We start from the raw sequence: 144,179 nt of genomic DNA on the forward strand, positions 1-144,179 counted from the left end.
ACTCATGTGTAGCCAAATAAGAGAACATTGGGATTAAAGTGTGCTGCTCACATTCCTTTATCATTGAATAAAGGTTTATAAAAGAAGGAAATATATTAAATTTTGTTTCCAGTTTGCCAGTCAGTCTCATGTTTATCCAAAGCATTAACATATATTCAGCATATCTTTAACAGAACATCTACCCAAAGTATATACATAAAGGATTGTTTTAGTTTGAGTGTCAATTTATATTTTACTTTAATACATGTCAAAAACTGTTAGTGTGCAACACATGTATTTGCTTGGTCATGTTGCTGAAGAGACTAGAAGTGTGTACGTGCGTTTATTCTGGCCACTCAGCGTGCAACCTTGGCTGGCCTGTTCTGACACTCAATTTATTGTCTTGTGATTTGAGGCCTTTGTTTCTCATTACACCCAAAGTTTTTGTGTCCTTGTGCGACAAAAATTAGTTTGCTTGTCTGTGTAAATCACCTGTCATATGCACATGCTCCTTTAAGGAAAGGCCAAGGGTGTCATTTGATTCCTGCTGCCTTGCTTTCATATTTATGCGTCTCATATTCATGTCCATTGGCTGTGTCTCAGTTGGGCTATCCATCAACACTTTTTATCCCCATGCACCAACAATACGGACATATAACGCTTTGTTATGTCAGCAAAAAGCTGCAACAAATAAAATCGGAACAACACACCTCTTTTTTTGTCTAGGTAATAAAGTACATAAATTAAAACTGATAAGTGACAACATTTGCATGAGTTATATCCTATGGGCCTGGGCTTTAATGGAAATGACCAGAGGCAGTAAAGCTGTTTTATAAAGTATAACCCTCAAAATTGGAGAACATATTAATGATTTTACCAAACTGAGGGACAACAAGGTGTCCTGCTTTCCCCAAATCAAGGCCATTTTTCAAACCAACATGTCAAAGAAACATTGTTCAAACTATATCAATCATCCTGTCAAATGAAATATCCCACACTGAAACAAATTTATTTGTAGTCGTTTGTTGTCATGGTACATGTATTGTATTTGTGTCCACCTGCCCAGGGACTGAGGATGAATATGACCTGTCCAGTAAGGTGTCTCAATAAAATACATCAGACTTTATGGAAGTATATATTTGTATTTTAGACAGATCAAATAATACGAATATGGGCAATGTAAAAGATCATTTAAAAAGAAAATATACTGAATTGAAAACATTACATCTTTTATTTACTCACCTTTTTGTTAGAATTAGGAATAAAAAAAAGAATCCTATAAAAGATTTGCCCTTTACCAAGAAAACCGCTCCATTAAAAGTGATGCCTGTTCTCAGTCTGTACCACTTATACCACAAAACAAACGATTTGCATCTGCATAGCTGTTGCCATATATTCACAATGAATAAAATAAACAAAAACAAAAAAGGGAACCTAGTTAAAAGCAATGGGATGAAGAGACATCTCTCTCAATTTTGTACTCTCAAACAAAATCAGTTGCCTTTAGCCTGCTTAGGGGTAGAAGGTAAGGGAAGCACACAAAAGCAGTGCAATTATTCTGCTCTGGCACAACAACAGAGAGCAAAAAGAGCATCAAAGGCTTTCCTCTGAGCAAAATAGGGCTCCCTCAGAGGAAAAGCGCAACCTGTTTGTGAATACCATCTCATGGACGTTTGGTCCTCTCTTGAGACACAAGAGGCAAAGGATGTGTGTCAGTGTCAGTATTAGAGTTACAGTGCATATCCACTTTGATTATGTTATGGTAAAGTCATATCTGCATTTTTTATTCGGTAAGTTTATGAAAGCTGAAAAACAAGATATAACATTTCACATATGAAATGTCCAAAATCCACATTTGAAATATACAAATCATGTCAAATGTGTTTATATAATATACAGGTGTAATTGCTGCTTTCACATTTTAAGTCTTCATCTTACTCAAATTTGACATGATAAATTAAAATGACCATAACAATAAAGCACATATGCACACATTCCCACTGTATCTGCTTGCATAGTTTGTGTGTGCTGTTGTGTTAGTTATTATTACTTGTATTTATTTTTTACATATTTTAGTTTTTGTATGTTTTGAAATGACTTGCAGGTTTGTGTCTTTTCACTATAGTATGGGTGCATAGTCATAGTAATGTGAACACAATTCACTTTTTGTACATATAACATCAATGTATATATTTATATAGATATATTATAATAATAAGAGACAGTGAGAAAATGGCATGGACCGATTTACTATCAGGCATATAAGAGGGCAGCTTGTTATACAGAAGGGTCCTTCAATAACCCGGAAGTCAAGCTCTCACATGTTGTGTACAGGCACCGGTTGCTAAGCGCGGTTATCACGTTGAGTACCATTACAGCCAATACTTTTTCTATCATTAGTCGGTTGAGCAAAAAATAAGAAGATGAACGTGGTTGCATTAATAAGGTAATCGCCTTTCTTCGTCGTAACTGTCTCACCATGCTATCACTGGTTTATTTAGCTAGCATGGCAGAAGCTAACTAAATCTCAGATGTATTACTGTCACCAAACGGTAACTTAGATAACTTGTTCCTATGAGGTCTAAGGTGTTGTCTTTCGCCTCTAACTGTGTACAACGCCACGATGTAACATATCATTTTTAGAAATAAAAAGGTTATTGACTATAGTGGTGTTGACAACCACTAACGTTACAAGAGTAGCACCAAGTACCTAACTCACTGCATGGTAAAGAATAAAGCATCCTCAGTATAGCAAGTACAGCCACTAACAGGTTCTTCATCACTGAATATTAATGCTGCTGAATCACATTCTTATATCGCCCCCGTACACTCCTGATAATGAATAGGTCGGCATCTTAATGATTCTTACGTAGCTTTACCTCTGTGCCTATTTCTCATGCTGTGTTCCAGTGGAGGCAAAGACAGCTGCTACAACATGATGCAGTGTGTTGCTGCTGGGCACCGGATCGTAGCTCTGGCCAACCTCCGTCCTGCCAACACAGGTTAGGGAGATGCCCTGCAGGGGTTTATGATCTACAAGGGCTCGCTTGGCTATATGGGCCAGCCAGCTGCATTTATGTGGACCGAGACACTAAGAACTGTACACAATCAAAGTACTGCAGAACTCTATTCTGTATATCCTACAGAAGAGTTTGTAGCATGCTAAAGACTATGCCATGAGTATGAGTTATATTATCTTCCACACTGTTCTTGGTTCCTGTCATTTGGAATTTAATATTGTCCAAAGGTAAATTAATAATAAAAATGCAATGAAATAAATATGCATATGAAAAAACAGCATAAGATACTAAATTGTGAAACATTTGAATATATAAATAATGCATTTTATCGCTTTTAAACAAAAACTAATTTATTTATTTTTATTGAAATACATTTGTATTCCAAGTCTATATTTTTACAGTGGACATTTTATTTAATTGTGGAAGAGTAAAGTGAATGACAATCTTCATAATAATTTGTATTTTATTTATTTATTTGCTTCATTATATGATTCTATTTCTTTATTTTATTTCAGGCCACTTGGATCTTAATGTAACTTTTTAGTATTTAGTTTTTAACAGGTAGTTTTAGCCTTGTCGTTTGCATATTGTTGTGTAATGAATGGTTTAAATTGTGAATGTCATAGTCCTCCCGTTCATTTATGTGATCTGATTTGATCTAGCTACTGTTTAACATCTTTTTCCAACATCACATATTGTTTATTACTGTCAGACATATGATCAGTGGCCTAACACAAGGCAGTGGGCTAAATATATTTTCCTCCACAGACGAGTTGGACAGCTATATGTACCAGACAGTGGGCCACCAGGCCATAGAGCTGTTTGCTGAAGCCATGGATCTGCCCCTGTATAGACGCACCATCCAGGGCATGAGCCTGAACATCAGCAGAAACTACAGTGTGACAGAGGGGGATGAGGTGGAGGATCTGTATGAGCTGCTGCACCTCGTCAAGGTAGGCCTCTTTTTTTCCCACCATTTGTGAGAAATATAGTATTTTATTATCTTACCACTGCTGCAGAGTGGATGCTGCCTAACATTCAGGTTCAACGCAGGTCATCTGGCCAAATGATAAGTGATACTTTCATCACTTACCAAACTGCTATGTTTTGAAGCAGACTTGGTAATATCTACCAAAGCAAAGAATAAAGTAGTTCTCCATATTCATATGTTGTAATACAAGCTTTTTTGTTCTTTGTTTACCAGCCGTACGAGCATGTTATTGCATGTGAGTCTCTTTTGTACCCCACCAGCAAGCTAATTGTCGCTGCTCTGCACTGCACTTATACGGCGGTAACCACTGACAATGCCATCCCGACCCATGGCTTCGGTCGCAGAAGCACATTCCAGTTTCTAAACCAGCCTTTTATTTGCTTGGCTTTTTAAAAATAAATGTTGTATTGGGCATATACAGTACAATCATTTTGTTTTTCCCCTATTTATAATTTAAATTTAAAAGGTATAATATATGCACACGTCTACTCTATATGTACAAATGTATATATCATTAAAAAAACCTGCGCAGGAATTGTGGAAGCCGAGTAGTTGTACAATACTTTCTTTGTAAGACTCAAGTAAAAATCAACAAATACAATGTTCACATGTAATATAAGAGTATTCACATAGTAATGAAATATAAAGTAGTCTTATTCAGAATAGTGTTATAGTGCCTCATAATGTGAATATACCATGGCAATGCTGCATCGTGCATATACTATAGTCATCGTTTTGACTCCTTGCCACCACTGACATATGCTTGACTGCTTTTTAGTGAACAAGCTCTCAGAGCACTACTAAACTTCTCATCTTTGCTAAGGTTCGTGACATATGTCACACTGTTGAGATGTTTTACAAGTCATTCTCTGTGGATTCAGAGTCACTTTGTAGCCCATCAGCAGTGTCTCAAAGAGACCCTGCTTGTCTAGTTTCATCTGGCCTGCTGTACACAAACAGTCCTTAGCACCGATTGTAAAGTGCAGACAAGCTGCTCAGCAGATTAAAAAGCTATGTTAGTGCTTTCCGTCTGTCTTATTTAGTATGTCTCGATTTCACTTTCAAAGTGGAGTAAGTTTTCTTTTAATCTTACTCTGGGAAAATAGTGTGCCTGTAGTATCAGTTAATGAAAGTTTTGTGTGTGTGAAGTTAGAGAGAGGTGCCCTTGAACAACTGGCTTCACAGGAAAAAAAATCCATTCTTTTTTTTTTTTATCTCACTTGACAGAAGATCAGATGCAAAAATTAATCACCAAATTAATATTTCATCAAATACCACTTTTGCCAGGACATTGACAAAATATTCATTTGATGCCAAATTATGTATGAGACCTCGGTGGTCTGATGTGGTGCGGTGTGGCTGACTGACAGGCTGACTGCGTGTGTGTTCAACACACCGCTGGCACTGCCTGCCTACCTGACCGCCTGCAGCCATGAGGAAGCTACCTGGACGCACACTTCAACAGCTCTCGCTGCTGTCAGCGCAAACAGGGTGTGGGATTGATCCTGGGTAACACCTTTTCCCCTCTATTCCCCTACACAACCTCTCATTTTAGCTTGCAGCATCAACATTTAAGAGCTTCTTATGGGATGGTGGATACGGTTTGTTGTTGAGTTTGGAGTTGGCTTGACGTGGTGTAAATGAGAGAGTGGGGTGGGGGGTGCTTTGTTAGGTCTGTGTGGAGACATGTTCATCCAGAGCTTAGAGCTGCTCCAGGGCCCCTGCAAGTCCGCACACCACCTGGGTGGCAAGGGCCAGTCAGCCTGCCTCGGGGCATTTTGCGCCCTCTGTCTGACTTTCTTTGTCATCTTCTGTATAAATCGCAGATTTTACACATGCAGCTACACGAGAAAGCTCATGTTTGTGTGTTTTTCTTGTGAGGATACGCACACACACATACATCCAGTCCAATTTCAGTTTTTTGGGCTCTCCTGAGCATTCACAGTAAAATAGTGGACGTCTATCTGGTACGTGATGCAATACACCATCTCTGCCTGTGGTCAGGTTTCTAATTGCAAAGGGCTGCTAATTTCCCATTTCCAGGGCTTCTCTGGTCTGACCTCACCAGTCACACGGGCCATAGATCAGGGCAGTTGGACTCCCATGGGGCCCTCGCGGGCTAGCAGACCTCCAGTCGTCTCCCCGTTTACCCCTCTCACCATCATCAACAGACCTGCTCCATAAACAACAGGCTTCCTCTCTCTCTCTCTCTCTCTCTCTCTCTCTCTCTCTCTCTCTCTCTCTCTCTCTCTCTCTCTCTCTCTCACTGAGTGATGTCAACCATAAGAATACAAATTTCTCTCTGAAGTTGCTTTTTTAGTATTCTGACTGATCACTAGGTTTACTGATTCGTACCATTTGTACCACATTGTGATGGGTTGTAAAGTCATTGCCTCCCGTATGATTTAGAAACTTGCACAGTTCTGTCAGAGCTTCTCAAATATTGTGGTCTCGTTCAGTTGTGCTCACCACACATACCTGGTTATCCAGGTATCTTTTCCCACCATAAAATGTGTGGTGTTGTTGATTAGTGAAGAAAATGATAGAGGGGGGAGAAAGAGAGAAGAAACGCTTCTTTTGATAATGAGCTGTGAAATCACCCTTACTGGAAAGAACAGTTTTAGCATGGGAAAAAAAAAAGTGATCTCTTTAGAAAGTATTATATTTTGAAAGATTCTTTCTAGCAGTTTGAATTAATTAGAAGTTACAAGATTATATTTGGCAAATGACACTTGAGCATAGATGAAAGAATATTTTTTCTTCTCAGATCCAGAGTTGATGAGTTTTAAGTGGAGATTCTTCCTTTTGCAGTGCTGGCAACAGAGGCTTAGCATGAGCCAACAGTGCCATCTATGGATCGTTCCCAGAAGCTGACAAAGCAAAGACACTACACGTTGGCCTCTCAGAGAATGTTTGGAGCCCTTTCAAAAGATTCAAAGGAAGAGATCATATTCTTCAGAACCATTGTTGATGGAGGAAGAAAAGTCCAATTATCATCGAAAAAATGAGTCGTCCATCCCCTGGCAGCAGTTATAATGGCAGAATGACAATCTGGCCCTATCCTTGGCCCCTTTGCTCTCATCGCTGGCTGTGCATGGCAGTGTGTCTTTGAAGTGTGTAACCTGATAGACATGCAAGCCACAGCATACCCCATCCCATCCTACTAGGTGCTGATCTTTAAACCTGCTCTTTGAGGGAGAGAATAACAGTTTTGTCAGCAGCGGGGGGGATTGTTTGCACATCTACGGCCGATAAAGGTATATTTTTTTATAGAATAGGTGAAGTCCTTGGGTCCTCTGCCAGGCTACAAAGGCACGCTAGATTATGAACATTATGTGCCAGTATAACATTTTTGATGTGGAGTTTATTTAATTACTCTCCTTTTTTTCATTTGGAAGTATCCCTGGTTTTGTGGATTTAAAAATGTGATTTCATAGGATGTGTGTCCATACTTCATGTGTGTGGTTGGGCTGCTCTCCTCTGCTGTGATCTGCTCTGATGTGTGATACAGATCAGCAGTGTCATTCACCCCTGGCTGTAACGCCAGTCCCCCCGAAGGCCTGCAAAACCCCTCATATTAGTCATATCACATCCCTCAAGTCCTTTATCCTTCTCTCTGTGCTCTGTGACCTGACACAGTGGCTCTTTATGCCCCGTGACCCTGCTCGTGTGTGTGTGTGCACGCACACACGGGCACACTCGTGTGTTCAAGGTCAGGTCAAATCGGGCCTCTGTTACATGATAACAGGTCTATCTCTGTTCTCCTTACACACCTCTGCCTCTCCTTTCCCCCAGTTTGCCTTCTTTCAACACTTTACAGGAGAAAGAAGTAATCCCACTGTTCTCATCCATATGCACTCTTTTTCTCTGTGTGCAAACGACTTGATGTTGCACACTAGTAGATGTTAGTGTGTATTAGTATTTTAAACTATATTTTTACAATGTATTTTTAAGATAGTTTACAGCATGTTATAGAACATCCTGCACAACAGAAATGTTGTGACCTGAAAGTACCACGGGCTCTAGGGCACGGATGGCATTGAGTTTTGGGAAGATGCAAAGAGAGTTTCATTCACTTGATGTAGTAACAGATAATATATATAAAAAGATAGTGACTCCATCCAGCAACTCTGCAACCTTTGAGCTGATGAATGAAGACAAAGACATTTAAGCTCATTAGAGGGATGAGGAACAATAGATGATATCTATGCACACGGTCCTTTCTGCCAGCTCTAATTAGCTGCACCGTGACATCTCTGTCATGCTTTGAGAACGAAATGTTACTTTCAAACATTTCGTATCCTGTAATGCGTTTGACTTTTCAGAAACACCGGTTCTTTTATTTATTTTTCTGGAGAACTAACGCCCAACTTCCTACCTCTGATTTTCTTTTAAAGCAAACCAGTATTTCTTTTCCCGGAGATGTCTGGGAAAAGTCTTGGAGAGGTGCAGTGAGACCTTTGGCCTTTGTAGATGAAACATTCCCTTTCGTTGGTGTGTGTTAAAACACCTTGTTTTTAGAGAGATAATCCTCTTAACCCCCCCCCCCCCCCCCCCCCCACACACACACACACACACACACACACACACTCCCCCCTCATCCTCTGTCTCTACCGCTGCTCCATTATCGACATCAGCAGACAAGAGTGGGGCCCTCTGAGATCGCAGAGGCAGTCTGTCCACAAGTCCAAACATTCCTTTTCATTCTTCCCTCTCCCTCGCTCCTTCTCTCTTCCCTCTACTGGCATCTTTGTCTCCATTGTGTTGTCGTCGCACTTTCATCCAGACCCTTCAGAAGCCTGGCACTGCGCTTTTGCGTGTGCCCTGATGGAGGTGTATCCTGCTGTGAGGATAGGAAGGAGAGGGATTGAGGGAGAGGAGAAAGAAAGGAGTAGAGAAGAGGAGGAGGAGGAGGAGGAGGAGGAGGGCAGGCTGGCAGGCAGGCAGGCGGAGGAATCTCCGGTTGAACTAGCAGCTCTGTGTTATTGATTAGGGAGCTGAGGTGTTGTGAGACAAGTCGTTGAGGAGGGGTGTGCACTATGTAGGGGGGTGGGGGGGTTCAAAATCAAGCACGCAGCCCTTCTCTGATTACCAGCGTGGTGCAGCATTAGATGTACATTGGGGGTTCAACAGGAAAATGGATTTAAAAAAAGCTGCTTAATACATAAATCATGACCTCTGGGGTCACAGCGAGGGTTTAGGAGATCAGATCAATAACAAAGCTAATGCAAGCTTGTTGTAGCTGGTTTGTGGTGCAAAGGGACCTCTAAATGGTGTTATTGGAAGTAGCCTAAAAGCGATCTCAAACCAATGGATAATCACTTTGTAGAAAGTTTTCTTTTATTCCATTTTCAGTGGAAGTTTAGAGCATCGTACTTGAGGATATATTTCAGCATGAGCTAGTCTAGATTCCTTCAACCAGCTGTCTCTCTGTGTCGCCTCTCTATGTGATAGCTATTGTTATCTTTTCCTTTGGTCTGGGACTGCCTGTATTTATGTTGGTCGACACAGTGGCAGTGGGGTTGAGATTGCAGGCTTGTTTTGCACATGAGGAAGGATAGCATTAGCGCTGAGATAATGGCGCTGTGTATTGTTCGCTGGCCGCGTGGAAGTGGTGGGACAGGATCTATTAGACGCAGGCCCATTTCCCTCCAACTGACGCTAACAGTCCCCACACACATTAGATAAAGAGCCTAGCCTCAAGCCTTTGTAATTTGTTTGTATTTTTCTGCTTAATGTACTTTGCTCAATCTTGTTTAGCGATGATGGAAGCTGATAGCCTTATCTCGCCTTGCCAAGGGCATGAACCACTACCACTGCTTGGTTGAACATTGTTCCAATGAAGAATGTGTGTGTGCAGTCATGGTCTTTTTTTGTGATAGTATTTTGATGCTGGATGAATTGTAAATGTATCTAGCAGTTATTTGCATTTTCAAATATTGACTAATATGTTTTGTTATGCACTAATGTAAATACGCCATTATGGAAAGTATATTGCTCGAATGTATCGTCTGTTTGATTGTTCATATTCAAAGTTAGGGGAAATAATGTGATCATTCTCTAAGCCTGGCTGACCAAATTTGATTGATTTTTCTTTTTTTTTCTTTCAAAACAACCACTACTTTTGCTCATGAGAGATCTGTTGTTACATCTTCACTTGCACCCTTGATGAAAATATATATTTGTATTCACTGTGTACTTTCTCCTCCAAGAGAATCTGAAAGTATGAAGATAGATGTACATGGTGCATACAGGCTAACTTTACTCCAGTTGTTTTTACTTTGCAGATAATCCAGCTAGTCACTGTGGAGGTTGGACTTTTAAACTCGTCATCAGTACTAACAGCTAGTCAGGCCCAATAGTCAGTCTCGGAACAAACCACTGAAGAAAAGTGCTCAGTCTTTCAACTCCCTGCCATTCATCTGCTCCACAATTAAGAGGACTTTTATGTATTGTTTTGTGAACCATTCCCCTCAAGAAATATTTGTGGCAGGCTCCATCACCTCCCACAGTCATAACCAGCCATATAAAAACACTGTCTGGAGTCTGGAGAGTGGGTTAAACCAGCATCACTGCTATATTTTCCTCCAGTCTCTCTCCGGGGAGGAAAGGGGGGATCATAGGGGGGGAGGGGATGTCTGTTGGAGCTATGGAGGATAGAGGACAGGAGAGCCAAGATGCCAAGAGCCTGGAACCTGACCCCACCAGAAAAACATTTACATTTGGAGTGTGTGTGTGTGTGTGTTTGTAGGCCAGTTCTTACTGTGTGTATATACGTGGACGTCAATACATGTGCGTACATACACCCTGTGGACTAGGTGGTTGTTATGGACCATGAAAAGCAACTGACATAGTTTACCTCTCTGTGGCATGAGACTCCGTCTTTGATTCTGTCCTACTTGCTTTCTGGAAGCAGCTTCCTGTCTCAGAAGCTCAAACACTCTTACCTCAGCCAAGTGGGGAATGTTGCAATGACAGAGCTGGGATTATGACTTTGTATGTATGCCCTGTGGTAAACTGTTGCAGAACCGTATTAATTGGAACAACTTATCCTTTTAATGGTGAGACCTTGAATGTTTGGAGGAAGTTACATGATGTCTTGTCTTCTTAAAAAAAAAAAAAAATCCCATAGAGGCACAAAGTGTTAAAAGTAGAAGCCGCCAATAGAATATTGCATTTAATAAGAGCTAATAATTACTGAATGTGTTTGCTTGAATTGCAAGTATTCATGGACATTACAGTACATCGATAAACAACCTTATGCCTCCCCCTGCTTTCCAACATTTAATTTTCCATTCGTGTAGATATGGAAAGCCTCCTTGTCCTTGGCCTGCTGAAACTAGGCCTTTGTGCTTGCTTTGGCCGAGGCCCTCTACCTCCCTGCCTGACGACTGGCTGGGCCTATGTTTACGTAACCATATATATCTGAGAGGAAACTCGTGAAACGTTAATCTCTCTACTTTTTAACCCTGATGAATTTCTACATTTTCCAGCTGTGCGGCATGGCATATTTATGCTCAGGCTGTATCGCTGAAAACAGCTCTGTCATTGTAAATGAATCACTACCCAAGACTAAAGTGTGTGTGTGTGTGTGTGTGTGTGTGTGTGTGTGTGTGTGTGTGTGTGTGTGTGTGTGTGTGTGTGTGTGTGTGTGTGTGTGTGTGTGTGTGTGTGTGTGTGTGTGTGTGTGTGTGTGTGTGTGTGTGTGTGTGTGTGTGTGTGTGTGTGTGTGTGTGTGTGTGTGTGTGTGTGTGAGTGAACTTCAGGCCGGGAATTGTACAAATACAAACTCGGCCATGAAGACCTGCACTGGTAGCTTCATGAATTCAATGTTTCTCCTTTTTTTTCACTTGTCACATTTCTGTGGGCTGATAAGGGTCCCTCAGTCATCGCGTTAAGGAGACAGTGTCTCATGTCATATCCTCTGTTGGTCAAACCTGCATCATGGCCTCAACGAAGGATAATACTTTCCCCTATTCTGCTTCCTCTCTCCCCGTCTTGTAACTCTGACCTGCGTAATCTCAGGAACCAGTCGGGGGTATTTAGGTTTGTGAGCAGCTGGCTTTGTGTGTGCAGTTTGTTTTTCTTATTCCACCACTCTGTATGGTTGAGGACTGACACGTGGTGAGTCATCTTAGCCCATCCACGAGCACAAAGAAAGAGCCCGTCTTTCAACAGCTGCTTCAAACAGACAGCACCACCAATTTACCGAAGGGAATGTCTCTGAAAGCCTTTTAGAACACGGTTTTGGCCGGTGTTTGTTTTACAAAGACATTTGCTAAACTTGCATGTCCATTTGTTGCTTTATTGTGATGGATCAGACATGGTACATCGTGTTTGAGCCTCAGTATATATAAGCGGCATATAATCTTGAAAGCATTGGGTGTAACTTATAACATTATAATTGGTCCAAATTGTATCCTGCACCTTGTGTTCACCTCCGCCACTTCCTATCACTCCTTCACCAACTCCGGGAGTCACCTTGGAGTGTAACCGTGCAGAATGTTAATGAGGAAGCTGATTTAAAACAAATAACCAGTGTCTCCTCCTACTAAGCTCACACTAAGCTTTCTGTCAGTTTGGCATGTCTGAGTTGTCAGGACAGCCCAACACGCCCCGGGACTATGTCCGCATTACATTAAACACAATCGCTTGACCCTAGCTGGCCCTATCCTCTGTACCACATCTACTTAAGCTCCTACAACAAGACCTAACCCCTTCTCCATGTTCCCACCGTGTGGGGGAACAGGGGGACAATCCCATTACATTGCAACAGGCCCAGCACTGATCTAATGGAGAGAACATTAAAACCATGTTGCGTCGTCCAGTCACTTACTTGATGGATCCTGAAAGAGAGGGATGGAGAGGAAAAGGAGTATTGGAGAGAAGGGGGGAGGGATAGGAGGCTGTGGGTGTTGAGATGACAGTGCAACACCCACAATGGAAAGCTTGTGATGGTGCCCCGGTGCCCTTGAGCAAACTGTCATTCAAACCACTTTAATTAATTTCTCCACTTTGTCTTCTTCCCCGCCTCCCCGCCATCACACCGAAGAATATTACATACATGAGGCAACAACTTTGGACTTGATAAAAAGAGTATTTTGCATTGGAAATATGTGGCCTTGTGTCTGTAAATACCAAGATCTGCCAACGCTGGCTTCCTAGTTGTCAGAACAGGCTGAAGCAGGCATTTTGGAAACCCACCATTTTGCAAAATGGAGCTTTGTATTGTTAGGGTGTATAATTAAGACCTCATTGTGACAGCCATTGAGAGAGAGCTAATGAGGGTTCTGATGTGTTCTATATGAATATGAATATTTAATCTTTAATAATTTATTGCTTTCTAATTGCCTTGGTTGTCTGTTAATGGTTGTGCACGTTGAAAACTACCCGGACTGAATATTTGGAATGCATAAGTACCTTTTAAGCGGAGAGCTGATGAAATAGCCACATTCTCAAGTTGAATTCTGTGCTTTATGATCGTCGTGTATGTATCTTTGGGGCAGATGCATATCTTGACTGAAGGCATGTCTGTGACTGTGAATACATTTGAACCACTCTTTTACTCCCTTACTAAGATGAATGTATATATAATTACAAAGTATATCACACACACTACCTTGATATAGAGTTTAATGGCCGTATCGTTTCTTTGTGGAGCATGTCTGCTGGCCTTAATCTTCCCCACAGCTGACATCTTAATAACTCAGTCCTCTCCATCCATTTCCACGGGAGACATCCGGATGTGGGGGAAGGATTAGTTTAATGAATTTGACAATTAGTAACAGAAGTTAATGACTGCATGGGGCTAAGTACCCTGATGGACATGGCTGGGGGACTGAGGGCTTCCATTGCTCTGGGCCATAGATCCTCATTAATAGCTTTTCTGCCTGCTGGAGAGGACAGGGGAAGCCAGGCCGGGCCTTTGTTTAGTCTGCCTCTGACGGGGCTGCTACGGGGTTGCACTGTTGCACAACGCCACGCCAGAATTAGTCCCGCTCTGGGCGTGAGAGTTAATGCAAGGCCTCAGGTCCTGGATCAGGTGAAGTTTCCTTTAATGAGCGGGGGTCATTAAATGTTGAAAAAAGAAAAGTGACATCGGGGCGTGCAGGGAGCTTTTCCTCTGGATCTTGTGCAATCATGAAGAAAGAGAAGTGGCTTGCGGGTCACAGGAGCCCTGATGACCTCTGTCTTGATTTATCGTTATGTTAACTTCTTACCCGGATCCCACCTCTAATGTAGTCAAAACATCGTTTATCCAGATAGCTCTCATAAAGATTTTATTCATATTTATTATTATACTGTGCTTCATGAGCTACCATGTCTCTTTGTCATGTATCCCCACTATAAACCATTTTGATAAATATTTCAGTTTCCATAAAATCAAAGTTTGTATTTTTTATGGCATCATGAATACACATGAAACAATTCCCATAATATCCATAAATTCAGATTTATACTTACATATACCCCTTTTTCCGCAATAAGTTATCCCACCTTTCCTACAGAAGTTGAGAAAGTATGTCTAGAATTTCTAAAATATCGTCCAGACCAGCATTGGCTGGCCCTTCATTTCTGCCTGTCTCCTAGTGATAGCTATAATAGCGTCCAAAACATAACCACATCCAAAAAGAATAATTTTCCAAAACTGTTTGCCAAAAGTTATTTCAGCTGGAGTCTCCATTGAAAACGAGGGGATGTGTGAGAAATGTTTCCTGTGTTACCCTGATGCTTGGGGTATTACAAGGCTGCATGGTGTAATGTAATGAGAGCCAGTGAAAGGAGAAACCATTTAACTGGTCGATCTTCAGAGGCCCGAGTACCAACAACAGTCTGCCTCCAGAGAAGCGGAGGGGCAGAAGGAGAAGCAAAGACAGAAACACAAGACCAGGATGTTGTTTGCTGTTGCTCTGATGCTCTGTTATTCTGTCCGGCCAAGTCTGGTACTGCCAAGTTTAAAGCCAAGACACCAAATTGGTGTTGATGTAGCCCACTCCTTCAACACTTCTCTTTACCTCTTTCTCTCTGTCTCTCCTTATCCCACTCCTTACCTCCTAATATGCCTCTTTAGGACATGACAGTTGTATTTAGGGAAAAGGTTATCATTGTATTAGAATAGAGTGCTGGCCCTGAGGCTTACCTAGAATTACATGACACTGCCTGCAGCCCGCTTTGCGCTGTGCTCGGCTGAAATGTTATCAGTCTGACTTAATTACTGTCACTGGCCGGTGGAATTGACTGTAATGTATATTCCAGTGTTGGACACAGAGAGATATTAAAACTTGAATCCCTATCTTAAAATCCCAAGATCTTAAGATCTCTTGGTGTTTAACTTGAGGTCAAAGAGTTCAATTTGGGTTGTGTATTTGTCTGTATGCATTTAACTTCAGCTTTATACCTCACCTCCTCTGCTGCACTGTAAACACCACATAACACAGCCACACACACACAGAGCACATCCTTTATCTGATTAGCTGGCACGCCTACAGCTGTGTGTGTGTGTGTGTGTGTGTGTGTGTGTGTGTGTGTGTGTGTGTGTGTGTGTGTGTGTCTGTCTGTGTGGGTGAGGCACAGTGCGTTGCAGCGCAGCGTCGGGCCCCGGGCAGGGCATGGATTTCATTTAGGAAAGTATCAAAGGTTTACACGCTGTTCGCTTTAATCAGCATGTTTATCAGGCAGAGAAAAATTGCAGGAAGGGACCACAGGGAGAAGGAGGGGGGGGTTATCTTAAGGACCAGTAGCCAGGGAAATTGATAATGGCTACAAGGTAATTTACTGGAGACTTGTGCATCCCTCCACTGCTTCTACCCTTGCCTCTCATTCTAATTACAGCCCATGTAATGTTCTAATGAATCTTCAGGTGTGTTGCTGTATGGGAGGGGCACGGAGGTAGGGGAGGGGGTGGTGCAAGTATGTCTCTGTATGTACATGTATGTGTACATGCGTGCACCGCCTGCTTGCACTTATGTGTGTTTTTATTTGCGCGTGTCACTGCGGATCAAGCCTGCGTTGCTGAGAGAAGATTGAACTCTTCTCAGGGCTGTGTCAGTATGTCTCGAGTGCATAGTTGTCTCCCTGTTTCTGAAATATGAATATGATATGAAAAGCAATTAGATTAGCCCTCAGCTATATTAAAGATACATGCCACTCACAGACACAATGCTTCGCTGATACTTCAAGTTGTCACTGCGGTTGTGTCTTCCAGCTGGGCTGTGTGTAGAGGATAGAAGCTGCGGCCAGACGCACTCATCTGCCGCTCACACTAGACTGCTGATAAGGTTCAGGAACTGCCTCTCAGTTGTTACCGCTGCCTCTCATCACACACCCACATGTACGCATAAACACACACACGTTCGCTCACAGGGCCATGTACGCAAACCCTCCAGGGGATATGGGCTGGACCATAAAGGCCTTGATATGACCAGAGTGTAAACATCCCCACAGGATTGTGGTCCGATGAAAGGAAAGAGCCGTCAGGAATCTGCTTTCTTTGTCTGTTTCTGTCTGTGTGTGTGTGTGTTGTTTATGTGTGTATTGTTTATGTGTGTTTGCGTGGTTTTGGTCAGATAACGCCTTTGGAAACCACTGTAGGTTGAGCAAGGAGTTTTTGGCCCCATGGGACGGTGACATCATATTGCCGTTACAATGCACATAGCGTATAATGGAAGAGGCGAGAAACCTTTGCAGTTAAGTTTCCTCCATCTATTTCCCCCCCACCCACAGGAAAAGGAGGGTGTCGAGGCGGTGTCTGTAGGGGCCATCCTCTCCGATTACCAGAGGGTCCGTGTGGAAAATGTGTAAGTCAAACACAAACGCACATTCACGACACGGAACACATTTGCTAACTTAAGTGCACACACACACACACACACACACACACACACACACACACACACACATATTCGGTTCAGGACTCTGAACTTTTGTGACGCACATGTAGGGAAAAGATCACATCCTCTGTAGTGTGTTCCAAACTTGGACTGATTTTGTTTAAACACACACACACTGAGTTTTGTTTATGCCATTTTATTTAGACAGGGTTGGTTTTTATGGTGCGTCTCTGTTTTTATGGAGCAGTGATTTCAAGAGAAGGAATGCAACGGATAGTTTCACAACTGTCTTGTGTTTTGTTAATATAAAAAAGTTATTCACAGAAAGATGAGATGGTGTCCTTGTGACACATATCCTCTTCCTTATTCTTGCTCTGGTTTCATTCTTCCTCCCTTGGTTTTTCTTTGGCCTCTTTGTTTTCTCTTGTTCTAAACTTACACAGGCTGGACATGTTGCAGCACCAGAGCTGCTGTATCTTCTTATAAACACATTGTTTCCCCTTTTAGATGCAAGATGCATACACGTAAACATCTCACGCATTTCTTGAGAAGTAGAAATTTGTGTGCAGACTTTTTACTTGCTGTGGATACGTGCAGTTTATGCAACAGACGGGCCACGGCTTAAGATGGATTCTTTATTTTTGTCTTTGAATAAAGCCACTGGCAGTGGTGGCAGGTAGGAGCATGTTGTGTGGGCCTATCAGGGTGGCAGCCTTCCCGCAAATGGAGAAGGTGCCCAGCCCAGTTGGCTTTGAAGTTGTTCCGAGCTGGCAAATATTCAATATGAACTTCTTTGCATTTGTTTTTCTGTCCACAATCTACTGCTCTCTCTCTTTTCCCTTTCACCTGTTCCCCAGATGTTTGCGTCTAGGTTTGCAGCCCCTGGCTTACCTGTGGCGCCGAGATCAAGAGTCCCTGCTCTCCGAGATGATATCGTCTGACCTCCATGCTGTCCTCATCAAAGTTGCCGCCTTCGGTGAGTTTGTGTCTCACTCTTTTGTGTCTCAGGCGGGTTTTTGTTTTTTTTAACTCTCTTTTTACTTTCTCTGAAAGTGCCATGATGGTTAAGTGGTGTTGCCTCAGAGATAGAAGGGACAGAATTTGGATAAGTGAGTGATAGGAGGAGGAGAAAGGGAGGTGTAACCAGAGAGAAAACAAGAGACAAGCAGAGTAATGCCCTAATCATTAATCTGTGGCTTAGCAGCTGTGTTGAGACTTGTGCCAGCGGCGCAGGCATTGAAGCAGAGAACAATATGAAAAGATAAGAAGCACAGAGGGAGGAGGCGTGATGGAAGTGCGCAGCGGTGTTGGGTGGGAGGGGGGAGGAAGGAGGAAGGGTTGGCAGTTGAGAAATAATCACAGGTGATTGCCCCTCACATTAATGCAAGCTGTCAATAAGCGACGCACGGCCCCATTGTGTAAGAGAAACGCGGCATTCTCTGCTTATGCATAGCTTGGAATACATGGTCCGTGAAGCGAAGATTAAAATCTCTCATTTACGTTTTTCAACTGCTTCAGCACTGGGGGAAGAGGTTAATGTGGTATCACCTGCTCTCTACCTGCCTGTTTTGGAGCCGGAGGACAGGAATATCAGATTACTGGAGTTAAAGAAAAGTTGTCTTTTTCTTCTCTCTGGTACATGACGTTAAGAATCCTATACCTGTATCTCCTTGACAGTGCAGCCGGATCCCTTTTGACGGTGCCAGTGATAAATTATGATTATGGCTACAAATGGTTCTTTTTACTCTCAAACTACTCATGGCGATAGATCATCATGTAGACACTGTTTACGTGCTGTTAAGTGCTTGTTGTCACCTTTGGTAGCAATCAGTCGAAAAGGGGTCCGCGGCTGACTGATGACCCGGAAAGCTGAGAGAGTGTTCAAGATATTCTGCATGTCTTTCAACGCTCCTCGAATAACCTCTAATGGAATGCACTTGTCATACCATTTATCTTTGGTACTTTATTTTACTTCTCGTTTTTAATGGTCTCATGATAATGGACTTTTTGGTAATGAATAATATGATTTGACAGATGCCTGTCAGAGCAGTGATGATGTCAGAATCTGTGGGATTCTGCTGGATAATTATTGTTTACCAGACACAATGCAACCAGATAAGTCTGCATTTTATATTAGTTGATCAATCAAAATCCCAAATTACCCTTCTACCATAACATATATATAAAGGAAAACCACACCCTTAAGACCTCAGTCACCTTGTAACCCAGCTACCTCTGCCAAGCCCTCTACTCTAAACACAACTTTGTCTAAAAGCAAATTCTCAACATTTTTTGGAAGATCATAATTAGAAAGGAAAATCACCTCGGGTGCCTTGAGTGTGTATCTGGGCCTCCCACTGTAGGTGTTTGTGTGAGTATGTGTGCATGTGTGTTTTGGCTACAGGTAAAAAGGAAAGATCTTATCACCCTGACTCCTCACCTGTCCTGAGGCAGTGGTAATTAGAAAGGAGAGAATTGAATAGGGGTGCAAGCGCCCAAGGCATTTTAGGCTGCACTCACATAATTGCAGCTTTGGTGGGAGCAGGTCTGAGCAGTGAGGTGTGCTGTTTAGGGGAGATTGGGTGACAAAGGGCGTACCTGGTGGCCTTTGGTGTGTGCGTGTGTGCGTGTGTGTGTGCGTGTGTGCGTGTGTGTGTGCGTGTGTGCGTGCGTGCGTGCGTGTGTGCGTGCGTGTGCGTGTGCGTGTCTGCAAGAGAAAGAGATTTAGAAGGATTTACTGGTGCAGACCTCATGAGGAGAATATTTTTTTAAAGGGCATAGGTTAAGTCTGCCTCTGAACTGACATCCAAAACGGCTTATGATAGATATTCTTTAGTAGTATGAAATGGAGTTTGGTCAGCCCTGAATAGTGAGAAGTCAATCAAGATTAATATTCCTTCATTAGGCACTCAGAAAGACAGGTAGAAATTAGCAGTGAATGGATAAAAAAGGGGAAAAAAGTACTTTCTTTCTTAAGGAAGGATATATTCCTTGATGACAAATCCCTGCAGAGAAAAGACAGCTGTCCAAATGCAGGATGATCCTCTAAGTGAATTCTCTGGAAGTGTTCATTTGCGTGCTGATGGCAGCCTAAAATCATAAAAGAGAAAAAGAGGATTTTAGTCTTTGAAGATGCCAAATTGCATGTAGTGAAGTAAGTTCAACTATCTGAGTCTAAGCCTATGAATGTCAGAAATGGCTTCTAATTAGCAGAAAAGGCATTTCTCTCAAAGGGGAATGCATATTTTTGTTTGGAAACTGTCTCTTTATAATGCAATATCTCTTGCGCTAACTGTGGTAATTGGCCATTCCAAAAGCTAGTATTAAATATTCATGGAATTAGTTAATTGATTGATTAGTGCAGGTGTATAAGAGGGCACAGGTTCAGTAGTTAATTGGTCCTCAGCTACAAAGATAATTGCATTGTATGAAATCAAGGTCTATCTGCCAGAAAACCTTTTATCACTGCATGATCTTTTACCCTTCACACGAACATAGCCTTTGTGCTATGAAGGTAATTTATTTCAGAAATTTGCTTTCATCCCCTTAAAGACATTGAATATAATTTAATATTTACTTAAAAGACCATTCATGTTCAAAGACATTGAAAGCGGTGGATTGGCAATTTAGATTTTGGTTATACTAACGATAACTTTAAAACAATGCAAATTACAATCAGTTTTTTCAATTACCTATCGTATGTTTAGGAATAGTGCCAAGATATTATTATTATTTTTTTAAGGAAACGATACCATGCAGGCTTCACGGTGATGTAGTGGCTAGCACTGTTGCCTCACAGCAAGAGGGCCCCGGGTTGGCAACGTGGGTTCCCTCCAGGTTCTCCGGCTTCCTCCCACAGTCCAAAGACATGCAGCTCAGGTTAATTGGGCTCTAAATCGCCCATAGGTGTGAATGTGAGCGTGAATGGTTGTCTGTCTATATGTGCCCGGTGGTAGCCTGGCAACCTGTTCAGGGTGAACCCTGCATTCGCCTAATGACGGTGCCCCGTGACCCTAAATAGGATAAGTGCTTTGGAAAATGGACGGATGGATGGATACCATGCAGAAGATATTTTTGCATGATGGTCAGACAGTCTATTAGTAGCCTCTGCAAAAAGTGGATTGACGTGTGCTGTCGCAGCTTCAGGCCCATCCGATACATTTCAGGAGGTTTTAAGTCAGGTGCAGTGAATGACAGACTTGCGGTTTCTTATTTTAGGTTATTAGTTTGAGAGGGGTTACATGTTCAGCGTCTTGCTAAGGGTTGAGTTCAGTAGCTTTCTACAAAGTCAGATCATAAAAACACTTTTTAAATATTTTTTTATACCTACCTACCCAATACGATACGGTAAGCGACGACAACGATGTGCTGCACTCCTCTCCCCCAACGCTCTCTAGTGGAGACATCCTCCAGCCGTAGTCGGGTTCTGGTGTTTTGAGGGAGTGACTAGAGGGTGACCTGGAGGGAGGGGGTGGAATATTGTTGCTTGGATACTTTCAGCTTACTCTCACTGGTTTCTCCAAAGATGCCTAACCCAGCTTTAAGTACCTGCACAACCATTTGACCTGGGTGTCCTGTTCGCCCACTGTGATTGCGATCTTTACTTGCCAGTTCAAGCAAATTGATGTTCTTGACAAGTTCGACCAATTAGTTTAAATGTGATTGTTTCATTTTTTTTTTTTAAACCACCTGTTCTGTAAAGATTCCTACTACTAAATAAAGGATTTATTCATTTGCAATTATGTGAGGGTTAAGTTCTGTATGGTTGTAAGTACTTCCAGTTTCTCCTTTTTGATTGGTGGAACTGAAAGGATTTCATCTTAATGCGATTGCTTCACAATTCATGCTGCCTATTATTCTGCTCACAGAAGCTGAATTTCAGATAAGAGCCTGACAAATTTCACATATAACCGTAATCTTATCATCCTTTGTACGGTGCCGCCTCCCTCTCCTCCTTTCTTCCTCTCTGTTCTTCATTTCTCTCTCTTGCGAAGATTAGGTGATAGTGAGCAGCTATTGTTTTGGCGGGGGTCTTTGAGTGTGTTGTTTAAAGGCTGATGCAGCTCACCTGTGAGGGAGGAGATGCTTATTTCATCCATTTAAAGGCTAAAATGTTACACATCATGAATCCAATTTTCTCTGCCTTTTCTCTCTGAAGGTAGGGATTAAAGCTGAGCTGTCAGCTCGCACGATCTGAAGACAGCCTTGCGTTCAGCTCAGCTCAAACACTATCTAGAATCTCCCGGCTTTTAATTTAGCATTAGGGTCAGTAAGCAAAATCACAAGCAGTTTTAATTAAATAGGCAACTCACTGCTGTGGGTTTACATGAATCAACCTCCTCAAGGTGGGTAGAGGCCAATCATGATCGTTAAAAAGAATTAGTGCAAAAGTGTGCTCTGGAAATAATTGCCATTGACTTCTTTAAGAGTAGTGAGAGCAGCATGTTCTATTGAGTTCAGAAGAAGAATACATTTTTCTTTTTATTTGAAAGCTTTGACTTTTGGTCCAAAAGGAATTTCTAAGCAGAATCAAAGGATTTTCCAGATTCCACCTGTTATTGTATGCGCTCTGCAATAGGATTAATTACTATTGTGTCTCATATTATTCTGCATAACGTTTTTAACATCGGTTTTTCGTACTGTTAATATAAAAACTAACAAAGCCAAAATGGCTCTTGGTTTACTTTTTTATTCCTGGCTAATTTCAAGGCCCTAAATGCCAACAAGGTTTTTGAAATATGCTCTCCCTCATTACTGCGCTCCCTGGTTTTAAAGTTCACTGCTTTTAATTTGAGTTTTATAGGATAATATGAGGTAAAAAGCCTTTTTAGAGGAGAGCCATTTCTCTCAGTCTCTCTTAGGGAAGCTCCTCTCTCTCCAAAGTGCAGTCTTGCTGTCTCTGGTGGCAGACTAATGGCAGCTTCTAGTGGGCTTATTTGGGTTTAATGTGGCATAATGAGGTTAGGTAATTGGGTTTAGGTCAAGTTGTAAAACAGGTTCAGAGGAGACAGAGATGTGAAGATCATGTAAATGAGTGGTGTTGGATCGCTGAAGGCTCACACCAGTGGCTACTCAAAGACTTCTCGAAGCATGTACTGTACAAGTGCAAGTTTATTCCACCTATCCTCATTTCCAAATGGTTTCAGGAACCTGAAGTCAGTCAGGGACATCAATTAAGAAAACTCATACAAGTGCTAAGTGGTCTTGGGAGAAATGCCATCTTTGTAGCATTTCATCACTCACTCCAGTCTTCCTAGATTTCCATCGTCCCCTCGTAAATATCATATCAAGTATCATATATTATTTAAGAGCAGGGAAGTTAATGAACGTATTGAAAAAAGTAGCATACCCTCAGCAATTTGGAGCCAATTATTAAAATTTGTTAAAAGGCATGACTAATTAAAGAGGATATTTAAATGGGATTGAATTTTAATGCTTTTTTTCTTCTTCCTCCTTCCTTATTACCTTTGTGGCAGAGTTAAGATGAGAGGATGTTGAGATTAGATATTCTCACACTAATTAAGTCCACAGATCCCCTGGGAAGAGACTAAGGGCCTGCTCATTCTCTCCTTCCACACTCTTTCTACCCTCCCTCCGCTGTGGCCCTCTGTCTCTCCCCCGAAGAAGAAGAGACACAGCTGGGATTAAGATGAACCCAGGATGGGATGCCACGTCCTTCCTTCACGTCCTCTCACCCTTTCCTCTTGTCTCCCATCCATTGCTCCGCATGGGGCCCACGGATGACACATTAACCTTTGAGGTTGTCAGGCTATGAGAGAGGAGAGATTCTCACTTTACGATTAACTTTGTTCCTTTAATTAAACACATGAACGTGCCGATGAACGGGACCATATGATGCCTCGGAAATAGGGGAGCTATGGATTTTCTGAGAAATTATGAGGAACAAAAAATGTATCGCGATGGCATTACTGTCACAACTGCGCGTCACTCCATGGAGGTCATCGGTAACTCGATAATGATTATGTCAATCAATTAAGAGGCATCCACATAAAAAGGAAATTCTTTGGAGAATATAGAAAGACCTTGTCAGTGACCGTTAACATGTAATTGTCGGGTTCCAGTCATTTTGTCCCTTTTTAAAAAAAATTTTTTTTTACAGTGGCCGGAGCATATAACGACATGGTTTGGAATTTCGCACTTTACAGTCATGTCCTGTTATGTTTTCTATTCTTTGTAGAAAGCACCTGGTACTCTGGGCTTTTGTTTTTTTGTCGGAACAGTGAAGAATGTACAGTAGGGAAACGCAGGCTTCACTTTCCTTGTGAAAGGAGTTGTTTACAGGGTGAGATGGAGTTTAGCGTGGCGGCTTCTGAAAGACAAAATCAGGATTTAGTGTCACGAAGGAGTAAAGCCCGACAATGCTCAACAGGCTGAGTAAAGGGTTTCCTGTTTAAGACCACCTTTTTATTCCTGCTAATATGTACATAAGCTCCAGTCTAGATCCGGATATCTTGTTAAAAGTGCAGCTGGGTATGGCAATGGATGTTTTTATTTTGTACTTGGTTGGTTACTTGTATTTATAGAGTATTCATACAAAGCACTCCAACCTTCCTTCCCCTCCTTCTTTTCTCTCCCGTGCCTGTGAGTCACTTCCATGCACAATTTCAGGGGAAGGGGAGTGAAAAAGGCAAATAAACAAGATCCCTTTCCAGAGTTTACATTCTCAAAGGGAACTAGATGAGAGGGCGGCGGGCAAGTGGGCATGGGGGGTCTGCGGCCAGCAATTGAAAACTGTTGCCCTTACCCGGAGAGATCTGTGTACACTACTTGCAAAGTCAAACAAATAGATCCAGGGTGCAGGTTTACGTGTGTGTGCGTGTGTGTTTGTGCGTCTGCCCGTAAACCTCCCTGCCTGTCATCTTCAATCACTGTTCACCGATCAGACCTCTCTCTCTCTCTCTCTCTCTCTCTCTTTCTCCACACGTGTGTCCGTGTGAAATTGTGTTTTTGTATGTATTTCTGTCTTTGTGCATCGCTGTGTGTATGTTTGGATGTCTCCTGTGTGCTTTTCTCACATGGTTGCCAGGCCTGGATCCAGAGAAGCACTTAGGAAAACCTCTGGCGGACATGGAGCCCTATCTGAAACAGGTCACAGACTGAAACTCTTCCACACACGTTACACTCTTGACTGCAGTACTTTCCTGTATTTCTATATCTACTGTACGTCATTTGGTCACAGTCAGGTTAGCTGATATATATTTTACTTGCATTTTCAGTCTATGAATGATTGTATTCTTAGGGCTCTGCTTTCTGTGCCTATTGTTAGAAAAGTACCCTGAATTTTCCAGGCACATCAATCATATTCTAGTACAATTTCAGTTTTTTACCAAAATGTTTGAAATATTTGTTTTTCTTTTGAATTGGTGTCAAAGGTAATACACTTCTAATTTGAACATGAAGATACTTTCAAATTACTTGTTGGTTATTTCTAGACTATTCATTTATATTAAAAGTTACATTATGAACATTTAGTGGAAAGTGACAAAATATTTTTAATACGGTGTTTTGCTTTCACTGATCAGCTCTCCCAGAAGTATGGAGTTCATATTTGTGGAGAAGGAGGTGAATATGAAACCTTCACCCTTGATTGCCCCCTATTCAAAAAGAAGATGGTCATGTGAGTGAGGCAATATACATTTACAATAATGTGTCTGTATTATGGTGACACTATTTGACTGTCTAATGTTTGGACGTTTTGTTGTTGCCAACACTATTGTATTATAAACACTATATTATTTTTCTCGTGTGTGTGTTCAGTGATGCAGCGGAGACGGTGATCCACTCCGCAGATGCCTTTGCTCCAGTTGGCTACCTAAACTTCACCGCGATACACACAGAGAACAAGGATGCCGTGAGTCAAATCTCTAAAGGAATCCATGAGTATAACTTGTTCAATGCTGTATCAATAATTTCACAACAAAAGTTTGAGTCACCTTGGGGTTAATTACTTCAAAACCACTATGAGGGCAAAACAAACACAAGAACAAAACCTTTTGGTGTCTGATAACTTTGTCGAGCAGAAGAGAAACACAGCACTCTAGGGCAGGGTTCAGATCACCCTCCAGAGGGCCTCTCTCTTTCGCACACTCTTGCTCTCGGTGTCTCCCTTCATCCCTCGCTCTCTCTCCTCTAGCCCCACATGGCCTACTTTGACGTCTGCAATATTCACTGCAGCCTGAAACTAGGCCCAGCTTAATAAACATGTCTGCTCACATTAAGGCGCTTTGCATTCAGGTAGCTGGCTAAGCGGACACAGGCGGGGGTTGTGGGGGGCATTAGGAATTGGATTTTGGTATATGAGAAGGGGCTGAATGGGGGTGCACAGACTAGACGGGTGACAATTCGTAACGTTTTACTTTCTCTGCAAGAACAGACAACTTTATAATAATCCTTAAATTATTGTCAGTGATGGAGACATTGATCTCAGTTAATTACTCTGGTTGGAGCTGTCTGGTTGAATAGGACACCTACTAATTATTGCGTTTTCCTGGAGACAGGAAGTGCATGCCATTGTATTTGGTTCTATAAGGGCTACACTGAGGGATGCTCCTCGCCCGTGGCACCACATGTCTCCAGGGTAAGGCATGTGCTTTGCTCGTGCGTTTCTTTGCACATCACACACTAATATTTACATTTGATAATGTGTTTGTTGGTTTGCGTTCGTGTTTGTAGCCTTGTGCGTGTGTGTGTGTCTGCATGTTGGTTGGGGGCTGGGACTGTTATGGACAGAAAACATACCCCCATCCCACAACTGCTGTGACCCTGCAGCCTCACTCCCTACAGCTATATATTGTTTTCGCTCCCCGCGCCGCTGCTCCCACCCCCATCACACAAACACACACGTGCACACACGCTCCCCCAGCCCCTGTAGCCCCCCCTAGGTTGCTGGGGGAAGAGCAGGGAGATCCAGGGCCTGCAAGGGGAGGGAAAGGGAAAAGGAAGGGGGGTGGCAACCAGGGGAGAACCTGCCCTGGTTCAGCCTTCTGAAGCTCTTCTCGTCAGGGTGACAGATCTGCGGTGACACTAGCACTAGAGGAAACTGCACCGGGCTCAGGGGGTGGGGATGGACCACCATCATTTGCCCTGCGTTAATGCTAGTCAAGCTATTTTTCATGCTGGCCAGGAGAGAGGGGCTGAAGTATAATTAATTTGATTATCATATGGCCTAATGCAGTTGACAGCAGATGAGGGGGGTGAATGAGTGTTCGGCAGGGTGAGGGGGGGGCGTTGAGGAAATATGAAATATGTATTCAAATGTGTAACGCCCCAGCATGATTTGGCAGGTAATATGTATGTGTTAGAGAATGGTAATGATTTGTTATTTAAAGAAGTAGCAGGGAAAGTATAAGTAAACAGAAGGAAGAGACTGGTGAAATCCAAAACATGTCTCACCCATCCAGTCATGAGTTTTGACTGACAGCCAGCATGATTGAATCTACAGTATCAGAAAACACCACTCCCTATTCGCCTGAACCACGAATATGTTAGCATGTTGTTTCATATTCATTCACCTTGAAGTTATGTGTCTGGGCCCCTGTCATGAAAGACTGACACACACACAGCCCGCTTGGTGGGGAATTTGAAAAGGTTGGCTAATTATACAGCGTTTTGTCTGTCTTTGCAAAAGGCTCAGCTCACTTTGGTGGGCGTTTGGCCTGATGTATTCCCTGTGGTGCTTTATTGCAGGATGTGGTGGCGAGAGCTTTGCCCCATGGTAGTTGTCCTTGCCAGAACGCCATTGACAAGATGACTGAGGAGGTGGAATATGCTGATCAAGCTCAAGACAACCAGCAAGAATTTACATCAAATTGTGACCTTAGTTGTCAGCAGGGCCACGGTGAGATTCATTTTTGGTGAGACATGCATGTGCTGACATGCATGCTTATGTGTGTGTGTGTGTCAAATTATATTTGTGTGTGGTGTTTGCTCCCTGAATCTGTGTCATGCGGCCAGCATCATGATGCTAGTACATCTGTGTGAGTCTTTGACAATAAATGTCATTTTCTCTGTGTGTGTGACAATCTCTGAATAAATTTCTCCTACGACATTACTTCTCATACAGCATATGCCTCGGTTGTAAATGAAGACAAAAACTGAAATTACATACCTATTTTGTATGTTCTAAAAGTCTTGAAGGAGCATTTCTCAGCCTGGACCAACCATTTGTACTGCACAACATACATGTGAAAATCCCAACCAGCCAACCCTCTTTCTTTTCATGTATCCCTTCCTGCAGATCTCCTTCCGTCCTGCTCACCAAGAAGCTCCAAAGGCTATCAGTGGATCTCTGGCATCAACGGCCTTCAGTGCAAAGATCTCGGGATCCAGGGCCAGACATCGGCTGCTTTCAAACAGCTGCAAAGTAAGGGAAAGTGTGAGGGAGAGAACGCATTGAGCAACAGAGTGAACCGTTTTGAAGAACATGGTGTACCACTGCTGTGGACATGCTTTGAAATATCTCTACACTTGGATAAAATATGAGAGTCTACTAGAAAATTCCTTTTTGGCTCCCTTAAATCGCTGAAGAAAAGGGCATACAGAACGCCATTTGCAAGTAAACTAACCTTTAATAAGTAATGTTTTCTTCAATCACATAAAAAGTCCATCTTTGATGTGACCAAAAGAAGATGATACAGAATTCCTTTGTCCAGGGGTGTGTTTAAGCAGCTCAGTTAAACATGTTACAGTTAAACATATTGGGGTACTGTACTACGTGAGCCCCAGAAATCCTTTGGAGAGAATCATATGGGGAATATTTGTCCCTAGGGGTGTCTTTCTTTCTCCTTGCTGCGTTAGCGAAAGACTTACGAGGAGGAGGAGCTTGAGAAGTTGTTACTTCTTCAAAAGCGCTTGTCAACCCAGCAGGCAAAACCCTGTCTGTCAGAGACTCCGTCCGTCACAAGATTGGGATCACGAGTTGGCCACTAAACAAGGACAAGCATTTTTAAATTAACCCAACACACACACACACACACACACACACACACACACAGACTACAGTCATGTTGGGTGGGTTATCATTTTTTTGCCCTGCAGAATTTTAAAAGTGCACGCTTTTACACTGTACGATTCTTTTTTTTCTCTCTTGCTCTTTTTGTGATGGAGAAAGAGGAGCGAAAGATGAAAAGCATATTTAATGTTTATGGTGGTGCTCGGCTGAACAGCCTTCACAGTGCAGAGACAATATTAAACAAGTTAATATTTAATGAACAACCTCTTTGTATGAGGGTGAAGTAGTCTGAGACGCTGGTGTTGGCAAAGGAAAAACAAACTTGAAGCTCTTTCAAATGATTGTAGGGTGAACGGCTTTGCTTTGAGCCCGCGTGCCTGTGTTTGCATCCAAAGCCTACGATATGCACACACACTGCTCTTTATAGAAAGGGACAAATACCATTACTACTTAAATGCAGTTTCAATGGATTTATATGTCAGGGGAAAAAAAACTTCTATCCACCTGACTGACTTTATGGAAAGTTGTAAGCCTGACATGTTGACACAAGCAAATGCCTGTACACTGACTTAGACTCCATGAGTATTTATTTGTCACTGGCAAGGTTGCCTGTTGTATTGGGAACAGATACAACTCATAACTTCCTCAAAACCAAATGTCAAAAGAAATACTGGAAATAGAATAAGTGTATAGAGGTAAACCAAAAACAACTTGCACAGAAATGATGACCTGTTATAAATATGGCTATACACGGGCCACATGCGGCACTTCTTTTTGGTCACAAGCTTACAATTTTACTTTTATATTGTGTTTTATTTGGAGGATACTGCTACTGTATATGCCACTTATACTATGTGGTACACAAAATATGCACTAGTTAGCTTTGCCAAGATGGGAGTAAGTGTGTTGTAGGTCAGGTTATGTGACTAAATGTATGATATGCTACGTTCAAGTTATTTACAGTACAATGCGTTGTCTGTGTCCAGGTGAGTTGGACAGCAGAGGCTGGAAGATGCAGGACATCATCCTTATTCATCTGTATGTGAGGTCCATGGAAGACTATGTTCCTCTCAACGAGGTCTATAAGGAACACTTTGGCGTAAACCCTCCAGCAAGGTAAAGGGGCCGACACACAGACAGACCTTTCCCACTGTTGTAAAGAACATTTACATTCATTCCAAATACATGTGCTTCTCTTCAGCAGCGCTATTCTCAATTCAAGTTATTGTTGTCGCATTCATTCAACGTTTCCTCTCTTCTCCTTGCAGGGTGTGTGTTCAGGCTCCTCTACCTGCCAGCCAGCTGCTGCAGATGGACTGCCTGCTCCATGACTGGCCCGAGCCCCTGGAGGAGGGCTGCTTCCACCAGAGGGAAGCCATGCATGTCCAGAGCCTGTCCCACTGGGCCCCAGCCAACATCGGACCCTACAGTCAGGCCCTCAGGGTAAGGCTCCAAAGTCCACAACAGGGGGGTGCTGGTGGTGGGTAAGAGTGCTGACAGTTCATCAGACTAATTATAAACTAAACTTTTAATAGATGATCAATTATTCAGCTAAAGATTTCAGCATAACGGTCTCGTCAAATAGAGTGCTTTGCAGGCCACCCAGTTATCTACATACATTTATTAATTTCTGTTGATTTTGTTTTTTCGCGTAACTTCTTTGGCTACTAATTGCAAATGATTGTGAAACTGAATCCACTGAATCCCTTGATCCTTGTCTGGGGGGGCCGAGCCAGCAACCATAAATATTGTTTTCTTTTTGCGTCATGTTTAGCAAAGTAATTTAAAGTATCACTTTATACTTGAGGTGAGTAATAGATCAATGGCGGACTACCAAGGATTACTTGGATGAATGAGGAATCTTGCCGCTGACTCTTATGATGTTTTGATTGTGTCTCCGATTACATGCAGTACACTGTGTTTGTCTCCGTTGTCTCTGTTTATGTATTGCTGCATGCGTGCAGATGCATGTGATTGTTGTTACGTGTGATAGTTTGTTCTCATTACTACTTTTATGTATACTCGTAAATATGTATGCCTATTATCGTGGGCAGTGTGTATCCATTTTTGCACTTGTTTGTAAAGCTACGAATACGACTTCTTTCATATTGTTTCCAACCCAGGAAGAATGTCGAATTCAAAGGCAGAGCAGAGGAAGTGTGGGCCGTGGTTGCACGGTCGGCTTGGTGTTTTGTTTACCCAGTGTGTATTATATGGGATTACACTTGTCAAGGTACTGTCAACAAGGATAGTGTCCATCTCCTCCACACTGTCCTTGATCCTGCAGCCGTACCCGTCTATGAGTGAGAACATGTGTGGATTAGCCATTCATTGAGAGCTTGACGGCATATCTCACCAGTGTGTCACTGAAGCTCAGAGGTTTGGATTCCGGAGATGTAACCTACAGAATCCGGTTTGCTTTTAACGTGATTTCCTCAATGGAGTCTCATTGAGACATGAAATTGAAGTCAGCTGTAGGCATGTGCGGTTGCCTCTGGAAAACAGCCTGATCTCTCATACCTCTAATGATCATGCATATCCAAAGCAATTTGAGAAAACAATGAGAGGAGTTTGCTTGCACAAAGCCTCACACGACCCCTGCGTCGCCTCTCAGTGTGTCTGCTCCTCTTCCACGCTACAATGACTTAATTTGATCAAAAATGTATTAACAACTCTTCAGTACAGCTAGAGATTTTTACATATTGATACAATTACCCCCTTGCTGTGAGCAAGCACGCTGTGCCACCCCTCCTCTCACCAGTACGTTGACTCCATCTTAATGACAATTTTCCTTGGTGACTGTTACCGTGTGACACCATGGTGACAGTGCTCTGGCAACAACAGAGGCAGAAAAGCTGCTGTCTGAGACCAAATAACCGGGAGCCCTCCACATTCACTGTCTGTGGAAAAGAATTAGTAATTAAAAGAAGGATCTGGCTCTACACGGGGGTTTGAAGGGGGGGGGCTGAACTTGAAATGATTAAAGGATGAATTTGTGATCTTAATTATGTCCAGAGAATGTAATCAGTTTTGTGCAGCAGAGGTGTTTTTGTGATGAGCTCTTCGAAGGGGCAACGACTTAATAGAGGAACAAAATGAATAATTAAGATTCACCTTGATGAATAATTGTGAATAAGTGTAAACTTTCTTTTTGGTTATATTAACAACGTGTATATAGTTGTGCTAACCATATGAATGTGCTTCAAATAGGGCGATAATTGGCACCAGTTTATTCTTTTGACAAGTGTCTAGTGGTTTGAGAGACAGCACATGGCTACTGACAGACCATGCACTCTGCACCGTGCAGGATGGGATTACAGTCGGTTTCCACATTGAAAGGGTGGGTCTGGTAGAGGTAGAGTGGGACGGCATTCAGGATTGGCATGTGATGGATGCTGGACCTTCAGACGCCATCCATCTATTCATCTATCTGCCTGGCTTGTCAAATCGCTCAGCTTCAGCTCTCGGGAATGGCAAGCTGTGACTGACTGTCGACTTGGCCTGGCAAGCTGACAGATTCAGATCTGACTTGATTTAAAGAATTAGTTAACCTTTATGATGTCAAAGCTGCGGGCCTCTTTGTGTATTGTATGTTAATGTATGATATACCGGTAGTTTAGGTAAAAGCCGCAAGCTATCGAGACGAGAACAGTGTTTTTAATGTATGCTTTGTTTTTACACAGTTTCATATTGTTCCATTTATGATTGACACGTGTTTAGAGGTTGTATTCACCATATCGTGTTTTCATGTAGTATATCATTTGTGAGTGCAGCAGTATCAAAGCTTTTGCCACTGTTTTTTTGTTTTGCTGTCTTATTTCTCAGAGATCTAATGCATATTTTGCCTTAATTTGTTCAGACACAATTTGCATAATCTAATTAAGATGGAACACTGTTGTAATACATCGATCTATTTATTGAAAACAAAAGATGCTCTCAGACATCCAGTATTTCTTTTGCAAAATACCAAAACAAATTCTCTCATTACAACAAAAGCCAAGTAATGGCATGCTTTTGTTATTAATGCATTTTCTGTCGGTTGTTTCTTAAAAGGAGCTTTTAAACAATTGCATTGCATTAAGATAATAGCAGGAAAAAAATAATGGATTTCTTAAGCCAGCAATGGTCCACATTTTTACACAGAACTCCATTTGTACAGACAATTGCATCATATGAGTGGCCCGATGGAAACAACTTTGACCTGTCATTTACTAAAGTCAGAGGTAACATCAGGAGTCTCAAACGGCAGGACATTTTCCACATCTATTTTAGATTAATTCTTCCTGTTCCATCACAGTCCCTTTGGAGCCACATTTACACAGGCAAACACAATAGCCCAACCAGGTCTGAATAGGAGGACTATCGGTTGAATGGCTGTTAAACATCTCCTCTTTCCTGTTAAGGTAAGTGGCTCACCCCTGGGATATTTGCTAGGAAATTATACTCACTGATCAGATTCTGCGGGGTGTGCTTTGGGAGCTAACTGCTCTAGCCTCAGGTTGCTGGTGAACACTAACCCCTTGCCTCATTCCCATAATTGTGAGTGACAGTCAATAATGTGGAAGACCGTCTTGCACAAGCCGGCGATAGGATTTGCATTGGATTTTGAAAATTGTCAAAGTGGACTGTGAGGCATCAGGAGGGAAGTGGATCTGACGCTGCCAATTAGCGTCAAAGGGAGGAGTGTACTGTGGGTGGTGGTAGAATTTGAATAATCTCCTTTAAGGAGACTTAATGTCTAAAAACAATGAGCTGAACTTTGTCTGACACTTGATGATAAGTTCGGAGGTCAGGCTGAGTCATATTGAGGTCGGGCCACCTATGTAGAACCAGACTAAAAGAATAGAGCATAGTTAGAAGTTTCTTACTGCTTGTTTTGGAGAGTATTATATATTACTTTAAGGACTTACTAAGATAATTGACAGCAGAGAGTATAAGATAGAAGATGGGCTTGAAGATGGATGCAAACATACTTTGTGGTTACGTGGTCACATGAATGTTTAACCTATTAATCTATCTGTGTTTTAAAAGAAACATACAGGTATGTTGCAGTGATTTCTATAAAAAAGGAAGTAGGATTTTGTGATATAGCAGCACTTGTTTATGGTGAACAATCAAAGGGCCGACAGATAAATATGAGCTTGTGTGGTGAGTGAGAAAGCAACGATTTTAGTAATGAATAACAGAAATTAAGCTAAGTGCTTTAGTTTTATGGTTTGTTGTTCTCAGTCAATGTTTCACTATTGTAAAAGAGTCAACATGCACATTTCAGCAGCACCCTCCTCCATCACTCAAACCCCCCACCCCAAACTTCCTTTACATCTCGAGACTGCATCTTCCTCAATTACCACAGAAGAGTAATTAGCCAAAAAAACAGTGTGTGTGTGTGCATCTGCGTTCAGGGAAGCATTCATGCAGCACAAACAGATTAATTAGGACATTTAACTTCATTTCTAATACAACAAAATTAATCCCATAAAATATGAGAGATCTCGGAGGAGGTGCTTGTCAGCATCTGACGCCTCTCCCCTGTTTGCCATAATCTATTAAAACCTTGCTTTTATCTCACCTCTCCACTGTCATACTTTATGGATTTTTTCATAAACACAGCCCATACTTCATAAATGTCTCAATTTTCTAGTCTATTAACATTACTTCAAAAGCACTTGATAAAAGAGGAGGGCATGCGTGAAATAATGCACCAATAATACGAAGCGCTGGAGGCTAGAACAGTAAGGGGCGGCTCGCTAGCGTGCACACGCAGACAATGCAAGGGATGTTATCAACTTTAATAAAGAACAAATGATCACTTCCAACCAGGGAGGAGGGGAGATGAGGAAGGGAGGAAGGGGTGGGACCAGAAGGGGAACAGTTGTCGAGTAATTGAGTCGATGAAAAATGAGGTCTTGAAGGCTCAGCGGTTTGAGCTGTCTTGAGATTGAACGCTTCTCAAAACTACGGTCTTCAGCACTTGTAGTTACTTGCTCCTAGTTGCAGTGGTGGATGTTAACACAGATTTGTTTTTTCTTTTCATTTCACTGAAGGCACAGGTAGAATAGGCCCGTTGTTTCCTTTCCTGAATGCCTGAATTGTGTGCAATGAGTTGAACCTTTTGTCTGGGGGAGAGTCAGAAAGGTTTTTTGACAGACAGTCGGGTTTCACCTCACAGCCTTTCCCCAGCGAGCATCGATTCAGTTCCTGTCTCTGTACAACACCTGAGTCTGTCTCTGTTGGCTTTACTCATCCTACCCAAACACTGGGGTCAACTGTCTTCATTTGAACTGGACACACACAAAACACACTGATCAAACCCAGTAAGACCATACTGCAGTGGCTTGTCGGCTGTATGCCCTGAGGCCAGGTCTTACACACACACACACACACACACACACACACACACACACACACACACACACACACACACACACACACCTGTGAGCTTTTTGTGAAAGGCCCTAGCTGTATCTCAAGGTAAACTGGTTTCACAGGTGACTCAATGTAACGCACACATGACTGACAGGACAGGTAAATACAGCCTTCAAGCTGCTTTGATTGACGTGCAAATACAAAAAGAGATGTAAGCGAAGTGGGCGATTGACCAAACGCGTTATCTTAAACATTCGTTGGCAAACGTTTGCTCGTGTGCAGGTTTGCATACTTTTACTCAAGACCGGGACTTCTTTCCCCCTCCACTCATATAGCTTCCCATCGGAAGATGTATATCTGCATTGACACATGGTCATGGCGCTGTCCTGGGACATTGTTAGAGCTATTGGATGGGGGTTGGGCACTTGTGCCTGTAAATGTGTAAACATATATGAGAGGTCATATCAGACTGCGTTTTTAATCTGATGAGGGGCAGTTTTATGGGAAGTGGTTCACGACAGAGGAGGTAATTATGTTCCTCCCCAATCCTATCCCACACGGCCCACAGCTCCCCACTTCCCTCCCGCTGTGACCGCGTAGAGGCTGACCTGCCATCGCAGTGGTCATTTTCAGGAGTCAGTGCATTCTTTAATACATTATCCTGTGCCGCTGCAGCTGCAGCAGCACCACGTAGGGACAGACTGGTATCAGCTTGTACCAGGCGAGGACAGGGGAAGGACTGGATCTGTCAGAGTGCATCGACTCTCACGCGGACGCGTACGCCGGAGCTGTGCTTCCACCCCGGCCCCTGCCACACTCCCACTCATTAATGGGCCCGGCCCTGACAACTGATCCTAATTGCCTTTGAACAGCTCTTCATGTATTATTGGTGCCTGACTGCCTTGGTTCATGTCAACAAGCCATGGGAAGCAAGGACAGGATAGCCACAGCCATCGTCCTTCTTCCTCTTTTACATACTGAATGATGCGAAGATACACCTCTACTAGATATGCATGTAAATATATACTGTATAAGTAAAGTGTGTACGTGCCCCACATAACCATCCTTAATCACCTGGGAAGCCTTCAGAGAACAGGTCTCTGGTGTCTCTAATGAATGGACAGCAGCCCCCCATCCGAATCTGTCACCTTTGCAGATTTTTTTTTATTTCTTCGAAGTATTAATGTAAATATTTTTGTGGCTACAGTATAGGAATATAATATACTAGACCATTTAATGGAATGTAGATGAATGTAATCAGTACTGATGTATGAATATAATTGTATTTGATAAATGGATCACTCTTTTATTTTGTTAATTTGAGACGACCACATGCTACACGAGTGTCTGTGCGTGTGTGTGCGCTTGTTGTCTTCCCACTTTGCCACTGCCGATGAGCAGTGGAGGGGCAAACGGTTCAGAGATATCAAGAAAGCATCTGAAAAGCGTCATATAAAAATCCCACCGCAGCAGATATATGCCAAGACATTTGCGCTGTTACAATTGCAATCACAAACACTCAGTCAAAACACATCATTATTTGTAGTCCCTTGTGTGAATTATTACCCCCATATCCAACTTTTTACTTCCCATTTTACCCCTCAATTTAAATACGGAAAAAGGAGAGATGCATTGGCTTGGCTTTTTATTTGTGGAATGAAATAACTGAATACCAAATGCATAGATAAAAAGCATAGCGCCATGTCCTGTCCACTCCCATCACTGTCTAAGAAAGGAGAGACGTATGACCATCCCATTACTATGGTAACTAGCCACTATATTCAGAGCTGCCCGGGTGTGTTTCTTCCCCCTGCAGTGACGAGAGGGCATAGCTGACAGGGCTTACACACACACACCAACACACACACACACACACACACACCACGCACACACACACACACACACACACACACACACACTGGAAGATGCTTCTTGTGAAACATACACGTGTGGCAAATACAGACAGAACAATACAGGAGGCATTTGCCACACACATACTAGCGTGGTGACATACAGGAACTAATAGGGAACAGCGTTGGGGAGAAATATTGCCCTCTAACTTTTTTACATTTCACTCATAGCCAACATCTTTTATCCAAAAAGAGTAACACAGAGCAACCTTCGAGGAATCTAGCTGTACGAACATGTGATTAAAACATATGAAAACAGGCACAATAAAAAAACTGAATTGCTTCATATTTTTGACGTATAGTTATCAGCCAAACAGAATTGAAGGAAATTGTCTTGTATTAATAGTGTTTTGTTAGCACATAATAAATGATATATAACAATAAGCCATGATTGATATGTTACCAACAAACACAGTGTTTGTAACACTGTTGTCACCGACCGAGACTGAGTGGCTTTTAGAGACGACTTGTTACTGCAGCAGACTCCCCTACTGACTGCTGTACAGCCCTGCACTGCCGCTTATTTTAGGATACTGCTATTATAGATGGTTTCTATAATTGTTAGGCTCGCCTATGTTTTTGCAATTCCATAAGTTGCACACATTAAAATTGGCAGTCAGCACCTCTGGTTGGAAATGATTATTACATCTGCATGCAATAGTGTGCGAGCATTGCCATTTTGTCTTCATGTATTAGTAAAAAAAAATTCCAGTACTACAGATGAGTCAGACAAGAGTTAGTGCTTGCACTCCATTTACTTTTGGACACTCGCTTCATAAAAAATTTCACATGGAGGCAATTCTTCTGAGTACTAACTTCTAACCGGGGTCATTCATTTTTCAAATGCCATTGTCATCAAAACACGCTTTAGTGAGGTAAAAACTGCTGCAGATGAATAATATACAGCCCCGTTTTTTTCTGCGGACATATCAGCATGTTTAATATATATTTATTATTGATATTATAGATTTATTATGTAAGGAGATGTCAGGCCCCGTAAGTCTGGGTAATATAATGTAGTTGCGATGCTCAGGGTAAGAGTTCAGTCAATATAATATAGAGTACACAATATTTTCCGCATGTCAACATTTATTGAGTAGAATTTGATGCTCTGACACAAATGTTAATATTTGCTCTATTTTTCAGTAGGGATATAGTTCATTTTCAGGACATTGTATTTTATCAGCTATAGTGAGAATTGTAATATCTATGGTGCACATTTACAGTAAAATAACATAAAAGCAATCATTTCTTCTTAGATTTTAATTTAATTTTTGTCTGTTATTTTAAAAGACACATTTGATTTTCCGTATTTGTTGATAAAAAAGAATATACAAAAACACTTAATAAAATTGCAATGAAAACCGTAAACAATTTGGAGAGTACTTTTTATAATTTCCCCCCAAATGTTGCTCTATCCATATTAATACTACTAATATTAATACATACTTTTTGAAAAAAAGTCAAAGTAAAACAATCTGAGAAGACTTGGACGCTGTCTAGCCAGCCTGTCCAAGGAGTGATTGTATGAACAGCATTGTAGATACTCCAGCTGCCTTTTTAATGCAGCCATACTGCCATCTGTTGAGAGCAGAAGGGACTACATCTCTTTGCTCTGCACTGCATTTCACCGTCTTGTTTCGTCTGTCTGTCTTTCTTTTTCTTTTCTTTTTTCCGTTTGTCTGCTGTCCATCTTGTACTTGTGAATACTGAACTACATGTAGTGTCCATTACAAGCTACAGAGTAGCAACAGGGCAGAGACGAAGAGGTGTGTGTGTGTGTGTGTGTTTAACTGGACGTTTTGAACGTGGATGCAGAGGACTTTTCTCTCTGGAACCAGCAGCTTCATGTTGTTGGTTGCAGGCTGGTTTGTTTTTGACACTCAAAATGTCTTATGCTGAATAGACATATCACACTGTGGTCCTATCCTTCATATCGTACACACACACCCTGTCACACACACACACAGACTTCACCACTTCTCATAGTTACGCTTTAATGGTTGTGCCATTTTGTGTTGACACAATTCTGTTGTGCCCAGGTTAGTTTAGTGCTTCCATTACCAGACTGGCCTTGAGAGATGGGGCTTCAAAAAGAGGAAAAATATGAAAAGACAGAAGAGACGAGGTGGTCACAGCTGGGAAGGGAGAAAGAACGGGGGTTGAGGGTTGCAGTTTCAGCATCATTCAATCAGACAACATGCCCCTCAGCTGAAACAGCGAGACCCTCCCCGATTCTCTCGAATTAGGGAGATTAGCGGGAAAGCGCATAATGCAGGATGATGGAATTTGTCATAATTTGCATTGTCCTGGAAAGATTCGGTTTGATAGAGCGATGCATGGAGGGGCTTGTCATATCCCACGGGCAGGTCATAGAGGAAGCTTGGCAGAAATGATTTTTGCGATATGTGCATCAGTCGTAAAAGCCTCAAAACCAATTTGTCAAAAAATATGAGGTCGGGACAGTTGAAGGCAGCAGGGCATTTTGCCTAACGCAGTGAAAAACCATGCCCCTCCATCACTCTTCATCCACAGCCCAGTTCTGGTGTGGCACAGTACTCAACAACTACAGACCATTTTATTACATCAGCTTTGAGGATTTAGGTTTTTATTTGATCTTATTTCTTAATTTGTACATAATTACCGCAACAGTCAATTTAGAACAAAACACAGAAGCCATGCCAAATTGTATCAAAATGTGTTTTATTTTGTGGTTAAAAAAAATATATGTATTTATTTATTTTGATTGTGGAAAGATGTATTTATTTATTTGTTTATTCATGCCTGTTGGCATTCTGATGTGTCTCCCTGAGCATCCAACAGTCAGGCTTCTCTGACCTTGGTTATAGTACTGAGCGGCAGCTCCTGACTACCACAAAGTTGACCAGAGCTGACATGACAGTGTTACTCTTCCACACTGCTCAGTGTCTATGGAGTGGGCATGTTGAGGGCAGACATACAGGCACAACAGAAAAATAAACATAGGCTTGGAGAAGGTGGGGGTTGGGAAAAGGCCAGTGTCACTGGCTTAGTCTGACCACACGTTGCCTAAACAATGGCTCATTATAGTTCTGTAATTTTTAGTGTACTTCTAAATGTGTCATCAATATAACCTTGTGTTTTGAACATAGGGTTTGTTTCCTGAAATAAATGTGCAGTTTTAGAACTGAGAGAATGCATTGAGAAAATGCCCCTTACTTGCACTCTTTCTCTTTGTGCACTTCATACGGCTATTTATGTCGCCGTTAAGTAACACTGATTTTGTGTGACAGTTGAGCATACAGGGGTTAGGCTCAAACTGGAGCACAAACAGGAAGAAAAAAATAAAGATAGTGGAAAGAAAAACAGGAGGGAAGAAGAAAAAAAAAAAGGCAAATATCTCCCTCCCCCTTCCCATGAAGCCTTGAATGAGAAGCTCAACATGGGGAGAGATTCTGTAGAGGCAAGAACGGTCGTGGTTCTCCTGAAAGGTTTGTATTTGTAGAAATGAGGTGTCAGAAGAGGCAGGATTTCCTCAGGGCGCAGCACAACATGAGCCCATCTCTTATCATTTCCCACTCCCAGACGTGATCTGCTTTGAATGCACTAATGCTGAAAGAGCCCCACAGACTTGAAGCCAGTTCAAGATGAAATCACAGCACACATCCCTGACAAACTGCCATCCACCACACAAGGATTAAACAGTCGTTGCAAATCAAATCCCCGCCAAAAAGCAGAAATAATATATGCGCTTAAATACAGAACTTCAACCCCTGTTTATTTTTTTATCCACACATTTTGAACTATTTTGAGCTATTTGCCAACCCTAAAATATTCAAGAAAAGAAGAAAATTACTAAAGAGTCAAGATAGAAATTTTGAAATTTGTGACATATTAAGAATGTTCCATAAGGGATTACAAGTGAACCAGAGAGCATAGCATTTAAAATAAATGATAGTTTATACATCAAATCAAGATTTGAATGGAAGATAAAATGTAAATGCCGCATCCTTGGTTTGCTTCTGGCCTGTATCTACTCAACCATGTCAAACTCCTTTCACATTTTATCTATATTCACTATTGACTATTTAGTAAAAGCATACAACTTAAAAAAAAAAATCTTTAAAAAGTTTTCGCTCCGAGTTGGAAAGCCTGGTGCTCTGAAGATTAACTATTTTACCCTTAGTCCTTGAAGAGGCTGTAAACAACACTCAAAAAGATGTAGTACCAACTCTGTGAAAGGACATATTACAAATGTTAATTACAGTTTGCATTTAATTACCCACCCTGTAGCTGATACTGTGCTTCCATTACCATTCTAGCTTGGTTACACGTGTCCTTGCATAACGGAAAAGTTACACCATATTAATCTAACCTATTTTACACATTTTGTATTATCATTTTCCTGTTTAAATTATGCATGAGGTCTCAATGGGGAGAAATGTGACCATTAGCATATCTGATAGTGGCGGAGAAGCAGTTTTCCACCTCTCTCTGTCCTTGGAACCAGGCAGAAAAACTTGACTGTTCGTCAATACCAGGTCATTTTATCCAGGCCACCCTAGTTCATCCATACCATCCCAAAGCTCTGCTAATGACGCTCAGAGACGTCCTCAACACGATGGGGGCCCAGAGGGCTCCAACACCAATGTGAATATAGTCTCGCACTGTCTGGTCATCTCTAGAAGCTCTTTGACAAAAACTGCAATTAGAAACACCTCAGACACGGCAGCCTGAAACGAGACGCCGTTAAGGGTTGGAAGCGGACACAGCCAGGCGCTCCCTGAGTACATTTACATACGTGTTTCTGTCTGCAGCTCACAGGGATGGAGAGAGAGCATGCCTTTGGGGATGGTGACCTTTTGACTCGTCATTGGGTTTATGAGAAAAGTGATGCCGTTTTAGCCTTGAGATAAAGGTTGATAAAGCATGAACCAAAAAAAGGGCTTTATATTAATACTGAGAAGTGTGTGTTGTGGTCCATTTGATTACTCCGTATTATTCTTCAATTCACTGTATAAGTTAGACAATTATTAGAAATCGATCATGTGATATTGTTTGCTTTTCTTATATTTAGATTATTTATACATTTGTATTGTATCAAACATTAAAAAAGAAGAATAAAAAAGCATCAAATAGAACAAAGTTGAACTTTTAATCATCTTGAATTCATCAAATATGGAAAATTAGATACTGCTTTGATATATATAGTGACAGGAATGTTGTCCAAAGTGCCCACACATAAGCATTGTATGTTTGAGATATAATAAAAACATATTCATTTTTGTACTAAAAGGTAACGACTAAAACCCCAAGTTTCTGAATATCTTTTAAGAAGCAGTAGGACAAAAAAATGTAGTATTGATTCACCCTTTTCTCTGTGGGCCACTTACACTGCTAAGACTAGCATTTGAAAAATACTTACCTTGTTATAGAAAGTTTAATGTCATATGCAATTGTTTGACCCTTATGAATATTAAAGGGTCCCATCTCTAGCCTATTAAAAATGCATGTGGCATTGTGGTTGTTGATCACGTTTAGAACGCCCATGCAAATTGGACTGTCTTCCCTGTCAAGGCCTAAGATGAATAATGTAGTTGTGTTGTATATTCAGGGACACACCATTGACAGTCAATTAACAAGTTTGATTGGTGTGTGAACTCATTCTTTTGAACTGTTAATTTTATGTAAATAGTATTCGCTCTCCCTTCTCCACTGTCTCTCCCCCATCCAGGTTCACCAGAGAAAGATGTGCCCCCACCACCACAAACCCCCAAATCCCCAATTCCACCTCCCACTAAGAGTAACCAGAGCGGGATCCTTAATAATTGATCATCACACACCTGCTTGGTAGAAGCTATGGGAGTATGCCTTTAACAGTCAAGGGGCCCCACGCTACCCCCTTTTGATATTCAAATATACAAATGGTAGCCGGTCTTTATTAATTCAAAGTGGAGTGATCTCTTTTCACGGGGACGAGCTTGTTAAGAGATTCAGACCACCCGTCCAACCTGATGGAGCCCTTCTTTGTTGGAGTGGATATGATGGCATTTGATGGCTCATAAATGGGATGCCAATGACAATTTGTTGTTGATGTGTGGGAATCTGGCTTCTGTGTGAGGCAGACATTGTAATGCAGGCGCTCGGGCAGATTTTGCTCACAGGTAAATTATCCGGGGATTGATCCAACTGGTTGAAAGCAGCGAGGGCCTTATCTCCTCCCTTTCTTCCCCCTCGCGCCCGTCTTCCCTCCATCTCTTGTCTCCTGCACTGTCCCGGTAATTTGGAGCAGCAGAGATGGAAACTGAAGATTCATCAAAGTTGACAAGTGAACCCAGGAGCTAGGGATCATGGCAAACCCATCTGATTATGGAAATAGCCGTGACCATGTTTGCCCTCTAGCTAAACAGTTGTGCAGCTGTAGCATCTTGTTCTTCCAGTATCCCATTAAAGACATACAATTTGGTAAGAACAAAATATTCCGTTTTCCGTTTTTCCTCCTTTGAACAATTTGTGTCCTGGCCTATCTGTGTCGGCCTGAAACTGAACCAAGTAAAGAAAATAAAGGGCTTGTTGGAAATGAGTGGGAGAGGAAGTTTGGTTGAGAGGGTGCTAAGTCTTGAGTAAGACATCTGGTCCATGCTAACTCTGGTGAAACATGACACCCCTGGCTGTGTCTTTGCTAATCAGCGAAGGACCTTGTCTCGGGCCATGTATCAATTGATTCAGGCCTTCTTGATCCTCCCTGGAGATCTGCATGTGCTCTAAGGTCCCTGCACAGGCCAGCAATTATCAACATGTCACCAACAGCTATTTGCATTGACCAGCAGCTAGTGTTAAGCCCTAATGCCGGCGAACCTCAAACACTGGTGAGCCACAGGGTCTCTAAAGACCTGACCTCCTTAATGCCACCCCTCATCCCGACTCCTCTCTCTGCATTAAACAGATAGATTTATTTTCAGGTTTCATTATACAAGAAGCTTAATTCTAACAGAGGTATTTAACCGAGAATTGAGCTTATTATCACACTATAAATAACACGTGTGCAACGCGGACACATTGGCAGCCAGAATGCCTGCTTTTGAAATGAGAATTGTTGGTGATAAGATCCTGATAAATGGCGGAGGTGAAACTTGTTAATTAATGCACTGCTACTCAAACATACACTTATAATTAATGTTAATTTGATTATAGCACCTCATTGATGAATAGTGTACTCTGGGGGAAAAAAAGAATAATTTTGGAGTGACAGGATTTTTTTGTTTGAACTCTATGTTCATAGTTCATAACTGTCTAATTAATTCAATTATTTTTTTCTGCACTTTTTCTTGAATTCAGTTTCACGACATAAACTAAACTTTGCACAATTACTGTTGGGGTTTAATTCACACACATATTTCTATATTTGTGTGCATGTACATCACCATGCCTTTTTTAAAATTGTCATTAATTACTCAGATTCAGGTTCTTTGGCCCTGAGGGGCAGATTTTCCCTCAGTCTGTATTTCTTTTGTTCAGCTCACTCCCAAACACCACCCTACCAGATCAGTTCAAGGCTGTAATGTAGTGTCAAGCATGGATAAGGAGAGAGATGTAAGCCTTTAGCCTGTATGTTTTTGTGAACGTCTGACATAAATATGTTCAAGCCTTGGAGTATAAGGTGGCAATAACCTAAGACAACTGCAGCCCTTTAATCCTCACGAGTGGCTTGGCGGTGCAGACATTCATTTTCCCCTCAGGATGAATTGTACTAACTTTGGTGAAGTACAAAGTACAACCTCACCGAGCTTCTAGTTTGGCTCTAGACTGTTACTGTTGGGTTTACCATATTTCTTGTGTGCTCGTTTCTCCAGGTTGATGAGTCGGTTTTCTGCGCGGGCCAAATTGCATTGGTCCCATGTACCATGCAGCTGGTAAAGGCTGCCCCCAGGATGCAGGCCCACTTGTCCTTCAGCTATGTGAAGAAGGTTCTAGAGGCTGTGATCAGCAGCCTGACTCTAGCTCATGTGGTCCAGGCCCACTGCTACATCACAAGACACCAAGACATACCCATTATCAGGTCCATCTGGGAGAGCATGCTGAAGGCCGCAGAGGAAGAGAAGGTCAGTCTCTGTGGAATGAGATTTTTGTTCATGAAATATATACCAGTGGTTAACAAGAAGAGCAACGACTGGCTGTTTTATAATAGATACAGAGGAAATATTGATCATATACTCCCACCTAGAATATACACATGTTTAATGGATTAAAAGACAGATGTGTTGATGAATAAGTAAAAGAAGAGAAACTTAATATGGTATCCAAGTTTTTCAGAGAGGCCTTTCAGAATTGTGTTTTTTTCTGATTGTGAAATAAGGAAAAGTTCCTGGCCCTGCTCTGCTCCCTTGAGACGCAAGCCGCTGCGACTGATATTTACCAGTATGTGCGCTCATGAAAAGTTGATGATGTGGGAAACGCTGGTGTCTTTGATAATGTGGAGCTTGGCACAGAAGCAGATGTCTTCCTCAGAGCTTTCCTAATCCTTTGCCCCCACACACCATTTTGGAGCTCCGTTCAACTCTCAGAGCAGCTTATCCCCCTCTCCACCCCTCTTCCCTGCCACCTCCCTCCATCCTTCCCTCCATTCCACCGCCCCAGCTTACAACCCCTGCTCCATACGTCTAATAGAGGAACCAGTCTCCCCTGGCAGCCCTTCTCCTCCCACAGTAATCTGTCTAGCCATGGGAATAGGGCCTCAGGGAGAGAGCCAGGAGCCCACCTCCAATATGTGGCACTGTTCAGTGGTGAGCAGTGTTAAAGATTACAGAGAGGACGTCAACTTTGTGTCAATTCCACAAGATTCTAGCAGTATATGATATTCTAAATATGTTAGTGAAGGCCAGCACTCATATTCTCAAAGCCTTTAAGTTACACATTCTAAATTCAAATACATATTCTACATTTCAGCTAATCTCAGTGAATAGCCAGACTCTATTTGTGAATTCTTTGATTTATTAAACGCCTTATTGTAACTCACGGTGGAATATATATCTTGAAAGCGTCGTCAGTATCCCTTCAATTTAGCATGCAGAATGGCTCGTTCAGATAACAAGGCTCACCAAGGGCAAAGCTCTGGGAGGTCACACGACTAGGCTCATGTCATGAGGCCTTTGAAGATGGACAACATTGTCCATCTGTTGTGCTTCCATCTCAGTTAGCTGACCCAGGATTGCCACCAGAAGGCCATGTTTTATTTTCAACTGATTCCCAGATTAAGCAGCTCTAATTGACAGCTCCATCTGTGAGCAGGTGAGTTCTCCCCTTAAGGATAGAGCCAGCTGCGGTGGTAGGTTACTAACCTGAGCACACACTCTTTATTTGCCTGTGAGGCAGATCCTCTTGGTGTGACTTCCCAACTTGGCCTTCACATTCTCCTCTCTCTTCCACTTGAAGGAAAGCGGCCGTGGTGGGGGGCTACTGTTTCATCCTAAACTAGGTGAAATGCTCTCTCCCTGGGGTGGGGATTATACAAAGCACCGGTGCTCATTTTAACTGACTGTAATTAGAATGTTTAACTCGGGTCAAACCCTGATAACACGACTCCCACAGACAACAGAGACAACTCCACTGGCTGGCATGAGCAAAAAGAGCCTTGCTTTACTTCCAGCAGCTTTATGAGGTGAAACGTACAGGCGTTTCAAATAAAACATCGTAGTTACTACGAATTAGAAAACTACGAATTAGAAAACTACGGTTTCCTCCTTTTCAAAACAAAATCAATAAAGAGAAAAAAAAGAAAGGGAGAAAATAAGACCGAAAGAAAGACAAGACAAGAAAAGAAAAGACAATGTTAATACAAGGAAACATACTGACCAACAACAAATCAAATATATATGTATAATCTAATGTGCTCGAGTGTTTAAATGTGGCAATCTGATTTATTAAACTGAATTAAAAACTATTGTAAAGTAATATAAAATGGAAAAGTTGTGTTTAATATTTAATCCAAAACTGCCATTGACAAAAAAGGGCAGTTAAATATCTCTCATTAGGTACTTAAATAATTTTGTTATCACAGTTAGGTTGAAACCGGAGCACAACAACATTATGGTTAAATTATGGATGCTGATTGAAAATAAATTGTTAAATGTTGTATTATGTACACTTTCATTAAAAACAATATATGACACTTTGAAGGGAAATGATAGAAACACCCGTGTTTAGTGTGTCAGTGAAGCCACAGGGCCATGTTGTTGTTGTGCGTTGATAATTTCTCTAATCAGGTGGATAAGGAAGCTTGCCGGGTTAATTGGGAGCATACTGAAGTCGCTACAAGTGTGAAATTGTATTTACGGTGCATTAAGCCACCAAGAGCCTGCTTGTCTGTGTGTGTGTGTGCAATAGGTTTGATGAACAGGGAGATGTTGATGTGAAAAGTCAATAAATGTTTAACAGACGTCCCTTTGTTTGTACAGCAATAACAGGTTCTGAAAACATGTCAAAAAGTTACAAAAGATATCATGAAGCAGATTCCAATTTTAATGTAATTATGAAGGTTAAAATAGCATTATTATTTATTTTCACCCACACTATTCATAAACACTGTGTTATTTTGGTAATGTGGCAAAGTAATTGTTAGGTTTGTTGAAATGCTGATGAGCAGTGTTGGGAGTTTCCTGCATACCAAAGTAAAACCCTATTTCAAATGATTTCTATCCAGCTTACTTGGGACTTTAGAAGTAACTGTGGCCCCTGTCGTGGTTTTATAATGGCCTCAAACCCTTAAACTTTTCCTCACCCCACTGACATGGCCCTGTGTGTTTCATTAACACAAACAGTCTGACGAGCTTCAGAGTGGAATCTTAAGCAAAGAGAGCGAATGAGGGAGTGAATGGGAAGGAATATTATAGCAGTCTGACAGCACTACAGTAAGTGCTGAGACATGAGCCACATGCTGAAGGCGTCCCGCTGGGCAGGAAATGTAGGGGAACTGGCTAAGCAGCGCAGTCCCATCAGCTCCCTGCTGTTCCCCGCCTTTACACCACTTCCTTATTACCGTGTTTACCGTTCGGCTTTCACGCCTCTCGGCCCTCCAACCCACCGCACGCTTCAGGCGCACGGACATGAGTTAGAGGGAGGAAAGTGGGGAGAAAGAAAACAAACATAAGGAGAGCAGGTCACACCCCATCAGTGTGGAGAGCTGAGCGCAGCAGATCCAGACCTTATGCGTTTACCTGCTGCCTACGGAGTGAGAGAGCACTTGGGGGAATGGCTGCATGGCCTGGAACTGAAGTGGGATGAAGTAATGAGATGGATTGTGTTAAGTGGCTGGTGCAGAGCAGAACAGAGCCCTCCACACACACACACACACACACACACACACACACACACACACACACACACACACACACACATTCTGCCACCGGCCTGCCCTCCCAACTTGTCACTCCAGCACTCAGCTCCACCATTTATCAAAGTTTGCGTTTTATTGGATTCATTTAATAAATGATCTCTGGTTAGGTCGGGATGTCAGCCAGTGTTCCCCTTCTCGATCCTCTGGCTGGGTAATGGAGGTCTGACCACAGTCGAGTCTGATTCACACGCACGCACAAAACGTGCACATGCAGAAACACACACACTTACTAATGCATCCTTAGCACATTTAGTGTCCACAGAACCGCTGAGCAAACTAACATTTTGGTGGCTACATTAATAAAGAAACAAAAGGGGACTGATGTAACCTCGCCCGACAGCTCTGACAAAAAAGTCAGCAACTGTGCCGTGACAGTTAAGTCCTGCCAGAGGCGGGAGCTGCAGTGCTGAAGTCCCCTGATCTCCTTGTGGACGGTCGGTTGGGTATAGTACCTCTGCACCCAAGGCCTGCAGGGTGGCCTTTAAGCCTGGCTGAGCAGGACCCCCTGTCCTGTCACTTCTCTCCCCAGTTCCCACTTTCTAGTCCATGTTCAATCACTATTGACAAGTGCAGAAGCAGTTCCCTCTAGGAGAATACCTAGCCGCTGCCAGAAGTGCTAATATAACATTTATCAAAGCATAGGACACGTATATGTGCTGTCACTTTGTCTGACATGCTAAGAGGTCCGCGCTGACACGGCTATTGTTCTCGTGTCTTATGATTGTTATTGTTGATCACTGCGAGCTAGGCTGGGTTCAAAACCAGCAGAGTGAAGACATCTTAACCCCTACTCGACACACATACTCATTCAGGACACTTGCTTTTTTTTCATGTTTTTTTCACTCTCCCCGGCAAGAGGTTAGCTGTTGATACACAATTAAGCGTTTGCTAAAGTTTAATCTGAAGGTAAGTGCTGCCTCAGTGAATATGGCTGATTGGGTCATGACGGTTTCGTCTGTTGAAGGGACAAAGAGGCCGTCGCCTGCTCTTTTCAATGATTTCTCTTTTTTTGTGAGCGAATATCAAAATAAAATGTAAGTAACCTGTTATTATTCTGCACTTACGAAGTGGGGTGTAAGTGGATGAAAATTGATCCAGCAAATTGAAAAGCGGGTTAAGTGTTTTTGCCCTATCGACTGCGACTGAAATGGCGGTTATATAAAACACTCATTTCTCTCCCATTAGCAGATGAAGCCACAGCCAAGTATTATTAGAGGGCCACATTGTAGCACTGCTCCAAGACATTTTGTTACTGCTAATGGCTCTCCGTCCTGAGGAGAGAAAAAAAGAAAGAGATTTTGGCTCTATAGATAAAATTGAGGCCATTTTCCACTAAATGCGTGTGGTGAAGCTGCCATAACATGTTGTGAGTGATCTTCTTAGAAAGGTGAGAAGTCATCTTGGATAGGACCTGTCATGTTAGTAAATGCAGCTCAAAGTGAATGCGTTTGTGTGTTTTGTGCAGTGTGGCTTCTCAATAATTTGTACACACTATCATTACCTCACAATCTCCCGTTAATTGATAGCATGTCAGTCTGTCACATAAAAATCCTGTCTCGATGCTGTGTGGTTGAGTTTGTATGATGTGCCTTTCAATAATGCTTAATGTTGATGGAGGAGTGTTTGTGGTCAGGAGGCGCAGCATGCATCCCAGCAGGAGGGCCATACATTTGATTGTAGTGTGTAGCGCAACACAGGATGTAATTTGCCAGCCAGTTAATTAAAATTCCATCTGTATGCATTGCAGGACTTTCAGTGGGAGCCTGAGTTCCAACCCGCGCCATTATCGGTCATCGTGGTACCGGCCTTACCCAAGGGGGCAGCTGTCGAGCTTCATGTCAATGCAATTCAGGATGATCCCACCAAAAGGACTTCCTGCCACATGACTACCAAGGTAGCATGCGTATCCATAGAGTACCACACTGTGATGTCGGCCGACATGCGTCACGCTTCACTCTCACTTTCCCTGTCTGTGCCCAGTGACCCGGAGGTCACAGGCGTAACGGATGTAACGGACGCAATTGCCGCTACGTTCAAGCAAGCCATGGAAAAGATGGATGCCGAGCTGGTGCCGTTATGTGCCAGGGTGTTCTACAAGTGCCGCCACTCCGTGGCACAGCAGATTGTTCGAGGTATTTCACTTTATTTCCCACTCAAGACACACATGAGCTTTGAATTGATCTAATATTTACACTCATTAAGAGGATGTATCCTAAATAAGCTGTTCTGTTGAAGGGAACACTGTTCTTGCAAGTCAAGCTCCCCATCACTCTATTAATGAAAACAAACTGACAGCCCATCTCTCTCTGCACTCCCTTTCAAAGAAAGTTTGAGCTGACACCGGTTAAGTAAACTCCATAAGATATTCTAGGAAGCAGCGTCTCCAGAGGATCTCCACTTCTTCCTGTTTAATTATTGTAATCCATTTGTTGTGTCTGCACTGTGTACAGTAACCCGAGCAGCTGGCACAGTCTTTTGTTATCATTACACTTTTATGCGGCACCATCTCCTGCTCCCAGGATTCTAGGTTCTCGTCAAGGCAAATGTGGAACGCTATTTGTTTTATCCTAAGAGATATTTCTCGGAGGGAAAAGGGCGAGGAGCACATCGATCACACGGGCTCAGTTGTCAAGTCATCGCTGAAGCAGTCAATTAACATTTTGGAATCCGTGCCAAACCAGCCATCTAGCCATCTTTCTGTCATTTTTAGCTTTGACATAAATTATGGTACCCAGTGATTAATGAAAAAAAAGGTTGATCCAATTCGAGTATGTGTTAATATGCATGACAGACGAACAGTGCTATTTGTTTTGTTACCCAATTATATAATTGTTACTAACATTGTTTCACGATTTATGATGCATATTTTTTTTTTTCACTATCCACAATAGACGAAGAGCAATGAGCAAATATTTCAAATGTACCTTTTTATATGCAAAATTGATCAAATAGATATTGCATTAGAAATCGTGAAACAACTGTTTTGCACAGTTGAAATCAAAATAACTATTGAAGCTTCTCTTTAGAAAAAAAAACATTAACTTTGTTACTGGGTCATTGGTTTACTGGAGCAAAATCAACCTCAATCTTCACCCTTGAAATGTTTGTTTCTTTGATTATTGACTGCACAGACTGCTCCCCTAAAACCATTTACTGACTCATCATTGAGCTGGAATCTGTTACCTTACCCTGCACGCACAGCCAAGCCCTGGAAGCTCACCCACGGGCGTTTTTATGGGTCACAGCCTATGCTCATCGGGTGATGAATCCAAAAAGTCAAAGGAGGAAAAGTAACACCTCTGGCGCTAGCAGTCACGGCCTCGGAACTGCCGCTGTCAGCGAGCAGACAGACAACACTGGAGCAAAATGTGACTGCACCCCCCCCCCCCCCACCCACCCCCGCCGCCGCCCCCCCCCACCCCACCCTTGGGTTACTTGCGTTAGGATTCACAGCTGATAGACATGACATATGCTCCAAATGAAACCTTTAAACATCTTGTCTCAACTAGTTACTTACGATCCAAAGGTTCTCTGGAAGATAGATGCCCACGACTCAACACAAACTTATCGCAAGAGCCTAAAAAAGCTCTTGTGATTCAAGGAATCCATTATTTTACACTATGGGTATCAAAATCAAATGTTTTGATGTCATTGCTTCTAAATAATAACCCTCCATAGTTAAAGCTCCATAACTGATAGGGGGAGCTAAAACAAACAGAGAAGACAGCATTAACATGTTTTCACCGTTTTAAAATGGTGAACTTTCACACATCCAGCGGATACAGAGCATACAGAGCAACATCGGCATTTACTGGATGCTGTGTTTGTGTCCATCAGATGGATGTCAGGTCAATACTCTGTTTTGATCTCCAACTCCTGAGGAAGATATCTGGCTAGTTATTGGCTAAATGCTCCACAAAGTTCACTTCTTCAACAGCTGAGAGCGGTGAGAGTACTATAAACCTCTGTTGGGCTGAGAGGAACTACAGAGTTGAGTCAGACATATATATATTATTATATATTATATTATTTTTATATATATATATATATATATAATTGTTTATTGTAGCTGCTTTAGGGGAGGACGTTTTCCGTTTCTCCACGGCTCTACTCTACACACCCAGCCTCTCATCCTCTTCGTTCATTCTTCTTGGACTAAATGAACAATTTTCATGAGCCAACACTTGCTAATTACCTCCTCGTTTGCCGGTTAATTTGACCAGTTTGGAAGTCAGTGTAGCACATCTAAAAACCACTGGCTCTGGGCCTTGGCCACTGCTTAAAAGCCCCATAAGCCCAGCAGGCATCAACCATTCCACTCAGAAACCTCCCTTTTCTCTCCTTTTTACCGCTGCCTTCACGCATACCCCTCCTTCTATTCACTTAGCCGTACAATATTTATATATTAATCAGTTTGAACAAAAATGCCTTTTGATGTTTAGCATAAAGAGGTGGTTTTGGTAATGGTTTGGTTTTGAAAACACAGATTTAACAGCAACCTTTTCAACTCCCTGTGTGTTCGCCGTGAAGCAGAATAATGGCCGGTCCTCTTGGGGAGATGGTTTAGTTCCATGCCATTGCTAATGTGATGGCTTTTTGAATCTTGCAGCCTCTGTCCACTGGGCCTCTCAATGAGGCGCCCCATGTAGCCCAACGGGGGGGGGGGGGCTCTGCGAGACCAGGGGATTGGGATTGGTTGTATGACGGGAAGTGTTCATTGAATTTTGTGTGATTTTACAGAAGCATTAATAGGGACTGTAGAAAAGCGGTCGGTGTCTTTTTACTCGCTTTTCACTCGCAATGACAAAAGAACACAAAATTGCCCGGTCCCTCAAGTCACCTTTACCCCCCTCGTGTCTCTCATTCATGCACAAGTGTGTACACAGACACTGAAAGGCACTCTCAAAGAGAGGGCACAATTATTTCCGATCTGTTAGTACAAAGATTAAAACACCCGGACATAAAACAGGCTTAGTGCGCAAGGTGTGATGAAGGGTGTGTTTCTTCTCTTAATAAAACCATCCTGTTTGTGATCTCTCTAGCTCACTCAGTTGTCAGATAGCCATCTCCAGAGGATCCCGCTTCCCAGGGAGCACCACATGCTCTGATAACACATAGTTAGGCTTTTAATGCCCTCCAAAAAAGACCTATGTTCAGTGGGGGTATTTTAAGCTGTAGTGCATATTAGCTAATTAGGGTGTGTGGGCTCTTTTTAAGGATGTTTGGCATGCTGCGTGTGCTTCAAATGAAAGAGAATGAGGCTTATTAAATAGTGCTGAACTGCTCACGTCCTGATTTCTCGCTCTGCACATAAATGTCAGTAGTAGATGTTATGTAAAGAGTATTGGTTTGTGTTTGTCCTCTGAGACTCCGGTTTAGTGGTCAGCAATACATTTCGACATGCATCATATTTGACAGATGTGGTGAAAGAAGATTGATTTGCAGCAGCGAAGGTACTAAAGTGTAGCACACTTCCCCTATTATGACCATGCCAAATCCCAGTGACCACACCCAAGTTCCATCCCGCATGGTGAGGAATAAGCCAGGACGGTCAACCATGAGACAGGAACACTTGTGACCAATTAGTGCACGCAGCAGAGGAGGGAATGGGCAACATCCCAGCGGGCTACTGCTCAATAGACAGGCTGTCATCAAAGCAGGCGCTGAGACCCTCAATGAATTCTCTTATGTCCACTGTAGTCCGGCCACACACACACACACACACACACACACACACACACACACACACACACACACACACACACCTCTTACAACATCTCTTGGCTCCAGTAAAACGGAGAAGTAGTCCCAACACAGCTTCCTAACATCCCAACACAACAGGAGCAGAGGATGCATTGCACTATTGTCCAAAAGGGCATGTCAGGTTTGCCCCCCCCCCCCCCTCTCTTTCTTCTATGTATATGTGTTTGGTTGTATATGGCTCTGTGTGTGTGAGTTTGGGAGGGGTAGCTTAGAGTTCAGTCCTTGCTGACCATATGGCTGCATTGCAGGGAGTCGGATGGGGGGGTCTACAATCTGCCAAGGATTTAAGAATGCCAATAATTTGTAAATAGGCCTGTGATCTCTAGTCGAAGGGTTAAGTGCAGCCTCTGTCATGGGAAAGCCCCAGTGGGGCCGCTATATGAGAAACTAATGTCCAACTCCAACCGAACTTCTCATGAAACTAACGCCTCCCTCTTTTTTTTGCCCTCACCCCCTCGCCTTCCTCCCTTTCTTTATCTGCCAGGACTGGAAGAAAGTTTGAGAAGCTCTCTAGGAGAATCCAGTCCGTCTGTGGCTCTGGTTCCAGTCCTGGACTTGCCTGACTCCCAGATCCTCCACCTGTCCTGCTGGCTCAGTTTATAGACACACAGCCAGAGTCAACAGCCAGAGTCTAGTCATCCACATCACTGGAATTCATTTGGGCTTTTCTGAAGGAGTGCATCTGACAACACAACACCTAATGACTTAAAACAGGACATCAGTGCATGTGGAAAATACAAACTGCATAACTGCACATTAATGCTGATCACTGCTGATTGTCGAAATGCAAAGCTTTTCTCTGTCTGCACGTGGTTTTGATTACGTGCTACTTTGAGGGTGTATTTATCCCACTTCATAACCCAGAATGTATAATTCACTCCTCTGGAGTTAAATACTGCAGCAGCTGTTATTCTGCCTCGGAGAAGAGTATTATGGAACTTCTACAAGCTAAAGCTGCATACCAGAGGACTGGAGACCATCGTCTACAATAGGAGACACCAGCAGTGTCTCATTCCACGAGGCGATAAACTGTATCCCCTGATATCCCACTGTTTCTGCTGGAATTTCTCTCACCACGGCGGCTAACACCCCTCATAAAGGCCTAGTGCCACCGCTAACACCATCTGTTCAGTTGTAAACCTATAGATTTACTGTGCGACTGTTTGTGGCAATGTGTAATGTGTGCGGATGAGGTGACTGTGTTCCTCGCTCTCATGCTCTATGGGATCCAAGGTGTGTTATTATTGTGTAATAGGCAATCAACACCAAGCACCTGAAAAGATTAAGCCTCTTTATGTTTTCTATTGATTCTAAGGCAACCTGGTTAATAGGAGAGGGACACTACAACACACAGCTGCAGGGCAGGTGTGTGTGTGTGTGTGTGCGCGTGTGTGCGCATGCGGCTGTCGATGGACATTGGGACGATGTGGGAAGAAAATAACACCATTAACCATTGCTCCTGGAACATTTCTTTTCTCAAAGATCATGAACCGTATTGATGATCGAGTTGGAACGCTTCTTCACTCCGGCTATTCTCTTCATTGTGCTTGTGATGGCGGGAGAGTGGAGTGAGCTATTGATCTTCACCCACCGCAATGTTGTTTTGATTGTTGTTATCAAAAATTGAACAATAGAGGCAGCCAATAGGGCCTGAAGATTTTTATTGAGAGTTGAAAAACACAAACAAGCAATTATTTATGAGAAAGAGCAAGCCGATGCCACATAAATATACAGTGTGTGTGTTAATGTTCACCGGTTTGGCTTTAAAGGGCCTCACCAGGGGGACATTCAGAATTGTTGAATGATGCAGCTGTCCAATGCACACAAAGATGTAGGTATATTTTAATAAAGTACTTTCATTATATACACCCCCAGTCAAGTAAACACGATACATTTAATCCACAAATATTTGATTATACTTGAGTGTTTTCAATAAATGGAGCTGTTTAACAGACACATATTTGGCAATGACAACATATAGCTGAAGACATCTTACTAAAAAGGTTTTCTTTGTCAATGTCTCTTCTTTAAATGTCTAAATGTTTGTAACATTTTGAATGCCAAGCAGCGTATTAACAAGACTGCGCTGAGCAAACGTGCTTGGCCTGCAGTCTTGGTAAGCATACAGGAAAGATTGAGAAATGTTGTTTTGTTCAAATTGATCAATGAAAATAAAGAAATGGCACACACCAGCCCAGTTATTTGTTATTACAATTCCACATTTGCAAGACATTTCTGTATTAAGTTTTGAATGCATGTGCTTTTATTCCCCTTAGTGGAGCAATGGTTAAATTACAAGGGCTTATAACACAGCAATACAAGACTCAACATTTCTGTAAACACGGAGGAGCTCTGCTGCGAAAATTCTGTGCACGACAACCACTTGTCGATCCCACTATAAACATTACATTCTGTCTTTCAGCTGGCCTGTTTTCACGCAGACAGGCAAAGCCACAAATATCATGACACCCTCATCATAGCACGTGTGATGGCCTGTAGCAGACACATTTCTTTGTGTTTGTACCTCTGTGTTCACTCACAAAATGAATAAAGACAGGGTGACATTTAGTTTTCTCATGTGTTTTGTCAAATGTACATTTTCTGCCAAGCTGACCTGCAACCGCTCTGCAAACAAACCGGTTGTTGTGGCTAACATTGTCCTTTGTGCACAGTGTACCAGCCTGCGGCTCTTGTCATTGTGGCCTTGCACATGGACTTTAACTGTGTTTCTTCCTCCAGGCTAACCGGTCTGATGCGTGTGACTCTCTTTCCCCACAGCAGTGGGCCACAGTAGGGGAGCCCAGCTCAAAAGAGGCCACATTGCACGAGACGCCTTTTGAAATTGTGGTCTGTTGGCCTCAGTGATTGTGGTTTTGTTTGTTTGCATATTTGAATCATTTTCGTTACAAAATGTATTGTTATCTTCCCCTGATATATTGTGAAAGCTTGTCTTCATGGTCACAGCACTGACAATTAAATGAAACTTGTTCTAACGGCTGAACTGGCAAGCCATCACATGCTATTTATTGAGTGGTGTCTGCTGCCCTCTTGTGGTCAACATAAATGCTAAATAGTTATCAATTCCATTTGTGCAGTATTTCCACTATACTGAGTGCCACGCATTTATAAATTAAGCCACGAAGCATTAAAACAATACATATTTGATATTTCTCTTTTCTATGATAGAGCACTTATATATTTGGCTCAATGTTCTATGTTAAGAACTATTAACTATTTAGATTTTGTTATTTTGAATTAATGGAGGTATTTGCATCTTTATTTATGTTATCCCTGATGGTCAACAATTCAGCTTTATATTATAGTATATCTTTAATCAACATATTTTGGGTAAAGACTTAAACATGATTTTATAATTTGCTACACAAATTTCATTTTTCCAGATTTTCTTGAACAATAACTTTTGTGGATTAACTAATCAATTTTACTTCTACTAGGTATAGGAATATGAAATGTCCTGAAACCATATAAATCTAAATCCAACAGGGTTTGAAAGCCTGTGGTTGCTCTTGGTCTTGCTAGACTAAACTATGTTTGCAGACCAAACACTAGACCAAAACCATTCATCTAGAAACAACACAAAATCGAATTCGCAACACCATCTCTTGGTAAGGCCTACCTCTGAAAAGTAACATTATTATATTTTTTCAAACCTGCCAAAACACTTGGCACAGATGAGGAAATTCCTCGGCTCAGAATGCAGAATTGTATATCGATTTACAAAATAATAAATACATGTGGGAACCAAAATGAACATATCAAAGGGAGCAGCTGGTTTGAATAAGAAGTAAAAAAGGCTGCATGTGATGCTTACAACACTGGTACAACAACCCTGCACTGAGGATTATTACAGTCAGAAGGCAAGACTTGTTGAGCCATCTGAATAGGGAAAATGTATACGATGAATGTATAATGAGTGTACTTTTCACACCCTGGACGATACTCTGCATGCTGGATATTTCATCCAGTATATTCTATGTTATGATTTACAGCAACAACAAAAAATGAAACATGATTGTAATAAGGGACTCTTTACATCTTTTCCTCATTAATTACAAATAAGTTTATAAGTATGGGCACTCTTTCACAGAGGTGCTCTATGATTACAATAACATTGTCTGTGCCGGGTTGTGGAGCAAGGTGTGATATACAGCAGCCTTGGCCTATCTATCGTGGGACTTGACATGTTATTAAAAATAAAATAAAAACTCTGTAGCAAAATATTTTTGGATTAAACAACAAAGCACACGGCAGTTTATTTAGTTGACTTTGTTTTGACTTACAAATGAAAAACAGGCATAGCTGAGCTGTTCTGTTTCTGTTCAAAGAAGAGCTATTAAAAGGGTTTGTAGTCATATATGTAGCTTTAGCATTATAATAACATGACAATGAGATGTTGCATAGCCTCTATATCGTCAATCTAAAAAAAATAATATGCCGAAATGAACATCCATTGACATGCTGGACGTGCGGTATCCTGCTCTGCCAAGAAACGAAAACCTTTGTTTCCTGCCGTACATTTTGATGGACGTACATGTTTGTTGCCAGACTAACATCCGGTGACGTCACTAACGTATAGTTAGCAAGAACGCTAACAAGCTACAGACACTGACAACTTCTAATGGATGCTGGGTTTTATTAGGACTTCAGACAGCTTCGAGCGTGTTTAGTAAGTACGTGTGACCGGATGTGATATCACTCGTGCATCGGCGACGCGACCTGCTGCGCTTGCTGATTACCGAGGCTCCGTTGTTAACGCCTTTGTCAAATTCTTAAAACATGATGAATCATGTGAACGTTCATTACAGCGAAGTTAGTTGCATTTTATTAACGTTAACGGAAGCACGTGCGTCCTATTGTCGTTGCATTGATTGGAATTTCTTTCGGGTTTTAATGCCTTGTATTTCCCCTCTAGGTCTAATGAGAGGAGGAGCACCTGAGGGGAAGGAGAGACGATTTGAAAATGCATCCCTGCCCTGTTTGTCCAAAATCTTTCCCATCACCATATAAACTTCAGAGACATTATCTCATCCATACTGGCCAGAAGCCCTTCATCTGCACAATCTGTGGAACATGTTTCACCCAGTCGGGTCATTTAAAAACACACTTACAGAAAGTCCACCATCCAAGGCTTCCAACAGACTGTCTACAGGATATCACCGTAACTCGTAACCAACAAGCAAATAATCATAAACCAGCTGCAGGGATTAACGCGGATGGCAGTTACGATTGCAATGCAATGCCTTCGACTGTGTCGTCTTCTGTGGCCTACCAGCTAGAGTGGAAAAGGGAAAATGTGTCTCACAAAACTGTGCATTCACCAAAAAATATGCCACGTGAAAGTGATGCCTCGGTGACTCGGAGCAGTGTCTCAGATGTTATGGATCCAATAACTCAGGAGCAAGTTGATTGTGCTAATGAAGACTTATCTGTGATCAATGCTCACAATGGATACACCTGCAAGTTCAGCTTGAAGTCATTGACTTCGTCTCCTCACCTCACCTCTCCAACTCATAACAAACCAACACAGCTTGAGAGGAGCAGAGAGTCAGGCCAGGCCTACTCAAAAGGGCACCTGCAGTCGCAAGAATCGAGCTCCAGCGGATGCAAAATGACTTTCAATCACCGGTGTCCTATATGTCTCAAAACCTTCTCCTCACCATCAAAATTACAACGGCATTCCCTTATTCATACGGGGCAGAAGCCCTACTCATGTGTGTTCTGCCGGAAAGCCTTCAGACAGAAGGGCCACTTGAAATCCCATTTAACTTCAGCAAATACATGTTCACTCTCTGTCCGTACGGAAAGGGAAAAGCATCAGTTTTGCAAGAGCAGACAAACCTCCGGTATGCCGCTTCGGTCGTCCGTTCAGCAGCGTCCTGCCAGCCAACGCACTCATGGGAATTCCTCAGTGGAGCTACAGTGTCAAATAAGTTTAAATGCTGTGCAGGACCTGGTCGAGACAGAAATCAAGTCAGAAGCAGCCGTGATACCAGAACAATCATTCACAACAAGCAGTCAGTGTCGGCGTATTTGTCATAAGTCAGGTGGACAAGAGCAGGGACACTTTACACATAAATCCATGAAGCCATTCCAGTGCATGATTAGCAACAGGTCCTTGAAGTTGGAAGGTAATTTAGTACGTCGTCATGAAATGCATCGGAACCTAAAAGAATTGGGAACTCCTACCACAGTGCAAAGCAGCAATAACTTGAACATTTCTGATTCTGAGGAAATAAGACGTCTGCCTGAACCCAATGTTGCAGATCCCATTGACCTGAACGTCATTGTTAAGCCAGAAACATGGAGCGTAAATTGCAGTGATTACGATGACTCTCTCCCTCAGGATTGTGAGATGGTCACATCCGCAGAACAGCAGAGGGAAACCTGCAAAGCCACCAGTGAGCAGCAGAGAACACATCAGTGCCGTGCATGTTTGAAATGTTTTCCATCTGTATCAAAACTCCAAAGGCACACATTGACTCACACTGGACAAAGGCCCTTTGGCTGTGAGATATGTGGAAAGAGATTTCGTCAGAAAACACACTTGAGGGTCCATTGTCGCACACACCTGTGGTCTAAATATCACAGACAACGATCATTGTATATCAATCGGCCACCTTCTTGCAGAGGTGGGTTTGACAGAAGGACTGCAGCAGACGTCCCGGTCCAGGAAATGGTACTACACAAGGATTTTGAGACGCACGCCGGCAGCGATCTAGTCTCTTTGAAACATCTGGATCAGACCCCCTGCGTGGTGATTTTTCCGAGTTACAACAGGGAATCGGATAAGTTGTCGCCACATATCTCAAAGCATATGGAGGTTGCGCGAACAGTTTCTACAGTGACTGTGAAAAGGACACCGATCCCTAATTCAATGCAAAATCCAGTCATCGTACAACACAAGTGCTTCTGCTGTTTAAAGTGTTTTCCAAGCGCCTCCAAATTACAGAGGCACGAGATGGTACACACCGGCTTGAAGCCATTTCCGTGTGTTTTATGTGGGAAAGCGTTTAGGCAAGCTACACATCTGAAAAGCCACGAAAGAACTCACTGTGAGAGGAAACCATCCACGCCAGTCCATCAACAGGAGAACATTAGAAAACTGAAAGCAGATCGTCAACGGCAGCCCAGGATCAGTGTTGGGATCCCTCAGCAGAATATATCTGTGAACAAAGGCAGTACACTTTCAAGGTCTGATGGTGCAGAAGGTAATGAAGTGAGTGCAGTGCTGTGCACCAGGCATGCATTACCCATCACAAAAGGGAGCAATCTCATTAAGACAAAGTTTAGAAGTAACGTAACTTGTAAGAAAAGGAAACTTCACACGTGTCGAATATGCTTTCAGAACTTTGCGTTTCCATACAAGCTCTCGAGGCACTTGGCCACTCACTCTGGGATGAGGCCATACAAATGCACCTCGTGCAGCAAAACCTTTACACAGCGTGGCCATCTAAAAGTTCACGAGCACAGATGCAGACAGGTTAACAGGGCCTCGCATTATGTTCAAGGAGAAATGATTAATACCAACCATCTCCAGGAGAAATGCCTTGATGACCTGAGTGGTCGGACAGATTGTCATGCGGATGCAACAAGAGAGCAGGTAGAGTCACAATATGCACGTGTTGGTCACTCGTGTATTGATAGAGGTTCATCTTATTTCTCTGAGGCAATACACACTGAATGGTTGTCAGAAGTCGGCTTACAAGGGGAGAATGATGAATTGGAGAAAGAGATCAGAGATGATTGTTATCAGGCTACATGCGACTATGATCAGGCTACAGACCGTTATAGTTATTCCTTTCCCTCTGAACTTTCCTTTGAAATAGACAAGCTTGTCCAAAATCAAAACATGGCAGCGCCACTTTTCTCACAGTATGAGAGCAATGCACATAATGTAGAAGCACCATGTCAGCCTAAAGGCGTTACGGCTGTTTCAGCTAGCAACGAGCTGCTCGGTGATGAACCGGTCACTCCTTTGGTTGACAATAAAATGCCAGATAATTACTGGTGTGAACCACTGAATGTGTTTGAATGTCACATGTGCTCTGCAGTTCTTCGGAGCGAAAACGATCTCGAGCAACATATTTGTTCAACTGACGTTCAACCGAAAATGACAGTGTCAGCTAGGAAGAATCGTTGTGACATCTGCTTTAAAGATTTTCTTTCTCCCTCTAAACTTAAAAGGCATTATCTTATCCACACAGGTCTGAGGCCGTTTCGGTGTGACATTTGTGGCAAAACATTCACACAGTCGTCCCACGTCAGAACCCATCGACTGACTCATTGAAGTTAATCAATATTACAGTGTAATATGTGTTTTGTGTGTAAACTTGTAGTTATTAATATGATGATTTGAGTTCCCTGTATGTATGTATGTAAAATAGGTAATAGATGTCTAAAAATACAGACGTATATATTTTTGTATTTCATTAATTAAACATGTTTTATATCCTACTTTATTGTGAATCTTGTTGAATTTGTTTCGGCTTTGTTAAATGTATTGATACACTATTTTATGATAGCCTCCTCGTACCTAAATTAGTTTATTTTTTAGAGGTACAAAGACGTACAGAGTAGGAACGAAATACTTGTTTTCGTACTTGGGGACGATTTTTGGGGACGTACCCATTCAGGAAGTCAGTCGCATTCAGCGCGTTTTGGTTGTGTACATGTGTAACCAGTCGTTCAACGGCAGTTACGTTCATGCTGAAATAAACAAAGGTTTGTGAGCTGATTTTATTATTATCATTAATTTGCGTACGCTATGGGGCTATCATTAATATGACCATAACTGGTATCCACGAGTCAGCCTCCATATTCGAATTAGCTTAGCTTAGCTCATCGCCTAATTAATGTTATCCAGTGTAAGTATTTTACGACGCCTGCTTCTTTAACAATACCTAATATACACGCTTAGCATTGGTATGGTGTTTATTAAAGTTTCTGGAAGACTTACAATTATTAGCGTTATAATGTTAAGAATTGCTCAGACATTTGAGCTATTAACTTGACCTACTGATGTTTTAAACCTAACTTAGCTAACGGTAGCTACACTTCTCAGCACTGTTTATGTGTATAGTGGCCTCATATTATAAGGCATTAGTTCAGTACAAAAAGCTAAATGCAAGGCCTGTCGTTGTCAGTCAGTAACTTCGCTACGGTTACCTTCATACAATGTCTTATGTCCCCACTCAGCTTCCATTGCAGCAGCTTTAGAGGGCCACCATGGAGAAGGAAACCCCCGCTAAAAAGGCTTCAGCGCCTTCTGTGTCTCAGATCAATGCAGAATATGTCACCCAGGTAATCATTCATTGTCCATGAAACGTTACACTACAGTTGTGGTACAGAACTGTGTTGCTATACGTGCATTGTGATTGTATGCTAAAGGAAGATTACCTCCTCACATGCCGTCAATGTTATGCATTTACGTGTAATTAATCTAGAATGTCTCTTTGAAGTAAACCAGAATGATGCTTGCATAGAAGATCTTACTTCATAGACCGCTTGCTAATTTGTGAGGTAGTGGGTAAATGGGAGAAGTGTGCCTGTGACAGGACTTGAGTGTTTGTGCTGTGGATCACATCCTGTTCAATCTAGAAGACTCCATTTAAATAGGAAAATATTCCCTCCTTGATAGTTTACTATTTAACCAGAAGAGTATAAATCCAAATCTCAAAAGTATGTATATATATATATATATATATATATATATATATATATATAGTTCAACTTCTGAGTCAAACTGTACACCTCCATGTAAGACATCATTTATACCACATGAACCTTGAATGTTTATGCTCCAATTATTTACGACTCTTGATGTTATTGTTTCTTGTTTCAGTTGGCTAATAAATATTGGGCTCCACATGCAAAGAATAAACTACCCTTTGACCCGAAGGTGAGTTATACACATTGCTGCATCTTAGAGGTGTCAATGTAATAGTTTAACAGGTTTTCCAAACGCATGTTCTATGTACTGTATGTATCATAGTTTTAGTTACTTGTGTGGTTTGGTTTGATACAATATAATAATGAGGAGTAAAGGGCTGCTTTTACCAGTCATTTTGATGGGGGGGTATTTTGGCCTTAATCCCTAAGAATTTTCACATTCTCTGCTATTTGTTTAGGTGATGGAAGATGTTTATGAAAAAGAGATTCTCATGTCCAAGTAAGTAAATATATATAATATTTGCCATAAACTGCTGTGTGTAATCCACCGAACACATTTTGCAGTTATTTATTTTGTCATCTTTTTTCCCTTACATTTTCAGGTTTGCCATCAGAAAAATCATGCTGCTTGAGTTCAGGTGGGATACCTCCTCTTTTTATGAAGCAGTCCTTGAGTAAAAATATATATCAATATATATGATGTATAGTATATTCCTAAATTATTTTTTCTCACCTTGCAGCCAGTATCTTGAGAACTATCTGTGGGTGAACTACACCCCCAAGGTGTCCAGCAATGCCTATCTTATGTCCATTTGTTGCATCGTCAATGAGAAATTCCGAGAGAATGTCCCAGCTTGGGAGGTAAGAAATGCAGTACCTCACCTAAGACTAACTGTCATTGCATGGTGACCCCAGCATCTGAAGAGAGTAACTGTAAAACTGTACTTTCACCATCTTTACGGTTACCATTCAAATTGATGCCTATATATTTTCTCATTTGAATTGTGCGTGTCAGGTGTTCAAGAGGGAGACCGGCCATTTCCCATTCTTCTTTAAATGTGTGATGGAAGCTGTATTGGCTGGGGAGGAGGCTGCCTTCACTCTGAAGGAACAAACTGTTCTGCTGGTCTTTCTGGACCACTGTTTCAACAGTCTGGTGGGTGCCACTATATTCATATTCAAAATGTTGACTTTGTGAAGGAGTATCTGCCTTTTGAGTGTTATGCTGCTGCATTTAAGGTCAACAAGGATGTTTGTTTTCATGTCGATACTAAGATTACTAGGATAAATATTTTGATTACAATATTTACATGGTGTTCAGGTAAAATGGTTTGTCAAATTAACATGGGTTACACAGATTTTCTTTAAAAAATTGTATTGCTTATCGTATCACAATGAAAGCGAAGAGCAACCGTAGTAATATGAACCACTCTATTGAGCATTTCTTTTTAATTTTACATTCTTTATATCAGGGCTTCTAGACATGGCAATATATTTTATTAGCGTACATCTGGATAAGACCATTTAAATGCTAAACCTCACATAACAAGTACAGTTGAATATTAGAACACTTTGATTAATTATTTAATTTCGGTATATTATTTTGCTGTGTACAACATCTGGGTCCAGACTCGAGGGATAGATAATATGGCAGTTTGTCAAATACACTAAAATATGGTAGAGAACTGTTCTCCGTTGTTAGATCATTTGATTAACCAGGGTTCTGTTTTGAACAGGTTTAGGCATCTTACTCATTAGCGTAAGCAATGCCAGAAAGCCTTCTTACGGCAGTTATTGGTAATTTCCACTAGGGGGCAGTAGCGGACTAGGCCGTACCGCTTTGGCCAGCTTCCACTCCTCTGCAGCTGCATTAAACCACAGGGAAGCACTGCAGAGGTCTCACTTTAAAATCTGCAGTGATAGCCTCCTGCACTTTGATTGTATCCTATAAAGCCCTCTAAATATTTCAGTTGCATACTTTTATTAGGGACTTAAGTGTAATAAAAATATCTCATAAACATGCAGTGCATTTTGACGACTCTTTCTCTCTCTGTGTGTGTGTGTGTGTGTGTGTGTGTGTGTGTGTGTGTGTGTGTGTGTGTGTATGGTGTGCCTTCCTCCCAGGAAGTAGATTTGATCAGAGAGCAGGTGCAGCAGCTCATCTCTCTGCCTATGTGGATGTGCATCCTTCCAGTAAGATGTCAACCTGTTCCCATAATTACATTTTTTTTATGGTTGTTATTGACACACCCCAATTAATGAAGTTTGATATTTTCATACACTGACTTTTTTTCCCCCTGTCACGCTTGCAGTCCAGACTCCAACACGAGCTTAAGAAAGTCCCAAAGCTGCAGAAGTTCTGGAATCTAATCAAGAAGAAATTTGAAAAGATGGATACTGACGCAGCTGAGCAGTAATATTGTTTTCTTTGCTTGGATGTTCAGTTCTAGGCAGACTACAAAATTGTGTTTAGTATCCCATGAGTTTCTATGCTTTTTTACTGATTTTTCTTTATTTGTGTCTTCCTCAGGGCAAAAGGAGAGAGGGCCTTCCTCTCGGCTCTCATTAAAAAGTTTCTTGGAGTCCTCATGTCAATTCCGCCGTCAGGTAAACAGTGAAAATACATTTATTTCCCTTGGGATATTAATTGTTGTTGTGTCCAACTACAAACATGGTATTCCTTCAGAAAGAAGAATGGCCATTAGCTCTTTGTCTTATTTTATGGAAAGAAAATAATGCAATATATTCCTCTAAATATTGAGTAAAATGAACAATCCCGGGGCACTCTCCCTAAGGCTTTTGTCCCAAAGCAGGTCTTTGCATGTGCTCTCTTTATCTTTACAGCATGACTCATGTACTTAAGTGCTTCTAGAGCGTGCACAGTGTCAGAGAGCACATCTCTTTAGTCCAGGGCCGTGTTGCCAGTATGAAATTCAGGGTTACCTTTTATTTCACTGGTCCAGTTGCACTCCTCCCTCCTTTCTTTCTGAGTTGTGCAGCTGCCATACAGCCACCGGCTCTGACTATGTTGTAATGCAGGCCGACACAGAGGCCCCCCACCTGAATGCTAAAAACAGAACATGTGTGTTTAGGTGGAATTCAAGCCTGACAGAGTAGATTACAATCTGAAGCCCAGCAGGATCCACATCACTCTCTTGCGTGCTGCATGCCTCAACTTAAAGCACACACACACACACACACACACACACATACACACACACACACATGCCAACATGCTTAATGAGGGCTGAGGTCCCAGCATGCTGCTGTGCTGGCAATGCAGTATCTCATCGTGAGGCTCACACACTCAGCATGGCACCTTGGTGTTGTCCACATGCGTTTGCTGTCCTCATAACCTCAGTGAAAAGTACACAACCTCCTCTCCACTACCACAGCTCCTCATCTTCTTTCACCTTGTATGTTCACATAGTCATGTTGCTCGTCTTTCAGATTGCAGTCGTCATTGACAACATGCATTCACTGAAAAGAAGTAAAGCGCTAACCCGCCTTCCTCTTCCATAGGGCCCGTATCCATGGACAAAGTACATTACTGCGAGAGATTCATTGAACTCATGATTGATTTGGAGGTAAGACGTATGCTCCCATTCCAAAGCATTTTTCTGTTTATTTTTCAATCTTTTGCCATTTGTACTTCCTCTCTCTCTCCAGAATTGATTCCTCTATTTATAATGTACACTGCAAAATGATGCACTCACTCCTCAAACTGACTAAGCAGACAATCATTTCCACGGTGTATGCGCTCTGTATTTGCTTAATCATGGTCTCCTGTTGAAAGAAGCGGTGTAGACATCCGTCTCTGCAGAGCTCATTGGCCTTCTGTCCTTCAAACTTCTAGCTAACTCAGGTCCACAGACAGCGGCTGAATGTCCAGCCTCAGCTCCACCTTGTACGTCTCTGTCATTGCGGTCTGCAAAGCTCTGCAGTATTTGAAACGGCACTCTTTGATTGGAGTATATGAGGTTATTTTCAGCCTGATGACTTTTGACATCTGGTATAGGGGTTGTTGTACAAAGGGGTTGTGACCTGAGACCCAATTCCCTTCTGGAGTTATGCCAGTGTCTGAAGGAGTTGATAAACACATGTTTGATTTGTATTATTCTATTAACAGCCTGTTTTTAAATATCTCAGCTTAAATGTGCTTTGTGCTATGTCTATATACACACTAGCATTGGGCATATTGTGGTAGTGGTTTTAAAACCCATGGTTATTTCTGCTATAAGTATTTGTGCTAATATATGTGTTAATGTTACTTATTTTTACTTGTTGAGATTGGCTAATGTGTAGCTATACTCATGTAGGGACAGTGTCCTCTTGTCTAATTACATTGGTGTTCGTAGAACCTGTGTCACAGCAGTGGACTTAAAAGGGTTTTAGTTACAACATCTGCTCCTCTACCACAGACGGCAATAGCTTCAGTTGTTGTTGACATGCAGTGGAGTATATCTATCCTGCTTTTCTGTCGCCGTAGTTCTAGAACAAGAGTTGTCATTTTCAGGGTGATGAAATGGCTTGTAGAGATAAGGAACTTCAATGAATTATCGTCAGTGGTTCATTTAAAAGAAATCATTATAAATAATAGAGTTTGGCACCATGATATCGGGAGGCAGCCGTGCCAATGAGCTGGGCTATCTGGGGTGAAGACACAATGTCACATGAGATTGCTGCTGCTGCTGCTGCTGCTGCTGCTGCTGTTGCCGGTGCAGATCTCCGGTTTCCAGCGCGCAAGCTCAATAGATTTCATCCGTCTGTCCTGCTGACAGGCCGGCCTTGCTGTTCCTGGCAGCGGCTAGTGGCCGGCCAGCTAACTGTCTCTAGAGACATCGCCTGTCCTTCAGCGCTATCCTTTTACAAAGCCTCAGTTGTCTGAAATCCATACTTCCCCTCTCTGATGAGGACCTGAAAATGAATGCAAGGATAAGGATCCCTGTTTTCATGCCTTTTGTATGGCGGCTGTCAGGGCCGTGTTGAGATCAAAGATGGCTGTTTGATATAAAGGTATTCATTCTCTCTGTGTTTAGGTATCGCTGGCAGCCCCTGCTTCCTTTTTTGAAGAGCTGTTTTCAATGAATAAAATAATAGATAGTTTGTTTTGTTGGTGTTTATCATTTCAGTATCCCATTTCATTTTCACAATGCATATTTTTTGGGGCAGTTCTTTTTCAGCCTTTATAATGTGATATATTATACAAACCCCTTTTTTGTTCTGTGTCGTCAGTTCATCAACGTTTTGTATTATTATATTCCTACCAAAGCAGCTCATTTTGACAGGTTCTCTGTACTTGCCACCATGTCACGTATGCGTGATCATGGTTTGAAAAGTCTTCATCTCTGCCCCTCTCACTGCCAGTTTGCCTCTCTGTTATACTACAAGAAAAGACCATGGATCAATACATGTTTGGATAATTGTGGTCCATATGCTGGGAAATGTGGTGGTTGTTGAGCCAATTGATTCGTTTGACCCCTGAGAGTGTGGGGAGACTATTTCCTTCCACCTTTGGCTTCTCTTTCCTAGTTATTTGGGTCCTGTCCACTGAAGTAGAATTTCCCCCAACATATATGTTACCAAATGCATTTGAGTTACATACAGCTGTTGTGAGCTTAAAGGTCACGTACGTTAGCCACAACTGTAAGCATGTTGCAAACATGTTGTCGTGTGTGTTTAGGCCCTGCTGCCCACCAGGCGTTGGTTCAATACAGTGTTGGATGACTCTCACTTGGTGGTCAGCTGCCACCTGTCCAGCCTCTCCCATAGAGAGAAGGAGGGACACCTCTTCTGCCAGGTACAACACACACGCAAACACTTGAACTGATTGTATGCCAACACTCTGAGATCCAAATCCGGCGTTGCTCTTGCTTTTCATAGAAGTAACTTGTACCGTCTCATTTCTGTAGTTGCTGGACATGCTGAAGTTCTACACAGGTTTTGAGATCAATGACCAGACAGGAAACGCCCTGACGGGGAAAGAGATGACCACTCTGCACTATGACAGAATCCTTTCCTTACAGGTAAAGCACATACACAAGGAGGGACAGACAGACATGCGGGTGCATATTCTAACTTTGTCAGCTGCCTGCTTTGGCTCTGCTGTTTGTTTTCCACTGAAAGTGTTCAGGATATTCTTCATTGATATCTTTGGTTTTTAATCTGCATCGAGAGTACGAGGCTTCTTGTTGTGGGAGAGACCAACGCGAATACTAATGTTACTGCCAATTACCAAATTGATTTTCTTAGTCGAGATAATACATGTAGGGATCCTTGATGTTGAATATGTATGTAATGTCACATGCTGGGCTATTTTTCTTATTTTTTCCATAATAATTGTTGAGTTGTTTGTCTTTTGGTCAAGGCAATGTGGTGTATCTAATAATGAGTAATGTATGTTTTGTATAGTAGTGAACTGCTTTGTATTTGGACATCAGTCTGAGTGCTTTGCTGTGTGTTTTCTGTCTTTCAGAGGGCAGCGTTTGCTCATTTTCCAGAGTTGCAGGACTTTGCTCTGTCCAACGTAGCAGCAGTAGACACTCGGGAATCCTTGACCAAACACTTTGGGCATCTCAGGTAAATCAAAACATCCGGAATGAATCATGAAACCAACAAGTGCCCTTGCAGCTTTTCGGTGCACAGATGGAGGGACGGGGCGGAAGGGTGTGCACGATTGGACTGAGTACAATTACAGTGAACTGCTAATGCAAAAAATCAGTTGCACTGGAGCATTGTGCAACTGATGTTCTGTTTTTACAATTCCGCCTCATCCATAAGTACTTACTGTATAATGTCCTTAAGAAAGGACATCATAATTTCTTTAAGCGCTGCCGGTGGCAAAGAGTTGCACACAAACAAACCCTACAGCAATTCACCAGCAGATAATTTACAGATCTGTCCTTTAATTTGAGGTTCTTCTGATCACCGAAACAAACAAGCCTGAGTTAAGCACACATGCAGACTTCCTATTTTGGTCCTATGTTGCAGAATAGCATCATCAGCACCGTTGCTGCCCGACTACCCTGCTAAATGGCTAGTGAGCCCTTGAACAGGCAGCTGGTACCAGCCAGAGAGAGAGAGACACGCCTCATTAATTAAATTGATTTGCAGTGGCTTGAGAATGAACTCTCTGAACAGCTGTGTTTGTCAGATCACATTAGCTTGCCAAAGAGCTAAAAAGCACCCTCACTTTGAACTGACCTGTCTGGGTTTTTTAACATGCGTGAGGGGGAGTGAAAAGCAATTGATTCATTGGTCATTTGTAATTACTATCTTGGTATTTTGATATCACAATTAAAATTCTAAATGAATGACTCCCGTTTTGAAACTGTCTTTAAACCACCAATGTTTTGGCTCAAGGGAGTGACTGATTACTTATGTTTGTCTAGTATGTGACGTCAACCCTGTGATGGTTGTATACCCGTCACCTCTTTTTAACTTCTGTAGTGGATTATACATTCTTAAATCCCAAACTAAGTTTCTTTGAGTCAGGCGGAGGGTTATGAGCCGAGCTCAGCTGAATCAGGTAAAGACTTGAGCTGAACCATTTCATGTATTTGTCGAAGCGCTGCTCCTTTTCCCAGAATTAGGGTTTTTGAATGTAGCTGTAACGGCATTGTTCGCTGCTCCACAACTGTCACCAAAGCAGCTCCTGGGTAACTCCAAATATGCCGATCAGATTTAACGAGGCACTTTTCATCCAAACAACTCATGCTAATGCCAGTTTATTCCAGCTGCGCTACCCACAGGCTAAGCTCCCAGTCACCCGCCGCTCTGAATTTATCCGCTAAGTCCCCCAAACACACAAACGCAGCATTATTGCTTAGTCTGCCCACACATACACACACACACACATTTATTTTCACACACTTTCTTTCAGTTACATAAAACGTGTAAGTTTGTGTGTGTCATTTCAGGCCAAAAAATTAATTGACTCCATGATCAAAGGGTATGCATCACTTTGACACTTTGTGAAAGGGAGTCATCACATGTGAAAGTGCCAAAATAATGGGTGTAATTAGTTCTGTGGATTAGTTCTTCAGTGTGGGCCGGTTGTTGGAGTTGAGATTTCATCAATTCCACCCATTTATTTCATATTCTGAGGATATTATGTGAAAAGAAAAGAAAATATCTGGTGAAAAGATTAACCACCTTCATTTTCAACAGATTCATTCATGAAAGACATTTGTCATAGTTGTTGTTGGTCGGGCTTGTGTTGTTGTCTTATGTCCTGGTTGTGTGTACACAAAAGTATCAAGCTGTATGAAAAGTGCCCATATCTGACCAGGTTATGTCTTTCTCATTGCTAAGGTGCTAACACATAATCTTAATAAAGTGTCTGTGGTTTATCAAAAATCTAAGCAAGGGTCAAGACAGCCTTCAGGCTAAAGAGTAAAGTAACTGAAGACTAGTTTCCATTATGGCCTCATCCTTACCTTACCCTGCCATCAGCTCAGCTGTCCGTCATGACCTGGACCAGTCATCTCCATTACTCTGAAGTTGTTGTGCTGCTGTTATTTTTGCCAAGGCAAGTAGTGTCCACATGACCTATGCCAGGTCAGCTACTGGGCCACCAAACTGCAACATTGGCAGAATTGCCGCCCCACTGCCCAAGCGCGACAACACAAGCAGCAGAATGCATGCACATCCACGGATACAATCGGTCAGTGCCACGTGTGGCTGTCCGGGGCTGTCACGATGTGTCCAGGCCCTGTCCTTCGTTGTGTACCAGACCCCGCCCGTGTCACAGTGTGTCAGCCTGATTAAAACAGGTCTGTATGTAGAGAGCCATGCCTCAGCTTTCCGAGACGGAGATGGGCTTTGATTTTCATAATCCTCTCGAATCAGTGCGCCCCCCGACCCCTTAACACACACATGCTGACAGAGCAGAAATGAGTCAAAGCAAACGAAGAACTGCTTTGTGCAGTAGTGCTAACAAGCACAAATAATTTGATACGGCTGTGTATCTTCACACATATAGTGGTGTTGGCATCGTTCTTTGAAATAGCTTTTTTCGGAGGCAGGAAAGAGAGGCTGAACGTACACTTTCTTTTTCCTTTTTGTGAATATGATGTGCTGAAGCAATGAAACATCGTCAGTCCGCGTCTCAATCTCCATCCCCTGGACACGAGTGTTGGCTAAATTTCCAAACGCAACCTTTCTAGCTGACTAACCTCTTGTCTATCTCCTCTTTCTCCGTAGTCCCAATACGCTCCACCAGGTGGCCTCGTATCTGTGTTTGCTGCCGGAGCTGCCTGAAGGGCAAGACACCACCAAAGACAAGGAAGTTCTCCTTGAGCTGCTGGTAAGTGCAGTCTTGTTTTCATTAAATGGCCCGTGAGGGTATTCGAGTTTTCAAAGTCTTGGTGGCAGCTTTTCTTTGGGGGGGGGGGGGGGGGGGGGGGGGCGGTATTTAATTTCTTGAATTAGAAAGTAAATACCATGTAAAGTGTCTTTCACACAATGGAAGATAATTACATCTGATACATTATAATCTTGGATTTTAACGGAGACAGGTACCTGTGATACGTGAGAGCTTATATGGAAATGGTGTAGTTGTATGAGGGAATAAAGCAATACTTCAGGCACTATGTTTTTGTCAACTGGCAATATAAAAGAGGCATAATTGGTATTGCTGCACCTCCACAAACAATGTTAGTGAACAGTTGTTTTCCAGAACAATAACTGGCCAGTCAGCGCTACGGCATAATAGGTTTTGTGTTTCTCTTTTTAAAGTTATTAATCTTGACCTTGGAATACATATAGTATCCCCTCCTCACAGCTCGTCCCTCTTGAATTTGCCTTCTAATCCAATTACTGATTTATGTGGGCATTTTGTTAGACGTGGGGTAAATTAAAGACTGCTGATGAGATTGAGAGTCATTTTTTTTCTTTACTTTTTAATTATCTCTTGAAAGGCTGAAGCTAGTTTGATTGTGCTTTCTGGTTCCTCGTCCCTTGCTCTCCCAATTTTCATTTTAAAAACCCCTCCGGGAAACTACTGGTCCCTTGTCCCGCTAGTCTCCCATGCTGTAGACCATTTCATCAGAATGGGTGTTTCAAGGCTGTCCCTGCGGTTATTCCTAATTACCCACTCAGACCCTCCCCAGGTCCTCTCCGAGAAGTGACGGAGAAGAGCCTTTTCATAATTATCTGATTAGATTGATGCAGGAGACATTGTCAGGGGACTCATTTGTTTGCGCCTGAGGTTGCCCCCAGCAACCAACATCTCTGACCGAGTGGATTTAAGAGGAAATGGCCCCAGGACTAGAAATCTGCAACATATTCACACTTTCTGCAGAGAACATATTCATGAATATGTTTAGGTACGAGAACCCATTCTCTGCTGTTACACCAGAGCCAATCTTTAGGCTGTTTGCTTCTTCTGGTGGAACAGATGAGTTGGTTGGTATTCTCAAAGAAACATCACTACCCTTGAGTAAATAATTAATGTAATTAATGTAATTATGATGAGTAGCACTACAATAGAAAAATGCAAACACAAAACTTTAGTAGGACTGGTGCTGGAGGTTAAACGATTTGTTAAATCACTATTAGTTGATCAACAGTAAATTTAAGCGGAAGCTAATTTGAGTATTGAATAAATTACCTATTTTCAGTTTCAGCTTCCCAAATTAGAGAATTTGCTGCCTTTTTTCTTCTTCAATAAATCATTCATTTAAGTCAGATCTTTACCGTGGGTATGATGGGTAAGATTTGATGAGTGATCTGGTTTGGTGGACATGTTTTTTTATTTTATTTTCTGGTCTGTCTTCTAGTAAGCGAGACGATAAACACCCTAAACATTTGAGCCAAAGAGGCAAATAACCACTTCTTTATTAACCCAATTTCTCTGTTTGTCATTCTCTCTCTCTCTCTCTCTCTCTCTCTCTCTCTATTTGGCACATGCACAAACAGGTGTCCCGTCATGAGCGCAGAATCTCTCAGATTGAGCAACTTAACCAGATGCCTCTTTATCCAACAGAGAAGATAATCTGGGATGAGAACATTGTCCCAACGGAGTACTACTCTGGCGAAGGTGGGTGTTGCATGTATGAATTGTGAGTTGTTGTTTGTATGTGTGAGTTAATGTGCGCTATAGGCACACGTCCTAATTTCATTGACCAGTCAGGGCCTTATACACCAACACCTTGTGGTATCTCTTATCCCAAGGGCACTCATCTGGCAGTGAACTGGCACCTCTCTCGGGAATCCTCTTTAGTTGTAATCACACACACATTTGGATTATTGTTCACTCTGCTTGTCTCTGTCTGTTCATCTGTCTTTTCAGGCTGCCTAGCACTACCTAAGCTGAATCTCCAGTTCCTGACCCTTCACGACTACCTGTTGAGGAACTTTAACCTCTTTCGTCTCGAGTCCACCTATGAGATCAGACAGGACATAGAGGATGTGGTGTGGCGTATGAAACCATGGTGAGAAATGTTATCCAGATTCTATTGTCATTTTGTTACACATTTTTGAATCCAACACATTTTATAAAAGCAAAGATTTAAAGATGTTTTTATGCCATACTCACATTTTCAGTTCTGATTTTGAATAGTATTCTCACACACTGATTAGCATCTAATGGTAGAACTAATTTCTACCATTAAATCCACTACAGCACACTTTGTCTTTTTAGATTCTTATCGTCTGTCTACCTCTCACAAGGTGGCATAGCACATTGATAATAGTTTATTAAAAGACTGTGACATTTGGGACACCATATCTGGCTCCCCATTGCTTAACATACTACGTGATCCCATTATGTCAACTGATGTAGATACTTGTTTGTTGTTCCTGCAAAAGTAAATAAGTAAGCAGTGGTGCCATGCGCTGCCCTAAATCCAACTGATTTAAATCTTGACAACAGCCCAGAGCACTTGTCTAACTTCTTGTTGCGTCTGTCCCTCTATGCAGGCAGTCAGAGTACGGCGGAGTGGTGTTTGGGGGCTGGGCCAGGATGGCTCAGACGATCACCTCTTTCTCTATCGTGGAGGTTGCCAAGCCCAATATTGGGGAGAGCTGGCCTGCCCGTGTGCGAGCTGATGTCACTGTTAACCTCAATGTACAAGATCATATCAAGCACGAGTGGGAAGGTATTAGTCTGTTTTGTGTTTTGTCTCGCCATCGCTGGTAAATTATTTTATTTATCTTTGATAGGTTTTAGTCACTTTTAATATTTGTCTTTCCACCATTCATATTGCTTATGCCAATCTAGCTATCCCACCATTTTTAATGGCAGGTGGAAATTAAATAAAAAATGATTCATCCTCGTATACCTTATGACTATTACAGATCATTACTCTCCTCTTTCATTTCCCCTTGCTACACCTTTTCCTTTCCTCTTTTTTTCTCTTGTGTCTTCTAGCAGTTCTAGTCAGCAGTTTATAACCTCTATAAAGGCATCGCTCACCTCTCACTCTATTCTATCCCACTGGGCCTTGACTCATGACCCTTCGCTACCTCATGCCTCTAAAGGCATGTTATGTCTGCGTAGCCTCTACCACTGAGCCTCTTTGTTTTATTTTCTGATGGTTTTTATCTTCATCTCTCTGTGTGGCCAATAAGGGCACTGTAGATAATGTTAACAGGAGCTTGTCAGCCTTGAAAGACAGTGATTCACTGAGAACATAGAACGTACAATAAAGCTGACTACTATATCTTTACAGAGACTGTTATAGGATATGTATACACAATAATGGTGTATTACACTAATTCATATGGAGAATAGATGTGTGCTTTCAGTGGGTCAATGCTGTAGATGTAAGTGATCACTAGATAAAAAAAAAAGAAAGTATATCCCAAATTGATGCCTTCACTTTCTTGATGCACTTTGTTATGATTTTACTTTCTGTATTGTAATTCAGTGGAGGAGTGAAGTATTACTTCCTTCTATCCACTCGCTCTTCCCCCATCGTATAATTAGAGCTTCATGTTTTAAAGATTAGGCGATTGCTGACAAGGTGGATTCTCCAAACTCCCCCACACTACTAGTCTGTCTCACTACACCATTACTTCTTTCTCCCTGTGTCCTCTTCCTCTCCTTCCTTACGTGTCTCTTTTCCCTTTCTTTCTTTCTTTCTCTCTCTAACTCCTCTCTCCATCTTCTTTCCCTATAGGGCTGAGGAAGCATGACGTTTGCTTTCTGATCACGGTGCGGGCCAACATGCCCTACGGCACACGCTTCGACCGGCGCCAACCCTTCGTGGAGCAGACTGGCTTGGTGTACGTGAGAGGCTGCGAGGTGCAGGGTATGCTGGATGACAAGGGGCGCGTCATTGAAGAAGGTATGCTCATATCTGCACCTGCCTGCATGTACACACACACACGTAATGCATGAAATCCATCCGACATCAGACCTTCTATATCCCTATCGACAGTACCTTGGTAGAGGGTCAGACAGGTGTTGTCATGGTGACCGTCCCAGTGAGACCTGACCTGTTCACATTAACTTGCCATTAAGTTCGGCAACAACACCTGAGAGCTTTGGGCCCTGACCCCTGCTTTTTTTATTAGATTTAACTGCAGAGCTGCATTGGCTATATCTAGATAGATGTGCTTCTGTAAGATAACACTGAGCATGCTTGTTCTGCAGAATTCAGTAATGTATCATATAGGAAACACTTGCCTCTATCTTTGAAACAGGGTATAGCCGGCAACAATGCGTTCCAGCAGAAATTATATCTGTAAGCTACCATATTTTGCAAATAAAAGCTTGAACATTTGCAGTCATCAAAAATGAGACTCAGAGATTCTGGTTTGTGTGTATGTGTGTGTGTCCACACAGGAGGAATCCCCATAGATCAAATTCAAATCCCTGGTCTTATGTTTATACAGTAACATGATCTCTTCTGTTTATTGTGTTGTGTTCCTCCCCACAGCCCAAAGCAGTCTCTCTGAGTGGTTGGTTTACCTAAGCTAGCCTGCAGTCCTGCTATTCTAAGTGTATGCCTTTTCCCCTGTGGGAACATGTGTCCATGCACTGAAGCACCCGTTACCCTATCCCTTCTCATCTGTTTGGATTAAATATGCAGAGGGCAGGGCTTTCTAAATAGACATGCTGCCAGGGAACATGACCTGCCAGTGTCGGCTTGGTTAAACTTTCAGATCCCCAGCAGGGCTAAGTAGTACTCTAGGTAGCTGGGTGAGACATAAATCACTGGCCTCTTGGTGAAGGTAAGATGTAAACTGAGAGGTGGTTTGTGGGACACTGATAATTGACTCAAAAAGCGGGATTCCAGCTTAAATACGAAATATTTGTGTCAATTATGACGTTACAAACATACAAATTCTGTCCAAGTTAAATAAACAAATGAGATGCATCTTTGTTTAAATCTAATTGTGTATTAATTTAATCCCACCACATAACTGACAGTTTAATACAATCCTCACACACCTTGGCCCAGCATTGTTATCCTATGGTGTTAAGGGTGTAGCTTCTGCTCTTAAGCCCTCACCAGACTCATTTTAGTAAGGGGGATTTGATGATCCCCACATAGCTCTGCACATGTGCACGCTGAAAGGCGTACACGTGAACGGACACACACACACACACACACACACACACACACACACACAGAGGCCAACAGGATTGTTTCACTCTCCTGCTCTGTGCCCAGCAGCTCCATACAATAATCTATTTAGACATCTGTGAAAGCTGCACATGCTGCACCACACAGGCTCCCTATGGGAGTAAGCCTAAAGCCGGTGACCTGTCAGTCAAGCAGCTATGTAATTCCTGTTCCTGAGGAGTCCAGAGTAGTAGATGGACGCGGCAAGGCAGGCCGGGTTGAACTCCTTTTTCAAGAGTTTTATTTTTTGGTGGAAGGATAGGATGGAAATTGTTATTGAAATCATGGTTTTAGAAATAGCTCATTAGATTCAGTTTTAATATTTAATTTGTCCTTCAGAAGCTTTGCCCTGCCATTTTCTGTTCATTTTGGGTTTTGAAGTACTGGCATACATTAATTTCTTTAGATTTAATCACACTTCGTGAGAGTGATTTCCATACAAATTTAGATGTATTATTCATCTCTAAAGGTTATCGTTACCCTGTTGCTGTAACAAGTATTCTCCCCAACCACTCTGGTCTAGGACCTGACCCAAAGCCTAAGCTGAGAGGAGATGCCAGAACATTTCGTGTGTGGCTGGACCCGAATCAGTATCAACAGGACATGACCAGCAGCATTCAGAGTGCTACTGAAGACCCGTATGAGACTTTCAACATCATCATGAGACGCAAACCCAAGGAGAACAATTTCAAGGTTTGGAGTATATGCTGAAGCACAGAGATCAGCCCTCATTCTTTGAGTTCTTTATCTTCAGACCTTGAGCTCTAGTCTTACCAACTCCCCCTCCCCAGAGTGATGTATTTCACATATAATACTCCCTTTGGGTATTGCAGCTGGAAGGTTGTGTCCAGGGCAACTCTAAGATTACCATCCACTCAAGGCCCTCCCGGTGATTCTTGAGGGACACACCTCACTGCATATTCATTTGATGTTTACCCCCACTTCTTTCTCACCTTTATGAATCCCCCTGTGGCAGCCAGACAACATTGTACAGTATATAAGCTTGCTTTCTATAGGAAGACATAACCATGTTTTGTTAGTATAAAATACAGGTGAACGCAGCCGAACCCTTCTGTTAAAGAAGGTGAATTTATGATGATGATATATTCTAAGATGTTAATGTTTTTTTAGGTCATAGTAAAGTTATCCGTGCAATTGTTTAAAACTTTTGTTTAATTTGTTGTGCTCCATTTTGGTAAACTTTTTATTCAGAATGTTAATCACGTACAATGGTTTTTTTTAGTTTTTTTTTTTTAGTCGAGAGCTTCTCATTACGGCTTTGTCAAATCTGCTATTTCTAATTCCGCACACCCATTTCTGTCTTTCACAGCCAGAGCAATGACAGATGATTTTGAAGTGTTTCCTTTTTTATGAATTTGAAAAGAGCAGGAACTAATGGGTATTCAAGAAACATTCTTCTCCATCTGTGATGTGTGCCATAGATAAAAGAAAACACGTTCCCTTCCCCAATGTTTGATGCTCAGGGTATTAGACAGTTTGCAGTTCATTAAAATATAATTGACAGACATACAAATTACCTGCTGTCCCATCAGCCCACCACAAAGCTATTCTTATCCAGCTAAACCTCCTCTTGAGGGATGGTTGTCTCTTGTCTGACGTTCCTCATTGCCCACATTTCTCTGTCTCTCTTTTAGGCCGTCTTAGAGACCATCAGAAACTTGATGAACACAGAGTGTGTTGTCCCAGACTGGCTTCACGACATCATCCTCGGCTATGGTGACCCAGGCAGTGCCCACTACTCCAAAATGCCGAATCAGATCTCCACATTGGACTTCAATGACACCTTTCTGTCCCTGGACCACTTGCGCTCGTGTTTCCCGGGTTACACCATACAGGTCACAGAGGAGAACCCTGACCTGCAAGTCTTCCCTTTCAGGTGAAAGTCAAAGATCCAATAATCAAATGATAATAAGGTTTTTTTTTTCACCATGATCAAAGTAAACGTATCAACATTAATATTTTATTTACTTGCGGTGGTATAATTTGCTTACTGGATACAATTGTTATACATATTTTATTAATCCATATTCTTCCTTTTTGCTTCACCAGAATCAAGTTTCCCATCTCAAACAAAACAGACAAAGGGAAGAAGCGAAAGGCGGATGAAGAAGTGGAACCCAAAGAGGAAGACAAGTCCTTGATCGTTGAGCCCTATGTCACCCTCAACCGTGGGCCATATCCCTACAACCAGCCCAAACGGTGAGAGGTCACAGACAATACTCAGGCCTTCCCGTTCACATTTTAATAAGATTAGGGGTCGACGAGTTGTTCAGTGTTTGCTTAAACCTTCACTTCTCTCTTAGGTCAGTGGACTGAGCATACTTTACATTTTTAACCTCTATCCAAAACATGTTTCCAGTATAAAACAACACAGAGGCGTATTAATAATATGTAACCGACTCTAGTATGGCCCTGACCATACTTTTCTCCACGATGATTTGGATGGAATTGTTTATGCAATTAAAGGTTAACAGAAAAGGCTTTAATATTCCTGTACTAATTATAACAACATAAAATAATTACCCTTCATGAAATATTAAAGATTCATCTGGTGGTGTTTCAGCATTTCCAGTTTGCACTTTGATATTTAAATCTGGATAGCAGTAACATGTCCATGGGGAAGCCCTGATTTAACAATCTTTAAAGATGGTCTCAAAAACAACACAAAAACCTTCAGCAATAAGCATCTCTTTAAAAATATAAAAATATAAAATATATAAATATAAAATATAAAAAACATTTGAACACAAATGTGTTTATGCTGTCAAGGCTGTTCACTATCGCAGACTAATTGCTTGATTTATTAATATCTGAATTGTATATGTCTTACAGGAATACAATTCAGTTCACTCCAACTCAGATTGAAGCCATTCGAGCCGGGATGCAGCCAGGACTCACTATGGTAAGGACTTGTTTTTTGTGTTTATTTATAAAACATAAGTTTTAAGGCTGAATGTAAGCAAATCTGCAAGATCTAAACAATCTATTTGACAGATGCCAACAAATCACGAGTAGAAGTATTAATCATGGATATCTGGCTTTCATGGACTACTTGTTTAGTGAACCGATCTATTTTTCCTTTTGAAGATTAATCGCAGTATTGAAATCAGCCGTTACTGGTTATGTTTTCAGGTGTCCATTCTCGTGAACGTGATATCTCCGGAACACCTGGAGAAAATTTCCTCAAATTTGGCAGAAATGTATTCTATAAGGAAAAGGGGAAAGTTTATAGTATTGGACGTAATTATAATCCCCATACAATTATCATGCATATCCAGTAATGAGATGCTGTTTGGGCAAAGCCTCTAGCCAGTCCAGTGAGTGCTGATACTGCAGATACACACTGTTTCCGCTCACTTATATAAAGCCAAAAATGTGCAACCATTAATCTTAGTGATGTACACTATGGATTTTCCTCACCACAAAATATTCTGTTGTATGGTGTCCTTATTATGTCCATCACTCATGTCTCTACATGAGTGATGGACATAGGGATGACACATTTCCCTGAAACCCTCTCTGTAATTTTGGCATTGCCAATGAAATAGTCAACCACACATGACATGAGGACACATTTTACAGCAATGGCTACACTCAGTTCATACACACAATCACAGCTCTGTCATTCCAGCCTGCTGCTGTTCTCTGAAGAGAAGTGTAATATACACTGTTGACAAAAGTGCTATTCTGATGATGGTGATTGGAAACTGGCAGCAGTGTCTGAGTCATTTTTTTTGTACAGCCAGCCAAGGTAGATATGGCATGTAGGCTAACCGCAGAGTTGTAAAACATCTCCAAATGCATGCCTTTCTCTGCTCCACTCTTCAACCTTAAAAACTTTCCTTCTTGGCATATGTTGTTCGTTAACAGCCCTAACTAACAAGCACGCCCACACACACACACACACACACACACACACACACACACACACACACACACACACACACACACACTCTACAACAATCCGGTCTGCTTGACTTTCATGTTGGGGAACCAAGGAGCTGATTATCTTCTGATGTATGCAGGGATATCTAATTGTGCTTACTACTTTTACAGAAATTACTCACCTGAGAAACCCATACTAAAACCAGCCAGTTTCATGAATATTTATTTTTGTTAATGACATGCTATAAGTAAATATGAAGCTCATTAGTATGGTAACCTATATAGAGAGATGAGGTGCAACTAGCATTGAGATGACAAGTACGAAAAGAAGACTTGTTTTTGCTCATCTGTGCAGTCAATGGGATTCGGCAAATTAGGCAACACCACAGTCTTGTTACATTGTATATCTGAGCACGACTATCGATGGGGCACCAGCCTGATCTGACATGCCCATAGCCTAGCTATCACATCCAATAGGGTGTCTCCATGGCAAGCGTTTTGGCACTGACATCTGGTTGTGCTTATTTTATTTTATGTTCTGCTACTTTCCATTACAGTTTTGTAACATTCCTTCTTAACTTCCCATTGTGTCACCAGGTTGTTGGACCACCAGGTACCGGAAAGACGGATGTTGCTGTTCAGATCATCTCAAATCTCTATCACAACTTTCCTGAGCAGAGGACCCTCATCGTCACACACTCAAACCAGGTTAACCCACCGAACGCACAGCACACACCCAAACCGACTCGGCACATCCCCGATGTCTAAAAAGTTTCACAACACCCTGTTCAAAAAACTGTTAAGCTGTCTGGAGAATTTAAAGCTCGTACTCATAACTGCCCATTAATCAGGCGATAGTTGTATGCAAACTATAAAGCAAAACAAATTATTTTCAAGCTCCCTCGTGTTACGGTCTTTTCCCCTTAGTATTTAATCATTAAGTAATCTTCCACTGTTTTCTACCAGTGGAAGCTTGCAAAAATTAATTTTGGTCACATGAAGCATAGCTGGATATAACGATGAAAACCTTACTCCCCCTTCCATTTATACTCCTTATACAATAATAAACACTTGTTTTATAGCATGATAAATACTTCACTGCAGCACTGCATGAAGATTTATGTTGTTGCTGTATACATTCCTTATGATGCAAATAAAATTAAACTACAGGAATGCTCTACAGTTTTTGTTTTATGTTTTTATTGTGTTGCAAATGGGCTACAGCTGCATATTGTTGACCATCCTTGTATTGCATCATGATAATAAATGATCTTGAATTGAAACAAATCTATAGAGAAGAGACAGAAGGTTAAAACAGGGTTATATGTGAAAGTGCTGTTGATGGATGAGAAAATACACACGCATGTCAAAGAAAGGACTTTCCATGTCTGATCATGTTTACTCAATTCAATGATTCATTCCACACCAGGCTTTGAACCAGCTGTTTGAAAAGATCATGGCTCTGGACATCGACGAGCGCCACCTCTTGCGTCTGGGCCACGGAGAAGAGGAGCTGGAGACTGAGAAGGACTTCAGCAGGTGAGGACAAGTGGAGAGAGAACACACACAGATAGATGCACCTAAATAAACCGAAATGTAAAAATTGTGAATTCACACGTTTCACACATGTGTGGAAGTACATTTAACAAATGGTTACAGACTGCATATATGTCACACAGTGGCAACCCTTAATGTTTTACCAAAACATATACTCACGCATGTACACAAGCAGCCCAGCTGCTCGCAAGCATAATTAGTCTGAGCCAACAAAGTGACATTGTTACTCGATATTCTCGTATGCTTGGCCATGGCACTGGGTTATCTTCATTAGCTATTGTTGGCCTCTCCGGCCTCTCCACCCGTGTAAGGGACCTCTCCCTCCAGCCCTGCACTCAGAGTCAATTCCTGTCTGATTAACCCTCTGATTACTACTCTGGACCACAAGAACTGATCTCTGACCCATTTGTAGTAGAGAGACATTGATAGATTTACCATGATCATGATTTTAGAAAGGTTTTTCCCAGGTCTGGCTAATCGTCATACATAACTAAATGTTTTCAAAACACAGCCGAGGATAAACTGATACAATTTGGCAGTAAACAAAAACAACAAAAGACTGAATAATCAAATAAATAAATACACAAATAAAAACGTAATTGCATGTATAAATACATTTTTTTTGAGGTCTTAATACCTTTTTAGAATGTTTATTTAGCTCAGGAAGGAGCCCTCTTAAATGTGTGGTGGGTGACATCATCTGACTGGGATTTAATAAAATCAACACATGGTTGTCTGTTATTTATTTTACTTTTATTTAATTAAAGTCAATTGAGAACAGTTCTCATTAACAATAATGACCTAACAGTAGGCACGTTGTTAAAACCAAATAAAACGTAGATACATCTCAAACAATCTCATACAGAAATTACAACATCACAATATGTACAATGCATAAAGATCAAAACACTGTTTCTGGAGAAGCTAATTCAGAAGAAGTTGCATTTATCAGAGACGATCGTTTGTAATGACTTAGTGAAGGAGGGTGAGGGTGTGGAGTTTTAGCTTTTGCAACTCATTCCAGTCGCTTTGGGTTTTAACTCTAGTTGTATAAGAGTGTTCTTCGTCTCCACCCTAATGGATACATTAACACACTTTAATGCTTTGCTGCTATTTTTCATATAGTACAGGTGGCAGAGCCCAGAACAAATGGCCTTCAGACAATAAACACTAGAGTGCTGTTAAGGAAGCCCCAGTAATTCCCAGCTTATCCACATCTTTGTGTAAACTCCACTGTGTGCGTGTGTGCGTGCGCTTAATGCCTTGAAGGATAGTGACTCAGTCCTTACTACTGAGACACAGTTATATGGGGAAAGTTTGAGGGCAGTGCACTTATGACAGACTTGTGAAAACAAAATGATCTCAAGATACCCAAAACATTTCCAGTTCTACATGACTGCTGCAATATTTAACACCAAGAGTAGATGAATCAGCCAGAACCTTTTTATTTATTTTTGCTAGCAAAGCTTTTTAGCCAGTTCCTTGATATAAATAGTGCAGTGTTAAAGATTACTAATGAAGTTATTATCCTGTTACTAATTAAAGTTTCCTTATAGCTTACTTTATTAATTGACACCGTATCCATCTGTGGCACTGAGCAAATTGCACCCTATAGCTCCGGAAGGGAGGGGAGATGAATGTCGATCATTTATACTCTGTGTATGACTGCTGCTCACTATAAGTGTATGAATAACATTGTATGGGAACTGGTGTCTGCACATTGAAGCAGTCTGTTACATTCTTAAATTATGCAGCAACATGGACATAAAAGAGCTTTAGCTTGCAGCATTTAATATGTTTCCGCCTGCCTGGCTGCCTCATAACAACATGCAGACTCCACACTCCTTCCACCCCACTGACACCAGCGAGGGGAGAGAGCCACAGAGTTTTAATTAACACTGTATATGAGATGACAAAATGGAAGGCAGTGCTCCCCCGAATGCCGAACAAAGGGAAAGCTACAGCACCATCAATTAACAATGCCTCCCTGCATTTCATGAATGATGAATGTCGTGCTGTTTTAATGATATTGTAGTATCATTTTGGTTTTTGTATAGGTAAATCCAAGTTGTACACAATCCGGGAGACAAATGCTGTTATTCACACCTGTGTATCTTTACTGGATTGTATGTCTCAGTAGCTGAATTCATTACAGGTCCGTCCTCCTGGGAAGCAAGGTCACTCCCCATTTTTATTTAATTTTATTCCAGTGAAACAAGGAGACCACTGTGACTGTCTTTGAGTCATCTGCTGACTGAGGATCTTTGCAGAGGGTCTAAAAATAGAGTTCACCTCTAGTGTTACCCTGTGACCCCTCCCACTTCCTGTGCATTCTGCTTGTCTAGTTGCCACCTGATAGTTGCTCTTAAGCAGTATTGTTTAAGATGCGCAATAGGATGCATGATTGAACCTAAACCAACCGTGTTTACATTCAAGGATAGGCATTGCTCACTTTATACTTCTATACTCCAATGGGTCATATTTACAATATATTTGACATATTTTACCCTTTTTAAACTATGTTCTCAGACGAACACCATGATCTGATTATGCATTTGATTCTAATATTTTTTTTAAAACAGCTGGTTGAACCTTAAACATGAATTGTCCGTCTCTCCCTTTAGAAAAATGTTTACTGTTTACATTGTTGACTAACTATGCTGTGCTGTTTGTCTCCAGGTATGGACGAGTAAACTATGTCCTCGCCAGAAGACTTGAGCTCCTCAGAGAAGTGGGGAGGTTACAGGAGAGCTTGGATGTCCCGGGTGATGTATCTTACACCTGTGAGACTGCTGGACACTTCTACCTCTATCAGGTAAGCCTATAACTAGGTATGTGTGTAAATGTGTCTGCAACATGCAGAGAATTAGAATAATGTCATGTTCAACTAATATTGCAGAGGCTATGCTTCAGATTTTGCAATTAGTATTGTGCATAATATTTGATTAAGCTAAACATGTGTGAATTGACCGTTTAACATTCATAATTGCATACAGGTTTAGCAAAACAAATAACACACAATTCAAGATGTTTTTCGCATACAGTCAACCGTCCTAGCATTAAGCCTCTAAACATTCTTGAATTTTGTGTTTGGATATTAATATTGAGAGAGAGGTTTAAGGGGATACAGTAGATATCTTTGCTGAATGGATTTCTGCATTGTCTGTCCTTTTCCTCAGACGTATCAATGCCAGCCAAACCCAGGCATTATTAATGTTTCCATTCTTCAGAGTTTGCCGAGACTGCAAATACCCAGAAACAGTCTCAACCCTTGCCGTTTATGGCTGTCACCTAATTATCATTGTCCTCTCAGACTTCAGGAGAAATGCCACTGCAGACAATAACTTACTTGCATTCACATTTTTTTTAGAAGGGTTCTAAAATAGACAGTTGTTACATAAAGCAGTGCAGCATGTAGCTGTCATCTACAGTGTTATGGGAAGCTCAACTTAATATCCAACCTTTCCTTTTTCCGAAAAACAAAGTAGTGTATTTAAGTATCGCATCACACCTGTAATGTGAGTGGACACCTGTAAAGCAGTGTAAAGATGCCAGTAACATAGTTTTAGTGGTGGTCATAGCTCAAACTTGACCCTATTGCAGATAGTTGTTTGATGAATCCAAACACTAGCAAATAATTGGCTACCATGGCTGTTATTCAAGCTCTAGTGTCAGAGTTCATGTCTGATGACGATCATGCTGCCATTTTTACACCATGCCAGAAATCTGTCGGTTGTCTCCCCCCCACACACCACTGTGGTTACCTATTAGTGTGATGTTGCATGGAGACCAGCAACACACACTTCATTCGAGCTGAGTTCTTGTATTTATTTTAGCTCTGACAACTGGCCAACAGTGTAGCTCCATGTGGACATGGAGATGTAAATGTCAAGAAGTTTTAAGAGTAGTGAATCTGTGACCATAAGTAGACTACTGTCAGTGATAAATGATACGCACATGAAGACATACTTAACGTTTCGATGGTGGTCTTAATAGTCCATACCGGCAAATACTTAACATGCAATTAAGCTGAGTCCTCTAGCATTATCCCTAATGTTGTTTTTCATGAGGGTATTTCTAGAACTAGGTTACCCCGCTGTTTGGTTGAAGCTGGTTTATTACGTGCTCAGCAGGGGAACCTGTATACAAGTGAGGCTATCTGTTCTCATTTGTTCATTTCTGTTTGATGTGTTTTCTGCTGTGGTCCAATAATTATAGAGGAAATACAAGGCTGAGCAGAGTACACCCATTGTGTGCTCATACAGCATTCTGGTCGACCCCAGATGGGCATCAACTAAGTTAAGGCTCATGCATAACAGAAAGTACCTTAGTGAGTTTCTTTAGGTAGAGACTATATCAAGCCCTTAATTAGAACCCATGTTTAGTTATCGTTCTGTGCTGTGCTGCCACAGACAGTCCTTTGGTTGAACAGGTATGGTTTTTCTGTCAGTATAATTTAAATTACACCAGTCATGCATACCAATCCACTCCACCGTTTGGTCACTTACAGGTAAACATCTTGCCTTAATTCAGAAGGCCTGTTTGAATTTGTGTGATCACACCAAAACAAAGCATCCAAATTCATACAAGCCCCAAAGATGTGCACGAACCACTAGCATACAATAAACATTTCACAACTTGGGCTCCGCTTCTTAACATTCGGAGGGTACTGTGTGTCTGCTCTATCGCCTCTACAGGTAATATCTCGCTGGGAAGAGTATATGAGCAAAGTCCGGCCTAAACAGAGCAAGACGGTGGAGGTGGAAGCTGTGGCTGCACACTTTCCCTTCCACAAGTACTTCTCCAACGCTCCCCAGCCTGTGTTCAAGGGCCGGTCATATGAAGAGGACATGGACATCGCAGAGGGCTGCTATCGCCACATCAAGAAGATTTTTACCCAGCTGGAGGTAAGACACCCACACGCACACACACACACACACACACACACACACACACACACACACACACACACACTCTCTAGTAGTTCCCTCACTGCTGAACAACACCCATTGGGATGTAAGGAGGTAAATAAGGCAATTGTATTTGTAGTGCACATGTCATTACTGTTAAATTCAATGTATGTTATATTAAAATGCATACACCAACAAATAACATGCAGAGAAGCACACATTATCTCCAACGTATATGCCAGCTTTGTCCAGGTGTTGCACAATCACCCATCCACAAGTAACTGTCTTCCTGGCCGGCACAGTGAAGATTAACAGTGGTGGTAAGACAATGTTTTTGTGGATGTGTCAGCTTATGAGCAGCCTATTTGTCACTTCTGCATCTCCTTTAAGATTTAATCATCACCTGTCCCTTTTGATTTAGTTGATACAGTGAATGATTATATAAGACAGAACGTGTACTGTTTATTTGTAGATATAATTGCAGAACCCTTTGAAAATATAAGCAGCTCAACAAAGTGATGAAGGCTATTACTGCTTATCTTTTTTACTCTCCCTGTCACTCTTTTTCACACTTACAAACACACAGCTGGATGTGTTATCATTCCTTCTCAGCCCATCAGGTTATTCTATAGGTGTAACAATAACATTTCAGATTCATGGGAACAGCAAGAAGGTCTCTGAAAAGCAATAAAGAAGTTATTGGCTGGAGGTAATATCCCAATACGTGTGGTGACCTTGATATATCTGGCTGGTCTCTGTATCACTGCATCACAGCACCTCTCCCTCCTCCCTCAGCCTCACCCATGCTGCAGTGAAATCTGTACACCCATTAAGAGGTATAACTGTCTGTGGTGCAGGTTAGACAAAGCAACATTCTGCTGAATTTGCTTCTCTGTCTGACTCTTCAAATGTTAAAGTAGTTTGGAATGAGCTGTCATATGAATATACAAAGGATGTATTGCTAGACAGACAGATAGACAGCAACACAATCTGCCTCCTGGGCTCCTCCTGAATAGACATCTCCTGTTTCCTCCTCTGCAGTCCCACCACATCTTTACCGCTGTTTACTTTTTTCTCTTTTCCCCCTCTTCTCAGTATCTGTGAATCTTTACCGTCTCGATTTCACCCTTCAACCGCTCTGGAGCCATGGGGGTTAAAAATAGATCTCATCAATATTACATGTTTTGATTGGTTTAATATTAATGCTTAAATAGTAGCGCATCAAATATTTATACCCCAGTGCTGTCCGAATCTTCTTCTTCCCCTCTCCCTTCCCTACCCCCTACATAGCTAGTGGGGCAACCTGAAAATAGCACGTCTGTTTACCCATATTCCTCCTCTGTGCTACACCCACCCCCCCATACGCCCGCACGCAGCGTGGTTTTCATACTGCCATGATATTTGCACTCTCAAGTGAACTGATTCAGATGTTGTGAAAAAACAGTCCCCACATTTCCAGTCATATCAGAAAATCTGGGCTGAAGTGCTCCTCAAGCTGCAGTTATTGAAAAGCAAGCCCAGCCCTATCTGATCTTTGTTACACTGCATTATGGGAAAAGAGGAGACAGTGTTTTCAAATGACAATGGAAAGCAGAGGGATTATGTTAACAATGTGTTTAATGAAAGTGAGTTGAAGTAGGTTGCTAATCACGTTATCGTCATTTGGGGCTATTAATATGAGTATGAATCAAAAGCAGAGGCTATTGGAGCGCCGAGTTTTACATTTTGTCAGAAGACACAAAGATGTATTGGTGTTGTATCTGAATATTAAATGGTGCCTTTTTTCTTTTTGAGGTGTGATTATTTCACCCTAGATAATCACCTTACCCATCATCATTGACAATAGTCATCCATCATGTTGTCAGAATGCCATTTAAGTTTCCCATAAGGTCTGAAACCAAACTGAACTTCATTCCCAATAGATAAATACACATCTATTTAAGTTCAATGTTACCAAGTTCCTCTCAGTGTTCATTATACAAGTAGTTTTTGTATAATAGGAGGTTGCAGTTTTTTGCTGTTTGCGTTCCCAAACATGTATGTGCGCAGGGATTGACTCCGGATCCTCATCTTCTCTCTCGTCTATCTTTTAGGAGTTTAGGGCCTTTGAGTTGCTCAGAAGTGGACTGGACCGCTCTAAATATCTGCTCGTGAAGGAAGCCAAAATCATTGCCATGACCTGTACACATGCTGCACTCAAACGTCATGACCTGGTGGAGCTGGGATTTAAGGTACGCTCTTCTTGGTTAACATGAACACAGAAAACTGGTTACGCTTATATGTAGTGCAGTTCATTTAAGTACTTGGTTTAAATTGCTGATTCTCTTTTTTAGTATGACAACATCCTGATGGAAGAAGCTGCTCAGATTCTGGAGATCGAGACCTTCATCCCCCTGCTGTTACAGGTAACCCTGTCCAAACTAAGTCTTAAAAAGCACGCTTTTAACTAAGACTTGAAAAAAAACTACAGCCAGAAAATTCATTGCCTGGCCTAAGCACTGTCATAAGTTCTGACATCAAGCCTGGTTAATCCTTCACTCTGGATTCTGCTTTCTACCACCTGACTTGTTCTGTTAAGTGATGGGCTCCAAACACAGTAATGGTGCTTGTCTTTGGTAGTTGTGCCTAATTGTCCAGAATAGTGCTAATGTCTGTTTACAGATGAGACCATTAGGCACATCAGGCCATCCAGCAACCTCGCCAAATCTCCTCTCTTTATCGCCCTTCTTTAGTGAGTCACAGTGCAAACCTTCTGCCACATATACGTCACAGAGAAACCGTTTAGTCCCCCCCTTCCTTTCCCATTCATTATCCAATCATTCAACTCTTATCAGTGATTTCAGTGATTAAATAAACTCTTGACCTGCAATGGTTGGTATATCAGATTTGTCCGAGGTCAAGCTCCAAATAAACCACATCTAATTAGCAAAACCTGGCAGCATGAGGTAGACAAGCGAGAAAAAAACTGTACAGGCCCTTCATGCTTCACTGCCCTCTGGTACTGTTTTTCTCTGTCAAGTCATTAGACAGAACAACATGTAATAAAGTTGGACAACATGGAGTAGTTGTTGGATTATAATTTCTACAATTTTCTACCGATACTGTGTAAAAATATATTTATTTTTTACATTTTTATATGTATTTCATTTAGGTGTTGTATACACAGTTACCACTTGTTTTTTCTCCATCTTCCCCTCTTTACAGAACCCAGAGGATGGCTACAGCCGGCTGAAACGTTGGATCATGATTGGAGACCACCACCAGTTGCCCCCTGTTATCAAGAATATGGCCTTCCAGAAGTACTCCAACATGGAGCAGTCTCTCTTTACCAGATTTGTGCGCCTGGGAGTGCCCACTATAGATCTGGATGCACAGGGCCGTGCTCGTGCAAGGTGGGTCACAATAGCAGACCAATTTCACAAAGCATGCCCTATCATAGTGATTCTTACTGTGTCCTCACAGGCAGGACGTTACAGTGTCACTTACTATGCGTCCGTCCTCTTGTCCCACAGCTTATGTAACCTGTACAACTGGCGCTACAAACAGCTGGGCAACCTGCCTCATGTGCAGCAACTGCCTGAGTTCCAGGTGCCCAACCCTGGTCTGACCTTTGACTTCCAGCTAATTAACGTGGAGGACTTCAATGGGGTGGGAGAATCCGAGCCCAACCCTTACTTCTACCAGGTCAGTAGTAGTGCACACCACACCACACAAATACACACACAGTACAACTGTTTTTGTACTAAGGACGTCTACTATATAACACAATAGTCCCTTCCACCCAGCCCCTTCAAGGCGTAACTGTTGCACTATTATCCTGCCCCGCAGTTCTGTATGAAAGGTACGGGGGTGGAATGGGGGGGACCGCCTTGTCCCGGTGCTGAGCCGGCAGTGAATGCATTCACAGAGCTGAGCCGACATCTTCGTGAAATCACACACTGGGGCAGCATTATGCCTCCATTGGTTGGCCGACATACTGGTGGATCTTTGTTATGGCAGTATTGCGGAATCTCTGTGTTTAGGGGGTTTATGACTAAAACTGAAATAACATGAAAGTCAACTGGGTAATTTATAGAAAATGAAAACTGTTCATCCATTGTGTACATTTACTTAAACAAAAATGGAATTGAATAGTAAGGTAGACATGTTTTCAACTGTAAAACCCATGCATGAATCCACACAGCCCCATATGCATTACTTCAATTTAGAAGTGTGACAACTGTGAGCACTCATACGCCAGTATTCAGTCAATTCCTCAACACGGATACACACTCATGCACACTTAGTTCCACCAGAGCGGAGAGAACCATATTCCTCTGAATCGGTTGTTTTACAGCAGTTCGTTCATTTTAAAATTGTAATGATTTAGCTAGCAGTCCATATGACATATTCATAACCCTGTTTAGTCTACAGCTACTACTGGCTGCCCAGCACAGACCAGTGGGTTTGTCCTTCCCTCCAGGAGCCAGATTGTGTTTCATCATGACATTGCTGAGATACTCAAGACTGTGTGTGGGAGGGTTGATGGGGATATGTAAACAAAAAAAGGTCCCCTTTGGCACCGCACCAGCACAGAAGCCCAAATGTTACTGCGTTATGTTACTGTGTTATGCTATTAGTGGTTCTGAAAAAACGTTTTTCTTTTTTAATAAAGGATGGAAGCTAAAACTAGAACAGTTGTTAAACAACAGTTTCGAGGACACACCAGAGATTGTAGTTATCAAAAGGCCAGCAGCACTTGACAAGCAAAAGTCAATTGTCTGATGATTACAACACATACTAATATCAGTTGATACACTGATATTGTTGCTACGCTCATGGCCAATGAACATATCTCTGAGCTTCATGAATGTTACTTCGGCGTTCAACACTGTGCATGCTCATGTCCCTTAAGCTTCTTAGTGTTCTTAAATCCAGACCATGTGCACTTCTTGAGGCACCAGGTCACATGAACCTCAGCTCCATTTGCTTGTTGCCATTTCCAGGCTCCTCTAGGGAATTTCTAGTATCACTCACTATGCCTTATACACGCACGCACATTCATGCACTTTCCTAGGAAGCAGACAGAATAAATTGGACACTGGAGAAGCCATTGTATCCAGTGCATGCTGAATGTCTGTCACAGCTGAACAAACACTGCCACAACCATGCGCACCCATCACATTCACAATAAAGTGCGTGTACTCACACACTCCATAGTCCAAAGATCTGCTCGTGCTTCTTCGCCTCATTTGTCAAAAGCACTTTCTACACGGTCTCAGCCCGTTAATAGTTCCCAAGTTGTCAAATGGCTCATAAAGGGTAAGATGCTTATCTAAATCCACATCTTCTGTTGTTAGAAAATGGCTTTTCTCAGCCACTATGCTTGTTAGTCGAACCTTTTCTGCTTCACAAGCTACATTTTAAATTTAGCAAGAGCAGAAAGCATTGTGGGCTTTACTCACAGGTTGACTAGATTTATTGCTCGTATTACCTCATATGCGTTTGTATCTACACCACAATTTCTGATCCCCTCTCCCCTTCTTATTCCTCTCTGTTTTTGCTCTGCAGTCCAACTGTAACCATGCCTCATTAGTATTGTTTGCTGTATTTAGACTCTCAACTGAAATGAGATGTTGACACACTTATCCTAAATATCAACTGAAGTGGGGTCTTCACTTCCTTAATATGATGTACTAAAGTAAATCATGTTTCACAAGGAACCGAACAGAGAGGGACTGAATGGCCAGGATGAATACTGAAAGGCCCTCGAGCACAAAATGTTTCTCTCATTATCGCTGTCTCGTGGGCAGATGAATAATCTGACATGGAGATGATTTATGACCTTTTGCCGATAAATGTTAAATATTTTCCTTTAAAAAAATACAGCTTATACCTAACATTAACTGCCAAACTTAAATATATAATTTCTATCAGTAAAAACATGGTTTTAAGCTATGCATTTGTGACATTTGGAGACCGTTATTAGGGGAAGAAGAACAAAGGCTATCACTGTTTTGATGTGTTGACTCCAGTGCAGCTGGATCAGGAACTGTTGATGAAGCTGCATACATTATTATCAAAGATGTGAGGCTGCAGTCCAGGCTTAATTGAAACTGGATGAATAATGCATACTGTTGGCTTTTTTCTTTTCTTTTTTTGGACACATTTGAAAGACAAAGTGTAGCTTTGGAGCCGACATTCACATGCTGAGGAATCTGTTGGTTGCATAGTGTGTGAATGATAGATGCAACTTCGGCCTTTACATTTAGTCACATTTGAAGAACAAGATCTTGTGTTGATGTTAAAGGCCGCGTTGTTGTTTTATTTGTATGTGTTCCTTTGAATATACATATATATATTTTTCAAGTACCTAGTGCGCCTGTAAACATCATCTTTGTATACAAAGTCTGTCCTTTCCTAGTTAAAATATAAATAATGTGATATATTGTCATTATTTTATAACATTTTGTGTGAGGAATGCCACTGTTGATGATGCAGCCTTTTGTCACATTTCTAAAACCCCAATTGGAGATAATTCCTTCACCATCCTGACTTTTATGCAGGGCTTCCTGTATTTGGACATTTTGTCCCAGCTTGGCTAGTGTTGGTATTGAGTTTTGTCTGAGGCAATTAATTCCAACCCAAATCAGATGGTTACTCATGCATGAATGAGTTGGCTTTCATCTGGCTGAAAATGTAAACACTTGACAGGCGAGAAAGGACGAGAGCGTGATGTAAAAGGGAACGAGCGCAGCAAGGTGTCAAACACAGCAGACACCCCTGGGTTTGCTCATAGGAAGAGAGACCCATGTGTTTGGGTCATCCAGCTTAGTGCTTTGATTCACTGCAACATTACTGTATTGCCTTTTTGAGTTAATTTTCCCAAACAAATTTATTTTCCAATCTCATTACTTGTGTATGATACTGTATAGTTAAAATATGATATTAATCTTACCCCTCCTTTTCTCCTTCCTGTGAAGAACCTGGCGGAGGCAGAGTATTCTGTGGCTTTGTTCATGTACATGCGTCTGTTGGGCTACCCTGCTGACCGCATTAGTATCCTCACCACCTACAATGGACAAAAGCACCTGATCAGAGACGTCATCAACCAGCGCTGTGCTGGCAACTCCTTCTTTAGTCAGCCTAACAAGGTAAGGACCTCGTGCACCAATGATTGTGTTGTTTATGTTATTATAAAGCATGTGACGGGAGAAGTATGTCCTTATGAAATGTAAATTAAGTCTGAGGAAACTTGTTTCTTATACAAAAGAAGCATTGATGTGATCATGAAGCATCCCATGACTGAAACGCACCCGAGTCCACATTCATGTACTTGACACATTTATTCTCTCCTGTCAGGAAGACCAGACATATATTGTCACCTCATATATGCGTGTAGGACTCACTACTTTAGTAGGAACATGCATGACACACATAATATACACACAGTGTTTTCACACCTTCAGCTGTCCGCTGCATTCAGTGCACCAACCTTCTATCCTCTGTTGCACTCTGAAAGAAATTCACAGCTCTCAATTCTCACAAGGCTTTTGCTGTTTCTGCCTCCCATTATTACCACACAGTCTTCTCTTTCCCTCCTGCAACATTTAATAAGGTTTGTTCGTGTGAAAATCCACGTTTTCTCAACTCTCCTCATGTTTGCAGCGTGACACCCAGTACTCCTTGAATTAAGTGGATTTGCATGTTTCTTGAAGGGTGGAAAATTACTGAGCAGTTCATGGACATTTTTAATTAAAAAAAATTTTTTCACTCTGTCACTGACATTGTCCTGCTCCATCAAATCATAGGACTATCAGCTGCTGCAGGTCATAAGACCTAAGAAGAGCAAGTGACTTTGTGCCCAGCCTTTCCCAAACCGTTTACACACCAGCTGACGAAATACCTCTGTACATCAAACTCACGAGGCTTCTGTAAGAGTATGTGTTTGAGGAAAGGATTTAAATGTGCATACTTTGAGAGTGGGTGTAGATTCCATGCTGTGTTCATCCCTGAAGAATACTGTTGGGTTGTCTTCAGCCCACGGTATTCCCCTACTCCTCTTGTCTCTCTCCTCTCTTTCCTTCCTTTACACTGCGTTAAGTCAGCAGCCCGTTGGCACAGTTCTTCATCCGTTTTCTGTTTGTACTGCTAAATGCTTTTACCCGCTAGCCTCAGGTTATGCTTTCCTCTCTCTACATCCGCTTTCCCCCAGCCCATATCATCTCACCTTTCTTTTGTCTCTGTTCTTCAAGCCTTTTACTGACTTTGCAATGCCACAGACTATTTAGGCTCACCAGAGAAAGTTGCAAGATTGGTGTGTAAATGGCACATCACCAGTCATTAGCAGAGGGTCAGCATGCCTCCAATTATATTGTGTCATTTAAATATGTTTGTCTGTTTGTGCAGTGCAAGTGGTAAGCAAGGTCGTTATTCCCACTGGCTAATGAACTTTAAGCATCTGCCCAACCTTTTGTTTGTTTTTTTGGGTTGAAAAATGCTATATAATGATACTATAAAGGTGTTGTTATTTTGTATTTGTCTTGTCAACAAATATCAACAAAAATATCAAACCCTGTCTCCTGATGATCTCTGATTCAGCCTGTATGGCATACATATTTAAAAATATATATATATATATATATTTAAGAATTGGTCACGAACTCATAGGTTCTTATGGAGGTCTTTGGCTCTGGACTAAGCTGCATCCGGCTTTGTTAGTAGCACCATTATATTGGTTTCTTTGGTCTCTTTGTGGGATTTGATGACAATAACAAATACAGAATATCACATTTCTATTAGTACCTTTTATTATAACGCATAAAAGTACAAACCAAAATTGCAGATTTTTACTGTTAATAAATTATCTCACAAAGCAGGCAGAAGTAAATCCGTCTCATGGCCTTGTGTGCACGGTGCATTCTACCACCAGGGTTTGAGTCTTTATTCTGCTGTTTGCATTTTGTGACGTGTCACACTACCTTGTTGCTTTGTCATATCTCCTGTTCTGACAGCGAGCAAGAAATTGTGCTTGGTCATGTTAAATGTCCTACAATGTTAAGATATAAAGTGTCATTCATCCTGCTCATGGCCTCAGTCAGTATGCATGCTTCGTAATAAAGTGACAGTGGTGACAGGCTGTTAAATTTGCTGAGGAGAGGGAGGGTTATGAAAAAGAAAGAGGGGCTCTTATGGGAAAATGCTGAGCTGCTGAAAGGTCACGGCGCAGAGCATTGGGTCCACAGTGTGTCTGAGGATATGTCACAATATTTAAAACTGAGCAACTGTCAACAGACATTCTTCTATACAGCTATGACTTTCATTAATAAGATAAGCAGAGGAGCGACAGTTGGCACCAGCAACAGTCCCAAAATCAAATAAACAAATTAACATACGAGCCTAAGCTGTCTCCTGAATCTCAAAAACAGTTGATATTCATATGTATGCATATGCATCTTTAATGATGTGTTTATTTAGTTTACCCTATTAATTTTACAGACGAGGTCCATTTGAGCTCGCTTTTTTTTTTGTGCTGTATATTTTAAACACCAGAATAGTGTTTATTCATTCAGTTTGCGTATTAAAAACTTTATTACATAAATGCAAACTAGATTAAAAGTCATTGGATCTGTTCCTCCCACCCACATCTCAGCCCAGTTCTTACAGGCGGCCAAGCAATCAAGCAAAACAATATTGACATTTTAAGCAATTGTGATGAAGTTAATCTGTGTTTAGTTAGTTAAGCACATCAACAGAGTCTAGGGGAGATGCATTAGAAGTGACAAGTGTGCATATTTAATCTTCAAAGTTCACCTTCTGCATCCCTTCCACCCTTAATATATGTGGCTGCACATGTGGGATTCTTTCCTTTTCTGAGAGCAGGAGCCTCTTTTAGGACACAAAAGCAAATCTTGCTGTGTGACCAGAACCAGATTATATCAGACGTGTTGACATATAGATAGGGAAACATCTCCCAGCATGCCTTTATTAAGACCGATATGAAATCCTTAGACACGTGTGGATATGAAGGCACAAGGATGAGTCCAAACATTGTTAACTCGGTCATCCCTGAGTGTCTCTTGTGAAAAATTAATTAATCCGACAGTCTGACTTGTGCACAGTCTGGGCTGTAATTGCCATGAATAAGACATAGCAGGAATGATAGTTAGTAAAAAAGAGTGGAGATCCACGCTTGACCATTAGCTTAGAGACGGTACGTCATTGTCTTCATGAGGAGAAGGAGATGAAAGAAAATTACTCAGTCGAATAGTTTCTCTTTGCAACAAACTGTATGTGTGCACAAATGTGTCTCACAGCATATTCTGTGTGTTGTTGTTGTGTCCTTCCTTTATCCACAGACATGCATGTGCCACAATGACATGACCTCTGTAATTCGCTCCCTGGAAGATTTCTCATAAATAACTAAACACCACGCAAAATGCTATGCCGTAGGGAGATTTTCTTTCTGGGCTTCATTGTCACTGTCTGTGGGCTAAGAATAACTCCCTCTCTTAAGTGCCCTTTCTCTGCTAAACAAGTTGCACTGTTTTGGTTGAAACCATGCAGTTATTGCCCCTTTTAAGTCGTCAGTTATAGTCTCCTACGACAGAGGGTGTGCTGGAGTGTGTCTGTGTGCCACATTTGTGTGAACATCTGCATGCCGTCTTAAAGCAGCTGTTTGACTTGAACATACAGCCCACGACGCCTCATGCTATTGTAAAACCGGTACACTGTTGCCTCTGGTGCTGCACCTGTTCTACAGAGCAACAGGAAGACGTAAAGAGGGTTTGAGGATCATTTAAAGTTGCATTAGCTAATCGGCGGTTGATTATTTATTTAGACTGGTTGGTTGCTGTAGTCCTGGACATATGTGGCCTCTCGATGGTAGCAGATGTCCTATTGATCCACTCTACAGGATCAATATAGAGAGGAAAGGCCAACCTTTTTACATAACTGCATAGTAGTATTTTTTTTGTTTAAGAAGGACTTAAGACCTGTTTTGTTTATTTAAACATTATTTACACGCAGTCTTGCTTTATGTAGATTTAGGCTAACATTATTTTATCTCCCTGAAGATGAGATCCTATATTGTTATGACCATTAGTTTTGGTGGGATGGCAAACCTCTACACATAATACAATTCTTGTGCTTGTAAGTTTTAGTAATGTCTCCCTTGAAGATGTACATACTTGTACCTTTACTTTATATCGAAGAGCCAGTACATCACTTTTGCTGAAAATATGTGTGTGCATGTAACCGCTGAATGCTGATAATAATCTAAGTAACTGTGAACACACAAACTTCGAGACTGGTAGAGAGGGGGATGTTCCAGATTTATTTATAAATGTTTTAATACTTTCAATTGGATGTTTAGTTCAACATGTTATCCAGTTGTACAGTCTATACTAGTCTGAGATTTTTGGAAATGTGTTTTTTGAGGGGGAGGTTAACGGGTGATTGTATATCAACCCTTTCCCCTCTCCAAACTATCGTGAATATATTGGCTTATTAAAATGGATTGTCAGCCGGCTGTAGGAGCAGCTATACGTACAATACAGCTAGTTAGTACTGAATGTGTAATGGGTTCCGTTTGACAGGGTTGCATTTCAATTTCTTTGCTTTGTATCAAGTTGAAAGTGCGTTTTCTTTATTATGAAACGTGTAACAACACTGGTGAAAACTCCGTTCTTCATGTACAGGAATGAATATGCTTCTCAGCCAAACAGGATTACTCACATTTAAAAGCAGATTGGCTGACACAAGCTTCCTTTTGCTTTGAAGAAGAAAAACAGAGAGAGACACTTCTCCATTCTCTGAAATCATCTCTGATCCAGTCAAGCAGCGTGGCCCCCAGTACCTGGGCCCGGAGTCTCGGGCGTCAAATGCCCTCTAAGCCGAATTAGCCCATGTGGCCCACAGGGATTACAGCAAGAAAACGCAGGCATCTATAATTAATATGTTTTTGTGTCTTTGCAGGTGACAACAGTGGATAGGTTCCAAGGTCAGCAGAATGACTACATCATCCTCTCACTGGTCCGAACCAAAGCCGTGGGACACCTGAGGTAATTACTTAAAATACATGCCAAGCAGAAAAACTTGCCTGACTAAAAATAGACACTAAGTGGATATTCCACACACAAAAAACTGTTTTATAGGATCTACTCCCTAGATACACATCAGCCAGGGAAACAACACAGCAAAAATGTTGGCACTTAACTGAAACACCAACTCTCTCAGGAGGGTTTCTCCTTTTGTCATGTGTAACTACTAAACGAAGTTTGCTAAAGGACAAAAAAAGACTAACACTGTGGCTGTCTTGAAGTATGCATGATCTTAATTTGAGGCAGGGAGGATAAAGTGTGCTTCAGGATCATGTCTGTGGAGCTGACTGTACTTTTTGTTCTGGTTAAGAGAAGCCATTGTGCTCTGATGATTGGGGTGAGACTAGCAAACAAAGAGCGTTGCTCTGATCAAAGGCATACAGTCATTAAGAGACAGGATGGCTCACCAAACTGCAGTGGTAGGTTTTATGGGTTTTTTGTTCCATGTCCCATTGCTATCCCCTCAACGATACTCCCATGCTGGCTTCTCTTCTTCGTCTTCAGTCTCCTTATCTCTGTGCTCCCTCTTCTCTTCACTCCCACCTCCTTCCTCATTTCACTGAATTGATTTGTAGTGAAATGGCCTTTGAGTCCTCGGCTGCCATGACATCCTGATGAGCTCTTCACATCTACTACGCTCCATGTTTTAATACCAGACGATTAAGGCTAAACTCTTTCCCAGTACTTCTGCTTACCATGCTGGCCTCCGGTGCAATTCCAACAACAGCTACTGTACATCACAGCTTTATCACAGCTGTACTGCCAGTGCATTCACCCGCCCTCACATTGGACAGTCTGCAAATTGGAACCTCTGTGTGAATATAAGCCATTCCTTTTGTAGCTACAGAGAGTGGTAGTTTATCTTGCTGGCAGCAACTGCTCTCCTCTCGGTATCATTCATTTGATCTTGTCTTACACTGGATACTGCACCCTGCCTTATTCACATTCTCAGCTCGCATAAAGTTGGGAGGTTGTCAAAGGTTGTCCCTTTAACAATGTGCTACAACTATAGTTATCAGTCCATTAAGGGTTGAACTTCAACGGCCTGAAAACCTAGTTTTATTCTTACCATGAGTGATGAGGTCATAGAAATAGAATACAAGTGATCATTTAACTAGTGTCAAAAGGAAATGGTGATTGTTGTAAAGTGTGTTACACTCACTAGTTTTGAAACCTCTGTTCAAGCCTACCATCTGCATTAAGTCGCGGGTTAATGGTCATGTAGCAATTCCTTTCTAGCAGCAAGGCAATGGACAAAAAAGACCCACTCCATGCTTCTTCATACTCCACTGCTCTTTTGGTTTTTACTGTAAAACCTCACCACAGTAAGTCCGCCACTTGCCGAATACGGTTAGTTCGCCCTCTACTATTTCTATAGATGAGTTCCATGAACTAGCAATTTTCTGTATGAGTTGAAGCCGTTTATTTTATATGAATATTACGCATTGAAACCTGGAGCCTGCATCCCCCACAATGCAACATGCCACCCACAATTGTGGCGTTTGGGTGCGTTATGCCAGTAGCAGCTAATGTGGCTCCGGGCTGCTGGCCTCAAGCAGAGATGAGGAGTGGGATACCGAGGTCTGGTGAGCCCACATTAACAAGACCGACATAATTGGCGTTGACTCAAGTGATGTCTTTTGAGGCAGTTTATCGATCACTGAGCATACTGCATACTGAAATCACTGATGTACAACTTAGAGGAACGTACAGGAGGAAGATTGTACCGTAGGACTCTTACTGCATCTGTGCTCATGGCAATCTGTTGCCGTGACAACCACAGGGGACGCAGCTGACCATATGACACGCTGACCCTCGCTTTGACGGGAGAAGTATTCCTGCTACGACACACAGGCACGCATGCAGGAGCACACTCTTTGACAGGGGAGCACAGATCTAGACACGTTCTGACATGTACACACACACACACACATGTGAGAACACACACGCAAATGGTATTTGTCCACTTTGCACTGCCATGTCACAGCACAGGTGGGCGATTCTCAGTGGCGGCGTGTCCACAGGCCGATCATGCTTCATGATTGGCTCATCTCTTCTCGAGCTCTATGCTCCGTTGTTTTTTTGTTATGGTTGTTGTAGTTTGTCTCTGTGGAAATGTTTTGCTTTCAAGCTTAATTTTGTAGCATGCTTGAAATGTGCAGTTGCAGTTTCAAGCGGTTTGCTTAACATTACATAAACCTACCGGCTGCATTTGTTAACTCAATCATAAACCCTGCAGAATGGTTTCCATAAGCCTTTTTTTTTCCTTCTACATATTCATGGAACTCATCATGCATATTGTAAAAAGTAATCCTCTTAATCCAGGGAAGTGCTCAGGTGGACATACATTTCACATTTTTTGGCTACATTTCAACATATATATATGTGTGTATATATGTGTTGATGTGTGTTTGTAAGTGTGTACATACAAACATGGGTGTGTGCCAAATTCTTGTACATCAAACGAAAGACTGTTTCCAGTATCACCACAGCTGCTTGAATAAGCAAAACACTCCCCCTCATATGCTCTGCCTTCTCCCGTGCTCTATAGATTTCTATAAAAAAGTATGCTTTTGTCTCAGATTTACAGGCCAGCTGGTCATATCAAGCTCCATTTATGTTTCGTATTCAAACACCTAAAACACACAATGGTTACAAAGAGATTAGATTTTGGGGTTTTTCTTCTTCAATGTCTACTGTATTCAACTTAAATAATAATAGATGGATGTATACTATGACACATTGTATCTTAAGCTTGGGCTGTCAAATGCAGTGTTCAACATGTTTTTAGTTTAACTTGCTAATATAGGCATTCGGTGGTAATTCTCTAAAATGGGACCGGTAAACAACCTCTTTCGCCACTAGAGCCAGTCAAGCGGATGCTGCCAAATTACTCCCCTGTCTATAATCTCTTAATTCTACTGGATGAAAAAATAACCTGTCCACCCGCTCTTATACTCTCATACCTCTCCCTCTCTTTGTGTGTCTCGGTCATCCCTGCCTTTTGCCTTTCACTCATGTATTCTTCTCTTAGCTTCTCTGTCTCCCCTCACCTATTGCTGCTTATCCTTCACTAAACCTCTCTCCTCCTACTCGGCACTGCTTTTCCCCTCCCTTTACAGTCTTTATTTGATCCTTCCACTTTGATCCCTTTATTTCAGCTTTAGTTTTTGCTCCATATCTATGATATCTTCGCACTTTCCTTCCACTTCCCGTAGCTGATTTTTTTTCTCCCCTTCTGTCAAACCAATCTTCAACTTGTTGTTTTTCTCACTCCACAGGGATGTGAGGCGTCTGGTGGTAGCCATGTCAAGAGCGAGACTGGGTCTGTACATCTTTGGACGGGTGTCGTTGTTCCAAAACTGCTTTGAGCTGACTCCTGTCTTCAGCCAGCTCACTGCCAGACTCATGCAGCTGCACATCAGGCCACACGAGTACTACAGCCAGGAGCAGCCCGTACGTCGACGCACACGCATGCACACACACCAGTATCTTAATGTTGAATTGTTTTCACTCAATATCCATATTTGCCAACAACTGAAATTGCATTTCCACATGTTCCACATCAGTCCATTTCCACAAAACTGTTGCACTCTCCAGCGTCAAAGCTGCAACGCCCCCCTGACTCTGTCCAATCCTGCCTCTATATTCTGAATGGCATCTTCTTTCCCTTTGGTCCTCACTGGTCCCAAGTCGTACTGCAGGCATTGGGCTGTTAACAGCATTCTGCAGGGGCCATGTGCAAGCATTGGAAACATGACATGAGGTCAGAAAGCAAAACCACTCTCCTAGATCCCGCCAGGCCCGCATGAGACGACTGTTGTCTGGTCACTGTGTGTCGCTGACTGGCGTGTGTGGCAACAGGGGTGTCTAAAATACCCCATAGCCTCTGACACTTCCTCTGACTCTAGAGTGTTCATCCCCATGGGGGACAGTTCTGTTGGGCACACACATGGGGCCCCTGCTTAGTCCGTCTCTCCGGAGTCAGTAAACCCCTGCTGCTTACACGCAGATGCAGATTAGAAGTCCAATTTTTGTCTGGCAACACCACCAGAAGTAAAACAGGCTCCTCATTCTTGCTGACTGAAGCAGTTATAAAGATACAGGATAGACGGCTGTTTAATGCTCCGTATGGATGTATACATATGTACAGACTGTAAAACGTTGGTAGTGTCTAATCTCACTCAATCACGTGGAAACAAATTTTGTGTTGATGTTTTTACTGGTAGTTTTACAGTACTCTGAGCATCAGCCCTGTATTTTGGGAGGTAACAGCCCATCAGATTGCATATTCTGCTAACCTCACTCCTCAGTTTAGGATGTAAAACTCTGTCTGCATACTAATATTGTCAAATTACAACTCTGCATCCTCAAATCCTTTTGATGGTGCATGAGCAATCGCTTGAAGCAGCAAGTGAGACATTTGCTGTCAAATAACCAGCCGATAACGGGCAGGTGGATTGTAATTTCTTTGCACATTTGCATCAGATAAATCATTTACCAAGTGGAGCCTGCTAACAGGACAGATATACGTTTTCATTACCATTCCTTTCACATCACTGGATTAAAAATGTTCTTTCTCCGACTGATCTTTTTTGTTTCCTTCTCCCAGAGAGATGCTTCTGGACAGCCAGACCAAATTATCAAGAACATGCCAGAGATGACCAACATGGTGTATAATATGTACATGCACATGATCCAGACCTCCCAGAAGTACAGACAGGTAAAAGCCTTTGATAAATACAATAATGAAGAGTGCCATCAAACAACATTTAAAACAACCCGCATTGCAGCACCGTTGCTGTCTCATAGGTGTGTGGTAGAAGAGGGTCTGGTATTACTATTTAAAACTGGTACTTTTATAAGAGTAGAGGGGACACACACACACTATATTAACAAATATTTGTATTTGACATTAAGCACTGCTAAAAGCTGTCAGTGTCTCTCCCTGGTTGCTTTTGTAGTATCTTTAATCTTTGATGCAGAACAGTAAATGGGTCAGATGTAAGAGAGCTGTTGTCATTGTGCATATGGAGAATTTCAGATGCCACAAACCAACCATATTATGATAGGTGAATTTTCCTCATTTTATCCACTGTCACATATTGTCTCTTGTGCAATTTAAAAAAAAAAAGAGGATTATGACATAACTGTAAGAGAAAAGGTTAGGACTTGTTCAGACTGCCAGCTCAATTCCACTGTTTGGCATATCAAGACTGTATCCAGATTGAGAAAAAGAAAGTCTAGACCACAAAAAAATTAAAAATTAAATGCATTTTTTTTTTAAAAATAGGATCCAAACCACATTGAGAGGTAGTTTTGAAACGCGATGCCAGTCTGATTCCCACAGATGCGTCTCAGTCCAGACATTCTGGCGGTACAAATCGTAATTCAAAGTGTGAACGTGCTGAGCACGATCTATTCTGCGACTAGCAGAGCGCTATGGAGGACAACAGATGAGAACAATAATCCGTGGAAAGACGCCAAAACGAGTTGTCTGCTGGCACTTCCACTCTGCTTGCTCTTCTTGCTGCTTGCCCTTTGCAATGTGTACCAACCTCCCTCGTTGCCGAGCTTGTCTGGCGCAACGGAGGAGTTCTGCACTGCAACTTGACTGCAAACGGCGTGATTGTTTCCAAGGTAAATGCTTCCTTGTTAGAAAGCTGCACCACCAGCATAGCTACATCGCTACCATAGCAACCTGTGTAGATAGGGTTGGTGAGGTCACAACACACAAATCTGATCTGATCAATTGTAAATAACAGCGTGGACAATCTGCCTTTTTTAAGATCGGATTTGAGAACCAAATCAGATTTGCCTGCAGTCTGAACGTAACCTTGGGAAAAAATACTTTGCTTTGATGGTGTGCTACTTTCCCCTCAACATAGACTATTTCCCAGTAGAATACAAGTAGATTTAATATTTTAGTAATAGGATCATATGACATCAAGGTGGGAATATTCTTCTACATTTTGTTTTCCTTTCCCATGGCTTCTTAGCAACAACAGGAGAAACTGGCCCTGCCTCCACAACAAACCAAGGCCGATGCTGTGGTTGAGGAAGAGCCAGTTAGCTCTGGGGAACCGCAGGAACCAACCCCCATGGAGCAGGAAACCCCAGAAGGGGAGTCGAACTCAAAGCCAAACTCGGAGGACACCAGTGAGAAGGAAGAAAATCAAGACACACTGGGCCATGCTAAGATGCCAGAGCATCCTGGCATAGACAGCGATAGCAACGATGACGAGGTGGAGAGTGGAGCTGAGCCAAAGCCGTAGAGCATCCACATATGGGACTTTAATTTAGGGCCTCAGTTATTTAGGGAACCAAGTGGACTGTCCCTTAAGGAAAGCTTAGTGGGGAGTCAATGATTGTGAATTAGTTTTCTTCGGAAAGGAAATTCTGGTGATAATGTTTCATTCACTTTTGTAAAACATAACATTTTGTAACCATGATTACTTTTTTATTAAAATAAATACAACTCCTTTATTGTGTGTAACATTTTTTTATATATGTGCACCCACCAGAGCTTATACTACTCCTAAAGATGTTCTAATCACTCTCGCACGCACAATCTGACAGAGAAATACAATGTATCATCAACTTGTTTAAGCCTTATAAAAATCCCTGTCATGATACTTCCTCCATTCATCTGCTTCCTTTCTCTGGTTTAATCACAACTCAAATCTGATTGGCTCAGCCTATACCAGCTACACAAGCTGCGACTAAGCTGCATTTGTAGGTCAGTCACTTCAACCAAGGGCCAGTGTGCATGCTGGGGGATTTCAACTCGCCCTCCTAGATGTACACAGTCACTCAACTAGAAAGCCTTTGTGTGGAGTATTTATACAGAGCTCTGCATAATAACTTCAGGTTCAGGTTTTGACGACCACATTTGAGGCTTAATATTTGTGTTGGCATTAAAGCAACAATTAAAAAGCCAAGTTCCAACCCAAGTCGTTGTAGTTCAAACATAATTTCACTTAAAATTGAAGAGGTTAACACAGTCCAGAGCCCTGAAGGCAAAAACACAGACTGGAAATTCATTCATTATCATGCACCAAAGGTTGGTTGTTGTTACATCATACCTCAGGCAGGCTGAGAGAACAGGTCAGCTGCACAGCTGCTCTAGCCTGGGCCAGTGTAAAGACCTGATGGAGAACTATGTGTTGATAGATGTGGAGAGACATACTTTTTTGTATTCAGTCAAGTGTGGAGCATGTAATGCTTTTTTTCCACCATCTTCTGAAAGCAGAGCACTTCGGTCCACGTTCTCATGAGTATTTTGGAGCATCAGAATATGCCTCTTGTCGGCTGAGAAAAGGATTAGAATGAGAGGTTAGATAAGGAAGATTATCCCCGTCGGCCGAGTCTGTCTGTACAAACTGCGGATGATTTTGGCATGAAGCCCACAAGACAAAGACCAATTTACTGTATCACATGATGCTGAAATGTTTTATTGATACAGATTGAAGAAACTACCACAATAGACTTGTATGCAGCCATAACACAAATGTACCCTGTGTTCTATCATATATATATATATATATCACTAATTTGTTCTCTACAAAACCCATGACAGCAAGCATACTTTTCCTTGAGTCACATGAGTGTCTGCATTGTGTAACATCCTCTCTCTGCGAAGCCTTTCAGTCACTAACCTTCTGTTTTCTCCCAGCTGGGCTCATGAGAATGTAGTAGCCTGTGGTCCCTTGTTGTAAATTAGAGCTAACTGGTGGGACGCGGCCACTGCTCGCACACAACAAGTCTGGAGAAGGATCTGGGAGACTTGAAGGAATAGCTGCAAGCAAGAAGGACATCAGGAGCTCACATCCTCCAGAATCTTTCTCTGCTGAAGGTGAACATGTCTTTTATACTCCGACAGGTATTCATTTGGTTAATGGCTACTTTGCAAAGCGCTCACTTATAACCTTTGCTAGAGGCTGATGAGTCACAGAGACTAACAGCAGGCTGTAAACTAGATCATGATTTGGTCATGAGTTCATGATATATATATATATTATATATATACACACAATTATACTTAATAGAAATGCCTCTCTCTAGTAGTATAGTATATTATTGTCATTTAAAAAGACTTGCAATCTATGTAACCGTACAAAAACAAGGTTTTTGAGGAACGAGGTGCAACGGGAAGAATTTATGAACAGCACAGCAGAGATAGCAGAAGTGTTTTCTTTGAGGTTTTGCGTTCAATTGTCCTGGTTGTGCAATATTACTCTTCCCTTTAAATAATTTAGTTGCTGTGTGTTTTTATTTTTCTCGCTTCCCAAAAGCACGGGATCCACACACTCTTGTTGAATGTGTCATTTAATGCCCAACCCTACTTGTCATAACAGGAAATTACCCATTACATCATCAGACTGTGCCTGGAGGGAAGAAGCATCTGACCATTGTCTCTTAAAACTAAAACCGGCTCAGGGAATCAGCCTGACGACACACAACGCTTTCACACATGAAACCATCAGTTCTACAATCAATTTCAAGGCTGGGCCTCAGGGCACATTATATGTAATATTATATATATATATATATATATATATATATATATATATATATATATATATATATATATATATATCAGGTATGGATGGTTCACACATTACACACCATTCCAATTAGCATTTTTTTTCCATCACAAATAATACAACAGGCATTTTTATAGCTGAAAAATAACCGCACATCATCTTCCAGGCCACTATTCGTTATCAGAGTTGACAGATAAAGTAATGCTCATCACCAAAGTTATGCATGATCGCCGCTGATCTGCTATTAGTGGGTGACTAATGTGCCAGCGTCGGTCTTCAACACCCTGTAAGTGGGCGGCCCATTGACCTCACCAGGCAGACATGCCTGTTGGTTATTGCTTGGGTTTGCCAGCTTATCATGCTTTGTCAAGGCCACTGCCTAATCCTGACAAATAAATCCAGATCATCAACAGGGCACGTTTCAATCTGATAATCTCCAATCATTGCTGAAGAGGCACGGCCGCTCATAGGAACACACTCTGCTGCTATTGTCGTGACTGACATACTTTCAGTTACTATCCTAAAGTGCACTTCTGCCAGGCTTCCACTCAAATTCCAATGATCAGTTCTAGTTGTATGAATTCGGCTTTGCAAAGCATGCTGATGTGCACTTTGATTCGCCACTCATCTTTCTCTTCCTTTTTCCCAGACGAGGATGGCCGGTTGCAGGTCATGTTTCTGGGGCATTTTCTGGCTGGTGGTTCTGATCTGCGTAAGCTGGCCTCTCAGCATCACCTTAGGAGGTCTCTACGGCCTCATCAGCCCCCTCACCACCTGCCTCGGCCTGGACCGATTTTCCGACTTACTCCTGGAGGGGGCCAACCTGGGCCGACTTTGTGCCAATAACATGAGGCAAGGCAAGCCCTTGTGCTGAGATCCACCCCGGGTGATCAGGACCAGACAGCAGGACCAGAGATTAGAAGCAAGATTTATGCTTCTCTACAGAGAAAAAGAATTTGCCTTAAGAACTGTTAATGTCTGTTTTATGTTGAGATATCCTGAGATGATTGGGACTCAAAGTCTTTTTAGCAAGTTATTAAAAAATTGATTCCGCTTGTTCTGTTAACATGTAATTAACCACGGATTTCAAATTGGTATGGGGTTGTCAGGAGGAAAATAGGCTTTGTGTTCATGGTCTGAGTTTGCTGTTTAATTCATGATGCCACTGCATGGAGACGATAAGAATGAAAATGGCAATTTAACAATGGAAATACTTAGACTTGTAAATTACTGTATGGAAACTTTTAATGCGATTAAAACGGCTTTGAACTTGCCCTCTGTTTGTTGACTGACTTATTGTATACAGTATTTGGTGGGAAATCCATGTTTGAGAGGTTTTAAGGTAAACAGAGAAAGCCAAAGATATAACGGATGGAATTCTATTTTGCCTCAATTTTGTTTACCTGCTTTCCCCCTCTTCAGCGTCACTGTTTTGGAGCTTATCCCAACACGCGTTCAATGGAAGCCGGGGAGAGAGTGTTGAAACAATTTGCTTCGTCATCTCAAGCCCAAAACAGACCGAAATACTCGCATGAATACATCATCAACTTATTTTGCTCCTTGGGGATGGCGGAACAAGATGTAAACACAACATTGCTATATAATCAACATATAAAGTTGTCAAAGTGGCAAATTAGTTAGCAAACATTTGCCGGTTTAAAAATGATGTCACATTTTGTTACATACTATAACATTACTTTTTTTTAAACATAATATACTTACATTTGTGTATGACTTTCTTCCATATTAATGATGTTTTTCCATTTTAAAGAATAAGTGTGAGCATAATATCACTGTGTGAGACAGCTCTGGGAGGCAGACTGCAAATAAAATATAGAATGTAAATTATTCAAGCCAAAACTAAACCTTTGAGATGGTATCAGAATTTGTGTGACCCATAATTTCAACATCTACTTGTTTTTTTAATTGTTTCTAATGAGTTGTGTGAGACTGACTGAGGAGGGGCTTAACAACTAAAATGATCAAAAGTGTTGATTTTTTTATATAAAGGTTTAGGCCTCTCTTTTTCCACTCTAACCTTTTGAAAGCAAACATCTTCAGTAAAAATGAAAATGGCTCAAAGTGCTGGATGTTACACTGAAGTTGTGACATTGTGGGTTCATGCCTGAGTAAGTTATTAAATTCTGAAAGCCGTCACCCAGAGGAAAATGTGAAAAGTTCTCAGCAAAGAGCTTTGATTGTGAGGGGGAACAGAATAAAACCATCTGGTACATTGGATTTAGCTTTTTTATCTTTGCACCACTGTCTGCACCGCTGTCCGTTAGTCTGTCTGCATATCTTGAGAACTGCGTATCCGATCTACTTCACACTTGGTGTGTGTGTTGCTGGCCACCCAAGGGAGTGTTTTGTCGAAATTTGTGCAATTTTGGACATGAGACATGTTACATTTTCATAGACTTTGAATAAACAGACGAACGGCGCTCTGTGTAGCAGCAGTGTCGAAGCTTCAGGGCTCTGCAGTCCAGCAGGTCATCTGCAGCAGGCTACATGGATGCTAGATAAAGTTACAACCAAACTTTTCTTCACTGCCTTTGAGTCAACAAACAGCAGCACTCACTTAAATTATCAATGTTTTTGCCATACTAGTTTATAACACTAATAATGTTGCAACCAGCAAAATAACTCTGCTAAGACCTCAGCTGAGTTCAAAATCCCACACTAACGTAGGCCTATTCGATCAGTGTGTACTGCATACTGCCTAGTACATTAACTTTTAAGTATGATTTTACCAGCAGACTGTTCACGCCGTGGGTTCACTGAAGTATATATGCTTAAGCGAAAGCTTCAAGGCAACCCGTAGTGATCGATTGCAATTTCCAAATAAATGTGAGTTGGATAAACTGACCACATATTGGTAATCTCTATGGTTACTTTCTCGCATGCAAACGCATTAAAAGTTAATAAAGTGACATTAAGAGCATTGAGCTACAATATTCTACACTTTTTTTTAGATTGGAGATTTTTAGGTGCTAATAATGAGCCATTGTTGTTTCGTATTGAGTATCTGTTCATTAAATTCACAAATACATTTTCAATTTTTTTATATTTTTTTATTTGAATACATCCATTTTCAGTTTTGTTTCTAAATTATGTCAAGAGCAAAAAACTAATTTCCAATTTCTGTCTCCAAAGAAAGTTCAATTCAATTCAATTCAATTTATTTTGGAAAGCCCAAAATCACAAATTTGCCTCAGAGGGCTTTTACAAGTGTTCGACATTTTGGAAAATGTGATTATTAGCTTTCCCAACATAGAATTAAATAAGAAGATTGATACCACTAAACTAAGCTAACCACATGCTGGCTCCAGCATGTGGTTAGCTTAGTTTAGCTTAGCTTAGCATAGCATTAAGACTGGAAGTGAGGGGAAACCGTTAGTGTTGCTTAACTCAGTTAAGATTTGTTGAATCCAAACACAAACCAAACCTGTCAAAATGACACGTTTTGGTTGACAAATGAGTACAAAGTATTAACTGATGTACTCGGCTGAGTGTAGATCTCTGCCAGGTGGGTTTGCAACAACCACTCCTGTATTGTGTGACTGAATGAATACAACCCACAAATAGTTCACCCCAGAGTGAGTACTGGTAGAGCCATTGGCTGTTAGCTGTTAGCTGTATGTCTTATAGCAGTGGAAAGACAAAGAGATGCACACTCATAAATATACTCAATGCACGGACACACACAAGCGAGATCACATGATACTCCTGGCAAAGTTAATTAGTGAGACTCAGAGGTGTTGGTAGGTTTCTAGTCTCAATGCTAAGCTAAGTTTAGCCATTTCTCAGCTGCTGCTTTAGCGTGTAGACATGAGAGTGGTATCAACCTCTTCATCTGACTCCTGGCAAGAAAAAGAAAACAAATGAGTGTATTTTCCAAAATATCAAACAATTTCTTAAAATCCTCATTAATTAGTTGAATAAATCTTGTTTTTGCCTTTTTTTAAATTTATTAATAAATGATTCCTTATTTACACTGTTGCATGACCTCCATCCCCTTCCTTCCTTCTTGTCGGTGTTAGATCAACTGCCATGAAACTTTAACTTTGACCTAAAGTCAAGTTAGCTCCAGGCTATTATACCACGCAGTATCTCAGAGGGACATCGAGCTATGTTTAATTCCATTTCTTTTAGGCTAGTTGTTAGTTTCAACATGTGACTCAACCGAGTGTGCTCTGAGCTATCATGACAAATGGGGCAGGCAATGCTTGTGGATGACCAAACATTTTAGAGGAATATCATGATAAATTACCATTTTCATCTGGCACATACTAATTTAGTGACCTTAAGTCCCCCATTTGCTTCATTGCTGCTGTTGGGGTCAGTTCAGTTAGCTTCAGTTGAGCTCATATTGAGCTTGGAGGGCAAAGGTAATGTTGTTCAAAAAAGTTGATCCTTTCGTGAAAAAATATACTGTTATGAAAAGTTTTATTTTCTCCTATTATTGACTCATTTCTTTTTCTTCTTTTTTTGTGATTATTTTGCAATGGCAAGGGAAATAGTTTTAAACCGAAGTGGTAATATGGTGCCCGAGGTTAAGAGAAAAATATGGATTGTATTAAGAGGAGCAATGTTAAGCGTAGATTTGAGTATTTACATTTTCTGATACTTTTCCAAAATGTGCCCCTCTTCTCAACCAGCAAACAAGAGAGAGAGAGGGAGACAGTGATGGTCGAGCGAGCTAGAGAGATGAATGAAAAGAGAGGCCAGCATTAGTGAGAACAAAGCAGTGAATCAGAAGAATAAAAACATCTGATTGTTTCATGACAGTCACGTTTTTAAACGCCCAAAAACACACCGACACCTCCTCACAAACCAACCATCTGCACACTGTTCCGCCACGGGAGATGTTTGTTGATAGGTAAAACTCTTTTCATGTGGAATTAGCCACTGGAAATTAAAATTACTTTTGAATCTTTTACAAATATTGAAGGCTAACCTTACACTGTTCACAGCTAACTTTACAGTAAGTTCACTGCAGAAAACTCCTGCAGAGACACCCTTTTTGGCTTTTATCTTGTGATACACTTTTGAAGCTGGTGAGTCAAAAAGCAAATCATGAAACGCCAGTGGAGCAGATGGGGTTGAAAGGAAATGCAATAGAGAAGCAACCAGATGACACATTGATGTACACCTGAACTATATGGAGGCGAAATGTGCAATACTCTAAGCATTGCTTCATTGATCGTAAGGGACATTCTCTTTTGAGTCTGGAGAGGAATTAGCTTCATAACAGTATCCATGAAGCAGATAGGGGTATGCATATTGAGAAAAAAGCAACATGTTAGAATTACTAATATTGTATTGCTGTAGAAGCTCAATTAAACTGTTTGAATATTTGCAAGACTATCAGAGAGCAAAAGCCTATTTAGCTGAACTTCTTCTAGGCAGGGCTGCACGGTGGTGTAGTGGCTAGCACTGTCGCCTCACAGCAAGAGGGCCGCGGGTTCGATTCCCGGTCGGAGCGGTCCTTCTGTGTGGAGTTTGCATGTTCTCCCCGTGGCAGCGTGGGTTCTCTCCGGGCTCTCCGGCTTCCTCCCACAGTCCAAAGACATGCTGCAGGTTAATTGATCTCTAAATGTCCCATAGGTGTGAATGTGAGAGTGAATGGTTGTATGTCCCTACATGTGCCCTCGATGGACTGGCGGCCTGTCCAGGGTGTCCCCTGCCTTCGCCCTATGTCAGCTGGGATAGGCTCCAGCGCCCCGCGACCCTAATGAGGATAAGCGGTATTGAAAATGGATGGATGGATGGATTCTTCTAGGCAAGGTCTTTGGGTACTAAACTCAAATGCTTTCCTATCAGTTTTGACTGGCACTGCATATTTGCTGCTATACCACCAAAATAGCTCAGGATTCAGTACTTAGGGACCCCTATAATAATCAAAATACTCTTGCTGAGCAGCCTACCTACAAATCTGGGTAGCTGTCTATTTTGTAGCATATTCAAATTTGATTCATGAATATTTCAATTTCAATCCAAATCCGTTATTTAACCTCATTTCTTCCCCTCACTCCTGACTGACACATATATTGGCAAAACCTCACATTTTTTAAACGCGGGTTATAATCTGAGACAAATTCATTAAAAAAGATGAGGCAGCCAATGCCCGAAAGTGTATTGCAATATTTATGAGAGTGTCATAGACCTAGTTACATCGCTATTTCGTCTGCCCAGTTCTACTTCCAAACTTCCTGAGGATAGAAGAAAAAGATTTCCAATTTTATTTTAGATTTCAGTGTTTTTGGCAATCTTAGCAGAGGATACAGCGGGCGATAGACCTTGAAGCCAAGATGACAGTGGCTCTGAGGGTGGGGGGGGAGGGGGAGAGAGAGGGGAGAGAGGAGAGAGAAAAGAGGAGAGGGGGGGTGGGGAGCTGGGAAAAAAATCCTACTGGCTGTAAGGACACTTGGGAGGGAGAGGGAGGGAGAGAGAGCCTCCCCATTCAATTAACCACATACTGCTCTGTAATTTCACCCTCACGTTCACAAACAGGCACAAATGCACACACAAACACACAAAGTGGAGTGGGTACACTGTTAAATGGCTATTGTAGGAAATGTCCGTTTGCAAAGCGTCAAAGTGAGACCCACTTCTCTAGTCCACAGAAGGAAGAGCTTTTCCGAGTTTCTAGTTTCGTAATGACCACAAGGGGGATTTTTTCTTGTTTTTTTCCAGATGGTTGGAGGTTGGATAATGTAGTTTCAGCCTCAGTTAAAGAAGGTAGCTTTGGGCAGGGCCATAGTTATCATTGAGGTCATTTACTCTGTATATTTATTAGGAATTTGGGGGATATAGCATCCTGAAAGGAGTGTACAGTTATTCAGTTAAGAATGTTCACATGGTTGGCAGTTTATATGAGACTAAATAAATGAGATTTTACTTGTCTGAAAAACAATAGTCTGACAAATGTCTGAAAGGGGCTTTTGAGGAATGTAAACATGTTTGGATCCATAGAATAGAGAAGCTAGTCAATTGGTCATTTTAAAATAAGTAAATTACAAAAATAAAAAAAGTTTGAAGACTTTCCTGATATCTATAAAGCTTTTAAAATGTTTGGAAACTGCAGTAAACTGAACGTCATCAGAAACTAAATATTAACAACATTGAAAAAGAATGTAGGTGCATGCAAAATAATTAATTAATTTTGATGATGAATTTTAGCAAATTGTTTAAAAGATTAAATCTGATCAATTGTTTAGTTGATTAAATATATTGTCAAACAATTCAAAGTACTGATTAATTGTTTAAGTAATATATTAAAAGAAATATCAGATTTATTTATTTATACAAACAAAAGGGATTTTACACTATCTTCAGAAATGTCTAAACACCTGATCATAATAATAAATAATGAAAATAGCAGCCCTAATGTTCTGTTTAATTCGTAATAAGGATTTATTATTAGTTTGATCATTTGGTAAACTTAAATATTGAAGCTGTTCCATTTTGTTAAAAATCATCATGTTGCAGTTAGATAACAAACATAAACAAAACTTAGATTTTGTGGTGGTCCAGCTCGTAAATCTCTAACTCTCTTTTCCAAACTCAGAACTTATTTTCCGAGTGTCTTTTCAGGGCAGTCCTAAAACATGTTGCCTATGAGCCTATTATATATATATAACAGATGTTCATAAAGTACACATAATTAAAAATGTGCATTTTGAGGAAATAAATCTTACTGTCTAAAGTACCATGGATAACAGCAATCTGAGCTCTGTGCTACTTTAAAGTACCCAGCAGAAGACTTTAACATAAGCCAACAGCTTGTCACTCGGTATTTAGTGCACAGGCCAAAGAGGGAGGACACCTAATTTTCACTGAGCAATATGTTTCATGTCTTCTTTCGCTGTGACCTTTGAATGGCCCCTGACGCTCAACACAGATGCGCCATGTTGGAAAGAACAAAGTGCTTTCAGACCATTTGTATTGAGCAAGCTTTTGTTGAACAGCTCAAATGCTACAATCCAGCATGGGGACATTCCCTTATATGTGCACATAGGTACAAAACCTTGCCCGCATCAGGCAAATGACTTCCCCTCAGGGTTTTTTTAAAAAAGGGCCTGTTCTCTATTTATGATGTGAAATTCCCATAGAAAATCAATATTGTTTTTGCTCTAGACGATTTTGTCATAATTATCTCATGAGGCCGATCTCCTGAGGGGTTGAATCATCTTGCCACAATGATTCAATCTCAGTAGCAGCGGCTAAAGTGAAAGTCACACTACAGGACTGTTGGAGCAGCCTCCAAGTGCCTCTGTGTCTAATCCCGGCTCTGGCATGAAACTTTCACACCCGTGGCTGCCCTGAGAGTGAGCAGAACAAATATTTTTAAATTGAACAACACTATCTACATCCTGAGCCTTTGCCCTCAGTGATAGTGCCTAAACACACCGTGGACAAAGATATCATTTTACAACAATTTCATATTTTGACACAAGAGCAAACAAATGTTGAAAGTCCACCTGTCCCTCTGGATCTTAACAGTTCTGATCTCCATAGACATACTTAACTAAGCTCTGGTCATAAAATGGTATCATTATTTGAATACTGGGCCAATAGGATGCTTTAAGCAGACCACAGCCTACCATTCATTACATAAGACCAAAACAAAGAGTCACACAGTGAAGGGTTATGGCTCGGGGTCGGGTGACAGCAGCATATGATTCATGGCTTGCTGTGCCCTTTTGTCTTGTCCTCCTTGTGGTGGGTCCATCCACTGCTCTTAGCCAATGTTATTTCACAGCCTTCAGAGCTCGCTCCCTGTCTGTTTCAAGTAAACCGGCAATGTCATTTCCTATGTCTTGTTCTTTCCTCAGTGCAGAAATGAAGAAAGAAATATGGCATGTGTCACAACAAGAGATGTTCCTTTTCCTTCATTGTTTTGATGTTGTACACAAAAAAAGTATCAGCATTGCTTTTGATTTATCTGTAAAGGTTTCTAACATGGAAAAATGCATTGCCTTGACTTTTATTATATAAAAAGGTAATTACCAGACCAGTGGCTGGTGTTTGAGGTACCGCCATGTGTTCAGACAGAGGAAGAGAAATATGACAAGGAGAATAAATTGAATGCACTGCGGTAACCTTTGATATTATACCCAGGCCAAAGTATTTCTTCCCATTAGATCTTTTTTTTGACTGAATATTGTGTGCTGCAGTTTGCATTTTGTGCTGAGGACATTGAGAAATGTTTTAGCATGTGGTTTGCATTACGATGTTGCTATAAAATGTCAATCAAAGTGAAAAATGCAAATGGCGAATAGCAAAGCATGACTAAACCATGAATTTTAATCTTTTCAAAATGTTCCATATGCAGACACAGAGTGTTACATGGACACCACATCAATAACGTCCAAGCAGCTCATTAGAATTATGGAAACTTATTGATTTTATGCAAATTAAATATATTAATGTATTGGCAAAATATATATTTAAATTTTCATATGAGTCCAGCACAATGCTTTTGTTTATGAAAACATGTGCTTGAGGTTTACTAACACTGCACTGGAATGTACTAAAATGGTCAAATCAGGTCTAAAGCAGTGGCGTTACCCTCTTTGTTCATGCAAATCTGGAATGTGGGGTTTGGAGCTTCTAATAGAGTCAAACAGCTGCTGACACCAGCTGTGTGGCACAAGTGGTCTCTCCATGTTGTACTGTAGGGCGATTTGATGCCAGTCTAAACTCATTTATGTTTAGGAAACCTTTCCAGAGACACAGACACAAAAGAAAATGGATTCACGTGTTATATAGAATACCAAACATAGTGAGTATTTACTACGTTTACAATTGATCAGCCCCTTTTTAGGTATTGGCTATTGACTCTTTGTCTAAAATCTATTGATTCTACTGATGGCGTTTGTCCTTCAATTGGATGTTTTACTCAGTTTGCCTTTGTTAAAACACTGATATTTTATGAAGATTATACTGAAATCAGACAGTGTGTGTCATATTGTCGCTATCATATAGAGTAGGCCTTCGACGGTAAGTCATATTATCGTGATTTAAGGGCAGGGAAAAGATCAAAGGGAAGTCTGACTGTCTGTCCTCAACGCTGCCCTGCCACAGATATCTGCTCGCGGGAGTTCCCTTCATGGAGTGGCTGTTGTCAATGGTGCAATGGGCTACCAAATATAGACTCTTGTCTGGGTATAAATTGGTCTGGAGTGACAGTTCGCTACCCCTGGTTTACACACTCAAGATCCGGCGCCTTGTGCTGATCTGGTGAGTACTGCGTGGCTGAACGAAGAACTGAAAAGAACCAACCAGTGAGGATTTATCACTCAATAGGATCGATACATTTTAACAACATCTTACTAAAACGGATCATCTCACAACATCAACAGGTTCATCATCTTATTTTTGCGGATTGTGGATTAAAGTTGTTGTTAACATAGCACAGCTCGAGTGACCAGACAAAGAAAATCCGAATAATAACCCAATTACATGCACTTCTAGAGTATATAATATTAGCATCAGCAACAGGCACAATTAGTGAACAGTTCCTTCTTTTTTTCCGGCATGATCTGTGTTTGCTGTGTCTGAAAACAAGACTTGAAACATCCATCCCAAACAAACAGGTGATTTTATTATGGGATCTAACAGTGCCACTGTGTGGGTGTGTACGCACACCACCGTGTGTGTTTCAGAGCTGACATCATGTGTGACGACGAAGAGACTACTGCCCTGGTGTGTGATAACGGCTCCGGCCTGGTGAAGGCTGGGTTCGCCGGTGATGACGCACCTCGCGCTGTCTTCCCCTCCATCGTTGGTCGCCCCCGTCACCAGGTAAGGTAAACTATGCATAGAGTCCACACACGTTCAAGATGAGTATCAACTTCAGTTGTTTACATCAAACAATCAATGGCTTTAAAGGAGTGCCAGGTACCCCCGCGCGTAATTACGCATCGTTCAACTGATAACTGGGGGAAAGCGGTCGTTCCTATTTGGAATTTTTTTAAATTCTGCATAAAGTGGTAGTTATGATACACTGTGATGATGGACATGTCCATGATCCATGTTATTATCAGGGCGTCATGGTTGGCATGGGCCAGAAGGACTCCTACGTCGGCGACGAGGCACAGAGCAAAAGAGGCATCCTGACCCTGAAGTACCCCATCGAGCACGGTATCATCACCAACTGGGACGACATGGAGAAGATCTGGCACCACACCTTCTACAACGAGCTGCGCGTGGCCCCAGAGGAGCACCCCACCCTGCTGACAGAGGCCCCCCTCAACCCAAAGGCCAACAGAGAGAAGATGACCCAAATCATGTTCGAGACTTTCAATGTACCCGCAATGTACGTGGCTATCCAGGCCGTCCTGTCCCTGTACGCCTCTGGACGTACCACAGGTATGAACGAGGTGTGAACGCGATTTTGTTCAGTGAGTTAATACAAATAATGAAATGTTCACATATCATCATCAGGTATTGTGCTGGACTCCGGTGACGGTGTGACCCATAACGTACCCATTTATGAGGGTTACGCTCTTCCTCACGCCATTATGCGTTTGGATTTGGCCGGTCGTGACCTCACAGATTACCTCATGAAGATCCTGACTGAGCGTGGATACTCTTTTGTCACAACCGGTGAGTATAGACGACTAAGTCATACTTCTGACGAATGTGGGTTATTATAGCATCGTGCAGGCCTACTGTATTTTCAAGTTATCATTACTTGAATTTATTTACACACCGTGACCCTAAATATTCAAAGAACAAAACACATTTCTGTTTGATGTCCCATTCATGTTAAAGTTGGTCAAATGGAAATAATAAACTTTTCATTCAAAGAAAGTGTTTGAGCAATTGCGGACCAGGTGACAATACTTTTCACGCACATGAAACAGTCCTCCCTTATGTTTTGGTGATGCACATGTTACTGACATGAAACAAATCTGATTCCCTCCAGCTGAGCGCGAGATCGTGCGTGACATCAAGGAAAAGTTATGCTACGTGGCTCTGGACTTTGAGAATGAGATGGCCACCGCCGCCTCCTCGTCCTCCCTGGAGAAGTGCTACGAGTTGCCCGACGGCCAGGTCATCACCATCGGCAACGAGCGTTTCCGCTGCCCAGAGACTCTCTTCCAGCCCTCATTTATTGGTGCGTATGATGCCAGAGCAGACATCGAAGACTAAGTTTAGTTATAGTGACACAGTCCCATGAAGAGCTTTACATGTGTCATACAAGGATTTTACTTTCATTCTTAATTGTCATTTAAGTTAGCCTTAAGTGTAAAATATTAATTTTTTATTATATGTTCACTACTTTTAGGACAAAATCAACTTGTATTATAAATCTTAAGTAAATTATCTTATCATTACAACAACAACAAAATTGATTTTAAAGTTTCAGGCTAAAGTAATATCTTATTACATCTGAATGTACACCAGTTGAACAGGGTTTTTTTCCTCCAAAAATAGACGTTCTTATTGCTCATTAGTGATTGGCTAGCTAAATATAATCACCTACTGGTGGTCACAGTTTATCCACCTTCGGCTTTACCACTTCATGGCCGATAAATAGACATGAGTAATCTAAAGCAGGGGCTTATTGTTCACATTTGCACCACAGAGCGCGCAGCTGTTGGCGGAGCTGTCCATTTCAGCACCTGTTACGACAGCTGACGCCGGTGTCGATAGTGTTCTTTGCAGCAGGGGGGTACAATGCCACTAACCTGTCCGCTATGTTTGCACAGGCATGGAATCTGCTGGCATTCACGAAACCACCTACAACAGCATCATGAAGTGTGACATTGACATCCGTAAGGACCTGTACGCGAACAACGTCATGTCCGGCGGCACTACCATGTACCCTGGTATCGCTGACCGCATGCAGAAGGAGATCACTGCTCTAGCCCCCAGCACCATGAAGATTAAGGTGACCGACCGTTCATTGAATATATGAATGGGACATTTCACTGAGCAGATTCGGAGATTAACAAATGTGTTTGTGTTTAGATTATTGCCCCCCCTGAGAGGAAGTATTCGGTGTGGATCGGCGGATCCATCCTCGCCTCTCTGTCCACCTTCCAGCAGATGTGGATCAGCAAGCAAGAATATGACGAGGCTGGACCCTCCATCGTCCACAGGAAGTGCTTCTAAGCACCAGACTGCCCCTTTTCTGTGCCAACAACCCGATTTGGCCCCAAAGCTGAAATTCGTGTGTTGTCGTCAATTTCTTTTGTTTACACTCAAGTGCAATTTATATGTGGATATGTACAGGTTTATAAATAAACGAGAACCGGGACTTGCAGGGGACGCATCTTTATTGATGATTTATGTATTATTAAATCTGAAACATATAGGGATGTTTTTCGGGATGTGGTTTTGAATCTGTCTCTCGAAAGCAGCGAGTCTCTGTCCTTCCGTCACGTGATGGATCAGTAAAGGTTATTAAAGATTTGAATTAGAAAAGATTACAGTGAGCGGAGAGGATAAGCCACCTCAGGAGAAATTAACCGCACAAAGTTTCATTGAGTAAAAACACTGCTGTCACGTGATCGGTAATCCCCCATTTCCCAGATTCGACAAAGTACTCTCACTATACCTGTAAACCTACTGGACACATTTAGATTATGCCATATCAATAATACATGGTTATATTAAACCATTTCCTAAATATACTGTATATACAGTAAAAAGACAGACAGCCATATAGATAGATAGATAGATAGATATTACTTTTATAATAGAAAATGTTATGGTAATCAATGATGCATCATTTTACTTGAGGAGGGAACGGAGTCGTTTGTTATGCTACATGCAATGAAAATATATTGTAAAGCAACTCAATTTAGTTTAAAGAGACACGCGCATTACAATATTCAGAATCAATCCATTCAATAGTCTAATATTAGTGCACACACAATGCAGCGTTCTAAATTGATCAAATCTTAGAGAGCTATATACAGGGCGGGGTCACATATTTTGCTTCTATTTTTAAACCTCCACACAGACACACACACAAAGAGAGAGGAAGAGAGAGAGAGAGAGAGAGAGGGCGAGCGAGCGAGCGAGAGAGAGAGAGAGAGAGAGAGAGAGAGAGAGAGGCAGGCTGCCCTGTAAAGCGATTAGCAACTCGGATGGTACTTTCACTCACTGCATCCAGAACATCATCTTTGCCCGAGGTAAAAACAACCGCTAGCAGCCGAGCAGCCTTCTGCACAATGGGGAGGAGGACACCTCTGTGCAAGGCACGATTGGGTCCATTAATTAAGCCGAATATACCCCATATATTTCGAAAATAAGCACATAACAAAAGCTTTTGTTAAAATTCTGCAATATGCTGCATATAGTATTGTCATGGAACCACTTCTTTATAACTATCTGTCTTACAGTGATCAAAAGTTATACACACGGAAGTCACCTTGACCCCAGCGCCCAGAACATGGTGCACCAGCCCTGTCCCAGAAAGGATGGATATTGTTTTAGTGCACATGATCTGTAGCTCAGTGAGTTGAGTGTGATAACAATACAGCCAAGGTTGGGGGTTTAATTGTCAGGCGGAGCCACCCTGAAGTATATACACTGAAAAAGGCGATAGCCCAACACTGTGGACACAACAGTATCCACTGAATTGTGAACAATATATACAACTGAAACATTGAAAATCAGAAGTCCTGGTACTCCTGGCTGCGCTCCACCGACCTGTCTGCGCGTACGTGACGCATGGGAGGGGAAAGACTACTTAAAGGCGGATTAACGCTGGCAAGACATTAAATCCAACCTCCCTCCATCCAGGCGCAGCGCGCAGCCCATCAACCTGACCTGAAGATCGAAAATAGGAGGGCTTATAGTAATCAGCCCTTCAGACTCCCATGACAAGGAAAAGTGTGGCAACGTCGTGGGAGCGCTCGGCACACACAGCAGGACGCTTACTGGCGCTTTGCGCTCAGCCCATAACCAACCAGATAGCGCGCAGAGAGACGGGGAGAAACGGGAACGGCAGCAGCATCCTGTAACGGATGCCTTTTTGAGTTAAAATCGGACGCTCTGGAGACTGAAAACAACGAGAGTCAGAGAGAGTCAGGACGGGAAATAACGCGTTTTTTTGGAGGGATTTGAACAGAGTGCCGTTGTGCTCTAGTTTTCTCCGGATGCACAGAAATGGGGGAATGGACTATACTAGAGAGGCTCCTGGAGGCTGCTGTCCAGCAGCACTCTACTATGATAGGAAGGTAAGATGATCAACAGAAACCAAGAACAACCGAAGAAACGCAGCAGCCTCCAGGATCGTCTTTAGCATGGTTCCCAGTCCCCCGTTTCTGTGTTGTGCTTCAAGGATCTCCTGTAGCATGGTGCCCAGTCCTTCGTTGTGTTGTGGATTTTTCTCTCTAGTTTCACAGATTTCCCTTTTTTCCTCCTTCTAAACGAGACAGCTAAGTAAACCAGTTGACAGCTGTCCTTTCAGAAGATGGGATGGTGTCGCAAACAGCCTAAACCAAACACAAATCCACGCCATTTAATGTATTCATCCATCCACTTATCCCTTTGATGTTTGGTATTGGTGAGTTGGAGTGGTGGTTGTGCACTCACGGGTGGCAGAAAGAGATCGAGAGAGAGTCGGCGTTGTCACCTCTCTCGGTTTACAAAGCTCACACAGGTACAATCAAAGCGATGGCAATTGCTTACATGTCATTTCATTTCAGCCATCAAATCAGAAAATGCACACCAAACAGACACACATTTACACGCATATTAACAAAAACACAGTAAAAAAACACATCAACCTCAAGAGCGTCCGGTTTCAGCACTGGACAGCTCCCTATATCCAACACACCCGAATTGGACTGTGAGCGCTCCAGCCATCGAGGCTGCGCACAACTGAGCCACATTTGTATCAGTGAACACACATATATTTACACTTATTTTCAAATTGTTTGTTTGTTTGCTTGCTTTTTAGGATCCTACTAACAGTGGTGGTCATCTTCCGGATTCTAATCGTAGCAATAGTTGGAGAGACTGTCTATGATGACGAGCAGACCATGTTTGTTTGTAACACCTTACAACCGGGCTGCAACCAGGCATGCTACGACAAGGCATTTCCCATTTCACACATAAGATATTGGGTTTTTCAAATCATCATGGTGTGCACTCCGAGTCTTTGTTTTATCACGTACTCGGTGCATCAGTCGGCCAAGCAGAAGGAGCGGCGGTACTCAACAGTCTATCTGACACTAGATAAGGATCAAGATTCACTGAAGCGAGACGAGAGCAAAAAGATAAAGAACACCATTATCAATGGAGTACTTCAGAACACAGATAACTCCACCAAAGAAGCCGAGCCGGACTGTTTAGAAGTCAAAGAGATCCCTAATTCGGCAATGAGAACTACAAAGTCCAAAATGAGGCGACAAGAGGGCATCTCCAGGTTTTACATCATCCAAGTGGTTTTCAGAAACGCGCTGGAAATAGGCTTTTTGGTGGGTCAGTACTTCTTGTATGGATTCAACGTCCCGTCGGTGTACGAATGTGATCGCTACCCCTGCATAAAAGACGTCGAGTGCTACGTCTCCAGACCCACGGAGAAGACTGTGTTCCTGGTCTTCATGTTCGCGGTCAGCGGGTTTTGTGTGGTGTTGAACCTGGCAGAACTCAATCATCTGGGCTGGAGGAAAATCAAAACGGCGGTGCGAGGTGTGCAGGCTCGGCGGAAGTCAATTTACGAAATCAGAAATAAGGACTTGCCGAGGATGAGTGTGCCTAATTTCGGGCGCACTCAGTCCAGTGACTCTGCTTATGTGTAACACATGGAAAAGAAGCAGCGAAAACATGTACAAAAAAAATGATGAACTTGATGGACTTGATGGACAGCTCCGCACGCCTAATTCGTGTCATGACTTTAAGAGTGGGCAGATTTCTTTGATTTGTTGGTCTTTTAAGGACTTCATGGCAATCGTGGGTTACACGTTTGTTTACTTATTTATTATTGCACTGATGCAACTTTTTAGTAACGTTTATACTCTGTAAGATGCTTATTGGAGACCATGTTAAAGTGTTCACACATTTACTCTTTGTGGGCTTGTTCTGCTGTACTTGAAGAGAGTAAATGCAAAAATTGCACTAAGAAGTGAACACTTGAGGGCCTGACCTTATCCAAAATGTGCTACTGACCTGGAGGTGTTTTTAAGACATTTTCTTTCCACCTGTTTTTGGCATCAACCTAATTAAATCGCATCATACACAGTGGTTAAAGGACAGATCTATCATCCAGATTTATATTTGCATAGATATAAAAATCCTTACAGACAATGGCTCGACCTCGTTAAAATACATCATCGTAATTCATGTTTTTTTGTTGCCTGTGTTGCACCACTGACCTTAACATATGTAACCATTCCATTGCTTTATAGCTGACTTGCAAAACAGTATCTGGTGAATTTGCTGCACACGCTAACGTCTGTGACTTCCTTAATTTATGACACACCAAAGCGCCCACTGCTTTTATTTGTGAAGTGTTTTTCTTGCTTTTGTGTAATCAAGTGCCATACTTGTACATAAACATGATATATATGTATACATATAAATATATAAATATATAATAATCATCTTGAAAGCTGATTCCCTGCTTGGATTGTGCTAAATGCCGCCCAATTTTTTTATTTGCTTTAAATGTGTTTGTTGTGATTTAAATGAAGAACAAAAAAATACTAAGATATATAGTTCTCCGTTTTATTTTGCAAATGACTGGAAAAAGAAATGAAATGCTAGTCTTTTTTTTATATCCAAGAAGTAAATGTTTCTCCCTAATCAACGCTGATTAAAACTGAAAAATAGCACAAATTGATATTTTTATCAAAGAATGGGCAATAGAAATCTGCTCCGGTGCTACAGGTTTTCATAATGGTTTCAATGTAACCAAAACAAACCAGAAAAAACAAACATCATTTTTTTCTGTGGAAAATAAAAGTGGGATTCATGTACACCAGCAATGTGTGAGGTGCAGTACTTTGTGTCTGCTACTCTATCTTGTGTTGCCTGACCTATCACACATCTATAGCCTACTGTATATATCCAATGGAAGTTTTGCCTTGGTGCAGTGAAGATGTTAGCCACACCCACTGACTGTACAAAGAACTCCCCACTGCAGGACACACCTTGTACAGGATCTCATCACTCTGCAATGTGTTGTAATACGGATGCGGCTTCCATAAGACATACCAAAACTTGTACTCCATAACAGAGTGGTCTGAGGGAAATTGTAGTCTCATATGCATCACATCCAACACTACCCTTAGCCTTTATTATGAGCTATATATTCTTAGGGTCTTACTATGAACTTAGTTTGGGACTTTCCTTGTACTCTCCAGGAATAATAAAAAACGGATTATGATTCTGAATACTGAGGGTGCTGCCCTTTCTGCAGCTCTGCTCGTACTCTCTTCTCTCATTTGACAAAGGATGTAAGGAAGCATCCTGAAGAGGGGGAAAGGTTGTGTACACCTTGTGAAGGTCAGAACAAAAACAAAAGATTGAGTGACAAAGAATATGCACACAGAAGGGAGAGAGAGGGTGAGAATTAAATAAAGAAACATAAATAAAATGAGGTACATGAAGTTGATCGTTGCAGGTGATCTGGGAAGGGCTGGTCTCTTCTCGATTTCCCTGCCTGGATGACTCTGCAAAGCCGGGAACATTCGAAGACCAGCGGCACCGGCTCATCCATCTCCAACTCAGCAGGGACCCGAGAATTCTTCCTAAGACATGAATAAAAAAAAATAGAAAAATAGAAAAAAGAAGAACCGTTTGTCAACTTCAATCTGATGCAATGCAGTGCATGCCTGTGTGCATCTTTGTCTCTCTCTTTTCTCTTCTGCTCATCTGTATGTTTTTTAGGCATTCAGTTTGTCCTTAAATGTCCTACGACAAAACCTTTAAAACACTTGGGTTCATACTTGACAGCATCATAGAATTGAAAGAAACATTATAAATCAATCTTTACAAATGTACTGTACTGCGCAAAGTCTAAATGCAACTGTCATAATGTTTGATGCTTTAGTCGTTTTACTTTCCTACAATATTCAACCTGGTTTTAAACTCCGGCAAAATTATTGAGGTATGTTCCAATGCAATGATGCATGCTGTCATGCATCTATATCATGAGAGTGTTGCAGGACTCAGCAGAGATTACACCGTACCTGTGTGTCTGCATTTTTTGTAGTCACATTACAGGCCACATAGAGGCTGGTGGATGGTATGTAAAATGCGCACAACACTTCACTTGGTTCAGATTCACACAATTAAGATGATGCAAATGCACTCTATGTGCAGATAAAGTCATCTCAAGGCCCTATGCATTCATCTACAGGCCTTACCCATCCTGACAAGTGCAGAAGTACACATCAAGGCTGCACGCAAGCTATTTTAAGACTACAAGGCAAAGCACTGCAGGGACACCTCCAATTTCATGTGATTGCAGGTGCTAAGGGTGAAGGCAGAGATTGTTGGAGACGTATTTCCTCCCTTAATATGAGTCATCGACAACGAAGCACCCTAATATTGAAGGAGAGGTCTTCTCCTTGAGTGTGTACTGTGGAGGTGGAAGACACTTAGATGACAAATAAACTACTTTTATGAGCTATGTGGGCCACCTCATCATAACACTTTCCACCATAATTCAGGATTAACATTTTTTTTTTATTAACGTTACCATATGATGCACCCGCTCATTTTTAGTGGTGTGTGTCAACAAAAGATTTCAGATTTAATTCTCCACTTCCACAAAAATGTGCACATACTCATAGAAATTCCCATAATTAAACACAATGCAGATAAATATTCAGTACTAACACGTAAGCACTAAAAAGCAAGGCCTACAGTTTGAGTATAATGTAATAAAATATTCTTAGGTCAGCAGGCCGGCTGTTCCAGAGAAAAAACCCAACCCTATGTGAGTTAATATATCTGTTTATTTCCATAGGATAAAAAGTGGAACTTACCAGTGTCATCTAAGGAACATATATTGTGATTTAAAAACAGACTGGTACAGGTTTAAAGAAGCGGAAGCATTCAAGTTGTGTGTGGCAGTACAGCATTTTTAATGTAACATTTAAACTCAACAAGGCAGTTCATTGAATAGGAATTGTATTACTTGGCACAGCACTGTAAAATGTATAATAAAATAAATACTAAAAAAGCCCATTCGCTGTAATAATCTCTAACTTAAAAAAGAAAGTGTCTTAGACCGAGAGTTGATTTGGTATCAGTCAAAATCATGATAATGTGTAAAATATGTTTTCTACTTGTACATTAACCAATTAGATTTTTTCTTTACACATTTACAGCAGCATTTTCTTCATTTGTTTAGCCACAGAATAGTTTAGCTCCAGTCCCGAGTCTGTTGGAAACAGTCTTGGGGAATAGTTGGTGTTTGATAAGCAGATATTCTTGATTTTTTTTCCTCCTGAGTAGGACATTGAAAGAAAAAAATTGTGATTTGGAATTGCAGATATGATATATACTTTGTGACCAGAGTGTGATTTTATTTGAGGGACAAGGCCGGACTGGCAGAGGTGAGTAATGGAGCTGGAGTGCTGACACCTTTATTAACAATCATGGCAGCCATCTTACATCAAACTGACAACTCAACAAGAATTAGGTGTTAGATGAGGACAGTTGAACAGATTCCAAAATACAGGCAAATCAATCCTAAGAGGACTCAGAATAATTTAAATGCTTTACATTATCTTGTGTCTGTCTCTGTATTTGTTTACTATTTGTCTTTTTCTGTTTTCTTAACACCAAACACAACAAACTGGTGGTTATTTGTCTTATTTTCTTAATATTTAATATTTACTAAAAAACTGCCAACTACATGTAACTACAGGAATATTATTTTGAAGAAATGAAAATGCCAACACATTGTTTTTCTTAAAGCAGCCTCTGCTCAGTGTGGCCTTTTAGAAAATGTGACAAATTAAACCAGAACTTTCACCTGAGAGTGTTTCCTGAAATCCCTCTGCCACAAAACAAGCATGTCCTCCCAATTTCTCCTCTTTTACCAATCTGAAAAGAGAAGGCTGGCTCCGGGGGAGCGCTGCTATAATTCTGCCTTTTGCACAGATTAATACATGAAAGGGGGAGAGCAAACAGAAGAAAAACAGTGAATGTGGGTCTTTTTGATCCACTCAGCCAGAAGCAATGAAATTAGCCTGGTTACTGCAGCACACATGCACGGCATAGCATGGCATAGGCAGATATGGCAAACATGGCAGACATTGAAACAAAACGTACTTGATGTTTGCATCCATGTGGGGGAGGAAGTCTTAATGCATTTCTACGATGTGACCACGTTTCTAACTTTCTGTCTACCAGGGGAGCAAAAGCATCGTCTCTGCTCTGGCTTTAAAGTAGCGTTCTCTGTATTCAGCCACAATAGTTTCTCTGTCCCCTCACCACTGCCGCTTCATAGAAGATCAGGGAAGAAGAACACCCAACTTTTTTTTTGTGATCTGTGCTTTGGGTGATTTGTTTTTTTTCACTTCTCCATTTTAATGAAATCTTCACAGTACAAAGACAAAAGGACAGAGAACATTTCACAGAGTCTGTACAGAGGGATTGGGATGGCGGGTTTGGTTGGTGGTTAGGCCCTATTGGCTCACAGAAAAGGATTTGGTTGAAAATAAGCGCTGGCACTGACAAAATATACCTGACAGACTTGACAGCAGATTAATTTCTCATCCATTTTTTAAATGTGACCCCAGGATTAGGAACATTAGGGGATTATACACAGATTTGTCAACCAGAGGTTCGCAGTGGGACAGCCAGCACCTGGGTGAGGACACAATGCACCCAAATCTAAAAAACTGATACAGTCATCCTCTTTTTAGCCAGGTCAGACAAAGCTAGAATTAGTTAGGATGAAGTTAGAACTTTGAGAAAGAGACTTGATAATATTCCCTATTTGCATTGTACAAATAATTTTCTCGATATTCAGCATTTTGCTGTTATGAGGCTCTAGCTTTTGGAGGCCAAAACCCTCCGAATGATACAATGTTTTGCAATAGTGCAACAACTTTCTCTGGCAAAGTATTTTGTCATTAATGCAAAGCAGACAGTGCCAAGCAAAAGCAAACCCTAAACAGTTTCCTGCTTGTGAAATCTTTAATTTCCATTCCGGCAACTGCTGCTTGTTCAGTTCAATTCAATTAAGTTTATTTTCTATAGCCCAAAATCACAAATTACAGATTTGCCTCAGAGGGCTTTACAATCTGTACACATATGACATCCCTGTCACGGGACCTCACATCGGATCAGGAAAAACTTCCCCAAAAAACGGAAAAAAACCTTTCAGGGGAAAAAAGGGAAGACACTTCTAACTTCCTGCCTGCGTGCCTTCTCTGCATTCCCTAATAGCTTGTACTACATACAAATCATTGACCCTGATAAATGTTTAGGTTCTGCACCATTACACAACCAATAAAAATCAGAGTCTGCCAAGTTTTAATTGGACACGGAGCATTCACCGGCCAATTGGACTTGTACCAATGTAGAAGGTATAACAAAGTGCTTCAGAAGATGGAAGGGACACTATTCAGTTACAGCCCACATTGAAATGAAATCACACACAGAGGAGAATGTGAATCACTACTGTGTATTGCAAAAGCACACATGGATGGAAGATAATACTCATCTTGTGAGATTTGTGACTGCAGAATAAAAGGACCGCCTTTTTACTCGTAGCCAGATGAGCGATGTAGCTGCTGCTATAAAAAAAAATAAAAAAAAATAAACGAAGACGGGTAATGAAATGCAAACAAAGAAACAACGAAAGAAAAAAACATTGCCACTTTGATGGTGAATTCAGCTGTCTTAATCCCAGGGGAAGTGTAAGATTACACAATGTGGGTTGGACTCACTTACTCCCGCTGCTGCTTGGTTTGTTCATCATACTCTACCTCACTGTGGTTTACCTTTGGACTCTGCATGAACCAGCCACAGTGCTGTCGGTTATTTTCCCATTTAATTTTCTGCGAGTATCTCTATTTCTGCTTCCTTCCTTCATTTTTTTACCTTGCTGCTAAATAATCTACCTCCCTCCTTCTCCAACACGCTCCCTTCTCCAATTCCTCCCTCATCGTTTCTCTCATCCTCCAGTGTGTTTCGGTTCTCTCCCTTCTTACCTCCTCCACTCCTTCGCCCATCCCCCCACTTCCATTTTGATGTGATGCCACTTCGCCATTAATCACGTAGCTGCCGTTTTACAGAGCCTAAAAGAAAGGTATGAGATCACACTCAACATTTCAGCTCTTTGTCTTTTATTGACGCAGCACACATGTTTGGGTTTTGAAACAATGCTTAGAAATACAATAGGTGGCGGATCGAAGATAAATCTTGCAACAGCACAGCTGTTACAGCAAAACACATTTCATTTTATTTTAGACCAATGTTCTTTTCATATTGCAATGGCTTCATTTGAATTGACCTGTAAATAAAGTTACAGGTCAGACTGCACTGGATAAATGTGAAATAGCTGAGCAGTACTAAAACACAATAGGAAAGTCCTGCTATGGTCAAATTGGCTCACTGCATCCAATATGTGTTGGGAGGAGGACCGAGCACATCTTCTCTTCTGGGTACTAAATATTTCTCCTTTGCTTAGTTTAATATTTACTTGGGGAGTATTCTACTGTTGCTTAATTAAGATGTTTATTTATCACTCACCCAAGACAGTGCAGTGGATAATCTGTAGACCTTTCATTCTCAGAGCTTTCTTTTATATTCCAAAAATGGGGAAGAACCCATCTCACTCTCTCATCTCAGAACAAACATACAGCAATATAACTACAAATGCATCCCATATTATTGGCCTTATTGAGTTTTCATCCCACGTCTGTCTGTTTGCCATAAAACTTAACTGAAATATCTGATCTTTGTGCATCTTGACAATATTATGCAGATGCGAGCACTAACCCCAAGTGTTGGCTATGAACCAACAATACTCCAATAGTGTATCAAAATGCAGCATTTGCCCAAGATGACCTATAATAGGACACACATACTCAAAAACACACAAACACTCTTCCCACATTTCCCTTAAGTCTCCAAGCACACACGCTGAGCTACTCTCTTCTCAGTGAAATATTGCGTTAGACCCTCCTTCCAAGCCGACCAGTTACACACACACACACACACACACACACACACACACACACACACACACACACACACACACACACACACACACACACACACACACACACACACTTCACACCAGAAGATCAGCTATGTGTGCCAGAAGATGTCTTAGCTGTAAGCCACCTGAAATGTGTGCATGAAATCCCAGTTGATATAAGGAGAGATCAATTGTAATCTGAGTGTCATTAATTTCTCTTTCGAAGCTGTAAATGTGTTAGTTGGATGAGATCGTAGCAGCCGGGCTTTGGCATGAAGCAAGTGTTGATTGTGCTAATGAATCTCTGTTTTCTCATGCCAGCTTGTTTTTACAGCCAAAGGTAACACCGCCATCATTTTATATCATAATTAACACGCTGTATTTGATTTAAGAACAAAATAGTGGAGATGAAATTCAAATAGAAAAGAAGGCATGCATTAAATTACATAATAAAAGCATAAACATTGTTGACAGATATTAATAAATGACTTTTTTCAGCGACCAATGTCTTGTAAAAGTTGGACTAATTCAAAATAATTGATATACTTAATATATAATCATACACCATATTTTATAAATTGAGTCAAAATAAAATGGTAATGGAAAGAAGAAGTAAAGAACCATACAATTGTACTTAAGTACAGTGGCCTTCTTGAGTAGATATACTTAGTTACATTCCATCACTGGAGATGCAAGTCAAAAATCATTACATGGACGGTCAGACCAATGATGGTCTGCAGGCCGACGAGGGCAGAGGAAGGTACTGTAGCTTCAGGGTGCTGATGCAGTGGAATCCTTAAAGAAATTACTTAATGGTATTCTGGGATCAATACGCCAGCAGCAAACAGATGGGCTCTACCTGCTGAAGGCCTGTTTCTCCTGACGTCAGCTGATTTATGTTCTCACACTGCAAGAAATGTCTGTCTTGAGAAGTAATTTAGTCTTAAAACCTTATTTTCTGCAAGTGAGGCATAATACTTCTGTTTCTGTCCACTAAAGCTTCAGTTGTAATGGATAACATCATTATCTTTGCACATGTTTGTTAGCAGAGTATTACAAATAATCTTGAAGACAACTTCGATTGTGTTTCCACAGGACAAGTACAATGCTTTCCTGCTTTCCTCCTTCTTTTTAAGAAAACAAAACATTCAACAAATAATTATCAACCAGAATTGTTGACCTGTATATTTCATGCATTGTGTCTGCATAAAAATAAACTAAAAAGTTGTTGCTACCGCTGGCTAACTGGCAGCTGTCCAGCGGTGGGATGGTTGGCTAACTATCGGACTGATATTGCATAGCATTTCTAAATATACTATGACATAGAGTAGCCTTTTTTACATCAGCTCACCATTTTGTTCTTTTATTCATATTAGGGGATTTTATTTCATTTAGTTGTAGTGAAACTCAAGAGTTTAAAAATATACTCCTTTTTTTCTCTACTCTTTATACAATATGTTCTTATATATGTGTCTATCAAGGGAACCTTGGTTACTGTAAGCACTAAAAACTCCTTCTGTCAGCTCAATGCATGAACAGAGAAATCAGGTGTATTTAATCTTATTTAACTATTTATATCATGAAATTATGATCCATTAAACATTAGGTGATTACATGAACGTCTACAGATTTCCTTTACCATTTGTCATTATTGATGTTCATTCTATATTGTGTATTTATACATGCAATAGATCATGCTGAGTGATGCATTATTCACGTATTTGCTTACCCATAGATGTATCTATATGTTGGCACACTAGTATAGAAGCCTATAACAAAAAAGCTGAACCACATCTTGAATTTTTTAAGATTAGCTTTTAGGTTTCCAAATATGTAACCTTACTAAAAATGTAGCCCCAGTTGTATCAAGGTGTTTTCTCTTTTTTTCATTTCTTTGTTTTCTTTCCACTGACATGTCAAAGGAGCTTTGTGCAGTGCTTCTCCAGTGAGAGCTGCTCAGGCTCAGGCTGGTCTGGGTGCCCATTGCCTTGGGAGGCACAACTGGAGACAAGCTGGTTTCCCTCCAAACAGTGATTTGGGTTCACATGACCTGAGCGAGCAGCTGTCCCCCACAGTCCTCCCCTGCAGAACCACACACTGAATGGGAAATTCCTCTGTGCAGAAGCTTTGCTCATGTGCAGCCCACGATTTAAACAAAACAGTGCCAACTCTCTCTCTCTCTCTCTCTCTCTCTCTCTCTCTCTCTCTCTTCCTCACTCTTTCTCTCTCTCACACACACACACACACACACACACACACACACACACACACACACACACACACACACAATAAAACAAACCATCATGAACAGAACGATGTGTTTTCGCCGTGTTGACATACAGGACTATACAGAATCGCCTCATGAATATCAAGTACTGGCTGTATTTTAAACAGCCAGAAGGCATATGAACTAAAACTGTCCATATTAAATAATATTTCATGTAGTAATCTGTTCTGCTTGGGAAAATGTTCAGTGCAAACATGCCCATTTGTTCCTACTTTAGACATAAATGTTTAAAAACAGGTCACTAATATAAACTTTAATAAAAAAATGTTATATAATAGCTGGGTGCTGTAATTTTTTGTAAACAATAATGATTCATGTGACAATCAAAACTTCCGCTGGCAACCCGCCTCGTGGCCGCTGTAATGCCGTACAGGAAAAATTGATGCCGTCTACATTTGAGAGACAGGAGTCATCAATTGTGCTCTCTGTGCTCATGTACAGTATCTCAGCGAAAGGCATGTTCTGCGTCTGTGTATGTGTGTGTGTGTGTGTGTGTGTGTGTGTGTGTGTGTGTGTGTGTGTGTGTGTGTGCGTGGTGTGTAAGGGTAGGGGGCTGGAATTGGTTATCCATCAAAGCTGTCTCTCCCCTCTTTTTCTCTCAGTTTGATTGCCCGGGCATGAGGGAAGGATTTAATTATGTTTCCTTTTATTCAAACAATTAATCCTGAAGCACAGTACACCAGGGTTCTCCCTTGAGAGACACCACACATCTGGCAAAGACTGCGCTAGTATCATCACTCTCTCTCTCTCTCCGGTTTACTTGAGCCCTATTCTTGCTCGCCGTCGAGCAGGAGGTCTACTCAAACACATAGACATTCATACATGCAATCACTCAAGAGCATTTATTGAATGCTGATACTAATTTTCAACTACCTACTTTTATTCTTCTAATCTTTCCTCATTTGCAGTTTTAGGGCAGCAGCTAGCAACCATTTTCATTCATCAATTTTCTCAATTAATTGTTTTGTAAGGAACACATCAGAAAATTGTGCCCACAATTTCAACAGTCCACACCTGCAAAATATTCACAATAATATAAAACAGAGGCTAGAAGCAAACCCTCACATTTGAGGTGTATATGTTTGGCATTTCTTGCTTGTAGGGATTTCAAAGACGTATCAGTGTGATTAAAATGATTGTAAACAGAACAACACATGTACTCAACACAAAACACATTATATTAGATAATATACACACATTTATGGAATTGGATGCACATGCATGCCTGAAAAGACTATAGACTTATAGATGCTGTTATATGTTTAATGTCTTCCAAATGGGGTAATTATTGTGTAATTATTGTCATTGTCTTTTCTCAAATCTACAACTTTTTCTTCACAGGACTGAAAGCACATACAAGACCACATGTGCGCGGTCACACTTGACACACACTTGATTTATGGAAATGCTCAGTCATTTCCGGCTTGGCACTGGCCGCTCACATGACTGAAATAGAGTGTGAAATTTCTACTCAAACATTCATGAGTACAGACCTGCATTACATCATCTCTGTACCTCATCATGGAAGTTGTGAATCAGAACAAGGCCAGAGCTATGAAAAGGTAAGGAAGGGGAAATGGGGGGAAATTACACTTCAATGGGGGAGAGACGGAAGAGAGAGCGAGAGATACAAGAGATACAGAGGAAAAGGGCAAATGGGAAGTTGAAGTTGCAGAGGATGAGGCCAGAGGCGTGTTTCTCTTAGTCTGCTGTCTCTTCTAGCTCGCCAGACATGACTTCACCACAGCTTCCTTGTTTGTAGATATGACCTCACTCATGCAGACGGAGCCTATGCCATCCAGCATTAGCTAGAAGCAACCACATACTTTAACGCAAGCTGCTCCCCTCCTCGGAGGGAACCTGCAGCCGTCAAACAAGCTGTTTCTAGCCTTTGATAAATCATGCAGTGTTTACTACTACACAGGGTACAGCAGAGCAACCCACATTCCCCAAAAACATTTGTGATGATCCTGAACTGCATAATTCATCAGAGCTGAGGTGCAACTTTGCTCCAGCACAAAGATGTCTGGCAGAGGATACCTATCTCTACACATTCAGAGCTGATCCTTGTATTCGTGTACAGAATGGTATGTCGGCCCAGTTTTACATTTTTATATGTCGTGCAAAGTCATCTTACTGTGTCATACCCCATTCCTTTGAGGTGCTAATCTTGTTTTAAATTGTCCTTATCTTTTTTTTTTTTTATCTTTAAACCCTGAATACATACACATTTGGATTCATAATGGAAGGCAGTGATGCTGAGCTGAAAGCACAGTTGAACGTGGTAAACTCCTGTCAAATGAGGCGCTAAAATCATCGAAGCCCCAGAGACACAAAGCACCCTGGATGTGGTGGGAAGCCAAAATGATCTTTCCTAAGGAAAAGGGATGGGCTTCAGGCACCACAGAAAGTCCTCACGACATTAACAACTCAGTCGGAAGCCACTGAGAGCTAGCTACTGTATACGGTAGCTGGTCACGTAGCTGTGTAGTTTTTTCTCATTTACTTGGAAAGGTGGTCCTCAGAATTTTTTTAACAATCAGAAGTTACATAAGGTTGAGAAACCCTGATTCAATACGCTAAAATGTTCCTGTGTATCTAAACATAAATGTTTTGGTGTCTACACATTCAATAAAAAAGTCACCTCGAAAACCCCTTTTGTCCCTTTATAGTTTTGTTGGTGACACAGTTTGCGTGACCTTGTTTGTTGTCCCCGTTCTGGCACGTCTTCACTCATCCACCTCTGTGTGCCCATGTCTGCCAGCCGAGCAAAAACTGTCAGTCATTTTTTTGGTCAAAAGGCTGAGGGTGTTCCCTCGGGACTGACGTCTCCAATCAGCCAAAAAGTTTCCGCCTCTCTCCTGCCCGATGTCCCTACGCACATGTTCCACTTTGGCCTCTCGAGCGAAAATCAAGAGGAGAGCGAGTTTGTGAAAAGTGAAGCTGTTTGGCGCCGCTGACAGACAACCGGGGATGCAGGATGTCCTGATGTCCATCGCCAAAAAGATGGAGTTTTTAAGGACTGGATGATGAAAATTGTATAATACAAAAACAAACATACACACAGAAACCTTAGCTTGAAGTGATCATTCAAGGATGTCTTCGATAAGGGGCTTACGGGAGTCTCTCCTGGGTCATTCCATTCCTCACCTGAGAGTCCGCACCTCCACACTCGGCTCGTGACATACTTTCTATTCATTTTGTTTCTGTTTTATATCGTAGCCAGCGGGAAAGAAAAATACCCTATATATAATGTAATTTAAATATTTTCAACTCGAGGGGTCAGGCATAACTCTTGGACAAGTGGGAATGTGATGTGGCTTCGAAGTTTTTCATTTCTTTTGTGAGGCATATGGAATAAAGATTAACGTTCTCCTTCTCGTTGCAATTTGTAATTGCATTTCACCCAACCATCTGTACTTAAACTGCATAATACATAACTTGCACCGCTAGTGGTCTATTTTTACACCTGTTAATATCACATATAGGATAAAAGATTCTCAGCTAAAATGTCAACCATATTTTTTCACCTGACAGTCTGAAATGCTCAGTGTGTATGGGCCACACCTCTCTGTGCGTACCTGTATACTCACATCGGAGTGAGAGCTGTCACACATGTCACCCGTGCATGATACACTCCAAACTGCAGCGACTCAGCTCGTGTGAGGAAGCTAGTGTGCCAGACATACTTTCTCACACACTATTAGCTGACTCAAGATTGAAAAGTCTGAGATCTTGTTTGCTCTATTTTGGTAATGAGGAGCTGCAGGAGTACACACACACACACACACACACACACACACACACACACACACACACACACACACACGCACACACACTCACATTCACCCTGACAGCTGTCTAGTAAGACATCATGCCTGTCCGCCAACACAAGTGGGATAGATCAACCGCCACAGTGTTGTGAAAACACCACATACTACGCTACTTGCATTCCGTCGTTATTTCCTTCCTATCACAAATCTGAATGTGTCTTCTCTTCTTCATGTCTCTTTGATTACTTGTTGTCTCATCAGTGCTAGAGCTCAGCTGCGGCCAATGTGCCGTCCTTTATTCCCACTGCAAACATACAACTGCACACTACACAAACACGTAAGCATTCAGAGTATGCACAGAGACATATAAATGTTGTACGGGCACTTACAGTTGACATAGAAAATCCTTGACTATGCACTGAATGAACACAATTCAATACAGGCTTTCAACACACATTTGAAACAGTCTCTACATAAATTAAACATCGCAGGCTTCACTGTGACATGTGAGCATCAATACATGTTCAGGTTATTGCCTCCAAATAGGTTAAACCGCCAATAACTGATTTTTTGGCCACGATAGCATGTTTTGTATCATGTAGTCATTTAGCTCAAAGACATTTTGTAAAGCATTCTTTCCACTTAACCTTAGTTTCGCCCCTCTTCCTCATGTATATTTTCTGTTTATGCACCTGCTGAAGATTAAAGCATAGGGACAAGAGACAGCCTTGTTCCATTAGCAAACCAGGATTTGTGTGCTCAGGACTGTGTTCTCTGCCTCTTTCAGTCGATCTTCCCTTTTTACCTTCCCAACCTCTCCTCTGCCCTACAGGGCCAACATCGAGTAATGTGTGTACACTACAATCTGAAGATCTTTCCATGTACAAATCACTTTGAATGCTGTTTCCTTACTAACAATTAAATGAAAAACCTCTTGAAGAGAAATCTGTTCCGACAGATTCTGCAGTGTCCCACTTTTTCCTTTTTTGCCCTGACATCCTAATGCAGTCGTTGGTATTCTACACAGCACGGCTTATATTCGTGTAATACAGAAATGTCATTCAGCTTCACGCCTCTTTCTGAAACATTACCATACAAATAAAGGCAGGAGAACAAAAGGATCAGAATTTATGTTCAGTATGAATCTAAATAACAGCGCGAGTGAGCTTCATGCATCACAGCCTCACTAATGATAATAATAAAAGTAATAAAAAGCTTTCAATTACTAACATGCAAAATATGGATTAGACTAAATTGACCGAATAAATTATTATCTTTCAGTGGTAAGCACATTCAAGGAGTGAATTAAATAAACAAACTGCAGCGTTGCACATTGTTTGTTTGTTCAAGCTACATTTACATTCCAGGTTCAAGAGTTCAGTTCAGAAGTTTATTACTGGATGAAACTATAATCATTTTAAAAACACATGCAATGGTCTCTATATCCTTGTAATTTTATGATTTGAATATGAATACAAATACAATGAGTTACAAATAAATCAGGTAAACTGCAAGGACAAAGGTAATGGCAATATCACTGACATTAAGGCTAAGTAAGCCTGCTTTAAACAAAGTGGATATTGGATCATCCATAACACTTTCTAAGAACTAGGGGGCTGCATTCAACAATTTTGGTAACTTTATGAAATAGATAATGCAACAATCATGCCCATTTAATGCAGAGATTATCCAAGTGTATGCAGGAGAGAAAGTATGCAAGATATAAGTAGATATCAAATATAAGTCTAGCATATCTATGTCAAGATATATCTCAAGCTCGCTTTTTTTGTGCACACAAAACTATAAATGCCTTAAAGGAAAGTCTGTCCAAAAGTGTGCGCTGTGATAGGAGAGTTGTAGTTTAATAATGGGTACTCGTAGGCTAAAATCATGCCACGGAAACTCAGTTGCTATAAAATCACCTGTTGTTTGTATACTTTTCTGTATCTTCTTACCAGAGACTACCAATCAAAGCTGAAATGTAGTCCTCAGCCTGGATTTTCAATTTATGTTTGAGATCAGTACTTCATGTGGGTATCTTGGTCCAAAATGTTAAATTCTATCATCTCCAAAAGAAGTCAGCACAATAGATGGAGAATGTGCAGCTGTTGTGACTTTAAAGAGCTGCACAATTTTGGGATTCAACACAAAACGTTTGATCCACGCTATCTCCCTCTCCTCATTTGGAGCATGGCTTAACTGAGCCGAATGAAAAGCGACACTATCTCATTGTTTCAAAAGCAGATTATCTGTGACTTCAAAACCCCCACTTTAGGCACTGCAACACATTGCTGCGCTGTATCCAAGCCACTACTCAGTTTTACGCCATAAAAGATTCTGAAAAAAGGAGTTAATCTGCTTCCCGATGCAAACCCACTAGAGGAAGGTGTAATCTGCCTGTTTTGTTTTGGAGAATGATCTGCAGTACAGACTATCTCTATCTGTCTCCATCTTTGCATACATTGGGTGCTATCTGCAGGTGAGTCACACATGTGTGTATATATGTACAAGTATGAGTGTGTGCCAAAGGATTCACACCTTGTCATTCACTCTCTGTCAGGGGATGAGCGGGTGAAGTTATTGAAGAAATTGTACTTGCTTGATTCTTGTTGTTCTGAGTTTGGACTCATGGTTTAATGCACTTATTGTAAGTCGCTTTGGATAAAAGCGTCAGCTAAATGACATGTAATGTAATGTAATGTAATGTGAAGGGTATTGTCACAAGAGTGTGAATGCACGTTTGTGTGTGGGCGTGGTGGGTATGTGTGCCATCGCGGGATGCCCAATGGCACCTTGGACACACTTGTTCCATGTGTCTCCTGTCAGGCTTCTGTGGAACTTACTTCTTACTTTCAGCTCTTTCATTCTTATCTAAAGTCTCTCTTCTCACGTCTGCTCCTAATTTCCCTTTTTTCCTACATGAGATTGAGGATTTACTGCCCTTGCTGGAAGATATGTTCTCCACTTTAGAGACTTTACTTTCGAACATGAAATACTTTTTTGCCAAACAGAACAACATTTATATTAAATACTGTGTAGATACTACAACGTATTGATTTGTCTGAAATGTCCTTATTGTCCAGGTTGTTATTAGGGTGGTGGAGAAATAATAATAATAATAATTTCCATTCTCATCAAACTTTTCCTCAATAAATTGATCAATAAAACATGTATATTCATATAATTACAGTACATACTCAATGCTAATATTAAATCTGACAAAATTAGCATCTAGATCATATTTTTATATTCTGCCACTAGTTGTTGGTTGCAGCTGAACATTTTGTTGTTCATAACAAACGCTGATGATACAATTCAATGGCAGTTTAGCCGACATTATAACGTCCATCACTTTGTCAGATCTGAGACCAATAAATACTCATCATCGTCATCTATACTCCTTAAATGTTAATTACTACTTTATTGATTAACTTTTGCCATCAATTTGCTGCTAACCAAGCTAGTCATTACACTTACTGTCTGATACTACTGAGTATTTCTACTCTTGTGGGCTCTAACACTGTATTTCTACGAGATTAATTACTGTGTTGCATTTCTAATGGGGACTCAATTTTGATGTTCCAGTGACGATACTTTGTTTATTGTACTGGCACAAGGGCCAATGTAACTAATCTGACAGCTAATCTACAGCCTCCTTTTGTGAATCCATTCATTAACTTATTTATTTAATTTTATATGATTACTTGTTTTTTCATTACAGTTTTCACAGTGTTATAGTTGCTTCAAGTTTTGAGTCTTAATTGGGAGTGTGTTTAGCTTGCTGCAAAGCTGAATGGTTACAACAAAAGCAAAAGCACTGCCACAATGAAAATGTTTTGCCCCACTCTGGGTAGCACCTGTAATAGCATGTAGTAGCGACAGAGAAATGTTCCCACAGGTCAATGAAGTGAAGCTTGTCTTGCATCCATCACATATTCACCATATGTGGATTGTATTCTGCATCTACTGTGGCCATACTCCTTCTCGTGACACAATGTTATCCTGCCTGCATGCCATTGTACATCATCTGATATAATGCTGCATAATTCTGCTGTGTCACTCTGCCTCAGCCTCCTCCCTGCCTCGGTAACAGATACATCTTTATTCAGTACTGGCCCTGTACAGGGGCAGGACATCAATCCGCTTTGTGTCTGCAGCCTCTGCCTCGTCGTTCTGCTTCTTGCCTCTCTGGGTGGGGTCCGGTTATTGAATTGTCTGTGGCTTTGTTTTGGCTTCTCTTTTTTCCTCTCTGCTCCAAAATCATGGCCCATTTATTCCAACCCAATTATTATTGAAGCCTGGCTGAGTGGAGTGATAGATGGTACTTTGTTAAAGCTTGGCTATTGCTGACACACATACTGCTCCAACTGCTTCAGTTGCAGAGGCACCGATTAGGCACACACACACACACACACAGAGTACGGAAATTATCCTAATTTATGAGGGATGACAATTTTATTAATTAACATGGCGGTGTGAGGCAATAAAAAAGATGTGAACATGAATGGCCGGAC

The 144,179-nt window shown here is 41.5% G+C and overlaps 5 protein-coding genes across 12 annotated transcripts; all 5 read left to right on the top strand.

Moving 5' to 3' along the window:
* The first annotated feature begins 2,293 nt into the window (after window positions 1–2,293).
* On the top strand, window positions 2,294–56,393 carry dph6 (diphthamine biosynthesis 6). 5 transcript variants are annotated; one of them, XR_004611884.1, is made up of 16 exons: window positions 2,294–2,425; window positions 2,890–2,981; window positions 3,768–3,952; window positions 16,714–16,787; window positions 17,678–17,796; window positions 24,868–24,929; window positions 25,364–25,458; window positions 25,599–25,692; window positions 27,528–27,678; window positions 28,078–28,203; window positions 29,778–29,907; window positions 30,060–30,234; window positions 44,900–45,148; window positions 50,186–50,332; window positions 50,419–50,570; window positions 54,686–56,393. XR_004611884.1 is itself a non-coding variant. In XM_034563356.1 (15 exons), exons 1-15 carry the CDS (start codon window positions 2,403–2,405, stop codon window positions 54,802–54,804), a joined length of 2,079 nt encoding a protein of 692 aa, XP_034419247.1. In that variant the 5' UTR covers window positions 2,294–2,402; the 3' UTR covers window positions 54,805–56,393. The 5 variants fall into 5 exon arrangements, 2 of the variants coding, with proteins under 2 accessions (XP_034419247.1, XP_034419249.1); XM_034563356.1 differs by having other exon boundaries at window positions 50,186–50,570; XM_034563358.1 differs by lacking the exon at window positions 2,890–2,981 and having other exon boundaries at window positions 2,311–2,425; window positions 50,186–50,570.
* A 2,381-nt stretch (window positions 56,394–58,774) lies between these two features.
* LOC117725427 (zinc finger protein 850-like) lies at window positions 58,775–62,676 on the top strand. 3 transcript variants are annotated; one of them, XM_034525587.1, is made up of 3 exons: window positions 58,775–58,888; window positions 59,135–61,430; window positions 62,427–62,676. In XM_034525587.1, exons 2-3 carry the CDS (start codon window positions 59,183–59,185, stop codon window positions 62,507–62,509), a joined length of 2,331 nt encoding a protein of 776 aa, XP_034381478.1. In that variant the 5' UTR covers window positions 58,775–58,888; window positions 59,135–59,182; the 3' UTR covers window positions 62,510–62,676. The 3 variants fall into 3 exon arrangements, with proteins under 3 accessions (XP_034381478.1, XP_034381477.1, XP_034381476.1); XM_034525586.1 differs by having other exon boundaries at window positions 58,775–58,892; window positions 59,135–62,676; XM_034525585.1 differs by having other exon boundaries at window positions 59,135–62,676.
* Window positions 62,677–62,843: 167 nt separating this feature from the next.
* On the top strand, window positions 62,844–107,406 carry aqr (aquarius intron-binding spliceosomal factor). 2 transcript variants are annotated; one of them, XM_034563179.1, is made up of 36 exons: window positions 62,844–62,943; window positions 63,418–63,522; window positions 64,064–64,120; window positions 64,350–64,390; window positions 64,494–64,529; window positions 64,632–64,752; window positions 64,907–65,047; window positions 66,016–66,084; window positions 66,204–66,304; window positions 66,422–66,498; window positions 67,414–67,478; window positions 69,575–69,691; window positions 69,804–69,917; window positions 70,367–70,470; window positions 73,096–73,198; window positions 74,812–74,932; window positions 75,185–75,326; window positions 75,814–75,992; window positions 77,016–77,183; window positions 78,991–79,160; window positions 80,123–80,364; window positions 80,538–80,687; window positions 81,321–81,390; window positions 82,971–83,081; window positions 83,803–83,912; window positions 86,610–86,745; window positions 88,628–88,837; window positions 90,934–91,071; window positions 91,174–91,245; window positions 92,045–92,232; window positions 92,353–92,524; window positions 95,803–95,973; window positions 100,796–100,881; window positions 104,202–104,376; window positions 105,533–105,643; window positions 106,920–107,406. In XM_034563179.1, the coding sequence occupies exons 2-36, from the start codon at window positions 63,448–63,450 to the stop codon at window positions 107,193–107,195; spliced, it is 4,419 nt and encodes a 1,472-aa protein (XP_034419070.1). In that variant the 5' UTR covers window positions 62,844–62,943; window positions 63,418–63,447; the 3' UTR covers window positions 107,196–107,406. The 2 variants fall into 2 exon arrangements, with proteins under 2 accessions (XP_034419070.1, XP_034419071.1); XM_034563180.1 differs by lacking the exons at window positions 104,202–104,376; window positions 105,533–105,643; window positions 106,920–107,406 and adding an exon at window positions 101,231–101,724.
* Window positions 107,407–119,646: 12,240 nt separating this feature from the next.
* Window positions 119,647–122,700, top strand: LOC117751310 (actin, alpha cardiac muscle 1-like). Its single transcript, XM_034563093.1, has 7 exons — window positions 119,647–119,711; window positions 120,137–120,275; window positions 120,518–120,842; window positions 120,918–121,079; window positions 121,402–121,593; window positions 122,189–122,370; window positions 122,451–122,700. Exons 2-7 carry the CDS (start codon window positions 120,147–120,149, stop codon window positions 122,592–122,594), a joined length of 1,134 nt encoding a protein of 377 aa, XP_034418984.1. The 5' UTR covers window positions 119,647–119,711; window positions 120,137–120,146; the 3' UTR covers window positions 122,595–122,700.
* Window positions 122,701–124,598: 1,898 nt separating this feature from the next.
* On the top strand, window positions 124,599–126,238 carry gjd2b (gap junction protein delta 2b). Its single transcript, XM_034525280.1, has 2 exons — window positions 124,599–124,669; window positions 125,395–126,238. The coding sequence occupies exons 1-2, from the start codon at window positions 124,599–124,601 to the stop codon at window positions 126,236–126,238; spliced, it is 915 nt and encodes a 304-aa protein (XP_034381171.1).
* The last annotated feature ends 17,941 nt before the right edge of the window (window positions 126,239–144,179 follow it).

Source organism: Cyclopterus lumpus, chromosome 22, assembly GCF_009769545.1.
Source record: "Cyclopterus lumpus isolate fCycLum1 chromosome 22, fCycLum1.pri, whole genome shotgun sequence".
NCBI lineage: Eukaryota > Metazoa > Chordata > Actinopteri > Perciformes > Cyclopteridae > Cyclopterus > Cyclopterus lumpus.

Bases quoted from the DNA above. Each gene is read 5' to 3' on its own strand.
- dph6 (XM_034563356.1), top strand. From the start codon at position 2,403: ATGAACGTGGTTGCATTAATAAG. The intron at 17,797-24,867 runs GTGAGTTTGTGT...CATGGTTGCCAG, and splicing joins CATCAAAGTTGCCGCCTTCG to GCCTGGATCCAGAGAAGCAC. The intron at 27,679-28,077 runs GTGAGATTCATT...CCCTTCCTGCAG, and splicing joins TAGTTGTCAGCAGGGCCACG to ATCTCCTTCCGTCCTGCTCA.
- LOC117725427 (XM_034525586.1), top strand. From the start codon at position 59,183: ATGCATCCCTGCCCTGTTTGTCCAAAATCTTTCCCATCACCATATAAA.
- aqr (XM_034563179.1), top strand. From the start codon at position 63,448: ATGGAGAAGGAAACCCCCGCTAAAAAGGCTTCAGCGCCTTCTGTGTCT. The intron at 88,838-90,933 runs GTAAGACACCCA...TCTATCTTTTAG, and splicing joins AGATTTTTACCCAGCTGGAG to GAGTTTAGGGCCTTTGAGTT. The intron at 100,882-104,201 runs GTAATTACTTAA...CTCACTCCACAG, and splicing joins AAAGCCGTGGGACACCTGAG to GGATGTGAGGCGTCTGGTGG.
- LOC117751310 (XM_034563093.1), top strand. From the start codon at position 120,147: ATGTGTGACGACGAAGAGACTACTGCCCTGGTGTGTGATAACGGCTCC. The intron at 120,843-120,917 runs GTATGAACGAGG...TATCATCATCAG, and splicing joins CGCCTCTGGACGTACCACAG to GTATTGTGCTGGACTCCGGT. The intron at 121,594-122,188 runs GTGCGTATGATG...ATGTTTGCACAG, and splicing joins CTTCCAGCCCTCATTTATTG to GCATGGAATCTGCTGGCATT.
- gjd2b (XM_034525280.1), top strand. From the start codon at position 124,599: ATGGGGGAATGGACTATACTAGAGAGGCTCCTGGAGGCTGCTGTCCAG. The intron at 124,670-125,394 runs GTAAGATGATCA...CTTGCTTTTTAG, and splicing joins CACTCTACTATGATAGGAAG to GATCCTACTAACAGTGGTGG.